The sequence below is a fragment of the Passer domesticus genome, chromosome 13, assembly GCF_036417665.1.
Source record: "Passer domesticus isolate bPasDom1 chromosome 13, bPasDom1.hap1, whole genome shotgun sequence".
NCBI lineage: Eukaryota > Metazoa > Chordata > Aves > Passeriformes > Passeridae > Passer > Passer domesticus.
This window is the reverse complement of record NC_087486.1, coordinates 1,564,632-1,697,962: the sequence shown is the minus strand read 5'-3', so window position 1 is coordinate 1,697,962 and position 133,331 is coordinate 1,564,632. Positions and strand designations below refer to the sequence as shown.

At 59.3% G+C, this 133,331-nt stretch overlaps 6 protein-coding genes and 2 long non-coding RNA genes across 21 annotated transcripts; 6 read left to right on the top strand and 2 right to left on the bottom strand.

Moving 5' to 3' along the window:
* Nucleotides 1–5,420: 5,420 nt before the first annotated feature.
* Nucleotides 5,421–25,439, bottom strand: SH3TC2 (SH3 domain and tetratricopeptide repeats 2). Of its 6 annotated transcripts, XM_064387707.1 has the most exons (20): nucleotides 25,377–25,439; nucleotides 24,549–25,276; nucleotides 22,463–22,851; nucleotides 20,773–20,958; nucleotides 19,193–19,297; nucleotides 18,851–18,978; nucleotides 18,346–18,451; nucleotides 17,911–18,054; nucleotides 17,610–17,811; nucleotides 17,085–17,158; nucleotides 16,171–16,366; nucleotides 15,594–15,730; nucleotides 15,145–15,186; nucleotides 13,170–14,879; nucleotides 12,895–13,075; nucleotides 11,238–11,388; nucleotides 10,655–10,777; nucleotides 10,056–10,206; nucleotides 8,717–8,913; nucleotides 5,421–8,500 (listed from the first exon to the last, which is right to left on the bottom strand). In XM_064387707.1, exons 3-20 carry the CDS (start codon nucleotides 22,587–22,589, stop codon nucleotides 8,309–8,311), a joined length of 4,152 nt encoding a protein of 1,383 aa, XP_064243777.1. In that variant the 5' UTR covers nucleotides 22,590–22,851; nucleotides 24,549–25,276; nucleotides 25,377–25,439; the 3' UTR covers nucleotides 5,421–8,308. The 6 variants fall into 6 exon arrangements, with proteins under 6 accessions (XP_064243777.1, XP_064243778.1, XP_064243776.1 ...); XM_064387708.1 differs by lacking the exons at nucleotides 22,463–22,851; nucleotides 24,549–25,276; nucleotides 25,377–25,439 and adding an exon at nucleotides 21,746–21,839; XM_064387706.1 differs by lacking the exons at nucleotides 22,463–22,851; nucleotides 24,549–25,276; nucleotides 25,377–25,439 and having other exon boundaries at nucleotides 20,827–21,355.
* On the top strand, nucleotides 14,064–20,305 carry LOC135280017 (uncharacterized). Its single transcript, XR_010347116.1, has 4 exons — nucleotides 14,064–14,325; nucleotides 14,453–14,963; nucleotides 15,937–19,131; nucleotides 19,534–20,305. It is a non-coding gene; the product is annotated as an uncharacterized LOC135280017 (long non-coding RNA).
* A 7,928-nt stretch (nucleotides 25,440–33,367) lies between the features above and the next one.
* ABLIM3 (actin binding LIM protein family member 3) lies at nucleotides 33,368–77,279 on the top strand. Of its 8 annotated transcripts, XM_064387741.1 has the most exons (23): nucleotides 33,369–33,790; nucleotides 59,981–60,121; nucleotides 62,070–62,253; nucleotides 62,376–62,488; nucleotides 64,217–64,343; nucleotides 64,450–64,543; nucleotides 65,574–65,661; nucleotides 66,136–66,194; nucleotides 66,440–66,511; nucleotides 66,856–67,011; nucleotides 67,806–67,835; nucleotides 68,373–68,502; nucleotides 69,100–69,198; nucleotides 70,849–70,899; nucleotides 72,273–72,407; nucleotides 72,648–72,712; nucleotides 73,253–73,400; nucleotides 74,157–74,186; nucleotides 74,527–74,585; nucleotides 75,913–75,973; nucleotides 76,268–76,275; nucleotides 76,752–76,832; nucleotides 77,109–77,279. In XM_064387741.1, the coding sequence occupies exons 1-23, from the start codon at nucleotides 33,778–33,780 to the stop codon at nucleotides 77,220–77,222; spliced, it is 2,058 nt and encodes a 685-aa protein (XP_064243811.1). In that variant the 5' UTR covers nucleotides 33,369–33,777; the 3' UTR covers nucleotides 77,223–77,279. The 8 variants fall into 8 exon arrangements, with proteins under 8 accessions (XP_064243809.1, XP_064243811.1, XP_064243805.1 ...); XM_064387733.1 differs by lacking the exons at nucleotides 76,752–76,832; nucleotides 77,109–77,279 and having other exon boundaries at nucleotides 33,371–33,790; nucleotides 72,288–72,407; nucleotides 76,268–76,659; XM_064387734.1 differs by lacking the exons at nucleotides 76,752–76,832; nucleotides 77,109–77,279 and having other exon boundaries at nucleotides 33,372–33,790; nucleotides 59,984–60,121; nucleotides 72,288–72,407; nucleotides 76,268–76,657.
* Nucleotides 77,280–79,890: 2,611 nt separating this feature from the next.
* On the top strand, nucleotides 79,891–101,846 carry AFAP1L1 (actin filament associated protein 1 like 1). Of its 2 annotated transcripts, none has more exons than XM_064387979.1 (19): nucleotides 79,891–79,974; nucleotides 91,618–91,746; nucleotides 95,015–95,098; nucleotides 95,608–95,705; nucleotides 95,839–95,950; nucleotides 96,300–96,398; nucleotides 96,769–96,980; nucleotides 97,311–97,490; nucleotides 98,144–98,230; nucleotides 98,459–98,552; nucleotides 98,666–98,818; nucleotides 99,179–99,390; nucleotides 99,654–99,799; nucleotides 100,098–100,176; nucleotides 100,305–100,419; nucleotides 100,544–100,708; nucleotides 100,897–101,075; nucleotides 101,327–101,455; nucleotides 101,669–101,846. In XM_064387979.1, exons 1-19 carry the CDS (start codon nucleotides 79,959–79,961, stop codon nucleotides 101,690–101,692), a joined length of 2,313 nt encoding a protein of 770 aa, XP_064244049.1. In that variant the 5' UTR covers nucleotides 79,891–79,958; the 3' UTR covers nucleotides 101,693–101,846. The 2 variants fall into 2 exon arrangements, with proteins under 2 accessions (XP_064244049.1, XP_064244048.1); XM_064387978.1 differs by having other exon boundaries at nucleotides 100,302–100,419.
* A 1,934-nt stretch (nucleotides 101,847–103,780) lies between these two features.
* Nucleotides 103,781–115,190, top strand: GRPEL2 (GrpE like 2, mitochondrial). Its single transcript, XM_064387617.1, has 4 exons — nucleotides 103,781–104,152; nucleotides 108,077–108,245; nucleotides 109,358–109,439; nucleotides 111,355–115,190. Exons 1-4 carry the CDS (start codon nucleotides 104,085–104,087, stop codon nucleotides 111,711–111,713), a joined length of 678 nt encoding a protein of 225 aa, XP_064243687.1. The 5' UTR covers nucleotides 103,781–104,084; the 3' UTR covers nucleotides 111,714–115,190.
* Nucleotides 104,528–106,331, top strand: LOC135279975 (uncharacterized). The gene is made up of 2 exons (XR_010347107.1): nucleotides 104,528–105,736; nucleotides 106,139–106,331. It is a non-coding gene; the product is annotated as an uncharacterized LOC135279975 (long non-coding RNA).
* A 2,114-nt stretch (nucleotides 115,191–117,304) lies between the features above and the next one.
* On the top strand, nucleotides 117,305–120,416 carry PCYOX1L (prenylcysteine oxidase 1 like). The gene is made up of 6 exons (XM_064387932.1): nucleotides 117,305–117,462; nucleotides 117,733–117,939; nucleotides 118,374–118,548; nucleotides 118,630–118,841; nucleotides 118,925–119,065; nucleotides 119,609–120,416. The coding sequence occupies exons 1-6, from the start codon at nucleotides 117,345–117,347 to the stop codon at nucleotides 120,265–120,267; spliced, it is 1,512 nt and encodes a 503-aa protein (XP_064244002.1). The 5' UTR covers nucleotides 117,305–117,344; the 3' UTR covers nucleotides 120,268–120,416.
* Nucleotides 120,417–120,863: 447 nt separating this feature from the next.
* IL17B (interleukin 17B) lies at nucleotides 120,864–123,153 on the bottom strand. Its single transcript, XM_064388044.1, has 3 exons — nucleotides 123,133–123,153; nucleotides 122,021–122,307; nucleotides 120,864–121,878 (listed from the first exon to the last, which is right to left on the bottom strand). The coding sequence occupies exons 1-3, from the start codon at nucleotides 123,151–123,153 to the stop codon at nucleotides 121,632–121,634; spliced, it is 555 nt and encodes a 184-aa protein (XP_064244114.1). The 3' UTR covers nucleotides 120,864–121,631.
* Between the last annotated feature and the right edge of the window lie 10,178 nt (nucleotides 123,154–133,331).

The window sequence follows — 133,331 nt, the reverse complement described above, 5'->3', positions numbered from 1 at the left end:
TGTGGGCAGGGTGGGAATGAGGAGCTCTCCAAGCTGCAGCCTTGGCATCCTGCAGGATAACACAGAGGAAAAAATGCTGGCAAAAAAATAAAAAACAACCAAAAAACAACAGGAATTCAAATTAACTCCTTTCAAATGAAACCCTCCTGATTAAACACTGAGGGCTCCTGACTGGTGAGAAATCAGATGTGAGAAGGGAAGGGAGAGAAAAGATGTGGAAAATTGGGATTCATGCAGTGGGGAGAAGCAGCAGGGAGTCTGGGACATCTCCAAAGGTAAGGCACCAACCCCACTCCCATTTTTGCCTTGTTTCCCCCAGTTTCCTGGTGGAGCCTCCCTCTCCCCCTCCCTGCTGTGGGAAATATCCCACAAGCAAGGCAGTGCCAGGCTGGGGGAGCCCAGCAGAGCCCAGAACTCCTTCCCTGGGCACAGCAGACAGCAAAAAATCAGAATATTGCACCCAGCAGGTCCTGCTGGATAAAACCAGGTTCATTTGCCCTGCAATCTTCACCTTATTTAGAGGCAACCCCGTCCCTGTTGCCCTCCCCTTGCTCCACTTGTGAAATAAATGTCTATTTTTGTGCTCAGCTCCTGCCTGTTCCCCACGTACTGCCAGGGAAATGAAGAGCTGTGTTTATTCCAAATGGCTTTATTGAAGCATCAGGAAGCACAAATCAATTTCCAAACAAAGTCCTGTGGTACCCCAGGAATCAGAGCTGACAAACACAGAGATTTGCTGGGTTAAATTAATAGCCAGGCAAGATAAAAGGCAAGGCAGGCCATAAAATGAGTCAGGTACAATATACTCCCTAAATGTAGAGCTCAGCAGTAAATAACCGGCAAAGGGGTTTTAAAAATCAACCTGGAAAAGCAAATTCTGGGAATTTGCCATGGAGGATTCACTGCTGCCTTTCTTCCCTGCCCGTGGTGGGGCTGCAGGAGGAGAGCGCTGCTGGAAATGAAAATCTTCCACTTTCCCAGCTGCTTTGGGCAGAGGAAATCCAGATTTCCTCCTGTTCTCCTCCCGTGCTGGTGGGGCCAAGAGCTGGGGCTTTGCTCTCTGGTGGTGGCTGCCTGCAGAGATGGGGAAATGCTGGGGTTTGGCAAATAAAGGAAAGGAGGAGATCAAGCCCTGGGCAAAACGGAAGCAGGGCAGGCAGCACCCAGCACAGGAATCACAGCAGCTCGGGCAGCACCCAGGGATGGGATAACCGGGAATCACCCGGGAATTCTGCACCTCGGGCAACATCCCCAGGGATGGGATAGCCGGGAATCACCCGGGAATGCTGCCCTGGGCACCCAGCACAGGAATCACAGCACCTCGGGCAGCACCCCAGGGATGGAATAATCGGGATCACCCGGGAATGTTCCCTGGGCTCCCAGCACAGGAATCACAGCTCCTCGGGCAGCACCCCAGGGATGGGATAGCCAGGATCACCCGGGAATATTCCCTGGGTACCCAGCACCCATCACAGCAATCACAGCAGCTCCGGCAGCACCCCAGGGATGGAATAATCGGGATCACCCGGGAACGCTGCCCTGGGTGGGCAGAGTGTGCCACAGGGGGCTCTGGGGATGTTCCCTTCCAAAAATGTGAATTTTCTCTTTTCTCTCCTTCCCCTGAGATACTCCCATTTTATTTTGGTTTCATTAACACCGCCTCGTTTCCCGTTGCACTGAGTGGCTTTTCCCAGCGGAGCTGTCCCGGAATGTCACCAGCAGCCACCTCTGGTCCCTGCTCATCCCGGTGACAGGGACAAGCTGTCCCAGGCGTGGCTGTCACCCAGGGCAGCACCTCTGGCGCTGCTGCCAGAGCTCGCTGAACATTTTCACACCTTCTCCGGGGCTCCTCCGGCTTCTTCCTCCGCGCTCTAATTAACTAATGAGACGTGATGAGGCTGTGACACCACAAGGAGTGACAGGGCCACCGCGTGTGGCATTTCCCTGACAGCATTTGGGAGGGGATGTGGTAACAAACACGAATGGGAGCACCTGGGAAATGAGAATCGCTCCGAAACACCCAAAATTCTTTAACCCCATGGGTTCTCCTGCATTCCCAAGTGGCTGGAAGGAGGGGTGGGAGAAAATCCTGCTTTTCTGGGAGTGTGTCCCCCCTCAAGGCAGTGAGACACAGCCTTTTAAAACCCTTTTTCTGGTGGGGGGATGTGGCTAAAACTCTCCTGGAATGTTCCAGGCTTGGAGCTAATAAAGCTCTTCCACATAAATTAAGTTACAGGCATCTCATGTTCATCCCTTTGGGTTTCAGCACTTTTTGTATGTGAAACTCAATCCAACGATGCAGAATAATAATAACAACAACAACAACAACAACAACAACAACAACAACAACAACAACAACAACAATAATAATAATAATAATAATAATAATAATAATAATAATAATAATAATAATAATGTTGTCTAATGAGCAGGAAATCGATCCCTGTCTCCTGGGCAGTCACTGAATATCAGTAATTTTTAAAAAAATCCGATTTTTTTTAATCAACACGTGATTGCTGTGTAACTGCAGCTGAAGGAGCAGGTTCAGGTTTGGAAAGACAAATCCTCTATTCCTCTCTCAGCCAAGCCTCTCGCCCTCGTTTGAGGGCACGGAAAAGGCAAGGGCTCGTTTCCCACATCCCACAGGAACGGCGGCTGCGGTTTGCAGGGATGGGCCGGGATGGTGCCCAGGAGGATGCTCGAGGCACCGACCTTTAGCCCCGAGAGCAGGAAATGTTAACGAGCTGTTAATTAGCCCCGAGCTTCTCTCACACCCACGCCCTGCCCTCCTGCACTCGCACGGGTTTGGGCCAGAGGGGGTTGGCAGCGTCTCGGCCACCAAAAAAAAAAAGTGACAGGGCAAAAATGGGTGGAATTTTTAGCTGCTGTGGCATCTCCTGATGGATTCCACAGGCAAGAGCCTTCCTGCCAAAAGAGAAATCACCAGAGGTCCGGTAGGATTTGCAGAGTGTCCAACAGAGACTTTCCTCAGCATCCCTTAGGCTGCTGTATCTTTCCAGGTGGAAATACAAGAAGATCAAGGGATTTCCAGCTGGAGGTGAATCCAGAGGGACAAGAGGGACGCAGCACAGAAGTGTTTGTGCCAGGTTTTAGGGCAGGTTTGGAAAGGATTTGAGAACGAAACAGCTCATGCATGGGAGTTTATCAAAACGGCAGCAAGATTTCAGAAGAAAATCTGAGGCCAGCAAAGGATCTGTAAGGAGGAGTTCAGGAGATGCAGGAAGAAAGGACTGAGAGAAGGCAGGACAGGGACATTTCCCCCAGATCTTCTGAGGTACCAAATAACTCCCAAAATAAGCGTTGTGCAGGCACAGAAGACAGAGATGGCTCTGAAGGTGCCAGGCTGGGCTTCCCTTGAGTGCCAATCCTTGCCCCTCAGTGCTCTGCCCCAGCACAGAGCACGCAGCTCATTCTTCTGTGGATAATGAGATAAAAATGGCAAAACCCAGCTGAGGGGTCAGGGAAGTCTGGGGGAGACTCCTGATGCTCTGGAGTCGCGTAGGAATTCATGAAATCCTTCCCAAAGCACTGGAGGAAGGAGGGGTTTTAACCTGATTCATATTGTAGGAATACTTTGGGATCAAGCCTGGCTTAAATCTCAGACAGGGGAAGAAAAAATCACGCTGCCATTAAACAATCAGCTGCAAGGAGCTGAGGGTGTCCCAGGGAGGATTAAACCCCACAACCAGCCCATAAATCCTGCAGATGCAGAATTTATAACCAGTGTGGCTTTATGCTCTTGTGTGGCCCCAGTGCCACGGTCAGAGCAGGTGCAGAAGAAAGAAAAAAAACCCAAACAAAACAGCAAAAGAAAACAAGCAGCCCATAACCAGAGCACAGAGGGAGTTTGGTTATGTAAGGATTTATTCTTCCTTCCTCAAAACCCATCTGCTGCTCAGGAGCTCATTTCTGTGTATTCATCCCGATTCCTGGACTGCATTCCAAGAGTCTCCACGGCCAAATGCGGAGTCTTTTTCATTTCCCTCCCTCTCCTGCAGTGTGACAGCAATTGTTGGCACTTGTGCTGCATCCCACACTTGTCCCCAGTGCTGTGGGGAGAAGAGACTCTTATGCCAGCTTTCCTCCCAGTTTTCCTGCCAGTTTCTTCCCAGTTTTCCCGCCTCTTTCCTCTCTCTTTCCTCCCAGCTTTCCTGTCTCTTTCCTGCCAATTTTCCTGCCTATTTCCTCCCAGTTTCCTCCCAGTTTTCCTACCTGTTTCCTGCCTATTTCCTGCCTGTTTCCCACCTGTTTCTTCCCAGTTTTCCTGATGGTTTTCCTGCCTATTTCCTCCAGTTTCCTCCCAGTTTTCCTGCCTTTTTCCTGCCTTTTTCCTGCCAGTTTTCCTGCCTATTTCCTCCCAGTTTTCCTCTCTGTTTCCTGTGTGTTTCCTGTGTGTTTCCCACCTGTTTTCGCCCAGTTTTCCTGACAGTTTTCCTGCCTATTTCCTCTCAGTTTCCTCCCTGTTTCCCTCTCTGTTTCCCGCCTGTTTCCCACCTGTTTTCTCCCAGTTTTCCTCCCAGTTTTCCTGCCTTTTTTCTTGACAGTTTTCCTGCCTATTTCCTCCCAGTTTCCCTCTCTGTTTCCTGCCTGTTTCCCACCTGTTTTCCACCTGTTTTCTCCCAGTTTTCTTCCTTTTTCCTCCAAGTTTCCTACCTGTTTCCTGCTCTTTTCCTGCCTCTTTCCCTCTGTGAGGAGCTGCCACTCCTGGCAGCCCACAGGAGCTCTGAGCAGCTTCCCTGGACCCCCCAGTTCACCCTGGCACCTCCTAACCCAGGACAAGGCAGGAGCAGGGAGCTGTCACCATCCCCTGGCACCCAGCAGAGCCACGTTCATGTCCCTGGCACTGGCACGTGGGGTTTCACCAGCTGGATGCTTGGAAAAGATGTTTTAGAAGGTTAAAGAAGGGGTTAAAGGGGTTAAAGAAGTGCCCCATCTTTAGCAGCTGGCTCTCCCTGCCCTCTCCATGCCCACAGGGATGCTCTCCCTGGAAATGCCCATCCCAGGTGGGGAGTGCCAGGGACACTCGGGTGACTGTGGGCAGTGCCAGCAGAGGTGGCAGCTCCAGGAGTGCCCCCTGCCTGATGCCACCTCAGCACGAGGAGGTTCAAATCCCTGCTGGGAACTATTTTTACATCTGGCCTCTCTATTCCCCATCCAGAGTCACTTCCCTGCTGCCCCTCTGCCCCTTCTCCCCTGTCCCAGGAGCAGGGTGAGCTCTCAGGGCAGGCCCAGAGCACTGCAGGAATCCCAGGCCTGTTCCAGGTGTTTTCCCCCAGGGCACAGATGGAGAGTTTATTCAAGCCCCTGCAGCCACACTTGGTGACTCCTGGCTCTCCCTCAGCCCCTGCTCCTCCTCCTCCATACATATTTATGAGCCCAATTATCACTGAACAAGCAGGTTGCAGTGCAAATAAATGATTTTTAATCTAAATTACCCAGTTTACACACTCCCCCCAGCTCTGCTCAGCAGAACAGCTGGTGTTTACCAACTCCTCATTACTGAGCCAGGCAACAGCAGGAGATGCTGCCCAGAGAGGAGCAGCCAGCTCTGAGATAAGCTGAGCTCTGGGTTTATCTCTGCCTCAGCCTCGCTGCTCCTCCACGCCAGGTCTCTCATCCAGCCCAGTTTGCACCACTGTGGGAATGATGAAAAAATGTCTGCTGATAACAGCAGTTATTGTTGGGTGCTGTATTTCTGCAGAAACAAGTCATTTCCACGAAAATCCAAACAAATCCAGCTCTCTGTCCATATCTGTATTTCCATTATCAGCATTTCCTTTCTCCCCATTCCACGGGAGGCTCACACCAGAGCTCAGATGATGCAAGGATTATTCCTGTCGTGGTATTTCCACTGTCCAAGAATGAACATATGGGAGAGAAATGCAGCTCCTCGTTACTCCAGGCCTTAAACGGCCCCCTGAGGCATCAAACAAACACAGGGACCCCAGTGCCAGGACTGGGGGTGCTGGTGCCTGGAAGGCCAAACTGGGGAAGGACTGGGGCACCAAATCCAAAGCAGGGGTGTCCCTGCAGCTTCTGGAAGTGCTGGGAGGAAGGAGCTGCTCTGAGCAGCACGTGCTGCTGCACGTGGCTCCCTCCAGGCCTATTTCCAGCCTCTCTGGCTGCAGGGAGGAAGGAAAACTCCTGGCCTGGGCATGGAACAGGCAGTCACATGTGGCTGGGGCAGGAGTCACACGCCAGGGCACCGCTGGTGTCAGAGGAGATTTGATCCACCCCTTCCCTTTCCCCTATTTCTGCCTGAGGGAGCAGGACGCTGGTGGTCGATGCTTTCTGCAGGATAATTCCTGTGTGCCCACATTCCTTCTCTTCCCAGAGCCTTCTCCTGGAGCAGCAGCACAGCCCTGGCCAGGCTCTGCAGCCCTCAGGGGCATCCCTCCTGCAGTGTCCCAGGAAGGAGGGACAGTGTCCCCATCCTGGGCAGGGGGAGGACAGGAGCTGCAGGAGCTGAGCCACCACCTGGTGACCTCCTCTGCCACAAAGTCCCCGGATTTCTCTGCCCACAAAACTGGTGCCTGGAGGGATGGAATATCCTCATCTTTCCTTGGTGCACATGAACAACAGCTTTAAATTTCACTGTATTGTGAATTTTAATTAGCCCTGGCCAGCCTGAGCTCTCCTGCATCACAGCATGTGGGAGCAGGCAGGGGAGGAACAGAGAAAATGATATTTTACAGGATGCTCCCAAGGAGGAAGACTTTTTCCCCATACAGGCACCACAAATTTGTTTTGCTGTGATTTAAGGACACATTTGGCTCCAAAGCAGCTCCAGAGTCCCTGGATCAGAACATCTCTGACTCCTGGGGCTGGGCTGGGTCAGGCCAGCTCAGACACTGAGCCTGTGTGCTTACACAAAGCCCTCAGGGCTTCCAGAGCCATCCCAGCTCCTCTCCACACCCTGATTTCCAGCTGTCCACCTTCCTCCTGCCACAAAGATGTGACTTTTCTCCACGTGTGAAAGGATCCAGAGCACGTTAAGGGGTCGGAATGGTCCTTTACAGACCATCTAGACCAAAAGAAAAAGGAGAACTGAGTGAAAAACTGCAGAAAGCATCCTGCCCTGGCATGGTGGGCACCGAGCAGCTGCAGAGATCAGGTGGGCAGGGAGGTTTTGGGGAGCCCTGAGCCGCCTGGGCTCCCCCCAGGATGGAGATCCCCCTGCCCCGGGCTGGCTGTGAGGCAGCAGCGCAGGAATGCTCGGGAAACAAGCAGTAAATAACCATTGCCCCTGTGACAAACCCCTGGAAGGGACTGCGAGGGGAAGCTGAATTCAGCTTTTGTAGAGAGCAGGGGGGAAATAAATATTGTGCATTTAACAACGCCAGGCAGGGCAGCAGGGGCAGGGAGCTGGAGGAGCTGGGAGAGGGGTCTGGCTGTGAAGCCCACATGGCCACTGGTTGCCAAAGCAATCAGCTGGGAACAGCTCTCCTTCTTCCCTGTGCCGGGCTCGGGTTTGCAGGGAAGCCGCTCCCGCTGTAAAAATGGGCATTTATTGCTCTCTGGTGGCTGAGAGCAGAGCTGAGCATCCTGCCCGTGCCCGGGAGAGCCGCTCGGGCTGGGAAATCCCTCCAAGGTCATCGAGCCCGACCATCGCCCCGGCAATAACCGTGTCCCCAAATGCCACTTCTGCATTTGGACACCTTCGGGATGGGGACTCCAGCAGCTCCCCGTTCTGTGCTCCTGCTCCAGGCTGGGCGGCAGGGCTGGGGTCAGGGTGGGCTCTGCCTCCCCCTGAGCAGTTTTTTCTGCCCCCCATAAGGCTGGACCACCCCCTTTATTGCTCCTCACTTCCCTAATTCTGTCCCTCACTGCCAAAAGCTTTTTTTTTACAGGAGAGGGGCTTGGCAGAGCTGCCCTCACAGACTCGTGGGGCAGACGAGGATAAAAACCAGGTGTAAATAAAGGAGCTGCCATTCCACACGTTTGGGCTGAGCTGCTGCAAGGTGTGGGGAGCTGGGGGGACGGGCACATGGCAGCACTCCCCATCCCCATCCCGGGCAGGGCACTCCTGAACCCCCCCGGAGCTCAGCCCTGCTGCACCCCCAGCTCCAGCACCACTGCTGGGCCTCGCCCTGCCCTGGCTGTGCCACCTCCGCTCTGGGCACAGCCCTGCTCCTGAAAAACATGGGCAGGGTCCCAAGTGCTTGGGAGGAGGAGCCCAAACCCTTCCAGCCCCTCAGGACGTGGTGCAGGAGTCTCCTGGAGGGCACACGGACCTTGCACGGCGCTGCTGGATGGCTCCACTGGTGTCCTCAGGGTGGCACAAGGGTCACACCACGTGGCCACCTTCGCTCAGCCACCGGGGCCGGGCGGTGGCACAGCCTGGAGTGCCCTCAGGTGCCCCTGGGGCTCTGGGGATGGCACCCAGCTTGGCACGGAGCAGGGCTTGCAGCTCCTGGTCTCCCAGCTCGGTGGCTGCGGCGAGGGCCAGCAGGAAGTAGGAGGCTGCATCCTGTTCATCCTGAGCAGAAAACACGGGACAAGAGTTAGGAAGGAGCTCACGGGGTAGGGGGGATCTGGAGCAGGGCCTGGGGGCCCAGGCAGGATCCAGGGACACCAATTTCACTGCAATGGAGCTGAGTGCCAGCACCATTCCCCCATTCAAAAGCAGAAGATGTGACCTCCACCCTCAGCTCTCCATCCAAGCCACAGCACCGTGGCAGGGCTCCTTTCTCACCTTCAGCTTGTGCAGGGCCAGGTTGCCCAGGTGCCAGTAGACCTTGCAGTAGTACAGGGCCTCTGCTGAGCTCTGCAGCACGGGGGGACGCATGGCCAGCGTCTTCAGGTAGCAATCCTCGGCCATCTCGTGCATGTGCAGCAGGTCATAGGCTGTGGCCAGGCGGTGGAAGGCAACCAGCTCCTGCAGCTGATCCCCTGGGAAAGAAAATATGGGATCAACCAGCTCCTGCAGCTGATCCCCTGGGAAAGAGAGAGGTGGGATCAACCAGCTCCTGCAGCTGATCCCCTGGGAAAGAGAGGGGTGGGATCAACCAGCTCCTGCAGCTGATCCCCTGGGAAAGAGAGGGGTGGGATCAACCAGCTCCTGCAGCTGATCCCCTGGGAAAGAGAGGGGTGGGATCAACCAGCTCCTGCAGCTGATCCCCTGGGAAAGAAAAATATGGGATCAACCAGCTCCTGCAGCTGATCCCCTGGGAAAGAGAGAGGTGGGATCAACCAGCTCCTGCAGCTGATCCCCTGGGAAAGAAAAATATGGGATCAACCAGCTCCTGCAGCTGATCCCCTGGCAAAGAGAGGGGTGGGATCAACCAGCTCCTGCAGCTGATCCCCTGGGAAAGAAAAATATGGGATCAACCAGCTCCTGCAGCTGATCCCCTGGGAAAGAGAGGGGTGGGATCAACCAGCTCCTGCAGCTGATCCCCTGGGAAAGAGAGGGGTGGGATCAACCAGCTCCTGCAGCTGATCGCCTGGCAAAGAGAGAGGTGGGATCAACCAGCTCCTGCCATGGATCCCCTGGGAAAGTTGCTGATCCAGCTCAATCCATCCCTGCGGAGCCACTCTGGGTGTATCTTCTCAGCAGCCTGGGGGCATGGGTACCTCTGAGAGAAAGCAGAGCCATGGGCAGGGTGGTTGATGGCACAGCTGGACAGGAGCATCATTCAGCCAGGGGATTTTTTTGGGTGCTGGAAGGGGCTGGTGTAAGATTGGTCACATCCCAGATATTTAAGTTGGCATTTTGCCCATCCAAACTATTTCTGGGAACGGGTGAAGTTTTTAGCAGAACCAGGGCAGAGAGGAAGTGCTGAGTCCTGTGCTTTCACCAGACTTCCTGTGCTCTGGGGTAACAAAAACCCTCGGCTGTCACACAGCTGAAAAAAAGGGGAAATGGCCTTAAAAAGCTGTCATGACTTTGGGTAAGAGCAGGTCCAGCAGTGTCAGGAAAGCAGGAGATCCCCTTTTCACACGGATCTTGTTCTCATCCACAAGATTCAGTGTCTCCCCCAAAAAATCACCCACTGCCCAGTAATTCCCAGTAACTTTTGGTGTAAATCACTCACCGACCCTGAGGCTGAGCCTGGCTGCCAGCGTGGCAAACTCCAGAGCCTTCTCGTAGCCCTGCAGGCTGATCTGCAGCTCTGCCAGCTTGTTGAACAGCCGCAGCTCTGTCTGGGTGGCCTTGAGTTTCCTGGCCAAGGGCACAGCTCCTCCCTGAGGAGAGAGAATGGCGAGTTCAGGGGGTTCCTGGAGGATCAGCACTGCCTGGGAGGGGTGGCAGAGCAGCAGGACAGGGACCGAGGCTGGGGATGGGCACTGCAGGTTTAGGTTTTAGTCCCTTCTTTCCCTTTGGAATGAGTTTTAAATCCCAGTGGCTCTCAAAGCCTGAGCCTCACATCCCTGCCCTTCCTTGGGTGCCTGGAATTCTGACTGGGTGTACCCGGGAGTGACCAGCTCACACTCAACACCACCAGGATTTGTAATGGAAGGAGCCCATTCCCAACCCCAAATGATCTCTGGGGTTTTTTCGCAAACCTGTGCTCCAAGCCTCCCACTCTGGCACCCTCACCCCATCCCTCTCCACCCTCCATCCTTGGGGCAAAGCCCCCCCAGCCCCACGCTGTGGGGACACAGGGACAGAAGTGCTCAGAGGGCTCCATACCCTGTAAAACTCCACTGCCCGGGCCCTGCTCCGGCTGCCGTTGAAGAAGGTGTCACCTGCTTTCTCATAGAGATCCATGGCCAAGGAGAAGTTGTCCCCTTTCAGAGCAGTCTGGATGGCTGCCTGCAAGGAAAAAGGGGCTGGAGTGGCACTTGGAAAGGCAGAGGCAGTGGTGTGATTAAATAAATCCCAGGTTTCAGGAGCTGCTCTTCTACTTAGCGGTTTAGCAGATAAAATAATGCTGGAGATGGAGAGGTGCCAGAAGTCTTCAACTCCAAGGACTTCCCTGGCACTTATCCCTTATTTATAGATATTTCAATGGGAACTGCCCACTTGGCACCTCCAGCTTCTTTTGGCACTCCCACATCACTTTCTGACTCAATGAATTCACTTCTTTTCACCCCAAAATCCTCTAACTCAGTGGATGGAAAGAAAGAGAGGAAATCCAGTGCCTGAGGGCAAGGCAAGAGCTCCTCCTTCCAGCAGCAGCTTCACAGTGCTCAGAAGTTTCCCTTCCAGGTTTCCCAGCCCCAAAAGGCTGTGAAGGGAATGCATGGCACAGCTCCAGCCACCTCCCCCATACCTGGAAGTACATTTCCACCAGCTCATCCTCCTGCAGAAGATAGTAGAGTTTTCCTGCCTGCAGCCAGGCCTCTGCTGCCTTCACAACCTCCTCGAGGTCGATGAAGATCCTCAGGCTCTGCTTGGTGCAGTCCAGGGATTGTCTCAAAGCCCTGTGATGGCAACAGGCAAAAAGCCACCTCAGAGGAGTCACAGAGCTGTGCCCAGGCCACCTCCCCATGGCACTGACCCCCTGCCCTCTCCTCCTGTAGTTACCAAAAGCTGGGGACAAAAGGAGGTGGTCAGCTCTGAGCAAGGTGTCCTGGTAGGATCATGGACATCTCCACGCTTTAATGCTCAGGTTTAATGGGCATTTGGCCACCTTAGGACGATTCAGGACACCAGTGGTCCCACTCAGGCTGCTCCTCACCGCTGTGGGATTAAGAGGGCTTCATCCAGGTCACCTCCAAACCCAATTTGCCTCCCTAAACTGATCCCAAAGTCACTCCCAGCTCCACATGGGAGCACAGGCAGGGAATGCTTGTACCTACATGTCCCAAACCCACACCTTTGCCTGGAGTTTGTCGCTTGTGAGATCTCTGGCTACATGTCCAGGCCCCTTTTGCAGCCCCTGGTCACTGGAGGACACAGAGCCAGGCAGTGGGATGAGCCAGAGGGCTGGACATGGACTCAGCTGTGGGGAAGGAAGAGCCAGCAGTGTCCAGGGCACTTTGTTTGCTTGGTGTCTGTCCTGGCAAGCAGGCCCCAGCTGTCCTGGGAGCCCGGGAATGGGGTGCTTTGTGATCCTAAATAGCACTGTTCACATGACAGGCATCTGCTCCCTAAATACCTTCCCCCTGCACTCACCGTGACCTGGCTGGGGAGGTGAACACCCAGCTGGGGACAGCCCTGCCCATCTGTCCTGCTGGGACTGGCAACTGGCTCTCCACTCTTTGATCTGATTGCCTTCAAGGTCTGTGGCCTGTCCCAGCCTCCTCCTCTCCTCTCCTCTCCTCTCCTCTCCTCTCCTCTCCTCTCCTCTCCTCTCCTCTCCTCTCCTCTCCTCTCCTCTCCTCTCCTCTCCTCTCCTCTCCTCTCCTCTCCTCTCCTCTCCTCTCCTCTCCTCTCCTCTCCTCTCCTCTCCTCTCCTCTCCTCTCCTCTCCTCTCCTCTCCTCTCCTCTCCTCTCCTCTCCTCTCCCAGGCAGTGTTAGGCAGGGATTAAAGGTGAGCTGATACTGAATTTTAAGCACCTCTTCTGTGTCTTTAGTCCCTCCCTGGGGACAATGTCACAGCAGATATAGGAAGGGCAGCCTCGGCAGCTGGAGCTGAAACCAGCCTTACTCAAAGAGCAGATAAGGAGCCTGTTCTTGCTGGGGAGTGGTGATTAATCATTGGGATAAGCTTCCAGAGGAAGCAATGAATTCCCTGTCACTCTGTTGAAGCCTGGATGTGTCCTGGAAAACTGTCTGGCCACACTCCAGCTCTGTCTGGGACAACACTTGCCCAGCTCTGGTTGACATTGAGCTGCTCCCTCTCAGAGCACAGTGACAGCTCATAAATCCCAGAACCTGAACCGTGGGGCAGATGGAGCCACCACCACAGCCCTTCCCACCCTGCTCCAGGGACACCCCAGGAAAGCCGCTGCACTCTGGCAGCATCCCACAGCCCAGGCACTCACTCAGGGGTGCCCAAAGCCTGGTAGAGCCGGCTGAGGGCCTGCCTGGCACTGGCCTCCAGCTCCCTGTCCTGCAGCTGCCGTGCCAGGGACGCCCAGTGCTCGTGGTAGGTGATGCAGGCTCGCAGGTCGGGGCACACGCTGCTGTAGAAATGGCACAGACGCTCCGTGACGTGCAGCTGACCTGTGTGGCACGGGGAAAGGGAGAAGGACAGCTCAGGGGACAGCGTTGGGGACATGGCATGGTCAAGCACTGCCCGGCTCCCTTCCATACTCACTCCTCAGGTTCTGCCACCTCAGGGCAAACCCCAGCGCCAGTTCATAGCACAGCTTGGCATCTCCCATCCTCTGCCTGTCCACCATGGCCTGTGCCAGCCACAGCAGCACCTGTGCCAGCTCCGTGTCCAGCTCCTGGTGGCCCTGGAGCTCGGCGTAGAGCCGCACCGACCACAGCAGGTACAGCTCGGCCAGCTGGGCGGCCCCGCACGACAGGCTCAGCTGGCCCAGGTTGGCCAGGGACACGGCCTGGTTCCTCCTGCTCCCCGCCTCCTTGGCCTTGTGCAGGGCCCTCAGGAAGTTCTCGGCGGCCTCCTGGACGCGGCCCTGGGCGCCGAGGGCCACGGCCAGCAGGTTGTGCAGGGCCCCGCGCGGCGTCTCGCAGGCCGCGCCGCGCAGCCAGCGCCGCAGCTGCCGCAGGACGGGCCCGGCCGGGCCCGGCCGCCGCTGCAGGAGGTACAGCCACGCCAGGGACAGCGAGGACTCAAAAGCCTCCTCCTCGCCCAGCAGCCTGCCCAGGGCTGCAGCCCTGGCTGCGTAAGGGACAGCCCCGTCCAGCAGCCCGTGCTGGAGGTACGTCCTGGACAGGATGGCGCAGAGCGTCCGCTGCATGGGCACGGCCCTGCTCTCGCAGCAGAACTGCAGCGCTTGCCTGAGGTACAGGCAAGCCAGGGCTGGGATGCTGCTCCTGCCCAGCTGCTGCTTCCCCCCCAGGAGTTTGGAAGCATTTTGGAGGATGAAGCCAGCTCGCCAGATGGGGGTCGGCGTCCCCTTGGCGCTGCTGGGAACGAAGGACCTGACGGAGGCCAGCGCGATGTTCGGCAGGCACTTCTTGTCATAGAGGTAGCCCAAGGTGGCAGCGGCATCCAGGGGCCCAGCACGGGTGCCCGGGCTGAGCCAGGTGGTGCTGAGACACTGGAGGTGCTCCAGAAAGGGCAGCACCTCCTCGGTCCTGCCCAGCTGCAGGAAGAGCTTGACGATGAGGAAGCAGATGCGGGCCTCCAGCGGAGCGTTGCCCACGGCGATGGATTCCCTCAGGATGTAGGTGAGGAGCTCCAGCTCGTTCTCCGAGCTGAAGGAGCGGCCAGGCAGGCACACCAGCAGGGTCACCGTCTTCCCCAGCAGGGAGGAGAACTTGTGCTTCATGTTCTGCTTCAGGTAGATGGAGGCGAGGCTCCCGTGCAGCGCTGCCAGCAGGGGCAGGTCCCCAAAGCCCCTGTCCAGGACACTCATGGCCTCCTCAAAGTACACCCGGGCCTGGGAGAACTTGACCTTTTTGATGCAGAGCTTCCCCAAGAGGAAACAGAGCCTGACGTGAGCCCAAACGGAACGAGTCCTCTTGGCCCAGTTCCGGGAAGTCTCGAGGTACAGGACCAGTTCATCCTCATCAGAGAAACCATAAAAAGTGGAGTGGAGAAAGGAAAAGCTGAGATCATAAAAGCTTTGGAAGCTGGGCACGAAACTGTCTTGGTTGAGGAAGGTCAATATGGGGTCAAAGACATCAGCATCCTCCATGTGGCCAGCGTTGAGGTCGATGAAGAATTTGGGATAATCCAAGTCATCCAGCTTCTCCAGGAGAACATCTTCCAGTGTGGCAGGGGCTGTTTCACTGCCTGGGCTGGACAGCTCGGAGGTGCTGCTGGTTGCCCAGTCATTGATCTCCTCCCAAGACTGGAGCACCTGCATTTCTGTACTGCCATGGAGAGCAACCTCTGGAAGGGAAAGGGAAATCACAGTGGGATCAGGAAGAAATCCTTCCCTGTGGCTGCCCCACCCCTGGAAGTGTCCAAGGCCAGGTTGGGCAGGGCTTGGAGAAACCTGGGACAGTGGAAGGTGTCCCTGACCATGGCAGAGGGTGGGCTGGATGACCTTTAATGTTCCTCCCTACCCAAACCATTCTCTGATGTTTCCTCCTGCACAAATTCACCCTCAGAAGCCATCACCAAAGCCTCCCCTCTGTCGCCTCCTCGTACTCACCTGGTGGCACTTGTGGGAACATGGCTGTGGGTTCAAACCCAGCTGTACAGAGAGACAAACAGAAAACAAAACCCCAAATCCTTGGTCAGTGTCAATGTGCAGAAACCAGCTGAAGTCCCAGAGCCACCCAACCAGAACAGAGATAGTGAGAGCCCCCAGAAACCCCAACCCTGGTGCTGCAGGCCAGGCTCAGTGGAGAGCAGGGTCTGCCAGGGTGAATCCCAGCTCAGGAGCTGCCCTGGCAGCAGAGAATGTCCCCACAGAGTCCAGCATGGCAGGGTCACCTCCTGGGGACACCTCGGCCTCCATCACCAGGCTGAGCACGGGTTTGTGCTGCCTCCACCCCAGAAGTTGCCTCCACTGCACCCCCATGACCTTGGGGCTCTCCAGGCCTGCCCAGCTCTCCCTGGGGGTGCAGGGGCTGGGATGTGAGGGGAGGGGACACTCACCCAGCCTGTACACAGAGGTGATGTCAGTGTGTGCCAGCTCCCCCAGGAGGGTGGCAAAGTGCTGCTCGTCACCATTGCAGGGGATGTGCAGCACCGGGGACTTCTCCTCTTCGCTCAGAAAAACAAAGCCCTTTCCCCTGGGGTGGGGCAGGAGAGAAGAGTCAGCGTGTCCCCAGCCCCTGACACTGCAGCTGGCCTCTGGGGTGGGATGGGATGGGATGGGATGGGATGGGATGGGATGGGATGGGATGGGATGGGATGGGATGGGATGGGATGGGATGGGATGGGATGGGATGGGATGGGATGAGAAGTTTCCCCATGCCTTCTCTTCCTCCCACCACAGAAGTTGTGTTGCAGATGAACACAGGATTCTGGACACCTTCCCCATCCACATTCTCCATGAAGGAACAGAAAGGTGCCAGAGGAAGGGACGCCAAAGCTTCTGCTCACACCTCAAACCCACCCTCTGTAAAGGTCCTGCAAAGGGAGTCACCTGCCCTGGGCTCTCACACAGCCTTGAGGTGGGATTTGGAGCCTCCCCTCCCTTTTCTCCATAATTTAATTTAAATAAACTCACAGAGGTTCGCAAGCCTCGGGATTTACGTGTTGGGTGGGAACGAAGCCAATGCTCCTGGTGCTGAGGGATTTGCCCACAAACCAGGGCAGCCCAGGGATGAAGAACCCAATGATTTCTATGGGATCTCCTTTGGAGAAGCTCAGCTCATCCCACGCTGCTCCTCTGTGGTCCTTGGTGGCGATGCACCTGCCTCTGACTGGGAAACCAAGGCAAAAAAGGGAATTTCAGTGGGATCCCTGCTAAAACCTCCTCCCTGGAAAAGACCTGGGCAGGGAGAGGGCTGGAGAGGGCTGCCCCTCTCTCCCGTAAGATTTATTGTGATCTTGGGCTCAGCTCTCTGCCTTTTCTCCTTGAGAAGTGGGTTATAATACAAAATAAAAGAGGGATGGATAAACTCCACCCCTCTGTGAGCTGCAGCCTGGGAGGTGACTGGAAATATGAATTTTTACAGACACTGCCCTATGTCAACTCTGCCAGGAGTGAAACCTTGGACAGTGCAAACGTCCATCCCTACATGACAAAGTCACACCTGCAGGGACCTCCTGTGCCCAGCTTGCTCTAAACTGGACTGGACTGGGTTAAGGGCTGGGTGGTGGACACAGGTTTCATGTGAGCACAAGGTGGGAACCTCATGATTTGAAACCTCACTCTCAAAGAATGAAAAGAAACATAAAATTGAAGTAGGACAGGGAAAAGCCAGTGGCAGGAGGGTGTCACCAGCAGCTCTCTCTGCTCCTCAGAACGTGCTTTGCAAGTTCTGATCTGCATTCCAGAGAGTCCAGAGGTGCAGCATTCCCTCAGAGCCCCTGTAGGGGGGTCAGGCCCAGAAGAACAGATGGATTTGTGGCCATTTGTGGGCAAACCCAGGTTTTGTGCCCAGCCCTGGGACAGTGCCTTGCACAGGTGTCACTCACCAATGGCCCGAGAGCTCGTCCCGCTGATCTCCTGGGAGAGGCCAAAGCTCACAGAATAATTCCTCAGGAACCACCTGCAAGGCAAAAGGGACCCTCAGTGAGCACTCCTGACCTCAGGGATGGTGTCACACCACAGGGGAAGAGCACGATAAATTTGCCATCTTTCTCCAAGTAAAAGGCTCAGCCAGGTGACAAACATTAAGTTCCACTTTGGCTGGCATTGCCTGATTTTTTTTTTCTGCCACTTCTTCATCTGTTAATCAGAGATAACCTCATGTATGACCTCAATCAATATCTTACAAAAACCACATCTGAAGTAGGAGCATGTCCTTGCTGTGTCCCAATGCACCTGCACTGATTCCAGCCTTTATGCCTAACGTGGATCCTCCTGGAAATATCCTCATGGAATTGTGAGGCTCTTGCCCTTTGCCAAAGACAAGAGGAGTTTCCCAGCCAGCCTTGGTACCAGTCATGCATCAGGATCAGGAAAGAATCCTGCTCTGAGCCCTTTCATTCACCACTTACTGGTAAAAGGGGTGAGGTATGGGCTCCAGAGCAGTCCCGGGCACCACGCCTCGCTGCCCTGTCAGCAGGGACATCCCTTCCCATTTGGAATCCTGTCCAACACTCTTCACGTGGATCAGCTCGTTCCTGCAGAGCTGCAGACCCTCCTCTCCCTCCTGCTCCAGCTTGCAGACGCCAGGCACTGCCCTGCAGAAAAAGTTCCCTGCAGAGAGAGTCAGAGGTGGGATCAGTGCACCAGGGGCTGCAGCCCAGCCCTGCCGCAGGATTTTCAGGAATTCCCCCGTGTGCATTCCCATCACACCTTCCTGGAGGAGCAGATCCATGTAGATGGTGGCCAGGTGCTCCTCATCCACGGTGACCCTGATCTCTGTGTCCTCCACCAGGGCACAGTCCAGCCAGAACTCCTGGGCAAAGAGCAGCTGCTCCAGGCAGGTCCCCACGTACCCTGAGGAGCCAAGAGGGGCAGCAGCATCAGCACCTCCTTCCCTGGGCAGCAGGAGGGGTCTTGGGGATTTCCAAATGCCAGGCAAAAGCTTCTAATTTTGTCTCCAAAATTTCCCAAAAAGAATCCTCCTGATTCTCACTGATGCAAACAGACATTTCATTAACAACAGAGTGCAAAGTTTTCTAATTCATTTCTCACTGTCCGGCCTGAACATTGCAGTTCTGTAGTGTCAGGCCATGCCTTCTCCAAAAACCCTTCTCACACTGCCTGCTCAGACCTTGGAAACATTACCTAAGGTCAGATAGGTGGAAAACTTCCAGACTTCCTCCAGGGTTTTGAAGGTGAGGAGGAAGCGATCCTCGTGTGCCTGCGTGCAGACCAGCCTGGCTGACAGCTCCTGCACAGGGGACAAAGCAGCATCAAGGGACACTCCTGGAGCCTTGAAATCCAGCAGGGAAGGAGAGTGCAGTCCAGGCATCCTCTCTGTAGCTGGGATTTGTTTGTATAAAACCCAGCCTGAGAGCTCTGTGTCTGTCCAGAGCTGTCCCCTCCAGCAGGGACGTGGATTTGGTGATCCCAGCCCTGGGAATTCCTGGCTGTTTAGGCTCAGATCCCCCAAAACAACACAAGGCCCAGCTTTGCCTCTCACCTACCATCAGTTCATCTTCCCCATCATTCCAGTCCCCTCCAGAGTCCCCTGCAGTGGCCTTGGAGGAACTCCTCAGCTGGGATTGGCACCCCAGCACACCTCCCAGCATTCCAGGAGCACGGCAGCATGCCAGCTCGGGGTTTGTACCTTGAACAGGGCACAGACACCTCTGTCATCGCTCTCCAGAGCCCACAGCTTCTTCCTGGCAGCCTCCTGGAGCCGGGCGTTGCGGCAGCGGCAGGAGCGGCTCTCCACGGAGAAGGAGAGCGAGAGCTCTTGGAAGGGAGAAGAGCAGGATGAAAGGGGAGGAGGAGCTCCGTGGCACCCAGAGCCACCCCTGCCACCCTGCCAGGGCCACCAGAGCCCCCAGCCTGGCTGTGGTGCTCACACAACACGAGCACAGCCCGTGCTCATCCTTCAGGCACCAGGTGAGACCCGAGGCACCGCGGGGAGCCAGGAAATCTGTGGGATGCTCCAGGAGCTCCTTACCTGGGGGAAAGCTGTCCCTGGGAGCCAGCAGCACCACCGAGGGCTCCGGGGGGCTGTGTCCTGCCTCGGGAGCGGGGCTGCTCTGCTCTGCCAGCCCAGCCTTACCTGGAGAGGAGAGAACAGCAGAGCTGCTGGGAGTGCTGTGGCAGAGCTCTTGGATGCCCTGCCTCAGCTGAGAGTCCTGGGAGCACAGCCCTGCACGTCTGGCTGGGACTGTGGGACTCTGGAACCACCCTGGAGTCATGCTCAAGGTTGGGCAGATCCATGGGAGTGATGGGGTCTAATTCCATCATTCTCCTGATGTTGGTTTTTTTTGTTTTTGTTTTTGTTTTTTTTTCCAGGGCTGGAGTGGCTCTGGAGTGAGGGGATTTCCCTCCTTTCTCCTGGCAAGACCCTCAGATGGGCAGATCTGCTAAATGAGTGAATCACCAACATAGATTTTTTTGGAGGAGGCCTCAACTCCCCAGCACAGGAGAGCCAAGACCTTGCAAACGTCTTTGTTCAAAAATTTGAAAATCAAAATGAGATTGTCTCCCCTGCCTGCTCTGCTGGGTATCCAAAATCCAAGCAGCATTCTCCCTGCTCCACACACCATCAGCTATTGCCATAAAGGATTCAGGGCCTGCAACCTGAGCTGCTAATTATGTTAATGAAAGCTGAGGCACACACAACTCCAGCCCTGCTCTTCCACAGCTGCACTGGCAGTGGAGGGATAACCAGATTAAACCCCAATTTTTGTCATTAATCAGACAGGATTTGTAACATCAACATGTACCTGGGGATGTGGAATGTGCAGCAGCTTTTTAAAGTCACTTCTTTGACCAGAACTCTGTTCTACAGCTCTTTTCACTGAGCTACCTTTCCAGTCACTCAAATAAATTGGTATTTGCATGCAGAAATAGAATTCTTATTTCGAGAAATAGAATTCTCATGTAGAGCTAGCAAGTAGAAAAGAACAGCCCAAGGCTGGACAGGCCATGAATAAGTTTTGCTTTGAAAGAAAAGAGTCTACATTGAACAAAGTCTTTACGTTTCATGTGCCAGCTCCATGCCCCCCACATGAGGAAACAGAGAAGGGGAAGTGAAGGGAGGCAGAACCAAATCTGAGCTGGCTCTGGCCATTGCTGCACTCACCGCTGCCCTCCTCGCCTCTCTGTGCCCAGCAGAGCCTGGCAGGGCCTGGGGGTGGGCATCAGTGCCATGACCTGGGGATGGGGGTGGGCACCAGTGCCATGCCCTGGGGTTGTGTCCCTGATACCATTCCCTGTGGATGGGTACCTGGTGCCATTCCCTGTGGTTGGGTAACTGATGCCATGCCCTGGGTATGTGTCCCTGATGCCATTCCCTCAGGATGGAGATGGGTCCCTGGTGCCATTCATGGGGATGTGTCCCTGATGCCATTCCCTGTTGTTGGGTACCTGGTGCCATGTCCTGGGGCCGTGTCCCCGCTGCCATTCCCTGTGGATGTTTTCCTGGTGCCATTCCCCGGGGACGTGTCCCTGGTGCCATTCCTTGTGGACATGTCCCTGGTGCCATTCCCTGTGGATGTGTCCCCACTGCCATTCCCTGTGGATGGGTACCTGGTGCCATGTCCTGGGGCCGTGTCCCCGCTGCCATTCCCTGTTGTTGGGTACCTGGTGCCATGTCCTGGGGCCGTGTCCCCGGTGCCGTGCTCGTGTCCCTCCACCATTGTCCCCGGCGGTGCAGGCGGTCCCCAGGGGGCAGGAGCTCGGGGCAGGGGGGCCAGCAGGACTCACACTCCTCACCTGGGGAACACGGAGCGGGGGCAGAGGGGTCTGGATCCCTGGCAAGACTCTCCCAGCCTGAGAGGTGTCCCTGGGACGTGGCAGGTGGGACACTGCTCGTGCCACCTGTGCCAGCAGCAGGGCAGAGCCTGTCCATGGCTCCCCGGAGCCAGGGCTCACTCTGCTTGCTCTCAGTGTTTATTTTCATTTGAGCCAGCCTCAGAAAGGGAACTGGGAGCTTTTTTTTTTTTTTTTTCAAGAGACCAATTGAAAGTGCAGCTGGGGAGCTGTTCCCAGCCGTGCCAGTGACTCACTGACCTCCTCAGTGCCAAAATATTTTGTGTCAGTGGGCAGGAAAGAGCTCCAGCCCCAGCCAGGGCAGGTCCCAGCACTCGGGGCTGCACTCCTGGCTCCAGGGCTGGGTGCTCAGGGCACCTCCTGGCCCTGGCCATGCTGGGCCACACGTGGCCACAGTGGCTGGCCCTGTGCCACGTCCCTCCTCCAGCTCACTGGGACACACTGGAACGGGAATGGTGCCTTGGGGGATGCCAGCAGCACAGGGGCTGTGCTTGGAGGGCTCCTGGGCAGGGAGGGGAAACGCCAACAGCATGGGAACAAACCAACCCCCGAGTCATCCTGTGCCCTCCCCGGCCAAAATGCCCTGCCTCACTCCCTACACACCCCAATCAAGAGGAGAGAGCACCAGGAGCCATCCCAGAGGAAAGAAAAGTGCTCAGTGCCCAGTGCCAGGGTGTCCCCAAGGGTCCCATCCCATGGCAGGAGTTCTGCAGCCCCACGGGCACCTTACCTGTGCATCCCAGCGCCAGGTCCGGGTGCCAGGGGGTCCCCAGGCAGCAGCCCATGTGTGCAGGGACACCAGCAGAGGGCTGGCAGAGGGCTGGCACAGGCAGGGCTGCTCGCTGCCCGCCCGGCACCGCGGCTGGGCACGGCCACAATGCACAATGTCCCCTTTGAGCGGGCACTGCCACGGCGGGGGCGGCGGGCACGGGCACGGGAAGGGCTGGGGATGGAGCCACTGCAGCACTCAGGTTTGGAAAGGCCTTTAAGGGCATCAGGTCTGGTCACATACCCAATGCTGCCAAGGCCAGCACTAAAACATGTCCCTAAGTGCCACACATGTGTTTTATAAATGGGGACTCCGCCGTGTCCTGGACGGGCAGTGCCAGTGCTTGCCAAGCCTTTCCATGGAGAGATTTCCCCTGATATCCAACCCAAACCCTCCCTGGGGCAATTTGGGATGGTTTTCTCTGCTCCTGTCCCTGTTCCCTGGAGCACAGCCCAACCCCCCTGGTGTCCCCTCCTGTCAGGAGCTGTGCAGAGCCACCAGGTCCCTCCTGAGCCTCCTTTTCTGCGCTCTGCCTCGGGGAGGGCAGTGCCCATCCCACACGGCACATTCCTGCCATTCCTCCTCGGCATCCCTCGCTGTGCCAAGCCTGCCCCAGCACTCCCAGCTGCTCCCTCCAAGCTGATCTCGCCCGGCTGCAGAGGCAGAGCTGCTCCTCACCTGCGGGGATGTCCAGCTGGGGCCCACCCAGCGTCCTCCATGCGGGGCTGGCCGGGATCCTGCACCTCCTTCCTGCCCGCTGCTGCTCCCGCATCACTGCGGGGGCAGCTGGCAGCACCACGGGCATCTCTGCCAGCTACAGCCAGGTGAGCTCTGCAGCTCTGCTCCGCGGGCAGCACTGCCCAAATGCCAGCTCCAACAGCAGCGGGGAGGGGCTGGCTGCCCTGCAGGATCCCTTGGGCATCCCAGGATGAAGGTGAGCCTCATTCCCTCCTCACTCAGGTCCTCAGAGCTTCCCCACCCTCAGGGTTGGGGTTTGGGGTGGCTGGGAGGGCTCACTGTGCTGTGGGGGGTCTGCAGAGCATCTCTGGGCAACAGCGGCACAGCCCCTGCAAAATAAAACCCACAAGGGTTTAGGGAGAGAGCTTGCAGGCTGGGAGGGGTTTCAGGGATGGGTTTTACTCCAGCAACCAGGCAGTGCCACCACTGCAGGATTTGTGTGCTGGGGCTGCTCCAGGAGCATTGCTGGCTGTCCCAGACTGCATCCCAAGCCATGGCAGTGCCTTGGACTCCTCCAGAGCAGGGAATAATTAATCCAGGGAGTGATTAAGGCCAGGCTGGAAGAGGCTTTGAGCACACTGGTGCAGTGGAAGGTGTTCCTGCCCATGAACAGAGGTAAATTTTAAAGTCCTGTTTAACCCAGAGCTGGTGATGTCTGTGATTCCATGACCCAGAGAGGGAATTTCTCACCAGACAGATTCCCATGCCTGGCACAGCTGCAGTGCCCCTAAAGCAAAGCCTGAGGAGTGCCCGGCTGTGGGAGTGGCAGGATGGAACCCACCTGGCATGGGGCTGGCTGGCAGCTTCCACACCAAAGGAAAGCCAGACCAAACCTCTGCAGGGAGGGCTGCACTGGGAGCAGCTCAGGGCACACTGTCAGAGCAGGAGTGGGGATTCCTGATCCAGATCCCCAAATGCCAGGAGTGCTTGGACAAGGGAGCATCCCCTCCATCCTCCTCCTGAGCCCCAGGGCTGTGCACCCAGGGCTGCAGGAAGGGGAGTAGCCAGGTCCTTGTTCACCAACCCTGGGAATTTCCACAGCTAAAACCTCCCCAGCCGACCCAGGGCTGCTCTGAAGGTGCAGAGTCAGGGGGGAATGCAGCCTGGCTGTGCTCAGGGCACACCGATGGAATTTTGTGATGGATTCAGGCACACCTTTACACAAGAGGTGTTGCTGCTCCAGGCCCGTGCTGTCCAGGTGCTCAGAGCTCGAGCAGGGCAGTGTTTTTAAACAAAGCTTTTTGCTCTCCTCAGAAGATTCTTGGTTTCAGCAGCTCCTGCTCATCAGCTAGCATCAATTTCTTCTACACGGGGGAATTATTTTTTTTTTTAATCAACAAAATGGGGCTTTTAAATTTTTTTAAACACAAATGTCTTCCTTTGTGGTTGTGAAATGTCTTTTTGTTTTTAAGTCTACCTTGACAACTTAGCAACCAAACCCATCCCTGTACAAGCAAAGGTGTCACCTCCTGTTTGGCCTGAGCTGGAATTTGCCTTTTGGCCAGCAAGCTGAAAACCTCTCACTCCACTTCCTACCCCTCTGCTTCCCAAGAAATCCTGGCTGTCCCCTGGAGAGCCCCCCCTGCTGCTGCTGCTGCAGCCTGGCCTCCCTGGAAAAGCCAGGGATAGGTTTGGAATATCTGCTGGGATCTCAGCCTGTTCTAGAGGGGGTTCTCTGCCTGTGCCCGCTCTCCAGGGGCTCTGCTCCCTCTGCAACCCCGGTGCCAGCCACGCTGCCCTGCCCTGGGCACGGAACGGGGTGAGAGAGAGGGGCAGTGCGGGCACCCTCGGCTGGGGGACAGAGCTCTGGGGGCTGCCACCCAGCCCCAAACCCCCTTTCCCAAGCCCATTTCTCCGGTCAGTTCCCAAACTCCATCCCCGAGCCCCTGACCCAGGGGCAAAGTCCCAAACTCCGCACCCAGCCTGGAATTCCAGAGGCGCTGGATCGCTCCAGGCACCTTCACCAGCACCCGGCTGGGACAAAGGGCAGGGGACAGCCCCGGGGACACAGAGCGGCTCTACTGACCTGCTGCCAGCTCCGCTTCCCTCCGGGAGAGCTCCGGCATGAAATCCCAGCCCCTCGGAGCCCCGCACGCGATTCCAGCCCTCGGAGCCGCCGGGATGGAGCTGCCGGGGCTGCGGACGTGTTTGCGAGCGTGCCCGGCGCTGCCACTCCCTCACACGAGGGAAGGAATTCCTTCCAAGGGCTCCTTATCATCCTGGGAACCTCCGCTTCCCAGCAGAGGTCAATGAGTTACCCAGGGCTGGGTTAGAAACGCGGCACCGCCGGCTCCCGGAATTGCCGGGCGCCTCCTTGGCCCAGCTCGGCACGAATCGGTGCCAGGGAGGCTCTCATGGGCACCGTGTGCCCGCTCCTGGCAGGAGCAGCCTCTCCCGGCCTCACCTGTGTCCTGCTGGCAGAATCCCGGCAGCAGAATCCCGGGAGAGGCATTCCCTGGGGAATCCCAGCTCCGACCCCCCTTCCTCCCCGGCAAAACGCAAATACAGGCGCACGGAACAGGGGATCTGTGGGCACAGCAGGATTTGTGCTAAAGTCCGCCGCAGAGGGAGTCACACGGAGGTTTTTTCCTCTTGGAAACGATGAAATGGTTAACGCCGAGCTTTCCCGGCGTTTCTGCTCCTTCTGAAGTCGGCCATCCCTTGGCAGGTTCAAAAACGGAGCCTCGTGGCTTTTCAGCTCGTTATTTCACACTGAACCTGAAAGCAGAGGAAGTCAGCCCAGACCCGGCTTCGCTGGAGGAAAAAGCAAACAAAAAAGATGAAAGGTTTTGTTTGAGGCCAAAGAAACTCTTGGTTGATGGTTTGATCCTCTGGTAGGGGTGGGGGCACCCACTTTGGTGCGAGATGGAGCAGAGCTTTCCTTCCCTGCCGCTGGAATCGCAGTGGGGGAGGGCTGGGAGCTGGCAGGAGCACAGGGGACAATTCCTCGGGGACATTTCCTCATTCCAGAGCTCTGCTTTTGCTGTCACCCTGTGCAAACGGGCACAGAGCAGCGATAAGCACCCGCCCTCTCCAGGTTTTCCAAGAATCCAGGATGCCTGGGGCTGCTCACCTGGAGAACCGGCCTCGTGTACCTCCATCCCCAGGGCTGGCTGGCCTTGGGACAGCATTTTCCCAGGTTTTTTGGCAGTGGGGCACTGGGGAAGGGGGGGTTCATGCGTGGCTGAGGGCACACGGAAATCTCAAGGCTTTCACTGCCAAACTGGTGTGGCCAGTCTCTGAGTGCAGCCAGGCTGGCCTGGCTCTCAGATCTTTCTCCTCACTGATGGAGAGAAAATTCCTCCTCGGGAATTTTCTTCCACCTCCAAGCCCTTTCCGACTTCTCTCAACACGAGGCAATGCAGAGCTGCTGCTGCTGCCCTGGGAATTCTGCTCCATCCCACAGCTAAAGGGTTAAGAGGGCTCTGGGGCTGAACTGAGCTGAACTCAGCGCTTCAATGTTCAGAAATGCTGAGTCCTGCTCCTCTTGCATTGTTTTCAGCCAGGGGAGGAAATGAACCCTCCTGGAAAACTGCAAAACTGGAAAATGGGAAAGCTGGCTCTGTGTGTGTGTGCTGGATGGATCCGTGTGGGTCTGGAGCCCTTGCCACAGCAGGAGCTGTGGTTTGAGGTCTCCTCCCTGGCATTGGGTGTGAATCCCAGGAACCCTCCCTGCTCCTGCCTGTCACCATCAGTGCCACCAGCCAGGGCAGCCTCCAGAGTGTCCCCACACAGAGCCAGGGCAGTGAGAGCATGGATGAGGCATGGCAAGGAGGAAGGGAGGACCAGAGGCAGAGTGCTGGCACTGCCCAGGGATGGGCACAGTCCTGAGGCTGCCAGAGCTCCAGGAGGGTTTGGACAGCAGGGATCCCGGGGTGGGATTTTGGGGCTGTGCAGGGTGAGGAGCTGCACTGCTGATCCTGTGGCTCCTTGCAGTTCGGGATATTCCCATATCCCTGCATTTCAGGGTGGGAGGGGCACTCACCCTGCCCAGGAAGGGCAGAGCTGCTGGCACCAGAAGCACCATCCCATCATCCCTAAGGAGCTTGTCCTGAACTTCGCAATAGGAATGTCTGTCCCTGCCTTCCCTCTGTGCCCAGTGTCCCCTCAGGGACATCGTGCCGTGTTTTGGGCTCGGTGTGGCCCCCTGCAGCCCCCGGGAGAGCTCAGGGACTCAGCAGCGCCGGCTGCAGCCCGGCCCTTCCTGCCGGGCGTTAATTGTCAGAGCCATTAGATGGCAGCAGGAACCGCTGCACCGCATCCCAGCCCGGAAAAACGCGATTGCAGCCCGGCTGTCCCCAGCCCTGCCCGGCTGTCCCCAGCCCCGCTGTCCCCAGCCCCAGCAGCTCCACAGGCTGGCAAAAACCCCCAAGCCCTGTGGGGCTGCGGAATTGGGATCGCCAGGAAAAACGAGGCACAGCTCCAAAATCGGGGAGCAGCACCCTGAGCAGCAGCAGGGACACAGAGCCAGGTCTGGAGGACATCTCCAAAGAAAAGAACCCTCTGGAGCCCTTCTCCAGGGATTTTGGGAGCTCCCAGTGACTCACTGGTCAGCGAGGCCGCTGCAGGGATTTTATGGTTCCTGAGTTAAAGACAGCCCAGGTCAGGTAATGCTGTGGCAAATCCCGATGGGAATGTCCAGCCAAGGTTCATCCAGGTGCTGCTTTGGATGGAGCTGACTGAAAACCAGCAGGGAAAACTGCTCCAAACATCAAAGCTGCTCTCCTCCGAGAGGCTTCCAAAGGAAACGTGTTTCACCTCTAGAAAATGAGACTTCCAAAATGTTTCATGTTCAGTTTCCCTTTCAGTCTCTCTTTTCTGCATTATCCTCTGCTTTTACCCTGGTGCTGTTTTGCCACTGGAACAGAAATAAACAGGACAAGGAGAAGGAAAGATGACAAAGTGAATTTAAATGAACCACCCCATGTAATTCCCACAGCTCAAGCTCCAGCTTAACCATCCAGTGAGGGAATCATATTTAAAGAAATCTTTGGATAAAATGGAAAAAAATCAATATTTTTAGACTTCCCTCTGGAAGAAAAAGAGAAAATCTAATTAAGAAATTAATTGCTTATGCTGAACTAGGGCTTTTTTTTTGAAGTGCTTAATGATCCAAGCTTCTTGTAAAGGTGTTGGTCTCGATGCCATTTGCTTTTAGAAAGCAACAAAGCAGCTCAGCGAGGCTCAGCATCTTGTTTTGATATTTCCAGGCTGGAACATTTTGATTTTTCTACTTCCAAAGCTTTGCTGCTTTAATTTTTTTGTCCATAAAGCCGAGGCTGAAATCAGAATGAAAGCTTTCAGTTTAAGCTAATTAATCCAAACACTTTGAATCAAAGCCTGGGATGTTTGCACAGTGGTGTTCTCTGGGAATTTATTTTCAGGGTCTGCATTCCATTTTTAGATTGAGGAACAAAAAAAAACAGAGTGAAATTTCCTAGAAAAGAGATAACCTGCTGCTTACCTGGGGCGAGCCATTCTGCAGCTTAGAAGTGGAAAAAGAAATTAGCTCTCCTTAATTACAGCATTTGGCCTCCTCCTGAGGATCTGGAGACCTGGCCTGAGCTCCAGTTCCTGCAGGTGCCCTAAATTCCCCCAGAATCACCCTGATTCCTGGTTTTCTCATGGAATAATCTGAGGAACAAAAGGAAAACTGAATTATTGTGACAATCCCACTGCAGCAATGAGAGAGCAGCAGCATTTCCCGAGGTGCTGCTGAGCAGGGGGTGCTCCCTGAGGAGCTCTGGGAAGGCAGGAGGAATTCCAGGAGTGCAGAGATCCCAGAGCTGGGCTTCCCACTGGTGGCTCATGCTGGGCAAGGCTGTCCATGGGCATCTCCTGATCCCAACCCAAGTCAGGAATTCCTTCTGCCAGCAGCTCTGGCTGCTGCAGGGCAGCTTCAAAGAGAAAACTGAAATGAGCCCCGACTTCCCCTGCCCTTCAGAGGGGGGAAAGCAGGGCAGGGACCCAGGCTGCAGCTGGAACTGAGCTCTGTGTGCCAGGCAGGAGCTGCCAGCTGGGCTCAGCAGCGTGGCTGTGCCCACAAAGGTCCCTCTGTGTCACACTCAGGGTGTGCCAGGGAAATGAAGCAGCCCCAGCTCGGGCACTGAGCCCTGACAGAGCCCGGCAGCCCCAGCCCTGCTGTGTGACACAACAACTGCTCCTCCTTTTCCAGAGCACTCCAGGGTGAAAGATTCACAGGTTTTAGGGAAAACACTGACTTTCAAAGCCCTTAAACCTTTGCCATCACTCCTGGATCAGTCCAGGCCATGCAGCTCCTCTCCTCTCCTGGTGCCCAGGTCTCTCAGGAGGGAATGTGGGCATTCCTGATGTGCAGAGCTTCTGCAGGACGTGCTTTGACTCACCCGCTCTTGGTTTGGGAATATTTGTTGCATTTGACCCAGAGGCAGCCTTGGTGAGGATAAGAAGGAAGGAGGATGCAGGAGCCAAAGGATGGAGCCATTCCTTCATGGCTTTGCAGGATGGCTCCAGGTCCAGATGGGCTGTGGTGCATCAGCTTTCCCTGGAGCACATCCAGATCCCACCCATCCTCCACTGCCTGGGTGCTCTTTTCACTGCCTCCCTCTGCACAGCACTAAAATTAATGCCTGAAAATGAGAGTTTGCTTGAAAATAATCTATCATTTGATTATCACTTTAATGCAGGCAGCCCGGGGAACATCTGCCTCTGCCAGGCTGTGTCTCCTCCTGCTGATGTGGGGAATTGCTGGGAAGGGAAGAAGAAGGGTTTCTGCTGGGGAAACTGGAAGAAAGCCAAACCACTGGCAAATGCCTTGGTGGTGGCTGTGAGGAAGAAGAGGAGGAGGAGGAAGAGAGGGGACCTTTGCTGGACGAGGCACCAGGGCCCCAGTTCACTTCCTCTGCTCTCAGTTGCTCTGTGGTCCAGGGACTCACAAATTAAATATTCATTTCCACCACATGGGAAATAATTCTGCCATCACCAGGAGTGCCTGGCTTTGCACTGGGGCAGTGGACAGCAGGATCTGCCCACGCCTGACCTTACCCCTGGCAGATCCCACCTCCCAGGGCAGCCAGGGACAAGAGAAAAGGGATGGGAACTGCCCAGCGAGGCAGAATTTCCTCCATGCCATGGCACAGCCCATGTGCCGTGCTAGAACGGGGTCTCCAGCCCCCTTAGGCTCCTCTGCTGCCTTTTGGGAACATCACAGCCCCGGACTTAGAGGCTTTTTTTGGAAAATGTCACCAGCTTGTGATGAGTCAGTCGTGCCTCTCTGCAGCCTGCCCGCTGCTCCGTGCGAGGCGTGGGGCTGTCCCCACGGGCATCCCCGGCTGTTCTTTGCACTCGCGTCTTCCTGGAGGCAGGAGAGGCTGTGCTGGGCAGGAGCTGGGCCGGGGGCTGGGCTGGCAGGGCCGCGTTTGGCCAGCTGGAGCCGCAGGGACAGACGGACACATGGGTGCTGCAGCTGCCATGCCCGGCAGGGGCATTTCCAGCCCGCCGGGGATTCTCGGAGCCCGGCAGCAAAAGCTGTGCACCCAAATGACTCCCAGTGGAAGGGAAGAGGCTGGGAAAGAGCGCTGGGAGCGGGTGCTGCCAGCACGGAGGTGTGGGCCGTGTCCCGGGGTGCTGAAGGGATGCTCCGGCTCCCAATGAACCAGAAACGCCGGAGCCCAGGCTGCTGATGGCCCATCCCGCTGTGCCTCCAGGACAGGCTGGTTCTGTGGTCCTTTACTCTCCTGACTGTCTCTCCCAGCTCCTGCTATCCGAAATTGCAGCCTCACCTCATCTGTCCCAAGTCCCACAGCAGTGGGGAGGGATCCCCTTCCCTGGGATGCTCCTCCAGCCCTGGGGACCAAAATCCCTTCCCAGGGACAGCAGCTGAGCACAGCCTCACATGGAAACACGGCAGAGACACGTGGAGAGGCACCGAGCCTGATTTCTCCCCATTCCTGGTGCAGGTGTGGCACAAGAGGTGTTTGAGCCCAGCTCGCGGTGGTTCCACGCTCAACCAGCAGCTCCCAGCTCCCCAGCTGGGATCAGGCACTGGGAAAGGAGGAACACGGCGACTGAGCAGGCAGGGGAAGTTTGGTTCAGGTGATTCTCAGCATCTTATGGAGGAGGGATAAAAATCCCAGTGTCCAGGGAAGGAAAATTAAATGAAATGAGCACCTTTTTCTCCTCTGTCCTCTTATGTCCATCACTCCTGTGTCCCTTCTCTGCAGGGTTCCCCTTGCTCTGCACAGCCCGAGCTCTGTGGGACCTGCAGGTGCTGAATGGAGCAGGAGCCGTGTGGGAAAAACACAGCCAATAATTGCTGTGAAAATTCATGTTGCAGTGCACAGACACAAAGGGATGAAAGGAGGCTGCCTTAACATCCTGACATTTCCTCCTTTCTGACTCCTGTCTCAGGCATCCCCAACATCCTCTCCCGGCAGCTTTCGCAGGCAGTTCGCTCAGACAAAGGAAAGGAAATGGGATTTCCAAAACGCCCTGGGACGGCGCTGATGGTGATGGTGAGGGGCTCGGAGCAGCGCCCAGGAGCTGCTGGCTGGGCTGGGGAGGTGACAAGGGTCACAGCTCCTTGCTGCCACCTCCCCAGCACCAAAACTCGCAGATCCCACTGCAGGGAGCACGGCAGCCTGCCCGCCTGGCAGTGCCCACTCCCCTTCCCCACAGAGCACCACCCCGCTGGGGAGGGGATGCCAGGGCAGAGGTTCTGCACCGGTGCCCCCCGAGCTCCACCAGAGCACCCCATCCTCCTGTGCAGCCCCCTGCCAGCCCAGCCTGTCTGTGCTGGAGATTTCAAGTTGTTCTGAAGGCAGCAAGTTAACGAGATTTGGAAACCAGGTCAGTGGAAGGAGCTCAATTAGCTGCTGAACCGTGGGGACCAGCTCACGTCCTGGCTGCTTTATTGACTCCTCAGATGGGTGTCATTGGCACCACTCACGACAGTCTGGCTGGGATGGGGACCTTCCCTGAGGAGGGCACTCCTGGACACTCATCAGGCACAGGAAACTTTACAGAAGGCCAAACTCTGAGCCATCCCACCGTGTTGTGCCATAGAATCACCACAGAATTATAGAATAGCCTGGGTTGGAAGGGATCAGGGACACCTTCCATTAGCCCAGGTGCCTCTGAGCTCCATCCAGCCTGGCCCTGGCCACTGCCAGGGATCCAGGAGCAGCCACAGCTTCTCGGGCACCCTGTGCCAGAGCCTCCCCACCCTCACAGGGAGGAATTTCTTCCCAATATCTAATCTAAACCTCCTCTAAAGCCACTCCCTCTTGTCCTGTCACTACATGCTCTCGTAAACAGCATCTCTCAATCTTTCCTGTATCAGCAGCTCTGCTCCCCCCAGCCCTGCAGGAACCTCCAGGCTCCCACTCCCACTGCTCGTCCTGCTCTCCCCTGACACCTCAGGGGAGGGGACAGCCCAAGGGGACAGGCAGCAGGGCGTGCAGAGAGCTGGCAGCACCGGCACAGCTCAGGCGACCTGCTACCTGTCTTGTCACGTCACCGGCAGCATCTGCTGCAGATAAAGCAGCAGGAAAGCCGAAGGGGCTCTGTGAGCAGCTCTGCAGCCCCAGCAGCGCGGGAGACGCGGCGCCTGTCACGCTGCATGACAAACCTCTGTCATTAGTGGCAGGGCTGCAGCTCAGATCCTGGAACCGCAGCTTGGAACCACAGCTTGGAATCACAGCTTGGAACCACAGCTTGGAACCACAGCTTGGAACCACAGCTTGGAACCACAGCTTGGAATCACAGCACGGCTTCCTGGGGGCTGCACGGGCAGGGGGCACAGCTCTGTGGGCACCCAGGGAGCAGCCTGGGCATGGCTTTGTTCTGACTGAGAGTGTTTCAGCCACAAAACAAGGGGCTCAGGGCTTTGAAGCCCTGGCAGGGATCCCGAGGTGCGGCCAGCAGGGAAGGCTGCTCTGATCCCGAGGGAAAAGCCCCTCTCTGTCCCACAGCTGTGCAGACACCCTCAGCTCCCTTCCCCATCCTGGCGTGGGACAGATGCCCAGGCTGCCAGGAGAGCCAGGGCTGCCAGCCTGGACAGCTGCGGGAGGGAATCTTGGCACGGGAGGAAATCCAGTTTACTGCAAAAACCGCATCCCTCTGTCCTGGGACAGCATTTCTGGGCTGCACAGCTGGACAGCAAACAGCACAGGGCAGGCAGCAGGGCACCCAGGGCTGGCAGGAGCCCTGTGGCAAGGAGGGACCAGCCAGGGGGCTCAGGGGCTGCAGGCAGGGCAGGGAGCAGGGCGGGGGGCTGAAAACCGGGCAGCTGGAAGGGCAGGGCAGGGTAAATCTGGGCTGGGTTGTGGGCAGAACTGCATCCAGGGCAGGGCAAGGCTGGGCTGGACAGGGCTGTGGGCAGGACTGCGGGCAGGGCAGGGCACTGGGCAGAAGAGGGCAGGGCAGGGCACTGGGCAGAAGAGGGCAGGGCAGGGCAGGGCAGGGCAGAGGACTGAAAACAGGGCAGCTGGAAGGGCAGGGCAGGGCTGGGCTGGACAGGGCTGTGGGCACAACTGCAGCCAGGGCAGGGCAGAGCAAAGCAGGGCAGGGCAGGGCAGTGGGCAGAAGAGGGCAGTGGGCAGAGCAAAGCAGGGCAGGGCACTGCCAAGGCTGAGCATCCTTCAGCCACCTCCGGGTCCGCGCAGGGATCCATGTCCGCCCCGCCCGTGTCTCCCGGGCCGGTCGCTGCCCGCGGGCGGTGCCGGTGCCGGGGGGTGCCGGGGCGGTGCCAGGGGTGCCGGTGCCGGGGGTGCCGGGGGGTGCCGGGGCGGTGCCGGGGCGGTGCCGGGGGGTGCCGGGGGGTGCCGGGGCGGTGCCGGTGCCGGGGCGGTGCCGGGGCGGTGCCGGTGCCGGGGGGTGCCGGGGCGGTGCCGGTGCCGGGGCGGTGCCGGGGCGGTGCCGGTGCCGGGGCGGTGCCGGTGCTGCGCGGCCCCGCCGCCGCTCCCAGCCGCTATAAGCGGGCGGCCGCGGCCGCGCTCCGCAGTGCATGGCCGAGCTCCGGCCGGCCCCCGCCGCTCCCCCGGGACCCTCCCCCGGGCCGGTGCCGGCCCCCTCCCCGCCAGCCGTGACCTTGGCATCCGCCGGCCGCGGGGACAGCCCCGGGGACAGCCGCCGTGGGATGCGTTAGGCGGCGGATCGCACGGGGATATTCTCCCGGGAGAAGGAGAGCGGCAGCCTCCTCCCGCGGCAGGAGAAGCGGGATTGAAGAGCATCTTCGCCCCTTTGTTGGGTGAGGAGGACGGGGAAGGAGCGGCAGGATGAGCACGAGCAGTGAGTACGGCGTCCTCTCGCCTTGGCTGGGGAATGGGGCTGATACCGCACCGAGCTGGCTGGGAGCAGTCGGAAAGAAAATGTCATCCCGGCGCTGACAAGCCTAGCGGGATGGATTTTGGGTTGTTTTCCTGCCTGCCTTTTGCTCGCCTGCTTTCTGACAGGCTCTGGCTCGGCTGTGTTTGATGTGGGCTGAGCCGTGGCGCTTATCTCCGCGGAGTACTTTTCTTGGCTTGGATTTCTGGGGTTTTGGAGGGCAGAGCATCGACTGAAATGTCGATACGCAACATGGTGAGAGGCAGCCAGGAGCGCTCTGACAGGCACAGCCTCACTTGCTGCTGCCTGTGCCTGGGCAGAAATGGACGGGAGGGCAGGAGGAGGAGGGCGAGGAGAGACCCAGAAACCTGAGCAAAGCACAGGTGCAATCCTGGAAAAATAAAAAAAACCCCAAACCTTCTGCAGCTGGGGATGTGGGTGTTGCTATTGTGCGTGTGAGACAGGGACGGAGGCACTCATGCGCTGTGGATGAATTTCTAAAGAAGCAGAGCTCGGAAATGTGCTGCATAAGACGAGAACTGGCACCAGGCTGCTCACTTTGGATTCTGTGCCCTTGCTGGAAAGTCTGGGAAGATTGATCAGGGTTGAGCAAGTCGCAATCAATTTCTTTTCCCTGCCTGACGTGCTGGGTGACAGCTGTGCCCACCTCGCTGGCACCACGGCTGAGATCCCTGCCTTTAAAAGCAGCAAGTCCCTGGTGAAGGAGTCGTGTTGATGGCCACCTGAGGGGCTTCCTCCTGGGCTAACCTGCCCAGGGAAGCCCCCCTGGCCCTCCCGTGGCTCCTGGAGCTGTGTGAGGAGCAGAGCCCTCCCCCAGGCACAAAACAGCAGAGCAGCAACTTCTCCATTGCACTGGCGTGCTGAGGTTTCTCAATCCGAGGGCTTGGGGTGGTTCCCGAGCAAAACACCGTGAAAAATGCCTTGGCACGCTGCGAGGCAACAGAACAGGTGATTCCAGCTCTGTTGGGCTGTGTCAGAGGCAAAGTTTCCAGGTGCCCTGTGCCCGAGCCACACCTGGGGCAGGAGCGAGCCCCCTCGGGGGGAGCGGGGCTGGAGCTGCCTAGGTGGGAAACAATAGGGACTGATCCTGATCCTGCAGGATGCCCGAAACAAAGGGTCCTCCCTCTGCTCCTCAGGGCTGCTGCAGAGCCCTGCTGGGGTCGGTGCCCACCGTGGCCAGGTGGGACTGCTGGGCTTCCTCGGAGCCGATTCTGACAAACGCCTGTTGGTTCCTTTTGGGATTCCTTGCCAGCTCGTAATAGCTGCTGCTGGAGATAAGGGCTGTTTGTGGCACTGCTGTGTTCCAGCTAGCTGATGGTGCTGCAAAACTCCTTCAGCTGCGGCCTCCCACGCCCAGAGAGGTGCCAAGCCCTGCTGCCTGCCCTGTGCTCTGCCCAGGGATGTGCCAGGGACTCAAACCCTGCTGCCTGCCCCCTGCTCTGCCCAAACCCTGCTGCCTGCTCCCTGCTCTGCCCAGGGAGGTGCCAAGCCCTGCTGCCTGCCCTCTGCTCTGCCCAGGGATGTGCCAGGGACTCAAACCCTGCTGCCTGTCCCCTGCTCTGCCCTGCCACACAGGGAGGTCACTGGGCACAGCCAGAAGTCCCTGGGAGCTGCTCCTCCTCCTGCCACCACCCGGCTCTGTGGCCCTGGGCACATCACTCAGCAGTGCCAGCAGCTGCCAGGGCTCTTGCCAAGCCCTTTGGGGGGCTTTGCAGTCTTTGCCTAAGTTGCCATTTCCCCAATTTAAGTAGCCACCTGTTTAGTCAAGGCTTGGTAACTCTGTGGCACCCCCTGGTCGCTCAGGGTGCTGGGGGTTGGTGCTTTATGGGTCACTGCAGGGGCCTTTGGGACCCCCCCAGGGCTGTGCAAGCCCTGCTGGGGCTGGCTCTGCCTTCCTGGGCTCCCAGCTGCTCTCCCAGCAGCTGGAGGGCTCCGAGCAGGGCTTGGATGCCCAAATGCTGCTTCACTTGTGTTCCAGCACGGCTCTGAGAGCCAGGCTGGGCTGAGGGGCCATCTCTGCCTTCAGCACATTCTGTGAATGGTGCCAAGAGCTGCCTCACCCAGCTCTGGGCATCCCTCCCCAGCCTGTAGCCCTCCAATCCATCCACGAGGCACAAAACCCAAATCCTGCAGCCTTGTGGCAGTGCCATCTCTGTGTCACCCCTGTGATGCCCCTGGCACTGACCAACCATGGCTTTTTCACCCCTCTGCTGGTGGCCAGTGGCTCACTGGAGTTTGGTGCCACTTGCCAGAGGCTTCCCAGCCCTCCCAGCATGGCCAGGCCTGCTGCTTTCATTTTTTGGCTGCTTTCCCCCCAGGACAAGGGCTGAAGAAGCCAGATTGAGCACAGATTTATGATGCCCAGGTGTGCCTGTGCCTGCAGGCCTAAAATTTTGGGGCTGGCAAAGGAAAGAGAGGCAGAGCTGAGGACAGAATGCCACCATCTGATCTGTGAATTCCCACCACTGCTTCCCGTTTCTCTGGGTGCATTTTGTTCACGCTTCTCCCCTGCCTGGAGCTGATGTGAGGCAGGGAACCTGTGGCTGTGGGCCACGGCTGGCCCCGAGCCACGCTGCTGAGCAAATCTGCCAGGCCTCCAGGAGCTCTGGGCAGGATTTGCTGGGATTATCCCCGGAGATGCTCCATGCACAGGAGCCTTGCTCAGGGGACAGGGGGTCGCTTTTCAGCCTGGGTGTGGGTGTCACCATGTCAGCCTCTGTCCCACGATGAAGGCAAAGCCAGGTGAAAATTGTGTATTTGGGGTGAAGAGATAAAACCACTTGTTGTCAGGTGTAAATTCCTGTCCTGAGGCTGCAGAGCAGCTCAGCTGGCCCTGAGGGTGCCAGGGTGGGAAGGTGGCCTCTGCTCCTGGGATTCCAGACGCGCAGTGAGGGTTTGGAGGGCACAGTGCTGCTGTTTACCTTTGTTAGGCTATCACTGCCTCTCACTAATTGCTTACAAATGGATCCCTACCCTAGCAAACAGGTCTGTGCTGCTGCTTGGCATTTCCATGGGAGCTGGAGCTTGTAGGATGAACCCTTGGCCAAGAGAACATCCCCTAAAATCACCCCTGGAGTCTGCTCTGCCTGCAGCCAGCATCTCCCTGGGAATCCGGGCAGGGAGTCTGATGCTGTGTTTGTGCTGAAAGGGTTAAAGCTGCCACTGCCCCGAGGATTTCAGCCTCTGAAATGAGTGGGAAGGATCCCTTCTGCTGCTCTGGAGGGAGCCAGCAGGTCTGGGTGCTGCAGGTCCGTGGGGTGCTGGCTGTGAGTCACCCCGTGGGATTTGCACATCATCCCCAGCTCCTCTGGGGTGGCACAGGGGCACTGCCAGCCTGGGCACTGCCAGCCTGGGCACTGCTTTTGGCAGCAGCGAGGTGCCCCTGCTTGCTCTGGGTCCCAGCAAGGACATCCCAGCTCCTGGGGGTGAAACCTTGGCCAGCTGTGCATGGGCAGGGTCTGGATCAGTGTGCCCGGGGTGATGGGGGCTGGCTCACACCCCCAGCCTCCCTCCTGCCTCCAACGTGCACCTGGCAAAAACGGGGCCAGAACCTGATGGCGAGCCAGCTCAGGGTGGGCTCAGCCATTTTTCCCCATCCTTGGAGCAGCTGTTGGAGCACGGAGAGCTCCCAAAGTAGGTTTGGTATGCCAAGTGGAAAGTTTCGTCCCTATCCCTGGCACCTCTCAAATTCCTGCCCCTGCTCTGAGAGAGGAAAGGCTGGACAGCGAAGCATTTGGGATGGGAGGCTTCCTGACAGATCCTGATGAATGCAGCATGTTTGCCTGGTTATTTTTGTCTTCCCTAAATCATGCTTGCTCTTAGATCGTGATCCTCTAAGCGTAATTACCCCGTAATCTGCAGGCACATGTGGTTACAAGGTGTTTACCAGCAAACTCCATTAAGGCCCTGTGTAATTAAAGAGGAATCCCGTGGTGCTGCACATCTCTGGGAGCTCCAGCCCTGCTCCTGGGGCAGGTGATTCACCAGGTGTCCCACCCTGGGGACAGCAGCAGGGAGGGTTCCTGTGGTCAGAGATGCAGGGAACCCGGAGGGATCAGCCTGTTGATGTCCTGAGCAGGGTGTTTTCCAGAATTTGGGCACCAAGGGGAACTCCCAGACTCCCTGCCTGCATTTTAGTCCTCTCAGTGCCCTGACTGTGACAAACAACCAGACACAAATCATCCCCTGTTCTCCTGGGCAGCCTGAGGGACAATCACCCATTGCATTTGCTTTGCTGCCAGAGAATTCCAATCCCAGGCAGCAGCTCTGTCCCTGGGCTGCTGGATGGGCTCTATCCTCTCAGCCAGGCTCTTTCAAACCCTCTCTCCTGGCAGCTGGCCCTTGGAAGGGCAGGAGCCATGGAGAGTGGCCCTGCAGACCCGTGGGGTGCGTGCTGTAAGGTCAGTGGAAGCGAGTGAATTCTTCCAAGGGCCCAGCGTGCTCTTCTGAAACAAACAGCACATTTTCTAATCATCAGCTGCTGCTGCTTGAGCAGGGGAACAGCGTTTGGGATGCCAGCAGGCTGGGCTGATGACAGGAGTCCATGTGCTGCTGCCTTTGCTGGGAAGGAGGGAGGAAAAACCCACCCAGTTCCTGCCAGACCCCGCAGTCCTGTCGTGCTGGGGCCATCACGAAGTGCTGGGAACACCTCACTCGCTATTTTGGTATTTTTAGATCTTAAATGCATCAGTGCCTGAGTTGTGAGCGCTGCAGAACCTCCAGAAAGCAGCTGGGGGTGGAGTGGTCATGGCAGGAGCTGGGCTGAGGAATGATGGAGAGTTCTGCAGGAGGGAAGGGAATGTGGAGGGAAGGACCAGGTGCCTCAGGCTCAGGGATTTGGGCTGTGGGCAAGGCTGGCAGGGGACTGGAGAAGGGATTTGGGCTGTGGGCAAGCCTGGCAGGGGACTGGAGAAGGGATTTGGCAGTGGGCAAAGCTGGCAGGGGACTGGAGCAGGGATTTTGGTTTTGGGCAAGGCTGGCAGGGGACTGGAAGCCTGGAGCAGGGGTTTGGGCTGTGGGCAAGGCTGGCAGGGGACTGGAGCAGGGATTTTGGTTTTGGGCAAGGCTGGCAGGAACCTGGAAGCCTGGAGCAGGGATTTGGGCTGTGCCAGGTCCTGCTGTGCCCAGCACCTCTGGGGCCAGGGGCTCAGTGCATCCCTGGGGAGCAGAGCAGCTGCAGAGCACTGCCCCCAGCCCCGTGGGCACTCCTGGCTCTCAGGAAAAGCTGCCTGAGCTTTATCAGGCCCAAAGTGATCTCTCCCAGGAGCAAACTGGGCTGCACGGGTTCCATTTATTTGCTGGTGGCTCAGGTATTTGATAGGCCTGAGTTTCTGGGTGCATTTTTCAGCTCAGGTGCAGTTTTCTGAATGCTTTATCAGTATCAGCCATAAGCCCTGGGAATTGATGAGCTTTCTCCACTGCCTGGGGCAGAGAGCAGAAAGAAAAAGGAGCTGCTGCTGAGCTTTCCTGAGCCAGCCTGTCTGACCTTCCTTTCTTCTTACCCTTGCTGGCCTGGCAGGGTCTGCAGAGCCCCGAGGATCATTTGTTTTTCTCTTCATGGAGAAAAATTTTACTCCACTTCCATTTTGAATCAGCTTCTTCCTGAGCCTCGGAAAAGGCTCAGACCTGGGGAAGTCCTCGTGGGAAGGTTTCTCTGAGGAGCACAGCAGTGCAAGAGGGGAGCAGTGCCTCAGGTTTGAAGCCATCCCCTTGGATTCTGGTTTTTCTTGGCAACAAGTGGCACGTGTGGAGAGCTGGGGGGCAGGAGGAGCTTTGCTTTGAGCAGCCCCCCTCAGCCCCACCTCGCTTGTGAAAGCACCTTGCACCTTGCCTGTCCTTCCCAACACCCAGATGTGCTGTGCTGCCAGCCCTGGGGTTTTTCCTGGGGTTTTTTTTTTCCTGTTTTTTTTTTCCTGTTTTTTTTTCCTGTTTTTTTTTCCTGTTTTTTTTTTCCTGTTTTTTTCCTGTTTGTTTTTCCTGTTTGTTTTTCCTGTTTGTTTGGGGTTTTTTTCCTGTTTGTTTGGGGTTTTTTTCCTGTTTGTTTTTTTTTCCTGTTTGTTTTTTTTTTCTGTTTGTTTTTTTTCTGTTTGTTTTTTTTCCTGTTTATTTTTTTCTGTTTGTTTTTTTTCCTGTTTGTTTGTTTGTTTTTTCCTGTTTGTTTGTTTTTTTCCTGTTTGTTTGTTTTTTCCTGTTTGTTTGTTTCCTGTTTGTTTGTTTCCTGTTTGTTTGTTTCCTGGTTTTTTTCCTGGTTTTTTTCCTGGTTTTTTTCCTGGTTTTTTTCCTGTTTTTTTCCTGTTTTTTTCCTGTTTTTTTCCTGTTTTTTTCCTGTTTTTTTCCTGTTTTTTTCCTGTTTTTTTCCTGTTTTTTTTCCTGTTTTTTTCCTGTTTTTTTCCTGGTTTTTTCCTGGTTTTTTCCTGGTTTTTTCCTGGTTTTTTCCTGTTTTGTTTTTTCCTGTTTTGTTTTTTCCTGTTTTGTTTTTTCCTGTTTTGTTTTTTCCTGTTTTGTTTTTTCCTGTTTTGTTTTTTCCTGTTTTGTTTTTTCCTGTTTTGTTTTTTCCTGTTTTGTTTTTTCCTGTTTTGTTTTTTCCTGTTTTGTTTTTTCCTGTTTTGTTTTTTCCTGTTTTGTTTTTTCCTGTTTTGTTTTTTCCTGTTTTGTTTTTTCCTGTTTTGTTTTTTCCTGTTTTGTTTTTTCCTGTTTTGTTTTTTCCTGTTTGTTTGTTTTCCCTGTTTTGTTTTTTCCTGTTTGTTTGTTTTCCCTGTTTGTTTTTTTTCCTGTTTGTTTTTTTTTCCTGTTTTGTTTTTTCCTGTTTTGTTTTTTCCTGTTTGTTTTTTTTTCCTGTTTGTTTTTTTTTTTCTGTTTGTTTGTGGTTTTTTTCCTGTTTGTTTTTTTTCCTGATTTTTTTCCTGGATTATTCCTGGATTATTCCTGGGTTATTCCTGGATTTTTAGGGCTGGAAGGGACCTCCAGGTTCTTGCAGCACCCGCTGCCATGGCAGGGGCACCTTGCACAGAGCAGGGTGCTCCAGGCCCTGCCCACCCCGGCCTTGGACACTTCCAGGGATTGCTCTTGCTGGAGAATGGGAGCTATTTTCGAATCCTCCTGGGGACTGGGTGGGTCTCTGCCTGCTCGGAGGCACTTGCTGGGACATGTGGGGATCCCAGTGCCAGCTGCTGCCAGCCTGGGCTCTCAGGGCAGCCACAGAGGGTCCCAGCAGGGTGGCCGGCCCAGGGTGGCCCTGAACAAACACCTCGAAGCTTTAGAGGAGCAGGGGGAGCAAATCCAAGTGTGAAACCCCTGCCTGAGGCACAGCCCGAGCTGCAGCCCCTGCAGGGCCCAGGGCTGCCAAAGGAACGGGGATCCTCACCAGGGCTGGCCTGGCATCACTCCATCCTCTGCACTCCATCCCCGAGGGCTTCTCCTAAAAGAGGGAATGAAACCCTGGAGGCCTTTTCCTAAAAAAGAGAATGGGATCCTCGAGGGCTCTTCCTAAAAGAAGGAATGAGATCCTTGAGGGCTTCTCCTAAAAGAAGGAATGGAACCCTCGAGGGCTTTTCCTAAAAGAGGGAATGGAACCCTCGAGGGCTTTTCCTAAAAGAAGGAATGAGATCCTTGAGGGCTTCTCCTAAAAGAAGGAATGGAACCCTCGAGGGCTTTTCCTAAAAGAAAGAATGAGATCCTTGAGGGCTTTTCCTAAAAGAAGGAATAGAACCCTTGAGGGCTTTTCCTAAAAGAGGGACTAGAACCCTCGAGGGCTTTTCCTAAAAGAAGGAATGAGATCCTCGAGGGGCTTTTCCTAAAAAAGAGAATGAAAACCTCGAGGGTTTTTCCTAAAAGAGGGAATGGAACCCTCGAGGGCTTCTCCTAAAAGAAGGAATGAGATCCCCTGGGGCCTTCGGAGGCTGTTGGGCTGGAATTTCCCCCACCTTTTGCTCACAAAGCAAGAGCAGCTTCCAGCAGTGTGGGCACACAGGGGGAGCTCAGCCCCCTCTCAGCAAGGAGGCCAAAATTCGGCTGGTGGCAGCTGCTGAGGCACAAAGCTGGGTGAGCCCAGCTTGGAGCTTTGCTCAGGGAGCAGAACATCCCTTCATCCACCCCCAGACACCACTGCAGAGAGCTGGCACTGCTGTCCCACCAGCAGAGGAGTGGGCTGGGTCTGATCCTTCCCCTCTGGAAAAGGATGGCCTGGATGAGCTGGCTGAGGGATTGAGTGTGGATGTTCTCCCCTCCCCTGCTTTTGAAAAAAAATAAAAGAAGGAAAGGCGCTGCCTGTGTGGTGAGTTATGTGGTGATGACTCCTTCTGATGGGCTACATATAAAATCCCTTCCCTCCCCGAGGATGCTCCCCGTTGAAAGCTTTTATGGCATCTTAAAAATAGCCGCAGAGGGGGAGAGAATGAGAAGATGGATAGGTAGGTGGATCCCTAATAAGGAGAGAAGAGGAAACAGCTCGAGGGGGAATGGAAAGACTCTGGTGCACGGCATGTGAGTGGCTGCCGAGGGAGGGGACGGTGTGGCCGTGCCGAGCTGCGTGCCCAGCAGGAGCAGGAAACCCTATAAAAAGCCTGGCTGGCAGATCTGTGCCTTGCACGTGCTGGGGACGGGGCTGGGGTGAGCAGCAGCTCGGGCTCTGCATTCTACAAGAAGTGTTAAAAATAATCCGTGCCTTGGCCAGCTGCTGCTGCTGCCGTGGGATCCCCAAGGTGCTGCTCCCGTGGGATCCCCAAGGTGCTCCCGTGGGACCCCCAAACTGCTGCCATGGGACCCCCAAATTGCTCCCGTGGGATCCCCAAGGTGCTCCCGTGGGACCCCCAAACTGCTGCCATGGGACCCCCAAACTGCTCCCATGGGACCCCCAAACTGCTGCTCCCCTCCTGCAGGCTGCAGCTGGGGATGGGGTCGCTCCTGGGTCTCCCCGAGTGCCCTTTCCCAGCTGGGAGCTGCCAGGCTCTGTGCCCCTGGCAGGTTGTAATGGCCAGGGTGACACCTGGGGGGTGGCACTGGCGGGGGGCTCAGCAAGGAGGGCACAGCCCCCCGGGGGGACAGTGCTGCTCTGCACTGCCAGCACAGCGTCGCCCTGGAGGGGAGGTGGCTCCAGGCCCTTTGCTGAGCTCGTGGCAGCTCTCCCCAGCACTCGGGGAGGATTTTCCAGAGTGTCTCCAAGAAATGCTAATTGCTTTGGCTTCTCTCGGTGCAGCACAGCCACTGGGCACAAAGGGCTCTTAGTCAGCTGAGAGATCTGCCTGATCCTTGCTCTGGAGAGCTGCTGCAGTCTGCTGTGGCCACTGCTGAGTCCCTCACCCCCTCTCATCCCCAGGCTGGCCCGGATCTGTGCTCCCAAAATCCGGTGGCACGAGGCACTGCGAGCTCTCTTTGGGGTGTGAAACCCCCCCAGACTCAGCCCTGGCAGGCACAGCGTGGTCAGATGCTCCCCCTGAGCTGCAGGAAGCGTGGCTGGAGGGATGACAAAGAGTTTCCCATGCTGGGGATGTGGCAGGAGCCATCAGCTGAACCCTGGGGTGCCACTGCCCACCCAGCTCTGCCCCTGTGCAGGAGCTGGGAAACTCTCCTTGGCTTTGCCCCTGCTCCAACTGCAGGGAAAAAATGCTGCTAACGAGGCTCCTGTGTCACCCCCCAGCCTGTCACATCCAGGCCATCTCCCTCTTGCTTTCTTGCCTTTTTTAATCTTTTTTTTTTCCCTCTCTCAGCTAGACAGGAACCCAGGGAAGCAGAGGCTGTGGAGGGTTAGCAGTGCCCAGCTCCAGGGGAGAGTAAAGCTGGGGAGATGCTGCCTGGTCCCTGGGGGTGGCTCTGAGCCAGCAGCACTGTCCTGGCTGGACAGTGTCCATCCACTCCCCACCTGCAGGGCTGCATCCTGCTCTGGGCTCCAGGAAAGCCTGGGACACCTGGGATTGTCCAGCCTGGAGGAGAGAAGCTCTGGGATCACCCAGTTGTGGCCTCCAGTGCCTGCAAGAGATGTGGAGAGAGAGAATTTACTGGGCATGGAGTGGTAGGATGCAGGGCATGGCTTCACACTGCCAGGGAGCGAGGTTAGGTGGGATATTGGGATGGAATTCCTTCCTGTGAGGGTGGGCAGGCCTGGCACAGGGTGCCCAGAGCAGCTGGGGCTGCCCCTGCATCCCTGGCAGTGCCCAAGGCCAGGCTGGATGGGGCTTGGAGCCCCCTGGGACAGTGCAAGGTGTCCCTGCCATGGCTGGGGTGGAATGAGATGAGTTTTAAAGTCCTTTCCATCCTAAACCATTCCAGGATTCTACCCCTGGTCCCTGCTGCCACCTTGCCTGCCCTGGGCTGGGAGCATCCCGTGGGTGTCCAGAGGGAGAGCTGGCCAGGAGGGGACACTGTGGTGGCCAGGAGGGGACACTGTGGTGGCCAGGAGGGGACCCTGCAGGTGGCCAGGAGGGGACACTGTGGTGGCCAGGAGGGGACATTGTGGTGGCCAGGAGGGGACACTGTGGTGGCCAGGAGGGGACCCTGCAGGTGGCCAGGAGGGGACACTGTGGTGGCCAGGAGGGGACATTGTGGTGGCCAGGAGGGGACACTGTGGTGGCCAGGAGGGGACATTGTGGTGGCCAGGAGGGGACATTGTGGTGGCCAGGAGGGGACCCTGCAGCAGCCCCAGCCCTCTCTGCCTGCTTGGCTGCTCAGGTGGCAGCGAGGCTCCACTTTGGGTCACAGTTCTGTTCCCTGGCAGGCAGATTTTGGCTCATTTAACCAAAAGCACAACAAAGCCCACCACGCTCATTTTCCCCCCGCTGAAAGGGGACTTGTTCCCGGAAAGTGCCAGCTCTGCCGGGCCCATTGATTGCCCGTTAATTGTCGCTAATGAGGAGCTGGGCGAAGTGGCATGCAGAGGCTCTTGGGGACAGACTGTCGCTTCGGCTTGGGAGGGACATCTCAGCGGGGAAGGGTGAGCGGAGCTGCATGGATGGGTTTGTTAACGAGGAATGCTCCAGTTCTGTGCCCGCAGCTCGGCTTCAGAGGGTCCCTGGCGCTTTCCTGCCCACAGATGGATTTATTTCCACGTGCAGAGGTGGGATGGAGAGGGCTAAGCCCACCCTCACAGGAGGGAGTGATGCTTTGGTATTTCCCAGCTCTGCACTGCCCTGGTGCAGAACTCTGCACTCCACACCCAGTGCCAGCAGCTCTCCTCACAGCTCAGGCACACAGAACAATCCTTTGCCAGCCCAGAACCAAGGACACCGCTGCAGCTGCAGCCCAAAAAGTGCCAACACCAGGGGATGGAGGAGAGCAGCCTGGGAGGGTGGGACTGCAGCACCTGGGGCTGGAATGGGACACTGAACCCAGTGTGGGAATGGAGCAGAACTGATCCAAGAGTGAGAACTCGTGGCCAGGAGTCCCTGTGGGGTGGAGCCACGGCCGGGCTCCTGCATTGCCCAAGGTGTAATCTTTCAAGGCTTTTGAATAAATCCCTGCTTTATTCCTTTTCCAGTCCAGCCTCCACTCTAGGGAGCCTCTGAAGGCATCAGCAGCACTCAGTCTGTGCCCACGAGCAGCAGGAGCCGTGCCAGGGCTTGGCCCTCTCCTGCAGCCCGCCAGTGCAAGGCTGTTGTCTGCCCAGCCCCCGTGAAAGGCACCAAGGGCTTCCAGCAGGAGCCAGCCCTGTCTGCCTGCCCAGAGCTCCCCCTGCCCTGGCAGTCAGGATTCTGAACCGGGGAGCCAAGGGGAGCACGAGTGTGGGAAGGAGGAGAGGAGGGAGCTGGGGGTGCTCAGCCTGGAGAAAAGGAGACTCGGGGTGCCCTCATCACTCTGCGCAGCTCCTGGAAGGTGCCTGTGCTCAGCTGGGGCTGGGCTCTGTCTGCAGCAACACTGACACAACCAGAGCACACAGCCTCAAGCTGCACCCAGGGAAATATAGGTTGGATATTAGGAAAAAGTTTTTCACAGAAAGGGTGATAAAGTTGTGGAATGGCTGCCCGGGGAGGTGGTGCAGTCACCATCCCTGGGGGTGTTTAACAAAGCCTGGATGTGGCACTGGGTGCCAGGGTTTAGTTGAGGCATTGGGGCTGGGTTGGACTCCATGATCTTGATGGTCTCTTCCAACCTGGTGATTCTGTAATTGTGTGTGATTCTGTGAATTCTGTGTGATTCTTTGAATTCTGTGAATCCCATCTGTGCCAGGCCCCTCGTGTGCCCCGGGGGGTTTCACTGTTTGGGCTGTGCCTGTCCTGCCATGTCCCTGCCATCCCTGGCCAGCTGTGGCCCTGCCCCGTGGGCAGCCCCACGTCCCCCAGCTGAGGCTCAGGGTGGGGCTGGGGGGTGTGCAGCCCCCTTGGGAGTGTCACACTGGTGCAGAGGGGTGGTTTTACTTGTGGAGACTCCTCTCCCACTGCAGCAGCTTCCTGGGTGCCCGTGCCCTGCTCCAGCAGCTCCTTGGCACCTCTGCCACTCACCTCAGTGGTTCCTTTTATCTCCAATGTGCTGAAATGGCTGAGCTGCTTCACCAGTCCCTTTTCTGGCTGTTTTCTCTGTTGTTCTCCCATTCCTGCCAGGTTTCCATGTACCTGTGACCTCCTCCAACTCTCTGGATGCCCGTTCTTGTTCTCACAGCAAGAGGCTGTGTCTGTGATTCCTGCTCAGCTGCAGGCAGGGCTGCTCTGCAGAGGGGATCTTCCCTCTGGATTTGTTATTTCATTAGGATAAACAGCCAAGTGGGATGTTATTTTCCATTCCTGCTGAGAGAGGTTGGAGCTGCTGCTTTCTGACCCAAACCCTGGCGTCTGGTTTTGGATTCTCTGCCTTTGAAGCGGGGAGGAGAAGCGAGAGTGGAGAGTGTGGATGTGTTTTGCTGTACAAGGGATTGGTGGCTGCATCTCTGCCCCCACCCTGGCCCTGCTCTGGGGTTCAGGGGAGCCCTGAGCCGTGCGTGGATTGTCCTGTACTTTGTTTTCCCCTGGTTCCAGGCTCCCTTCACAACCAGGCACTGCTGTGGAATTGGGACTGGTTATAGTTTGTGTTCTGAGCCATAAAATACCTTTAGGGGGCTCAGGCAGCTCTGCTCCATTTGGGGAGCAGCAGGACAAAGAGCTGGCACATCTGGGCTGAGAAATGTGCCTGGACCCAGAGCTGGGGCAGAGGGGGAGAGCCCTGAGCTGCTGTGGTGTGTGTGCTGGGCTGTGCCCCAAAACCAGAGCCAGCCCATCTGTGCTGGGACAGGGGAAGGTGCTGAATCACCTGGCCCATGGATCCATCCATCCATCCATGGATCCATCTCTTCATCCCCCAGGGTCTCTGAGCTGCCTCAGGGCTCCTCTGGGGTCTGGCAGCTGTCACCTCCTGCACCACAGTGGGACACTGGCAGGGGACAGGCCATGTCCTGGAGGGATCCTCTGCTGGGACAGTGGAAGGGGACAGGAATGTCTCAGAGGTGTGAAGGTCATCCCGAGGGGAGCAGCCTCCATCCTCCACCACTGCTCTTTTCCCTCCCCACGGCTCCCTCTGCCCCAGCCTTTGCTCCATGGCTTTTTGCCTTTCCTGCTTTTTCCCTTCCACCCCTTTCCCACCTTCCTTTTCTCTTCCCTTCTCCTGTTTCTCTCGTGGCAGCTTTGTTCTCCTGGCTGTGTACTGGGGTTGCCATGGTGACTGCCAGAGCATCTCTGCATCCCACAGCATGGTCCTGTGCCCGCCCTGGCCATGGCAGAGGCAGGGCACCCTCCTGCCCCTCCCAGGGATGGGATTCCCTGGGGACATCCCTGTGGCACATCCTGGCATCTGGGGAGAGGAGGGGACAGCGTGGGGTGGCCCTGAGCAGCTCAGGGCAGGGCTGGGGTGCAGGGCTGGCTGTGTGGCACAGCTTCACTGCTGCAGAAACATATCAATAAAACCTTCAGTAAATATTTTTTTAATGAGCAAACACTAGTTGAGGAAAACAGAGGAGCTGCAGCAGCACAGGGAGTCCCTGGGGTGTGGAGGCAGAGCTGCTTGTGGCTTTCTGGTGGCCATTTGCAGATGACAATATCTCCTTGCAGTGTGTGTCAGAATTGCTGGGCCCCTTTCAGGAGATAATTAGGTTGACATGTTATTAGCTGATTACTGGGGAAACATACATTTACTGAGGATTTATCCTGCAACCAGCATTAATCTCCTGTATAGCTGCTAAACCTCCATAAATAATCTGATTTTGATAATCAATTGCTATTGCAAGTTCCCCTATAAATCTCAATTAAATGCACATTTAACAAGCATCAAGTTGCCAAATTTGCTTGTGCCTGTGTGTCCCGCTGCTTGCCTGGGGCAGAAGTCTGGGGCTGTGCAAGCTCAGCTCTGGTTTTCTCAGCCTGAAAGCAGAGTGGGCTTTGCCAAGGCAGAGCATCCCAGAACAGCTTTGCTATTCCCCGGGTCCCATGTGGGGAGCCCAGCCCAGCCCAGCTCCATGCCGCTGGGCCTGGCTCTGCTAGGCCTGGCTCTGCTGGGCCCAGCTCTGCCGCTGGGCCCGGCTCTGCTAAGTCTGGCTCTGCTGGGCCTGGCTCTGCTGGGCCTGGCTCTGCTGGGCCCGGCTCTGCCGCTGGGCCCGGCTCTGCTGGGCCTGGCTCTGCTGGGCCTGGCTCTGCTGGGCCTGGCCCTGCCCTGCCTGGTGCTGCTGCTAGGCCTGGCTCTGCCGCTGAACCTAGCTCTGCTAGGCCCAGCTTTGCTGGGCCTGGCTCTGCCGCTGGGCCTGGCTCTACCGCTGGGCCTGGCTCTGCTCTGCCTGGTGCTGCTGCTAGGCCTGGCTCTGCCGCTGAACCTAGCTCTGCTAGGCCCAGCTTTGCTGGGCCTGGCTCTGCCGCTGGGCCTGGCTCTACCGCTGGGCCTGGCTCTGCTCTGCCTGGTGCTGCTGCTGGGCCCGGCTCTGCTGGGGAACCGAGCCCAGCCCAGCTCCCTGCTGCTAGGCCCAGCTCTGTTAGGCCCGGCTCTGCTGGGCCCGGCTCTGTTAGGCCCGGCTCTGCTGGGCGTGGCTCTGCTGCACCCAGCTCTGTTAGGCCCGGCTCTTTTAGGCCTGGCTCTGCTGGGCCTGGCTCTGCCGCTGGGCCCGGCTCTGCTGGACCCGGCTCTGCTCCCAGTGGAAGGCTCGGGCGGACGTGGCAGTGCCCTCCCTGCTCAGCCGCGGATCTGACAGAGCTCCCAGCGCCTCCAGCCAGCCCCTTCCAGGCCCTGGGAGCACCTGGAGGAATCTGGAGCCAGCCAGGGAAGTTCCTGCTGGAGTTCTGCCCCCAGCCCCGAGCTGTAACTCATCCCCTGGAATGGAGCTGCATTGAGAGGGCTCTGTAACAAATATCCCTGCCCCAAGCCTATTTCTGGGGACATTGTCCCCTCGGTGACGCCAGGGCTTGCTCTGCCAGCTGTCACCCCCAGCCCAAATTCCCATTTCGTTGCATTAATATCCATACAGCCTCTGGGTGGGGATTTGATTTCAGCTGGCTCCCCGGAGTAGAAAGAGTTAAAAATAGCAAATCCACCACCCCTCATTCCCTGGCTCTGACGCAGTCTCCCAGGTTGGAGTTACAATGCCGACAGGAATAGGGTTTAAAATAAAACAAGGGAGTGCTCTGCACTCTGCAGAACGGGAGAAAGGAGCTGGAGGAGCCTCTGGCTTTAGGAAACAGGCAGGAGTTTGTCTGCCTGGCAGGTCAGCGATGCTGGGCACACACAGAGAGATGAGAGGGGGAATTCAGGAGCTTCTCCATCCCCAGGAGAACCAGGGAAGGAGCCCAGTGGTGCAGCTCCCCGTGCAGAGCAGCTCAGCAGGGCTGGGCTCAGCCTCCTCGGAGGTGCAGGCAGGGACAGAGCAGGCGGATCCTCTCCCAAAAGTGCTCCCAGACTCTGGAAGCAACAGTCTGCTGCAGGGTGGCGAGGTGCCAGCCTGGCTCTGCCTCATCCCACGGGGCTGCTGTTCTGATCTGGCAGGGAAAATCCTCAATCCCCACATTTCTCCCTCTCTCAGACGCTGGCCTAGTTTAAAAATGTCAGCTCCTGGCTTTTCTTTTGTAATATTTTAAATATAGCAGCCTTTATGTCTCTGATGGATGCGCCATATGTTTGGGAAACGGCCCCGAAATCCACGGGGCTGGTGGGTGGAGGTTCAAGGGAAAGAGCATTTCCACACGGGAAGCTGCAAACACAAAACACAGCAGCAGCAAACAGCAAATCCCTCCCGCAGCAGCCAGCAATAATCTCCTTTCTGTCCTGCCTGTCTCCGGGTGTTCGTGTGAGCAGCAATGAATGTTTCCATTGTGTCACCTCCTGTCCTGGCCACCCTGGCACTGCCGTCACGGTGCCCAGCAGGAGATGCCACCATCTGACAGCTCCTTTGCGCTTTCCCCTCCTCAGAAAGCCCCTTTGCTGCTTTCTCTTTGGGGTTTTTTGGGGGTTTTTCATCTGGGATGGGTCCCTGGTGCTCCAGCTGGCCCAGACTGCTGCAGGCGTGCCCGGGGGTGCTGTGGGTGGCTTTGGCAGCAGGGGACAGTCCCCCGGGCTCCCTGCACTCCCACACAGCCAGGACTGTGTCCCAGCCCCGAACACAGCCCCTGCTCAGCAGGAAATCTGGCCTCAGCAAAGTGATGAGCTCAGGCTTTTCAGCTTTTGGCCAGGACCTCAAGTTTAGATTCTTCTCCTCCGCACATCCCTCAGCTTTAGGGCCCAAGTGCAGCCCCTTGCGTGGACCCCCCAAAACCTGTCCAGCCCAGCTGGAGCTGCAAACAGCATCCTGTGGGCTGGGGCTGGGTCCAAGCCTCAGGCAAGGCCACCCCCTGCTCTGGCTGGCTCCGCTGGCTGGGGCTGCCCCCTTGTCACGCCTCAGGAACCAAATCGAGGGGACGAGATGGACCCTGGCCAGTGCCTGGCTGCCAAGGGGCTGCGTCCCTCGAGACCACCCTGCCAGGGCAGCAGGAGGGGGCTGGGGTGGCCCAGAGCTCCTGCAGGCAGTGACAGCTCAGGTTTGGCCCCACACTTGGAGGGAAGGGGGCAGTGGGGATGTCACAGCAGCCCTGAGCGGTTTGGGTTGGAAGGGACATTAAAAATGATCTCATTCCACCCCCTGCCAGGGACAAGGACCCCTTCCCTGGCCATGGCGTGGGCACAGGGGAGGGGGGAGCTGGGGAAGCCCTTTGGGTGCTCCTGCTCTGCAGCACGGGAGATTTGGGGCTGGGTCCCTGCGGGGCAGCTCCAGCCAAACACGGGGAAGCTGTGCCCAAGGCCTGGGCACACAGGCAGCAGCCTCTTGTGGGCTCCCAGTCACTCCCAGTTTGGGGGTGTCAGTCATTCCCAGTTTGGGAATCTCAGTCAGTCCCAGTCTGGGAATCTCAGTCCCAGTTTGGGGGTCTCAGTCAGTCCCAGTTTGGAAGTGTCAGTCATTCCTAGTTTAGGGTTCCCAGTCACTCCCTGTTTCAGTTTGGGGGTCCCAGTCACTCCTAGTTTGGGATCCCAGTCAGTCCCAGTCTGGGCTCCCAGTTGGTCCCAGTTTGGGCAGTGGAGCGCAGAGCTGTGCAGACACAAAGGTGTGAGCCCCGAGCCCGGGCTGCAGCTGCAGTGCAGGGACGGCTGTTGCCATGGAGCTGTGCCAGTGTCACCTGGGAAAGGGGATGTGCCAGTGTCACCAGGGAAAAGGATGTACCAGTGTCACCAGGGATGTGCCAGTGTCACCAGGGAAAAGGGGATGTGCCAGTGTCACCAGGGAAAAGGATGTACCAGTGTCACCAGGGATGTGCCAGTGTCACCAGGGAAAAGGGGATGTGCCAGTGTCACCCAGGGCTGTGACAGTGTCACCAGAGAAAGGGGATGTGCCAGTGTCACCAGGGAAAAGGATGTACCAGTGTCACCAGGGATGTGCCAGTGTCACCTGGGAAAGGGGTGTGCCAGTGTCACCAGGGATGTGCCAGTGTCACCTGGGAAAGGGGATGTGCTAGTGTCACCTGGGAAAGGGGTGTGCCAGTGTCACCAGGGAAAGGGGATGTGCCAGTGTCACCTGGGAAAGGGGATGTGCCAGTGTCACCAGGGATGTGCCAGTGTCACCCAGGGAAAGGATCCAGCTGGCATGGCAGGAGGGAGGGGGGGAGGCTGCCAGGAGGGCACCTGGATCCCCGGGAATGCCCTGCTGGGGCTGCCAGCAGGGGTGGATGTTCAGCTGAACCCCTGATCCCCCAGGGTTACCCCCCTGCCCTGCTCCAGCCCTTCCCCAGCTCTGTGCCCCCCAAACTCCCACCCTGGGGGTGCAGAGCCACCCTCCTGTGCCTCATCCTCCTGCTGTCCCCAAGCCGTGCTGGCAGGGAAGGGAAGGTGTCACTTCTGCCAAACAGGGACAGGAGCAGAGGGAACGGCCTCGGGCTGGGCCAGGGCAGGCTCAGGGTGGGCACAGCAGGAATTTCCCCATGGAAAGGGGGCTCAGGCACTGGCACTGCCCAGGGGGTGCTGGGAATGCTGAAGGGGGGACCCTCACCCTCCTCTTCTCCCTGGGGGTGTCACTGCAGCCCTGGGTGGGAGCATGGCACGGCCAGGAGGTGCCCGTGGGGCTCCCTGGCTGCTGCCAGGGCGGGAATTCCTGGGATGCAGGGGAATTCCTGGGATACAGGGGAACTCTTGGGATACAGGGGAACTCTTGGGATACAGGGGAATTCTGGGGTACAGGAGAACTCTTGGGATACAGGGGAATTCTGGGGTATAGGAGAACTCTTGGGATACAGGGGAATTCCTGGGATTTAGAGGAATTCCTGGGATGCAGTGGAACTCCTGGGATGCAGTGGAACTCTCAGGATACAGTGGAATTCCTGGGATACAGGGGAACTGTTGGGATACATTGGACTTCTTAGGATACAGGAGAATTCCTGGGATACAGGGGAATTCCTGGGGTTTAGAGGAATTCCTGGGATACAGTGGAAATCTTAGGATACAGGGGAATTCCTGGGGTTTAGAGGAATTCCTGGGATACAGTGGAAATCTTAGGATACAGGGGAATTCCTGGGGTTTAGAGGAATTCCTGGGATACAGTGGAATTCTCAGGATACAGTGGAACCCCTGGGATCCAGCTGGAGTCCTGGGATGCAGTGGAACTGCTGGGATCCAGCAGAATTCCCGGGATCCAGCGTGTTCCCGGCCCTGCCCAGGGTGCAGCTCACAGCCCTGCTGTGCCTTCCTGTTGTCTGCACTCAGGTCATCAAATCTCTGAGAACTAGAAAAACAACTTTTCCCTCTTTTTCTCGGGAATCTGGGCAGATCACAGCAGCACTCAGTGCTTCCAGGCTGCTCCCAGATCCCTCAGGACACCCGAGGTGCTGCAGGAATGGGGCTGGGGGCTCCTGCAGGCAGGAGGTGACAGCTCTGAGCCCAGGGGGGGTTTGGGTGTCCCTGGCACATCCAGCCCTGCCTGTGTGGGAAGTAAACATCCTGCAGGCAGGCACGGGCAGCTGCCTGCAGCCAGGTCAGCCTGGGGGGACAAGCACAGCTTCCTCCACACGCCTTTGGACAATAATTTCCACAAACGCAGCCAGAAGCAAATTCTGCTCTGCAGGCAGGGCCCTGGCTTCATTTATTTCATTGTTTTTTTTCTTGTTTTCCTTCTATCCCCTTGATTTTTCTCCTTGTCTCCTTCCCTGCTTTGTCTCCTCGGGGTGTTGCTGACTCCCTCCTGTCTGTGTGTGCAGCGTGTCCCCTGGCACAGTGTGCTGCCGTGCCCTCACCATGCTCTGGCACCTGTTTGGGCACCTGTGGCACCCAGCCACCCTCACTGCAGTCCTGCTGGGAGATGCTGGGATCATCCCTCCCTCCCTCCCTGGTGTGGTGCCCGTGCCCTCTGCCATGGTGGCAGTGCCACTCCAGCTCCTTGTGCCATCCCCACAGCTCATCTGTGTCCTGTGTCCCACCCAAGGGGCCGGGGTGAGCCAGGTGGGGGCAATAATTGGTGCTGATCTAATTAGGGAAGCCTAGGGCTGGATTAGGAGCCGTGGCAGGGGAGGGTGTTGAGCTGTAAGCCACAGATGGCTTTGCCTGCGAGCCAGGAGAGGCTGGCATGGTCTGGAGGGGGTTCTGGTCCTGCCTGGAATACACCCTGAGCTGCCTGACGGGTTTGGGAACAGCCCAGGGGCTGCTCTGGGTGAGCTGGGTGCTCCCCAGTGTCCCCAGGCCACTGTCCCAGCCCTCAGGGGTGCAGGACAAGCACTGGAGGAGCAGCTGGGGCTGCTGCAGGCTCACACTGCCCCACAGCAGACCCCTGTCCTCAGCCCACCAGCAGCACTCCGCCCTCCCCAGGTAAAAAATGTAAATATTAAATAAAGAACCGCGTAATGCTTCTGGGTTTTACTGGGAGGAAGGATCAGGAGAGAAAATCTTTTGTCCAGAGGTAAATCTGGCAATGTCTCCTTGATGGAAATGCATTTTCTCGGTGGGAGCCCCATGGAGGCAGTGGCCTGAGCACCGAGGTGGCCGTGCAGGCTCAGGTTCACTGCAGAGCTGAGCATCCCAGCTGCTGGGCCCTCCCTTTACCTCGGGGGGATTTGGCTGAGATTTACCTGGGTGCTGGCACCCCCAGCAGCATCTCCTCCTCAGCAGGCTGCTCTCCCAGCTCTTTTCCAGCCTGGTTGGCTGGGATTGTGTCTGGAGCGGGCACGTTCCCGTGTGCCAGGCTCCACAGGGCACAGCCCGGGGCTCTCCTGCTGGCAGCCCAGCCTGCCCTTCCTGCCCGAGGCGTTCTGAGGCTGCACCGAGCCCTGGCCCTGCTGCTGCTGCTGATGAGAAACCCACACCCTGCAGCTCCCACCCTTCCTCCCCGGCCCCCCGGGACAGGCTCTGCTCCTGCCGGAGGGGAAATCCTCCCTGGAGCCCCGCTGCAGGGTCCCCTCCTTGTCCCCTCCTTGTCCCCAGGGCCAGCCCAGGGGCTTGTGTGACCTCGCTGGGTGCCATCCGTGCCGCTTCACCCCGGCCTCTCCCGAGCTTCCAGCGAAATTCCTTCCTGCCCGCTCAGCCCTGCCAGGGCTGGGCTTCCTCTTCCTCAGCCTGTGCCAGCCCCGGAGCGCTGGGATCGGCCCTTCCCGGGGAGTGCCAGCCGGGAATGCACACCGGGAATGCCCGCTGGGAATGCCCACCGGGAGTGCCCACTGGGAGTGCCCGCTGGGAATGTACACCAGGAATGCCCATCGGGAGTGCCCACCGGGAGTGCCCGCCGGGAATGCACACCGGGAATGCCCGCTGGGAGTGCCCACTGGGAATGTACACCGGGAATGCCCGCTGGGAATGCCCACCGGGAGTGCCCACCGGGAATGTACACCGGGAATGATAGACCGGGAGTGCCCACCAGGAATACCCACCGGGAATGCACACCGGGAATTCCCACCGGGAATACCCACCGGCAGTGCCCACCTTTCCTCACCCGCCCCGCATCCCACCCCAGCCCGTGCCGCGCTGCTGCCACCACCCCAGGGGGGTCTGAGAAGAGGATTTCCATCCTCAGGGAGCCCGCAGGGGATGGGGTGGGACACTGCTCGCTGCCAGGCAGCACTGGGAGCACTGGGAGCACTGGGGAGCTGCTGGAAGGGAGTTCAGCCCCACGGAGCTGGGGAGATTTGGAGATTCCTGCCAACATCATCTGTCAGCATCCAGCGTTGCAGGGGCTGGATCCATCCCTCAATGACACCCACACCTCCCTCCACACCCCAGGGATCCATCCCATGGTGACACCCACACCTCCCTCCACACCCCAGGCTGGATCCATCCCCTGCTGGCACCCCCACATCTCCCTCCATGCTCCAGGCTGGATCCATCCCCTGCTGGCACCCCTTTGCTGTAGGTGCCAGCTCTCAGTCCCTGCATCCCCCTGGCACCCACCAAACTCAGTTTCCCACGGTGGCACTGCCTCTCCTTACTCATTTCAGGGTGAATGCTTTGCTTTGCCACAGTCCCCTTCACCTGTGGCTCTCCCAGCACTGTGTAAGTGTTAATTACTGTTAATTTAGCCAGGCATGCCCATCTTCCCGTGGAGATGCTGGCAGCAGGGCTGGGTGGGAATTTCCAGTTCCCTGTGGACAATGATCCAAACCCCACCTGGAGCAGCTTCTCCCTGACAGACCTTCCTGGGGGGCAGTGGGCTGGAAGGGGGAAATGGTGGGAAAGGAGCACCAGCTGCTCTGGGCCCTGCAAGGAAGGAGGGATGGATCTTTAAAAATGCCTCTGGATGCTCATGGGGAGCTGCTCCTGGTTTGCTGTTGCTGGGGTATGTGGGGCTGTGGGGTTTGGGGGAACTCAGGCTGCTGGAGGAGCTTGTTCTGAGCTTAGAATGGAATTCTCCTGTTATCCTTCCACTCCTGAAGTGCTCAGAGTGTTCCAGAGGTTCAGCATTTCCCCATCCTGCTGGAGGGCTGGACACGGGGCAGGAAGAGCACAGGAAACCAAACAAGGTCCTTGACCCTCCCGAAGCCGAGGAGGGCATTGCAGGGGGGGAACCGCGGATTGTGAGCTTGGAGCAGCCCCTGGGCAGGGTCCCTGTGCCCCCCGGGGGGGCAGAGCTGCTCTGCACGGCCCTGGGGGTCTTTGGGGACTGTCCCTGCCAGGTCACACACTGGCTGTGCCCTGGGGGTGTTTGGGGTCTGTCCCTGCCCAGGTCACACACTGGCTGTGCCCTGGGGGTGTTTGGGGTCTGTCCCTGCCCAGGTCACACACTGGCTGTGCCCTGGGGGTGTTTGGGGTCTGTCCCTGCCAGGTCACACACTGGCTGTGCCCTGGGGCTGTTTGGGGGCTGTGTCTGCCCAGGTCACACATTGGCTGTGTCCTGGGGGTGTTTGGGGGGTGTTTGGGGTCTGTCCCTGCCCAGGTCACACACTGGCTGTGCCCTGGGGGTCTTTGGGGACTGTCCCTGCCAGGTCACACACTGGCTGTGCCCTGGGGGTGTTTGGGGTCTGTCCCTGCCCAGGTCACACACTGGCTGGGCACGGGCACCGCTGCCTGACCCCGGGGCTGCCTGGGGCAGCAATCCCTGACCGGAGGTGCCACCTTAATCCGGATCACTGGCAAATCTGCTGAGTGCCCACGCAGCCCCGTGGCAGCTCCCTGCCTGCCTGGCTGTGCCCAGAGCCCCCCAGGAACCAGCCAGGAACGGGCACAGCCCCACAGCAGCCTGGCCCTGGGCAGGTTTTGCACTGAGAGCAGAGCACAAACCCAGGAATTGTTGGCCTGAGCAAAGTGGGGGCAGATTATGGCATTCCTTGGGCAGCTCCCACCCCCTGTGCACGGCTGCTGCGTCCCAGCCTGCCAGGCCACTAATGCTACTTACATTATTAGGGGATTATTTGGTGTAATGAGCTTTGCCCTGCTCAGCTGGCCCTGTGCTCGGGCTCTGGGCTGTGTAATACTTCCTGCACGGGGCCACGAGGCGGGCAGCTGCTGCCTGAGCACAGGCACACAATGCACCAATGTTCCCGACCACAATTCCAGCCTGGCCTGGGGGTTAAGCACGAATCAGGGAGCTTTGGGGAGTTTTTGAACAGAGCAGGAGGGTGAGGGTGCCCTGAGCCGGCTCCTGACCCGTCCCCACGGGCACAGCCAGCACTGATGGCTCAGATCCAGCTCTGGAGCACAGCTAAAAGCATCTTGCCCATCCTCAGCTCCTTTTCCTCTGCCTCCCTGCCATCAGAGCAGCGAGGGCTCGGCGATGTGTTGCTATGGACACCAGGAAGTTTTCCCTGGAGACCAGAAGCCAGCACTGAGTGATGCCTGCGTGTTCCGACACAGATTATTATTATTATTTTTGTCTCCCCCCTTTCTTTGTTGGGAGTGTTTGAGAGTGGATGAATTCCTGGCTTTCCCCCGTGCCTCTGTCCTGCTTTCCTCTCCCAGCTTTGTGGATTTCCAGGGCTTGGCGTCGTTCTGGGCCAGGGTGTGAGCTCGGGGTGCGTGGGAGGAAGGCTCAGCTCTGTAACTCTTGCTCTGCTGGAGACCCCTGCAGAGAAGATCCCTGATTTATTCCAGCCTTGGGAGATCCTCTCGGTCCCCTGAGGCAGCTGCAGAGCTCCTGGGCACCCATTACACCAGCGACCATCACTGGTGCTGCATTCCTGCTCCCAGGGCTGCTGCCTCTTGGGTGGGGGTTCCCTGCTCCCTTCCTGTTGTTCGGGACCTCAGGGTGATTTAGATCTAGACTAATTAGTCTCTGCTGGGCTAGCTCCAGGCCTGACTCCCATTTTGTCACCCCCCTGCTGGCACTTGGTGTCCTTTAGTGCCTCGGGTACCTCTGAGAGCCCTTGGCTCGCGGGGAAGGGAAATCCCAGCAGCTCCTGGAAGTCAGGGCTGGGGTCTGAGCTTTGCAGGAGGGCACTGGGAGCTCCCCTCGCAGCCCATTCCAGGATGGAGCCGTGCTCCAGGAGCTTCAGCCCCTGTGCCTCTGCGCCCTTGGCACAGGGAACGGGATTTTGCTGTGCCACGGTCTCAATGTCATTTTGACTTCTCTTGCTCGGCTTTTGAAGCTGATAATGGGCTGTTTCTGTTCCCTGTCACTTGATCTGCCCCTCGGTGAGCGAGGAGCCTCTGGTGAGTGATCTGCTCTGTCCTGTGCCCTTCTCCCCTGCTCCGGAGGCGCTTCACAGGCTGCCTTTCAATCAGCTGCTTCTCTTCTTCCTGGGAATGCAGTTCAGCCCTGGGTCAGAAAAGCTCTGGCCCGTTGAAATCCTCCTTTTTGCTGCTTGACTTGCCCAGATTGTGACTCCCTGTCGGAAACCTTACAGCAAATAAATCCTGCAGTGCTTGGCGTGCTGTCAGCCTGGCTGGAGCTCCTGCCCAGCCCCAGCACTCCTGGGTGGGGCAGGGACAGCAGGAGCTGCTCTGTTTTCTCTGCGTGTTTGGGAATTGCCTTGAGACAGCAGAAGGATCCCTGCAGAGCAGGGGGGTTTCACCCTGGAGCGTGGGGGAGGCTGGGCATCACCTGTGTGGTGTTCCAGAGGCTGAGGAGTGTCTGCAGAAGGAGGAATTCAGCTGGGCATCACCTGTGTGGTGTTCCAGAGGGTGAGGAGTGTCTGCAGAAGGAGAATTTCAGCTGGGCATCGCCTGTGTGGTGTTCCAGAGGGTGAGGAGCGTCTGCAGAAGGAGAATTTCAGCTCCTGCTCTGTCCTGAGGCTGCTGGGCATCACCTGTGTGGTGTCCCAGGGGGTGAGGAGTGGAGGTGAAGCCCAGCACTGTCTGCAGCAGGAGAATTTCAGCTCTTGCCCTGCCCTGATGCAGCCCCAGCACCTCCCTGCTCTGGAAGGAGCCCCGGGGCTGGGCTGCTGCTCGTGGCTGAGGAGGTGACAGCCCCACCAGGGCCAGGCACTCCATTGCTGTGATGTTTGAAAGCTCCTTGACAAATGGCTCCTTCCTCCAGTTCCTAAGCAAACAAGTGGAAGTTCCAAAAGCCCAGCAGTTCCTTCCTGAGCTGCTGCCAGCTCGGAGCTCTCTGAGGGCCAGCAGCAGTGAGGACTGTCCCTGCAGTGTCCCTGCAGTGTCCTGTGCACCTGCTGTGGGGACAGGAGAGCACTGGGGAGCTCTGGGGTGATGCTGTCACCTGGCTGTCCATGCAGGGACAGAGTTTGGCACTGCAGGCCCGTGAGCATCTTCTGTGGGGCAGGGAAATCCCAGATCCAGAGAGGGCTGGGCTCCCTCTCAGAGTCACTGTTTTGTATTTGTGGGGTTCCCAGACGAAGGAAGGAAATGGTGAATCTGACTCCGTGTTCTTAGAAGGCTAATTTGTTATTTTATGATCTATCTTTTATTAAAGAATACTGAAAGGATACTTACAGAAGGCTAAAGGATACCACTGAAAAACTCGTGACTCCTTCCAGAGTCCCAACACAGCCTGACAGTGGTTGGTCATTGAGTCAAAACAATTCCCATAAACCAATGAAACAATCTCCAAACACATTCCACAGCAGCAAAACACAGGAGAAGCAAATCAGATAATTACTGTTTTCATTTTTCTCCGAGGCTTCTCAGCTTCCCAGGAGAAAATCCTGGCGAAGGGATTTTCCAGGAAGTGTGACAGTGACATCAGTGGGTGCTGTCCCCTGCCCTCAGTGCTGGCCTGGCCGTGTCACAGCCACCAGGCTGAGCTCAGCGCGGTGCCACCCGGCCGTGTCCCATTCCTAACAGACCCTTCCCCTCTCTCCTTGCTGCCAGCAGTTCCGTACCAGCAGAACCCCTACAGCCCTGGGAGCAGCTCCTCTGCCATCCAGTGCTACCGCTGCGGGGACACCTGCAAGGGCGAGGTCGTGCGCGTGCAGAGCAACCACTTCCACATCCGCTGCTTCACCTGCCAAGGTAGGACCCGGCTCCCCAAAACCTCCTGGCCAGGGTGTCCCAGAGCCCCGGGGACAGACCTGCCTGGCCCACTGAGGTGGCAGCTGCAGGGGGGTGTGGTGTGGCACGGGTGGCACAGGGCAGGCAGAGCCCCTGAGTGATGGCAGAGCCGGTGACACCTCTGGGTGTCTGGTGTCCCCACCCCAGAGCAGCCTGCAGGTCCCAAATGTGTCCCCATCTGTGTCTGGGAGGGTCACTGTGTCCTTCAGCTGCTCCCAAAGCAGGAGGAGGAGCAGGGGGAGGAGGCACTGCCAGCCTGGCTGAGAGGCAGCGAGGTGGGGAGATGCCCAGAGTGGCTCTGACAGAGCTGGGGCTGGCTGACACACCCCTGTGACATCCCTGCCACCCGCCCATGGCATTCAGCTGGCACCTGGTGCCCGCCAGGGCTGGCAGGAGTGGGGCAGAGAGGTTCTTTGGATCCTCCTGGAGCAGCAGGGCTGTAAAGCTCATGGTGCAGAGCTGCTGCTGCTCCTCAGCTCCTTTATTGGAGCAGCTGCTCCCAACCAGCCTCTGCAGGCTGTAAAATTCCCCATTCCAGGGCTTTTTAATGGCCTCTGCTCTTCCAAGCTCCCCGTGCTAAGCATCCATCCCCCTGGCCACCCTCTGCTCCTTGCCAGAGCAGAGGTGACACTCCCCAGGCTGTCCCCACCCTGCTGCAGCCCTGTCCCCCCTGGGGTGGGGCAGCCCCAGAGTTTTGGGATCTGTCCCGGGATGCCGTCAGGGCTGACTGGCACCTGCAGGGCCCCGTGCTGGCCGTGCTGCCCTCTCCCAGCTCGGCCTGGAGGATCCAGCAGGAGCTGAGCATCCAGACAAAGAGCTCAGCCAGCTTCAAAGGGAGCAGCAGCCAGCAGGGAGAGCCTGGCAGAGCTCTCTGCCCGATTTCCAAGTGAAAGGGAATAAATAATGAGAGGAAATCCTCCTGTCTCACCTTCCCTCGCAGCTCTCACCTCCTGCCACCTCTGGCTGGCTCCAGCCCCGCTGCCTGTCCCCGGGAGCTGGCACAGGACTGAGCCACGGGATGTGCTGCTCCCACAGCAAACAGGGCACACAGCAGCCTCGTTTTATCTTGCATTTGCTTCCTGATGTGTCCCCGAGCTGCTGGCCTGTCCCGAGCTGCTGACAGGATGTTTGGGAGACCCAAATTGCCCTGCTGGGTTCCAGGGAGCAGCTGCAGGGGAGCAGCCCAGGGCAGGAGCTGCATCCCTGTCCCACAGCTGCAGGGACAGGACACAGGGGCTGCAGGACAAACACAGACCGAGGTGGGCTGTGCCAGCGGGTGGCCAGTCACTCTGTGGTGCCCTCCCCACCGTGTCACCGTGCAGGATGAGCTGGGCATGGTGCCACTGTGCCACCCTGTGCCACTGCACTGCCAGCTCTGCTGGTCCCTCTGGCTGCAGAGGCCGTAGGAGGGGGATGATGCTGAGGCCAGGGCTGGCCACGTCTGCTTGGATTCCTGTGATGGGCTGTGCACCACCCACGCTTCCCAGGCTGGGCTGGACACCCGTGGAACAACGAGCAGGGAGAGCTCCAACGTTCCCAGGAGCTGCTCCCATCAGGGCAGGGCTCCGTGCCGGGACTGCAGGCGGCTCAGGGACAACACCCCAGCCCAGCCGTCCCTGGGGCGCTCGCAGCCCTGTCCCCATGTTCCCCACCCCACGGGAGTGCCAGCCGGAGGGGCAGCTCCGGGCGGGATGCCCGGGCGGTGCCCAGCCGCAGCAGCGCTGCAGTGCAGGGGCTCCCTGCCGGCTGCGGGATCCCGGCCCCATCCCGCAGCCCGACACTGACACCTTGTGGGAGGCCCCAGAGCCAGGGAAACCCTCGGAGACACCTGCAGGAGGCTGGCGAGGCGGCGGAGCTCGGGGATTGCCAACCCCGGCCCCGCCGTGAGCGCTGCGCGTCCTCCCCGCAGTGTGCGGCTGCGACCTGGCCCAGTCGGGCTTCTTCTTCAAGAACCAGGAGTACATCTGCACCCACGACTACCAGCAGCTCTACGGGACCCGCTGTGACAGCTGCGGGGACTTCATCACCGGCGAGGTCATCTCTGCCCTGGGCAGGACCTACCACCCCAAGTGCTTCGTCTGCAGCACCTGCAGGTGAGTGGCACTGAAGGATGCTGGCTCCTTGGAGAAGCCCTTGCCGGAGCTCCCTGCTGGCCCCGGGGCAGGAGCAGCCCCTGGGGACGCTGCTGACCCCTCCCCACTGTCCCTGGCTGCAGGAAGCCATTCCCCATCGGAGACAAGGTCACCTTCAGCGGCAAGGACTGCGTCTGCCAAAACTGCTCCCACGCCCTGCTCAGCACCAAGCCCATCAAGATCCACGGGCCCAGCCGTAAGTTGTGCCGTGTGGCCCTGGAGGGGGGTCAGGACGGGATTTGGGGCCACCCTGCAGAGCCAGGGTGTCACCGAGGGTTGGGAGGAGGGACAGGGCACTCCTGCAGCTCCACCCAGGTTTTGGAATCTCCCCTGGCCTCTTGGTGGCCCTGGCAGAGCTCATGGGGGGTTCTGGAGCTGGGTTTGCTCCGAGGCAGTTGCTGGTGTCCAAGGGCTGTGCTGGGAATGCTCCTGGGGCTGTCACAGCTCTGGTGCTCCTTGCTGGCTCTGCAAGCACTGAAAGGGTTTTTCTGCTCGCCCCCTTGCCCTGGTGAACCCCAGAGGTCCCCTAAGAGTCAGCTGGAGCGATGGACAAGCTCTTTAGGGTGGCTTTGGCCTTGCTTTTGACCCCAGGCTGGGAGGACCTTCCCTTCCTGCCTGACACAGTCCTGCAGCCAGGCCAGAGCAGGACAGGGTGTCACCCATGGTCCTTGTCGCCCAGTCACCATGGTGGCACTGCTGGTGGTGGGACTGGTGCTGAGGGACCCCCTGTGAGCCCCCAAGCTGCCTCTCCCCTCCATGGAGGGGACGTGGCAGGGTTGGACTGAGCCAAAGGACAGGAATTCCCTCATCTTCCTCCGTGGGCTCCCGGAGCCAGGCTCTGCCTCCCTCCCGCCTTCCTCTCCCTCCCCATCCCCTTCCCGGCGCTGCTGGGCCCTGCACAGGGGTCACCCGAGGACACCATGCCTCACTCCCGGCAGCTGCAGCACACGGAGCCTGTCCCCGCCCGCCCCGCTGGCAGTGCCACCAGCAGGGTGGCAGGGAGCTGTGCATGCTGCTGGAGCCAAGGCAGCCCTGGCAGCAGCATGCCCAGCCTCCCCCTGCAGCCCCAGCCCTGCAAACAGCCCCAAACCAGCAGGACCCCAGCGAAGGAGCAGATCCTGCTCTCGTCCAGGGCTCAGAGATCCTCCAGGCGGGGATTTGGGCTGGAGCAGCCTGGGCTGGGCTGGCTGCTCCTGCTTCCCCCATGGCAGGGATGGGGTTAAAGAAACCCCAGGTTAAAGAAACTCCAGGCAGCCCTGCTGGCCAGGGGAGAGAGGACAAGGAGGAGCCAAGGTCAGGGTGCGAGGCCCTTCCTGCTGGGAGCAGGGCAGGAAGGGAGGCCGGGGATGGCGCAGCGGGGCCGGACAGCACAGCCCTTCCTCTGCCGGCCCTGCCCAGCCCTGGGCACCTGCCAGCCCCGCGGGGCCCTCCCACAGCCCGGCACACACCGAACCAGGCTGGAAAAGAGCCTTGAGGTCATCGAGTCCAAGCTGTGACCCAGCAGCTCCTCCCTCATCAGCTAAACCCGGGTGCCACGTCCAGGCTCTTTTAAAACTCTTTTAAACGGTGACTGCAGCTCCTCCCTGGCACAGCATTGCCGTGCCCAGTCGCTGTTTCAGATAAGGTTTTTGTCCTGATGTCCAGCTGGCCTGGCTCAGGCTGCTCACCCCGAGGCAAGCCCAGCTCAGGGCAGTGCCCGGGTGCCAGGGGTGCCTCCGAGGTCCCAGCTTTCCCGTGCTGGGGACAAGCAGAGGGGACAGATTGCCACAGTGAAATGATCCCCACGAGGCTGCCTCAGCAGCAGGGTGTTGGTAACAGGGTCGTGCTCCGGGGCAGGGCTTTCCTCTGGGGGTGAGGGCACTGCCAGGGCTGTCACAGAGCTGGGGGTGTCCCCGCTGTGCCCACACCCCTGCTGTCCCCCCAGACTGCGCCGGCTGCAAGGAGGAGATCAAGCAGGGCCAGTCTCTGCTGGCGCTGGAGAAGCAGTGGCACGTCAGCTGCTTCAAGTGCCAGACGTGCGGGGTCATCCTCACCGGCGAGTACATCAGCAAGTGAGTGCCACCGCCCTGCCCTGCCCTGCCCTGCCCTGCCCAGCCGGGCCGGGGGCTCGCCTGCCTCCCACCCAGCTGGCACTGACCCCTCTGTGCCCCTCCCCAGGGATGGCATCCCGTACTGCGAGTCCGACTACCACGCCCAGTTCGGCATCAAGTGCGAGACCTGTGACCGCTACATCAGCGGCCGCGTCCTGGAGGCGAGTGCGGGGCTGGGGTGGGGACATGGAGGGTGGCACCGGGCACAGGTCCCCAGGCCCTCCCTGGGGCCGTGCAGCAGCTCTGTCACAGCCTGAGCGCCTCCTGCGAGGGTGGCAGAGGGGGGAGCAAGGCCAGCCCTTGGGTGCTGGAGCTGGGGACACAGCGGGAGTGACCTGGGAGCTGGGACACGTCTGGGACTGTGGGACATCGGCCCCAGCAGCTGCTGCCGTGTCCCCAAACCATCCCTGTGCCGGCAGCCTGCTTGTTGCCTTGGAAACCCATCCCACACTGCTGCCCGCTGCCGAGCCTGCTCCGGGGCTGCAGCACCCTCCGGGGGCACTGATCCCCTGAAACCTCCCCTGGAACACCCCTGGAACCCCCCTGGAACTCCCCCTGGCATGGCAGGAACCAGAGCAGGGGCTGCAGCACCCTCCCGGGGGCACTGATCCCCCGAAACCCCCCTGGAACACCCCTGGAACCCCCCTGGAACCCCCTGGAACCTCCCCTGGCATGGCAGGAATTGGAGCAGGGGCTGCCCTTCACCAGGGGAGGCTTGGCTGGGCAGCAGGAACTGCTCTGGCAGAGCCAGGGAGGGATGCAGGGATTGCCCAGGGATGCCAGCATGGATACAGGGATTGCCCAGGGTGTTGGCCATTCCCAGAGTGCCAGCTTTGCAGGGACACTGTCCCTGGCTCCCAGAGTGCCAGCTTTGCAGGGACACTGTCCCTGCTGGTCTGGGACCCCTGGCTCTATTGGTGTTGAAGGTTTGGAGGAGAGCAGAAGCTCCTGGTGTTCCTGGAAGTTCCTGTTCCTGGTGGACTCGTAGCCCAGCAGGTTCCCAATGGCATTGAAGCCCTCTTGGTTTTCTCCATGGGCCGTGGAGACCTCCAGGGCCAGCCCAGTTTGTCACCTGGTCACTGTGGCAGCAGCGAGGGCTGGCAGGGTCACTCGGGACAGGGGACAGGGGACAGGGGACAGGGGCAGTCCCCTGTCTGCCTGGCTCAGGGCTCCTCTCTGCTCACACCACAGGCAGGAGGGAAGCACTACCACCCCATGTGTGCCAGGTGTGTGCGCTGCCACCAGATGTTCACAGAGGGAGAGGAGATGTACCTGACAGGTAACCTGTGACAGCAAGGCTGGGGGCACGGGGGGTTTGGCTCCTCGTGGCCCCTGGAAGGGTCTCTGTGTGCAGATCCCCCTCCCACTGCCCTCAGCTGCTGGGGGCAAAAATCTCTGCTCTCCACGAGCCCTGCCCCTGAGCTGGGAGCTTTTCATCTCCTGCACACCCAGGCACAGCCCGATCTCTGCTCAGTCCAGCCCGAAGGAGGGAGGTGTTGTGCTGTCCCCAGCTCGGTGTCACCCCAGTTTAACCAGCAGCAACTGGTTGGGCCACCCCAAACCCACCTGAGTTTGCTGTCCCAGCTGAGGTTTGGCCCTGCCCTGTTCCATTCCTCATCACAGACACTCAGAGCCACTGCCCTGCACCTTGCTGTGGCACTGCTGGAGGTGGCAGGGGGACCTGGCTGGCCCTGGCAGGGAGGGGGTGACAGTGTGGGGGACTGAGCACTGTCCCTCTGCTGTCCCTTTGCAGGCTCTGAGGTGTGGCACCCCATCTGCAAGCAGGCAGCCAGAGCAGAGAAGAAGCTGAAGGTAGGCACCAGGGCGAGGGGATCGGAGAGGTGGCACGTCCCAGGTGCCACTGTCCTGATCCCTGCTGGAACTGAACTGTTCTGGCAGTGCCCACACCTGGAGTGGCTTCCTGAGGCTGCCCAGGGGAGGATGTGTGGCCGTGGCTGGGGCTGTGGCAGTGAAATCCAGCCCCAAACCACCAATCTGCCTGCTGGGGGGCCCTCCCTGCCCTGCTCTCACCTGCCCTCCCCTTTGTGCCTCCACAGCACAGGAGGACCTCAGAAACATCCATCTCGCCCCCCGGCTCCAGCATCGGCTCCCCAAACCGTGTCATCTGCGTAAGTCCAGCCCTGCCCCTCCCCGGGGGTGGGGACAGCAGTGCCCCAGCCGCTCCTGAGCGGGACAAGCCCAGAATCTGGGGACAGCAGGCACGAGTGCCCCTGTCCCTGCAGCACGCTGTGCCACCAGTGCCGTGCCACAGCTCGGGAGCACCCAGGGGCACAACCCTGCCCTCCCAGCTCCTCTGCCCTGCCCCTGCTGCCTCTCCTCTTAGCTGTCCCTGCTGCTGGGGTGACAATGGGCTCTGTCTGCCCTGTGCTGGCTCCACACTGCGCTGCAGCTTCCCTTCCCTTCTCTCCTCCTCTTCCTTTCCACCTCTCTGTCTGTCTCTCCCTCTCCCTAGGCTAAAGTGGATAATGAGATCCTTAATTACAAAGACCTGGCAGCTCTTCCCAAGATTAAAGCCATCTATGAAGTGCAGCGTCCCGACCTCATTTCCTACGAGCCCTACCACAGATACACGTCGGACGAGACGCTGGAGAGATATAGCTATGGGGAGGTACTGGGGCTGCAGGAGCCCGGCGGGGCTGCAGGGACGGGCCCCACCCCGGGCACAGCTCCGGGGGGCTTCTCATGCCAGGGGGAGCCGGGCAGGGTCTGTGATGGAGGTGAGGTGATGCTGCTGTAGAGCCAGAGAGATCCCAGAGAGCTCAGGGCGTGTGCAGGGACACACAGGGCTGTGTGAGAGGAGTGATGGGCAGGGAATGCATCCCTCCCAGCCCTGAGCAGGCAATCCTGCAGGCAGGCAATCCTGCAGGCAGCCAGCACAGCTCCTCTGGAGCAGGGCTGCCTCTGGAGTGCTGCCCTGCAGCCAGGGAAGGGGCTGGGGCACTGCATTTCTGCAGGGCATGAGCAGGGGATGCTCAGGCACAGGACTGTCCTGCCTGCCCAGCTGGGGCTGCTGGGGGAGCCCAGGGAGCTCAGGAAGGAGAGGGCCTGAGCAGCTCACCCAGAGGGGCACTGAAGTGGTGCTGTCAGAGGATCTGGCAGCAGCCCCTCTCCCATCCCCACCCCACGGTTCTGCCACAAGCCTGGCGTCCTGCAGCCCACCAGGGTGGAGCAGGCAGCGTGGCCGTGGCCCCTGTGCCTCCCCCTCTCCACAGAGCTCTCTGAGAGGTGACAGCTGCTGAGTGCTCCTGCCAGTTCCTCTCCTGGCCGGGGCTCCCTGCCCCAGTTCAGCTCCAGAGTAACCCAGGGAATAACTGCTGTGGGACCCCAGTCTGTCCCTGCTCCCCTTAACCACGTGCTGTCTCTCTCTCTTTTCCTCCTCACTCTGCCTCCTGCTGCCTGCAGTCCCTGGGGACCCTCTCCCCATACTCTCAGGTAATGCCCCTGTGGGCACTGGGGGTCTGTCCCTCTGTCCAGGCTCTGCTGCTCGTCCCCCTGGGCTGGTGGCTGTCCCAGGGTGTGGGGAGGTGGGTTAGGGGGACTGTTGTGTCCCTGAGGCCCCAAAACCAGCAGGGTCAAAGCCCTTTCTGGCAGAATGGCCCCAGGGTGCAGCTTCTGCCCCGTGGAGGGAGCCCCAGTAACTGGGAACGAGTTCAAGGGAAGGGGACAATATAACACCTAAAAAAAATCTAAAACCACACACAATGTAAGCTCACGAGCTCCTAAATACAAAAAGTAAGCACACAAGCAACAGAATTCATTATTGATGCCAACACCTATTTAAAGCAAGCCTCTGTCACCTGCTCCCAGCCCAGGGCTCTGCTGCCTGGGGACACAGGCACTGTGTCCCTCCAGCCTCAGGGGACACAGCCACTGCCCGGTGCCACACCCAGAGCAGCCCAGGCAGGGACCCCGGCCGTGGGACCCCCCCTGGCAGCTCTAACCCCGCTCTGCACCCCTTCCCCTCGCCAGGACATCTACGAGAGCTTTGACCCGCGGCAGAGGCGAGCCTCCAGCCCCGGCTACATCGACTCCCCCACCTACGGCCGCCAGGGCATGTCCCCCACCATGCCCAGGTCCCCCCACCATTTCTACCGCTCAGGTGAGGCTCTGGGCTGCAGCCCCAGCCGGCAGCTGGAGAGAGGATCCCAAAAATAGCTCTGGGGTTTCTCAGCAGGAGTGGCCCCGGGGTGGGAGCAGCGCCCGGCTCTGCACATCCCCCGGTTCTCCAAACTCCTGCCAGCAGCAAGGAGAGGCCAAGGGGAATTTTTGGGGCTCAGGCAGGATGGGGTGGGAGGCGAAGACCCCTCAGCTGCCCCGGTGGCTCTGGGAGGGGTGTGCAGGAGAGTGCTTGTGCCCGGGGAGCTCCTTGCACAGCCCGAGCATGGCGGGGAGCAGAGCGTGCCTGGCCGTGCCTCCTGTCCTCTGCAGCTGCCGAGGAAGGACCGGAACCCTCCGAGCTCACCGAGAGCCCCGCCGGGGGCTCATCCCTGCCTCTGCAGCACGCTGGGCTTTCCTGCCAGCATCCCGGAGCTGCGGGAGCTCTGCCCCGCTCCATCACCGCCCCTCCTGGAGCGCAGCCCCCCATCCCACGGGTCACCGCCGCTCTTCTAACACCGCTGCATTTAACACCCATTTTCTTCTGCCTCTTGTTCTCTCTCTCGGTCGCTCACGGCTGCTTCTGCTCGGCCCCGCGCAGGCACCGAGAGCGGGCGCAGCTCCCCCTACTATAGCCAGTTAGATGTGAGGTCCTCCACTCCAACCTCATACCAAGCGCCCAAGCATTTCCACATCCCAGGTAGGCTCCGGAGCGCCCCGCTGCCCGGGGAGCGCCGTGTCCGTGGCATGCCCGCGTGTCTCGTCCCCGCTGTGTCGCATGCCTAGCTCCGCCGCCTGCCTAGAGCCAGCTGGCAGCAGGATCCAGCCCGGTAGAGGCCATCCATAAACAGGACCTGCGGCTTGAACCCTGCTCCTTTTCTCCCCCATGTCACCACCCCGAGGTGCCAGAGCCGCCCGCAGCCTGCTTGACCCTCGCAGCATCCCTCCTCCTCCTCCTCCTCCTCCTCCTCCTCCTCCTCCCTGCCCTCCCTCCACTCTTCCCCACGCCAAACGAGTGCCCTGGTGAGAGCCCGTGCCCTGCCCTGCCTCGCCCCCAGGTCAGCAGCCGGAGCGTGTGTGCCAGAGGCGTTTCCACACCCATCCGCTACAGATGACTATTTTATACTCCCCCTAGGGCCCGCCGCTCCCTCCCCCCAGTGTCTTCTGGGCTTGCCAGATGCCTGCTCCCCTTCTGCAGGGATTGCAGGGGGCCACCAGGTAAGGGCCACCCCCCGCCCCCGGCACCGCAGAGCCCACGGGGCCGGGGCCGGAGCGGGCAGGAAAGGGAGAGGGGGTCGGGAGGCAGGGAGAGCTGCCCAGCACCCCTCGGCGGGGTCAGAACCCCGCACCGTCCACCCGGCTCTTGGCATCTCCCCGTGCCCCGACAGCGTGGCACCCTCGCCAAGGCATCGCTGATGCCCTGAGGACACGCGGAGGCTCCCCCAGCTCCATCCCTGCCCATCCCTGCCCATCCTGCCCATCCCTGCCCATCCCTGCCCATCCCTGCCCATCCCTGCCCTGCCGCCTGGTGTTTATGGATGGCCCCATCCCTGCTCCAGCTCGCTTTCCCTCCCGACTCGCTCTTTTCTCTCTCTGTGCTGCGGAAAGAGGCTTTGGCTGCTGCTGGCTCGCCCCGGGTGCTCGCAGGCGGCTCTGGCGGCTGCTGGCACCCCGAGAACGCCGCGGGTGCCCGGCTGCAGGCTGTGCCCCGGCACGGTGCATGCTGTCGCTGGGCGCTCGCTGCATGTCCTGCCGCTCCTGGGCAGCCGGGACCGCGCTGCCGTGCCCGGCCCGTGGACCGGAGCAATCCCGGGGCACTCCCGGAGCAATCCCGGAGCCCTTCCGGGGCAATCCCGGAGCCCTCCCGGGGCAATCCCGGGGCAATCCCGGGGCAATCCCAGGGCACTCCCGGAGCAATCCCGGGGCAATCCCGGGGCAATCCCGGGGCAATCCCAGGGCACTCCTGGGGCAATCCCAGGGCACTCCCGGAGCAATCCCGGGGTATTCCCGGAGCAATCCCGGAGCAATCCCAGGGTACTCCCGGGGTATTCCCGGAGCAATCCCGGGACAATCCCGGGGCACTCCCGGAGCAATCCCGGAGCCCTGCCGGGACACTCCCGGAGCACTCCCGGGGCACTCCCGGGGCACTCCCGGAGCAATCCCGGAGCAATCCCGGGGCAATCCCGGAGCAATCCCGGGACAATCCCGGGTCACTGGAGGCGCTGTGTGACGGAAAGGTGGCGCGGGGATGGCGGCTCCCGCAGGACCCGTGTCCTGCGCGCTCCCAGCACGCCCCCACTCACCTCCCTCTCCCCTTTTTCTTCCCTTTCTCCCTCTCTTCTCCCACCAGCTGCCGGCGAGAGTAACATCTACAGGAAGCCGCCCATCTACAAGCGCCACGGTACGCTCTGGTGGCCCTGTCCCCGTGTCACCCGGGGAGGGGACCCGGTGCTCTGGGCTGGGGGGAGATGGGGCAGGCGCCGGGGTTTGGGTGCTGGGCTCCGGGGGGATGCTCCTGCTGCTGCTCTGGGCAGCAGAGGGGGCTCAGGGGGGACACGTGTGACTTTGGAGCACGGCCCTGCTGTGACAAAGGCTGGCAGTGCCACCAGGGATGGCTGTGGGAGGGGGAGCAGGGCCTTGGTGGGACAAGGCAGTCAGAGCAGCCTCGGAGAAGGGCTGAGAAAAGCAATTTGCAGTTTCACACGCAGCCCTGGAGAAAATGCAGCCCACCGTGGGTGGCTGCTCCAGCCTGAAACAGGCCTGGGGGTGCTGCAGGCTGGGGAGGGTGTTGGGTGGTCCTTGGTGCTGGGTGGCTCTCAGTGTTGGGTGGCTCTCAGAGGGGCTGGCTCTCTCTGTCCCCTCCTGCTCGGGAGGGACAGCAGCTCCCCCTGAGCAGTAACCGTGTCTCCTCTCTCTCCCCTCCCTCCTGCCCACCTCCCACCACCCTCTGCTGCTGCTGCTGCTGCTGTAAGTACCTGCTGGGTCCCCTGTGCCTGCCGGGGGTGTGGGATGGCCCTGCCACCTCCTGTCCCTGCTGCTCCTTCCCCTGTCACTCTCCTGGCCTCTGGTGCAGCAGAACTCCCCCCGGGTACCCCTGTGTGCTGTGGAGGCTCTGTCCCCAGCCTGAGCACCCTGTGTGTCCCTGCCATGAGGACCCAGCCCTGCCAGAGCCCCTCTGCTGCCACCTTTCCCTGGCAGAACCCAGAGAGCCCCGTCCCTGGGTCTGGACCTTCCTCTGTCCCCTCTGTCACCTCCTGGGGACAGGACAGCGCAGGAGCAGTGGGACTGGGATGAGCAGGAGGCAGCACGTGTGGTGCCGTGGGCTCTCAGCCATGTGGGTCCCTTCCCAGCCACATCAGTGACATCCCCTGCTTGTCACTGTCCCCACTGTCCTGCCTCAGCACCCTTGAGGAGGTGTCAGCAGTTGGAAAAATGATTATTCCCAGCTCTGCTCCAGGCCCAGCCACAAATCCCTGGCAGTCCTGGGGAGGGAAGAGGCTCTGCCTTGCTTTGTGGGGATCTCTGCAGATGCTCACCTTGGCTCTGCCTTGGTCTGGGGGGATCTCTGCAGATCCTCACCTCGGCTCTGCCTTGGTTTGGGGGGATCTCTGCAGATCCTCACCTTGGCTCTGCCTTGGTGTGGGGGGATCTCTGCAGATCCTCACCTCGGCTCTGCCTTGGTCTGGGGGGATCTCTGCAGATGCTCACCTCGGCTCTGCCTTGGTGTGGGGGGATCTCTGCAGATGCTCACCTTGGCTCTGCCTGTTCCTGCAGACACCCCCTGTGCAGCCACCAAGAGCAAAACCAGCGAGGACATTGCCCAGTCATCCAAGTACAGCCCTGCCTACTCCCCTGACCCCTACTACCACTCCGAGTCCGAGTACTGGTCCTTCCAAGGCTCACCCAAAGGTAACAAATTCCCCTTGGGCTGCGAGAAAGGGAAACCCATTCCTGCTCCACGTTTCCTGGGAGGAATCCTCGTTTTCATTTGGGTCTGGACACAAAAGTGGGGCTGGGCTGAGATCCCTGCCAAGGTGACCCCAAAACCCAAGCAGTGTGTGGGAGCTGACTGTCCCCGGGCAGTGGGGACTGCCCCTCCCCTCCTGTCCCCCTTTTGTCCCCCTGTGACCCCTGACTGTCCCCTTGCAGCTCCCCGGGCCCGGAGGTTCTCGTCAGGTGGCGAGGAGGATGGGTACGACCGGGGCATGCACAAGGTGAGTGCCAGCCCTGCTGGGCACAGCCAGCACCCAGCTGCCAGGATAGGGACAGGGGTTGGGGACATGGGGCTCCAGAACTGGGGCAGAGTTTGGGGGGTCTCAGTGACTCCTGAGGTGACACCAGAGGTGTCCCCAAGTGCCAGGACAGGGACAGGGGACAGGGCTGGGGACACCAGAGGCCACCAGGGGGTGGGAACATGGAGGGACACCAGGGCTCCAAAACTGAGGCAAAATTTGGGGGGGTCCTGAAAGGTCCTGGGTGGTTCTGGGGGGTCCTGGGGTGACAGCGGGGGTGTCCCCAAGCTGGCTCCGGGGAGAGGGCTCAGCCCAGCTCTGCCACCCGAGAGGGTGCCACCACCACCCCTGCTGCCCTCGGGCATCTGTCCCCTCCTGGCCACCCCCAGCTCTGAAGGAGGGCACAGCTGAGGCACCCCCACCCCAGCATCACCCTCAGGACATGCTGTGCCCTTCCGTGGTGTGCCAGAGAGGGCTGGGCAGGGACAGGAAGGGTGCCAGCTGGCTTTTCCCCCCTGCCAGATCCAGAGTGGCATCGGGAGGCTGATCCTGAGGGAGGAGATGAAGGCTCGCTCCAACTCCTACGCAGACCCCTGGACACCCCCTCGCAGCTCGGCCAGCAGCAGGGAGGCCCTGCACACAGTGGGCTACGAGGGCTCCCTCAATGGCTGTAAGGCTGTCCCTCTGTCCCTCTGTCCCCCCCGGCACAGCCCCAGCCCCTCGGGGCGTCTGCGGGGTGGACAGGGAGGAATGGGGTGAGCAAAGGGCTGATCAGAGGTGCTGGGCATGGAGCTGGGCTCGGGAGGGGCTTTTCCTCTCTGGAGGGCTCCAGCCGTGCCCTGTGGCCCAGCTGGGATGGGGCATTGCCCACTGGGCAGCCTGGCATGGCTGAAGGATCCCTGGGGGATCTGGCAGCACAGCCATGCCCGGGGGCTGGCACCTCTTCTGGGCTGGCACCTCTGGGGCCTCTGGGCACCCCAGGGCTGCCCTGCTTACCCTGCTCTTCTCACAGAGCCCCCAGCCCTGCCCTGGGGGCCACGGGGGGCACTTCAGAGCCTGGCAGCACAGATGCCCTGTCCATTCCATGCTCTCCTTCCTCATGGCACCTGTGCCCTCACGGGGCTGGGGACGCCCAGGGAGCCCCAGGAAGGATCTGTGGGGCTGGGGACACCCAGGGAGCCCCAGGGAGGATCCGTGGGGCTGGGGACACCCAGGGAGCCCCAGGGATGATCCGTGGGGCTGGGGACACCCAGGGAGCCCCAGGGAGGATCCGTGGGGCTGGGGACACCCAGGGAGCCCCAGGGAGGATCCGTGGGGCTGGGGACACCCAGGGAGCCCCGGGGAGGATCCGTGGGGCTGGGCATGGGCAGTTGTGCAGGGATGGGGTGCCTGGCCCTCCCTGACAGCGGCTCTGCTCTCCTTGCAGCTCCCAGAACCCATTACCTGGCCGACAGCGGTGAGTGCCCGCCCCAGCCCGGGGCAGAGCCCGGCTGGAGCAGGGAGGGGAGAAGGGAAGCCAAGAAGGAGCCCTGGAAAGCCTGGATTAGGACAGAGCTGGAGCAGGGCAGGGAAGATGGAGAGGGGAACTGGCACAGGAGAGTGTTGCTGTGTAGGGTGAGGTGGGAGGGGGCCACGGGAAAGGGATTTTGGGGAGAGGAATGTCAGCACAGGCTGGGAATGAGCTGGAGCTGGAAGGAGGCAGAGCTGGGGGCACAGAGGTGGCCCAGTGGGGGCTGTCCTGGGCTCTGAGGCTCATTGCTGCTTTCTCCCTGATGCCCTTGGGGGCTCCTTTGCAGATCCCCTCATTTCCAAGTCGGCCTCCCTTCCTGCCTACAGGAGGAACGGGCTGCACAGGGTGAGTGCCTCCTGCTGCTGCCAGGCTTTCCCCCTTGTGCCAGGCTTTCCCCATTGTGCCAGGCATTCCCCCTTGTGCCAGGCTTTCCCCCTTCTCCCAGGTATTCCCCATTGTGCCAGGCTTTCCCCCTTGTGCCAGGCTTTCCCCCTTCTCCCAGGTATTCCCCATTGTGCCAGGCTTTCCCCCTTGTGCCAGGCATTCCCCTTCTCCCAGGTATTCCCCACTGTGCCAGGCATTCCCCTTCTCCCAGGTATTCCCCCTTGTCCCAGGCATTCCCAATCTCTTCTCCCAGGCATTCCCAATCTCTTCTCCCAGGCATTCCCAATCTCCCAGGCTTTCCCCCTTCTCCCCCAGCTCCTCCAAGCCCCCAGTGCTCCCTTTCCATCCCTGGGATGTCCTGTTCCCCCCTCCTCCGCATCCCTGCTGCCCTGTGCCAATCCAAAACGATGATTATCATTAATAATCATGATTTATTTGGGTCCAAAGAGCCCTGTCCAGGCAGTGTCTGCCCTGAAACTCCCACGGGGCAATTTCCAGAGGGATGCTGGTGTTGCTGTCCAGCAGAAGAGCTTTGCTTTGTATCCTGGGGATTGTTTGGGATCAGGAGCTCTGCTCCTGCCCCCGTGTGACCCGGGCTTGTCACTTCACCTCCTCGTGTCTCGCTTTCCCTGCTGCTGGGTGGGAACCCAGGACAACTGTGTGCCCTGGGTGACATGTGCCCTGGCAGGAGGCCAAAGACACTTGGGATTTCGATTTTAACTCGTGGAGCAAATCCCCAACCTTGTATGAAGAATCACAAGTCACAGAAGTTTGAGTAACAATGAATTAATCACCGGGTGGAAAATGGAGTTCTGGGGGTTTTGTTATAGGGGATCTAGGAGGCAAGATGGGCATTGTCCTGTTCTTCTTGCTTCTTCTTCCTAGCCTCCATCTTCTGGGTGATGGTGGCACATTTAGACTGGCCTAGAGTAGAAGCAGACAGTCTAACATAGATGATAGGTATTGGAAAATAATGATAAATAAAGTATAAGTAACTCACAGTATAAAATGCAGACACCAGCCCAGTGTGCCCGTGACAGAGCTGCAGATCAGACCTCTGCAGGTCTGAGAGAAAATATTTTAGATAATAGATAATAAACAACCTTGTGAACACGAGCTGAAGAATGCCAGCTCTTTCTTCAGCTGTCGGGCAAGAAAAGGGACTCGGGTCATCCTGACAGTAGGGAACCGAGAGGTGGGGACCTCGGTGTCCCCCTGGGGACACGGGAGGTGCCACGTGGGGTCTGGGGGAGCCTCCCTCTCACTGCCCTCTCTCCATCCTCCGCAGCCTCCCAGCGCCGAGCTGTTCCACTACGACAGCACCAACGCCGTCAACTGGGGCATGCGAGGTGAGGGGACAGGGCTGGCACCCGGGGATGGGGCTGCCAGCCCCCCTGGGACAGGGATGGCACTGCAGGGACAGGGGATGGGGCTGCCAACCCCCCTGGGACAGGGATGGCACTGCAGGGACAGGGGATGGGGCTGCCAGCTCCCCTGGGACAGGGCTGGCATTGCAGGGACTGCCAACGCCCCTGGCAGCTCTGCAGGGGGACGGGGACACGCAGCTCGGGGCAGGGTGGTGGCAGCAGAGGTGGCAGCAGAGGGGTGGCTCATGTCTGTCTGTCTTTCTGCTCTCCCCACAGAGTACAAGGTAAGACCCTTCTGCTGCAAGGAGAGGCCGCCAGGCAGAGCCCCGGGGTGTGTCCGTGTGTCCCAGGCTCTTCAGGGGGCAGCTCTGCCTTTGTTCTGTTCCATCCTGGAGGTGACAGGCCATGCCAGGAGTGGGGGTCACCCCGAGCCCCTCCCCTGCTGCAGCCCCCGGGTGCTGCTGGGCACGGCTGTGCCCGGGTGAGGAGGGGGCTGTGCTGGTGCTCTCCTGCTCACGGCCGTGCCCGGGTCACTCCTGCTCGTGCAGGGTGAGCAGGTTGTCCCAGAGCCACCACGGAGCCTCAGGGTGGATCAGAGTCACCCCGAGAGCAGCTCCCACCTGTCCTCGTCCCACCCCAGCCCTGCAGGCAGCTGTGCCCCCCAGACCCTGTGAATCCAGCAGGAGGCTTTGCCCTGGCCCCCGAGGGTGCCCAAGTGCCTGTGGCTGCCCCACGGTGTCCCTGTCCCTGTCCTGTGCAGATTTACCCCTACGAGCTGCTGCTGGTGAAGACGAGGGGGAGGAACCAGCTGCCCAAAGACGTGGACAGGACTCGGCTGGAGGTGAGCAGAGCCTTCTGCCCCGGGCACAGAGGGCACAGAGGGCACAGAGGGCCCTGGCACGCGGTGCGTGGGGCTCGTGGCCCTGTGAGGAGCGTGCCCACAGCTGCTCAAGGGCACACGAGTGGCAGGGCACTGTCACAGGGCTCCTGTGCCTCGGCAGGGGCAGGAGGGAGGCAGGTCCCCCCTTCCCGTGCTGGGGTGTCACCCCACTGTCCCAGCGGGCACGGCGTGCCCTCAGAGCCCCTGCCAGGCGCCCAGCCTCCTGTTTCTCCCCAGAGGCACCTGTCCCAGGAGGAATTCTACCAGATCTTCGGCATGACCATGGCCGAGTTCGACCGCCTGGCGCTGTGGAAGAGGAACGAGCTGAAGAAGCAGGCCCGGCTGTTTTAAACACAGTGCACTATAAATATATACATACCTATAAATATATACATAGAGAGATCTCTATATGGCAGCTCTGTATGATTCCCGGGGCTGTGAGGGCCACAGGGGCCCTGCCTGCACCCCTGAGAGTGAATTGGAGTCTTGCAGATCGTTTGGTGCTCTGTGTGTGCTTTCCTTTTCCAGCCTGATTTTTTATGGATCCCCGGGCTCTCCCCAGGCTTGGTGTCTGTCACTGCTGCCCCCAGGGACACGAGGGCAGGGGGGGACTCACATCTGATAATTCAGTTTCCACAGGGACACAAGGGGATGGGGAGGATTTTCCTTCAGCAGCCACAGAGCCTGGGGCTGGCAGGGAGCAGGGCTTTGGGATGGGGGCTGCATTTTTGGGGTGTCCCATCCCCTCCTGCTCAGCTGGGCTGTGGAGTTGGGTGGAAAAGGCCCTGGACACAATGGCAGGAAAATAGGATCTCACTCCAGGCTCCTTAAATCCATCCGTGCCTTCACATGGCCAGGACTGGGGGCACTTCAGGATCTGAAATGCAGAGCTTGGGGCAGGGGCAGCAGTGGAGGGGACCCTGAGTCCCAGTCCCTCCTGGGCTGGTGGCTTTCCCTGCAAAGCCTGGGCTCCTCCAGAGCCACTTTATCCTCCCAAGGTGCCAGAATAGCCTCTTTCCATCCCCAAACCCAGCCCTTCTCAAGTGCAACAGCCAAAGCCACCTCCTGCCTTGTGCAGTTCCTTGCTGCTCCTCAAGTTTGTCCAGGGCTGAGTATTCCAGGATATTCCAGGGTATTCCAGGATATTCCAGCTGGGAGCAGAGGAGAGGAGTGGGAAATGCAGCTCCCACTACCTGCTGCACCTCTCCTGGGTTTTCCTGAACCCCCCATCACCACTGCCATCATTCCCTGATGAATCCTCTGGGAATGCAGGCAATTCCCTCCGCTGCAAACTCTTCATGTTTGTATCCCGAACTCTGTGGGATAACTTTGGTTTTTTGCCTTATTTTTTTTCATAAAAGGAATGAGGTTGTTTCCACACAAACACCTTCCCTGCTGTCTGTGGTGCTCTGCTTTCCTGTTTCCTCCTTCTGCAGGATTTTCAGGCGTGCAGCAGGGTTGGACAGTCCCAAAACCAGGCAGGGACCTGTGGGGTGCCAGCAGGAGCTGGGTCAGCTGTGAGGGGACAGCGCAGGTTTTATCTCCACTGTGCCACGTCCTGGTCCCCTGCTGTCCTGGTGTCCCCATGGAGAGCACTCAGTGCCCTCCCTGCCATCCAAACCTGCCCAATTCATCACCCAAAACTCCATCAGCAGGTTCCCCTTGCAGGGCTTTGCCACAGGCTCACTCAGGGCAGGGATTTTGCCAGCTCCAGCTCTGGAGCTTCGTGCCAGCCAGGAGAGGGCTGGGATTGAGGTGAAGATGGCAGCACTGCCCTGGGAGCTGCTCATCTGCTCCAGTGCAGCAGCAAATGAGCCCAGTTGGTTTGTAATTATTTCACTCATACAAAACAGGGCTCTCTAAATCAAACTGAGCCGTTTGTGGCTGTAGGAATCTTCCCTCTCCAGCAGCATTCCGGCGAGGAAGCCTGGGGGATGTTATTAATAACAGTAATAACTCAGCAGCAGGATATTTTCATTTCCAGAGCATTTTATGGACAATAACTCTCCTCCACAAGGACCTGCATGGCAAAGGTGGGGAAACTGAGGCAGGGCTTGTTTATTTTTCTTTCAGAGTCAGGGCAGCACCTCCAGCTCCATTCTGGGGCAGCAGACACTCCAGGGGTCCCTGCTGGTGTCCCACTGCCCTGGTGGGGAGCAGGGACACCCCATGTGCCACCACCTGCCCTGGCAGCTGTCCCTGCAATTCCCAGAGCAGCCTGGCAGCGTTGGCAGCCCTGGGCTGAGATTCCTGCCCCAAAGGAGATCCCAAGCTGTGGAAGAACACTGGGGCTCCATCCAGAACGGAGAGACACCAAAGACCATCCATGCAGGGGCTGGTTCCCAGCCGGGCAGGGGGGGTGAGAGGGGCTGAGTTCCCTGGGCTGAAATTGCCCCAAAAAGGGGAATTTTCTCCAGGCCAGTTGCTAATTCACAGCTGGTATTTCAATTCCTGCTTTCCCGGGTGATAATAATTGTGTACGTGTGAAAGCTCATCACATTTCTGTCCCATCACTATTCTGTCCCAGTCCTGCAGCCCGGGTTGTCCCGGCAGTGCCAGCAGCCCCTGTCCTTGCTGCCACGCCGGGGACACTGTCACCTGTCCCACAGGTCTCCCTGGAGGCTGTGTTGGGGAGGGACAATGGCAGTGGCATGGCCAGGGACACGCCGGGCACAGCAGGGAGCAGACGTGGAGGGGATTTTGGGGAGGGGGACACGAGGAGGGCTCAGAGGGGAGCTCTCCTCACTACGAGCTGCGGGAATTCGGGATTTTTCCCCTAAACCGAAGTCGCCCAAGCCGGGCAGGTGGAGGTGGCTCACTCACGACCCCCGCCCTTCCCGGGGGGTCTCTGGGTGATGCTGGGGATGCAGGCAGGCGGCGGACCCCAGCCCGGGGCTGTCCCCGCTGCCGTGCCGAGCCGGGCCGGTGCTGGGCGCTGCCGTGCTCGCACCGAGGGAGGGAAGGAGGGAGGGAAGGAGGGGCGGGTGAAGGGATTGGCCGCCCCGAGCGAGAGCCGGCCCCGCCGGGCGGCCGCTGCCCGCCGCACTCGCCCGCCCGCAGCTCCCGGGGCGGCCGCGGCTCCGCGCCATGGACCGGCTCAGCGGTAAGGGGCACCGGGACGGGCACGGCAGGGCACGGCAGGGCACGGCAGGGCACGGCAGCCCCTCCCCGGGCACAGCGCAGGGCAGCGCGGATGCCCATCGCGCATCCCCGGCTCCGTGCGCGATCCTGCTCCCCAGCGCTCCTCCAGCACGGGCGGCAGCGGCTGGAACCAGTTTGTCCGTGCTGCTGGGATGGGTGGAACAGCACGAGCCTGCAAGGGAGGCTGTGGGGTGTACGCGCTTGTGGAGGGAGATTGTGGCGGTGGAAAGGGAGGTGGCGTTATCCCATGGGGCTGATGGGTTCAGAGGCTTCCCTGCCCGGGAGTCTCCCAGGGTTTCCCTGTCCTGGAGTCTGCCAGGGTTTCCCTGCCCGGGAGTCTCCCAGGGTTTCCCTGTCCTGGAGTCTCCCAGGGTTTCCCTGCCCGAGTCTCCCAAGGTTTTCCTGTGCTGGAGTCTCCCAGGGTTTCCCTGTCCCGGAGTCTCCCAGACCCTCGGAGGGTTCGCTCCCCGCCCTGCTGGGAGCAGCTCCTTCCCGCACGTGTGGGATCCCAGCCCGTGGCACCGGGCTCTCGGAGCTCCTGGGCTTTGATCTGGGATCTGTACGAACCTGCCAGGGCTTGGGGCCAGCTCTGCACAGACGGTCCCGGCTTTCTGCTGGGGCTGCCGGGTGCTGGAGGGGCACGGGCAGCTTTGCAGGGGCATTGCTCCCTTTGCTGCTGCTGATTGCAGCCTGGGCTGCACGGGAGGAGCTGGCAGCATGGAGCACGGGGTGCTGGCCCTTGACCTGTCCTGGGAGGTGCTGCAGAAAGCCAGAAGCGATACGAGAGTGGCCAGGGGTGGCTGGGGGGCTGGAGCTAGCTGCGGTGCCGGGGCGGCTCGGGAGCGCTGTGTCTGCAGCCCCGGGTCAGCACCACACACAGCCGGCGGTCAAGAGTTGCCCCAGCCCATGTGAAAGGATGGGGTGGCGTTTCCGCAGTGGAAACAGCTCGGAGGGGTTTGGGACTGCTGCAAACGCAGGCACGGTGTCGGTGCCTGCAGCCCGCGAGGGGACAGGGACAGCCGTCCCTGTGGCCCTGTCCAGCCAGGGTGGCTTTGCCCGCTCTGGAGGAGGGAGCTGAGGCAGGACGGGAGTGCTGTCAGTGACACCTGATGCCGGAGGACATCACTGCTGGGGACAGGGGGGACAGAGCGTCTCGGCTTCCCCGTTCTCCTGCTGTGTGAGCTGATGGGAAGTTCTCTGTTTGCACCCCAAAAATCAAACCGAGGACCTCATGGCAGGGAAGGAGGGGATGCCCGGCTGAGGGAGCCGTGTCTGGGCATGGTCTGGGCTCTCCACATTGACCCTGCCAGGGACGAGCCGTTTTATCCCCTCGCTGGTGCTTGCCACGGCAGCGACAGCAGCGCCTGCCTGCTTTGTTTTGAGCGCTCGTGATGAATTGCTGCTGGCACCTGCATGGCTCCGTGCTAATGGAAACCTCCCCCAGCCCTTCAGAGCTGCTGGACCCCTCTGGAGGCCGTGACTCCTGCAGGGAAGGTTCCCTTCCCCAGTGAAAGGGGTGTCTGGCGTTAGGCAGGAGCTCTGTGCCCATTCCCACCCTCTGGCAACCCCTTCCTTCCCCTGGAGCTCTGCTCAGGCCCTGCTGTATCCTGATTTTAACATCTGCCGGTTTTTTCTCGTTGCCCAGCAGGCTGGGCAGCACCCAGCTCTGCACCAGTGCCTGCCTGGGGCATTGGTGCTGTTGGCAGAGTTGTTTCAGGTTGTGCTGATGGAGAACCCAGCTCCCCAAGTGGGATTTGGGAGGCTCCTTTGCTCAAACACGCCTGTGCTCACACGTGGCTTCTGCTCCCTCATTAGTGTCTCTTCCCTGACCTTTTGCGCCACCAGAATTTAGGTCCTGCCCCAAACTTATCTGGGCTCTAAATCCAGCAAAGCCACGGAGATGTGTCAGGGATAAACTTGGCTCCAGCTCGCCCACAGGAATGGGGAGGCTGCAGGGCGGGTGGGAGGGAGCCGGGATCATTCCTGCCAGCAGGAATCCTGCCGGTGGAAGGAAGGGCTCGGGGGGCTGAGGGGCACAGCCCAGGGCAGCTGTTAGCGCCGGGCTCTGCTCTGCATTGCAGCCATTCCTTCCATGGAACCGCCTGCTCCCAGCCCGGGGCAGGTGGGGACGGGGCTGAGCCCCCCGGGGTGGGTAGAATGGGGTGGGAGGTGGGGTGAAGGTGTTGGTGAGGCACTGGAGTTGTTTGCCCCTCTGGATTTTCCAATCTTTGCTGTGTGCAGAGCTGGCTGTAGCAGGGAAAGGCTGGATCCGTGTGGAGCCTCCTGGCAGCTCTGGAGAGGGGAAGGACACTGTGGGATGGTGTCCCCCAGGCAGGAGCCCCGGGGACTGTCCTATCTGCCTGGAAAACCTGCCTCTTTCCCACTCTTGACCTGGAAATGCTCTTTTCCTGTGCAAACGTGCTGAGCTGCGAGGCTGCCGTGCCCTGAGCTCCCAGGGCCTGCAGGAGGTTCCTATCCCTGCCCAGGAAAACTTTGTTTAAGGTTTGGAAGGAGCTGGCTCATCCCCGGCAGTGGGGAGCCTTCCCAGAGCAGAGCACTGCGCCCTGCCTGTTGTTCAGTGGCCAAATCACTTGCTGGGGACAGGAGATAAGAGTGGAGCAGAGTGGAGGCTTGAAGTGATTTCTGGCTTCCCAGACTTGTGTCCTAACCCCTTAACCCTTCCTTTTATCTAGTCTGGCACAGCTCACACCCCTCCTGAGGAGCAATCTCCTCCTGCATGTAAGGAACCTTCAAATTAACGACACAACTCTCTGTCCTGCAAAATATCGATTCAGTGTCACTGTCCCAGGCCAGCGACAAGACAATGGGGCTGGAAACCTTCCACTGGCAGCCCTGCACAAACAGGGGGCTGGCACCCCAGCCAGGGCACCCAGGAGGTGACAGAGCAGGGAGGGCACCCTGGCAGGCAGCAGCCGCCTGTCATCACCCCGAGGCGCTGGCATTTGGGGAGCTCAGGGCCCTGGGTGCCTTCTGGGCTGGCAATCTGCAGTGGGGAAGGATAAAATAACCTCGCCGAGCCTCCCCCCGCGGCAGCTCCTTCCTTTCCTGCTCCTGATAAAGCCTCCCGTGGCATCAAAGCCGGCTCTTTGGCAGGCGAGGGAAAACACTGACATTTCGTAACAGTTTGGAACAAAAACAGCTTTGCTGCAAGGGGTTTCCATGCTCAAAATAATTTTTTTTCTTTTTTTGAAGTGGTTTTCGTGTGCTTTTGATCCTGGAAGTGATAAGAGGGAGCTGGGGGAGACGCTGGTATGCTCTGATTGCTGCCAATTAGCAGGAGATGTGTAAGGAGCACTTTGAAGAATGGCTTTGGCTTTCTCCAGGGTTTTTTTTTTTTTTGAGCATTAAACCCACCCAAATTTGTGATGGAGGAACAGCTGCTCGTTTTACGTGGCCCAGAATTTTGGGAGACTGGTTGTGAAGGGCAGAAGAAGGAATAGAACTTAAGTAGCAGCAGGTTTTGGAGTTAAAAGCAGGTGAGCCAGCCCCAGCGCTGGTGGAGCCACCCGAGCAGTCGCTCTCACACCTTGTCACCTTCCCCGCTGGGACATCCCGGTTTCCCTGGCCCTGCAGGGGTTAAACGGGTCGGAAATGCTGTGGGATGGTGGCCTTGCCGCTGCACCTGATGCTCCCGGCGGAGCTTGGCGAGGGAAGGAAAGGGAAGGGCTGAGAAAATAATGCTCATCCTGCTGGCCGAGGGTCCTCCGGGGACCCAGCCCCACAAACAGACCCTCTGCTGTGCCCTGGCCTGGGGACAGGGCTGAGGTGGCCACTGAGAGGGTGCCAACCCCCCCAGCGGGCAGGGGGACTGGTGTCCAGCACAGCTCTGAGCTCCTGGCACCGCTGGGGTCAGGGCAGGGATGCCAGGCTGGGGCTGGGCACATCTCCCTGCCCCAGGGCCAGGATGTTCCCCCACTGGCATCTGTGGGTTCTCCTCCCACCAGCGCTGTAAAGGATCCACATCTGCTGCTGAAGGCGTTTGGGAAAGTGCAGAGGGATTTGGGAAAGCTGATCCTGCAAATCCCTGGCACCCCTGCTGGGTGAGGGTTTGGATCCTGCTCAGGATCTGTCACAAGCTCCTTGGGTGACTTCTCCTCCCAAGATGTGCCAGCTCTGGTGGCCTCCCCACATCTCACTGAGGAGGTTGGGAATTGCATCCGAGGAGATTTGGACCCTGGCTTTGGGAAATGGGGATGTACAGGACGTGGAGAAGTGATTCTTGGGGTGCAGAGAGCTTCCCACCCCGACCAGAGGAGATTTTGGGGATGTAGGGGCTGAATCCAGCCCTGGGTGGTGGCGTGGACTGGTGGGAATTGGGGTTTCCTACTAGAATCCCTGCAATTAGCTGGAATTCTTGCAATTAGCTGGAATTCTTGCAATTAGCTGGAATTCCTGCAATTAGCTGGCATTCCTGCAGTTATCTGGATTTCCAGCTCTCCTGGAGGCTGAGGTTTGGAGGAGACCAAGGGCTACAGGGAGGTGACAGCTCCAGGTCCCCCAGGCAGGAAGGTGTGACCCAGGCAGGCTTGTGCCACCACAGAGGGTGGGCACAGGGGTGGGCAGAGGCTTGGGGCACCAGCCCAGGGCCTCTCCCAGCTCTGGAGAGGAGCCCAGGCCAACCTGGTGCTGGAGTTTGTTTGGAAAGGCCGACACCAAAATTTTGGTTGGAGGAAGCACAGTTTACTCTGGGTCCTGAGTAATCCTAACATCTCTCCTCTGGCTGAAGCTTGTTTTTTATACATTACTCAGCAGGTCTCGCCCCTGCCTGACTATTCCTTTAAAGGGCATCTCAGACCTCTCCTTTTCATTCATTATTTAAATCTGTTTTCCAGCCAGCAGCCTCTGAGCCCAGCTCCCAGGCTGGAGCATCCTGCCACGAGCCTGCTGAGCCTGGCACCGGCTCCTGAAATGTAGTCTGGGCCTGGCACTGGGTTCTGAAATGTAGTGTGGGCCTGGTACCAGGTCCTGAAATGTAGTCTGGGCCTGGCACTGGGTTCTGAAATGTAGTCTGGGCCTGGTACCAGGTCCTGAAATGTAGTCTGGGCCTGGCACCGGATCTTGAAATGTAGTCTGGGCCTGGCACTGGGTTCTGAAATCTAGTCTGGGACTACAAAAAGTGCTCCATGTGATTTTCCAGAGCCGATTGTGTCGAGCTGGGGCTGGAACCCCTCGTGGCTGGGGTTAGGGGCAGTGTGGAGGCTGCTCTGGGCACACAGCAGGGTCACTCAGATCTCTCCCCTGGCTGATTTTATCTGCTCAGCCTCTGGCTGTGCTGGGTTGTGTGAGGGGTGAGCCAGGAACCAGCCCCTGCTCCTCTGTGGGGGTGGCTGCAGCCTCCAGGCCAGGGGGATGAGGTTTGCTTTGGGTGAGCTGAAGCAAACAGCCAGAACCTTCTCTGGGAGGCAGAGGAAGGGGGGACAGCCCCTGGAGAAGGGGGGACAGCCCCCAGAGAAGGGGGGACAGCCCCTGGAGAAGAGGGGACAGCCCCTGGGGAAGGGGGGACAGCCCCATGAGAAGGGGGGACAGCCCCTGGAGAAGAGGGGACAGCCCCTGGGGAAGGGGGGACAGCCCCATGAGAAGGGGGGACAGCCCCTGGAGAAGGGGGGACAGCCCCATGAGAAGGGGGACAGCCCCTGGGGAAGGGGGGACAGCCCCATGAGAAGGGGGGACAGCCCCTGGGGAAGGGGGGACAGCCCTGGAGAAGGGGGGACAGCCCCTGGGGAAGGGGGACAGCCCCTGGAGAAGGGGGACAGCCCCTGGAGAAGGGGGACAGCCCCTGGAGAAGAGGGGACAGTCCCTGGAGAAGAGGGGACAGCCCCCAGAGAAGGGGGGACAGCCCCTGGAGAAGGGGGACAGCCCCTGGAGAAGAGGGGACAGTCCCTGGAGAAGGGGGACAGCCCCTGGAGAAGGGGGACAGCCCCTGGAGAAGGGGGGACAGTCCCTGGAGAAGAGGGGACAGCCCCCAGAGAAGGGGGGACAGCCCCTGGAGAAGGGGGACAGCCCCTGGAGAAGAGGGGACAGTCCCTGGAGAAGGGGGACAGCCCCTGGAGAAGAGGGGACAGTCCCTGGAGAAGGGGGACAGCCCCTGGAGAAGGGGGGACAGCCCTGGAGAAGGGGGACAGCCCCTGGAGAAGGGGGACAGCCCCTGGAGAAGAGGGGACAGCCCCTGGGGAAGGGCTCCTGCCACAGCACAGGGGGGTCGTGGGCAGCCTGGGTCACACGGAGGTGCTGGTGGGTGATTTAATCAGCCTGTTAATAATTACCTGCAGCACTCTGAAGCTGCTGGGAGCAAGGAGGAGCCCTGCAGCGATGTCACTGCAGGGAGCCTCTGTCCCTCTGTGCCCCATGGCTGTGCTGGGGAGGCACTGGGGTGCCCAGGGGAGGGGCTGGGACTGATGGGGAGATCTCCCACCCACAGTGCTCGGGGTGTGGGACCACCAGGAGAGCCCAGACCCAGCCTGGGGGTCTCAGCACCACTCCCTTGGGCTGTCCTGGCTGGGATCCCGTTTAGTCCTTGTTCCCATTTAATCTAATTACTGAGGGAAGAGGCTTCTCTGCCCCCCGGGTGAGCGATGGCTCCTGCAGGGTGTGAGCTGCCAGGGACACCAGTGCCGGTGATAATCTTTGCCCTCTGCACGCTCCACCAGCCTGGAATTACACTTCCCTCGTTCAGGACTGCTGTTTCCTCCTGCGGGAGCAGGAGGATGTGTGAGGCTCTCTCCTCCAGGAGTGAGTGTGCTCACGGGGTGTTTGCAGTCCTGCTTGTGTGCAATTCCCCGTGCAGGGCACCGCTGTGGCTCCAGGGGTGTCCCACAGCCCCCCTGGCTCTTCTCCCGTTTTTGGGGCAGGGGATTGGGAAGAGCTGGGCTGGGGGAGCAGCTCTGGGCTGGGCTTGGCTGGGCTGGGCTGGGCTGGGCTGTGAGATCAGGCTCTGTGCAGGGCTGTTAGCCTGGGGAGAGGAGCTGGCCAGGGCTTGGGACAGGCCAGGAGCCTCTGTGCCACTGCTGGGGTGAACTGGTGCCACTGGAGTGAGCTGGTGCCACTGCTGGAGTGAGCTGGTGCCACTGGAGCCAGGCTGGGAAGGGATCCCCAGAGCTGCTGGGGTGTGTGGAGCACAGGGGGCACTGCTGGAGGAGGCTCAGCAGGGACAGCCAGGCACCCTTTGTGGGTTTTTAACCCTTCTGGTGGCACAGCCAGGCACCCTTTGTGGGTTTTTAACCCTTCTGGTGGCACAGCCAGGCACCCTTTGTGCTTTGAACCCTTCTGGTGGCTCATCTGCCCCTCTCCCAGGATGGAGGAGCCCTCCAAGCCCTTGTGTAGGGGCAGAGGCTGCTGCTCTGGGGCAGAACCAGGGGTCTTTGTGCTCCCTCAAGCAGTCAGGTTCCACATTCACCTCCCAGGACTGATTTTCCAAGGCTATCAGTTCAGGATATTAATTACTGCAAGGCCACGATGATGAGGGCCCCAGGGGCTGTGTCTGGCTGCTGGATATGCTCAGGTTGGAGATTTGAGCTTGCCCTGTGCTCCCCAGCACCCAGGGAGGGGCAGGGAGGGTGGCAGGGTCCCAGGCAGGCAGGAGCCAGCCCCGGCTGCTCAGTGCTGCTGGAATTGTTGGATGCAGAGCCAGAGGCTCCCCCCATCCTCCCCACTCAAGGGGCCCTTGTTTGCAGGGAGGAGATGATTCATGTGCACCAAGTGGCCCCTCAGCAAATCTTCCACTGGCAGGGGGTGTTGCCAGGGCTCAAGAGTGATCATTGATGGCTGGCTTTTCCCTGGAAGCCCTCCGGCCTGGAGCAGGACACCCTGGCAGGAGGAAGAGGAAGAGGAGGAGGAGGTGTTTTCCAGGCTGCTGTTTCTGGCTCTCCCAGTCCATCCCAGTTTGCAGGTGCTGGGTGATGGGAGCAGAGCCTGCCTGGCTCCTGCCACCCCCAGGACCCAGTGCTGCCCATCTCGTGCCCCCTTGGCAGGGGCAGGGAGCAGGCAGCTCTGTCCTGCTGTCCCCTGCACAAAGGAACAATTCTGGAGCCGCCCCCACCGAGGCATTTCCTCCTCCCCAGTGGGAAGAAACCTCCCTGGGAGAGGGGATGGGAACAGGAGCTGCCCTGGGAGCCCAGCACAGTGCCCAGGAGGCCGTGGGCATCCTCAGAGAGCAGTGCTGGGCTGGAGGGGCTGCCAGCATCTCACCCCTCTGGGGATGCCGTGCTGGGGCCACGTCCCAGCCCTGCAGGGCCCTTGCAGGTGGCTGCACATCCCCCTGTGCGCAGTGAGCAGGGTTTGTGTGCTCAGAGAGCAGCTCTGGGTCTGTCTCAGGGCTCCCCCGGGGGCTGGCGTGTCCCTGGTGCTGTCCCCACCTGTTCAGGACACCCCGGGAGCTCTCAGGGCTGCTCTGCTGCGAGGAGCCCTGTGCAGGCAGGCAGAGCAGCCAGGGGCCCTGCCCTGCCCACAGGAAGGATTTATTTGTGCCTGGGTTTTATTTTAGCTACAAACAATGGCTGTTAACTCCCAGCATCCGATTTCCCCCCGGCCCCAGGCATCACCTGGTGTGGAGGAAGCGTGGCCGGAGGCAGCAGAGCTGCGGACACAGGATGGGGTCCCTGTGCCTCCCACTGCATTTCAGAGCTCTGCTTCAGCCTCTCCCCTCCCCGGGCTCTCTCAAGCTGCAGCCTGGGCTTTTCTTGGAGTGACACCTCCATGGGATTGTTTTATCTCTCCCCTTGCAAAAGCTGGGTCTCTACACCAGGAAACTCCTGCTTTGGCGTGGCTGGACTCTTCCTCCTCCTCCTCCTCCTCCTCCCCTCTGCAGTTACTGGAGCAGGACCTGGTTTTGCTGCTGTGCTGGGGCAGGGAGGCTCTGCAGCTGCAGCTGAGTCCAGCCCTTATCTGTGTGCTGGGAAAAGGCTCCTGAGCACTTGTGGGCTCTAAAAATAGAGCTGGCCTGCTCTGGGGGCACAGGGGGGCTGCAGGGCATGGTGCAGCTCCCTTGCAGCACCGTGCTCGGTGGGATCTGGCAGCACTGCCCCAGTGTCCTGCATGGCAGCAGTGTCCTGCTGCTGTCCCCTGGGTCACCGTGTCCCAGCAGGGCCACCCCGGGTCCCCCAGCCTGTCCAGGGCTTTAGTTAATGCTAAAGCCATCTGCTGGATGGGTCCTTGGCTTCCCAGGCCCACAGAGCTCATGGACGTGTGTCCCATCCTGCTGCAGACGGGGAGAGGAGGGCGTTCCTGGTGTCCCTGTGTGTCCCTGGCTGTTCCAAGCCTGGATGCAGGGCACTGGGGTTGTCCCACGGATTTTGGACGCAGGAGAAGCCCCAGCAGGTGGGAGCCATTTGCCAGCTCCATCTGGAGGTGTCCCAGAGCAGGGGACACAGGGTCTGAGTGTCACCTGTGGTCACTCTGACACCCCTCCCCTCCTCCCAGGAGCCCTTTGCTGTCCCTGGCCCGGGGCTCAGAGCCCCCAAGGGCACTGGCACCAGTGCCCACCAGCACGGGAGATGTGTCCCTGTCCCCGGGCCAGCTCTGTGGCTCTGTGCTTGCTCCCACCAGCTGGTCCTTGCCTGCCAGGTGACCTTGGGTGTCCCACCATCCCCTGCTGCCCCCCTGGAACAATCTCCCCTCACTTCCTGCAGCCCCCCCATTAATTTCCTTCAGCCTGGAAGCCTAACGAGCATAGGAAATGAATTCCTCGCCTCCCTGTGCTCCCCCAGGCTCTGCTCGGCGTGCCCTCCTGGGATCACAGGCCTCTTTGACTGCCCCCTCCCTCCCCCGTTTTATTTTGGAGGATGTTTAACAAGGGAGATGGAGGGGACAGCTCAGCTGGGGGAAACAAAGGCGCCTTCAGAGCTCTCTGTCCGTGCTGAGTGTGCCCAGCTCGGGGCATTGCTGCTGAGCTCAGCCCTGCCAGCAGCCCTGCCTTGTCAGGCACCCCAGCTCTGCTGCCCAGCGGGGTCCCCGTGCCCCCTCCCTGCCTGCTGGGGCACTGCTCATAGAAACCAGGCTGCCCTTTGGCCCCTGGCTGGCCCAGAGCCCTGACACGGAGCTGGTACCTGTGATGGGACGTGTCCTACACGTGGCAGGGGATGGGGATGCTGGTGACACCACGGGATTGGGATTTGGGGTCTCCTGGGAGTGGGGGGGATGCTGCTGACCCCACAAGCTGGGGTTAGGGATGAGCTGATAGTGGGGGGGATGCTGGTGACACCTCAGCCTGGGGTTTGGGGTGATCTGAGAGTCAAAGGGATCACCATGGCCTGGGGTTTGGGGTGTCCTGGGAGTGGGGGGATGCTGCTGACCCCACGGGCTGGGGTTTGGTGAGCTGTGGAAGGCCAGTGCAGGGAGCAGCCTGCACAGCCCCCATCCCCCTTGTGGGAGCTGTGGCTGAGCTGGGGCAGCAGGAGGGTGGGTGACTCCCGAGATGTTTGCAGGGCAGATCTGGCTCTTGGTCCCAGCTGCTCCTTGCCAAGCCCTGCAGGGAGGGTGTCTCACCTTCCTGGAGATCACCAGCAGGGCCTGATCCCATCCCTGCTCTGCAGCACTCTGCAACATCCCAGGGAGGATTCTCCTGTTCCCTCTCTGCCTGCCTGTGCAGAGGGGCCCTGGAGCTGGGTGCTCAGCCCACCCCGAGGCTCAGCAGGTCCCACCATGGCAGGCGTGTGCTGCCAGGGGCTGAGCTGAGCGTGGGCAGGACTGTCCCGTGGCTGTGTGTTGGCTGTGGGGCGTCATTCCAGCTCCAGGAGCAGGAATCCCATTCCCTGTGGCTGCCTTCTCCTTCCCCAAGGTCTGAGGGCTCTGTCTGTTCCTCCTGGAGCCGTGCTGAGGCTTCTCCTGCTGCCTGGGCTGTGCTGGCTTGTTCTGCCCGTGGGACATGGGCACTGCCCGGGGCTGTGGCCAGAAGGGCTGAGGCTGCAGCTCAGCTTGGCACTGGGGAGGGAGGAGGAAGCAGGACGTGTGCGGGGAGGCAGGAAGAGCCTCGTGAGCCACATCCTGCCCTGTGTCCTGGGACGGTGGCACTTTGGGCTGGCACGTTGTCTCTGTGCCCAGGGGCTCGTCTTGGCCGGCACTGCTCCTCATCGTGCCCCTCCTGCTGGGCTCCCCTTCACCCTTTGGAACCTTTATTGTGCTGCTCTTGGCTCCACGTTCCTTACATGAGGAGGGAGGGTCCCATCAGAGGCTCAGAATCCTTCCCTTCCTCTGGGAGATACCCTGTGCCAGCCTTGCTGCTTCCCTGCCCTGCCCAGGAGCAGTGTGGGGACAGGCACAGCCCAGCCAGGGTGTCCCCACGCTCTGGGGCACACGCTGTCCCTCCTTGGAGCCATCCCCATCGGTCAGCACGTCCGAGCTGCCTCTGTGGTGGCCCTTGGCCTCTGTTTCTGCCCCTGGAGACCCAAAGCCAGCTGTGTGCCACCCCAGCTGTGCTGGGAGGGTGTTTGGTGGCTGCCAAGAGGAGGGACCCTGCACTGGGATCATCTGTAGCTTTATTTCTGCACCGACCAGAGCTCCAAGTTTGCTGCAGTTCCAGCCCATTTTGCCTTGTCTTAACCCCAGCATCCCAACACCCCCTGGCTGATTGGATTTTTGCTGCTCCCCTCAGTGCTGGACCAGCTCCTGCCAGAGCTCAGCGTTCTGCTCAAGCTGCTGGACCACGAGTACCTGAGTGCCACCACGCAGGAGAAGAAGCTGGCTGTCTCCACCATCCTGCAGAAGCTGCAGCCGCCTGCAGGTCTGTGTCCCTGTCCTGCGGTGGCCTGTGGCTGTTCCCAAGGCGTCCCCAGCAGTGCAGGGAGAAGCTGCTGCAGGGCAGGGATGAGCCCAGCACCTGCTCAGCCCCTTTGGGGCATTTTGCTCCCTGCTTTCCCTTCCCAGCTCCTCCCTGCCCCGGGAGCAGGGCTGGTGTCAGCCGTGGCCCGGCTGCAGGAGGGAGGGCTGCTCCTGCTCCCTGCTCCCTGCTCCCTGCTCCCTGCTCCTGCTCCCTGCTCCTGCTCCCTGCTCCTGCTCCCTGTTCCTTGCTCCTGCTCCTGCTCCTGCTCCCTGCTCCTGCTCCCTGCTCCCTGCTCCTGCTCCCTGCTCCTGCTCCCTGCTCCTGCTCCCTGTTCCTTGCTCCTGCTCCTGCTCCTGCTCCCTGCTCCTGCTCCCTGCTCCTGCTCCTGCTCCTGCTCCCTGCTCCTGCTCCCTGCTCCCTGCTCCTGCTCCCTGCTCCTGCTCCCTGCTCCCTGCTCCTGCTCCTGCTCCCTGCTCCTGCTCCTGCTCCCTGCTCCTGCTCCCTGCTCCCTGCTCCTGCTCCCTGCTCCTGCTCCTGCTCCTGCTCCCTGCTCCTGCTCCCTGCTCCTGCTCCCTGCTCCTGCTCCTGCTCCTGCTCCCTGCTCCTGCTCCCTGCTCCCTGCTCCTGCTCCCTGCTCCTGCTCCTGCTCCTGCTCCCTGCTCCTGCTCCCTGCTCCTGCTCCCTGCTCCCTGCTCCTGCTCCCTGCTCCCTGCTCCTGCTCCCTGCTCCTGCTCCTGCTCCTGCTCCCTGCTCCTGCTCCCTGCTCCCTGCTCCTGCTCCCTGTTCCCTGCTCCCTGCTCCTGCTCCCTGCTCCTGCTCCTGCTCCTGCTCCCTGCTCCTGCTCCCTGCTCCCTGCTCCTGCTCCTGCTCCTGCTCCCTGCTCCTGCTCCCTGCTCCTGCTCCCTGCTCCCTGCTCCTGCTCCCTGCTCCTGCTCCCTGCTCCTGCTCCCTGCTCCCTGCTCCCTGCTCCTGCTCCCTGCTCCTGCTCCCTGCTCCCTGCTCCCTGCTCCTGCTCCCTGCTCCTGCTCCCTGCTCCTGCTCCCTGCTCCTGCTCCCTGCTCCCTGCTCCTGCTCCCTGCTCCCTGCTCCTGCTCCCTGCTCCCTGCTCCCTGCTCCTGCTCCCTGCTCCTGCTCCCTGCTCCTGCTCCCTGCTCCTGCTCCCTGCTCCTGCTCCCTGCTCCCTGTTCCCTGCTCCTGCTCCCGCTCCTGCTCCCTGCTCCCTGCTCCCTGCTCCCTGCTCCTGCTCCCTGCTCCCTGCTCCTGCTCCCTGCTCCCTGCTCCTGCTCCCTGCTCCCTGCTCCCTGCTCCCTGCTCCTGCTCCCTGCTCCTGCTCCCTGCTCCCTGCTCCCTGCTCCTGCTCCCTGCTCCTGCTCCCTGCTCCTGCTCCTGCTCCTGCTCCTGCTCCTGCTCCTGCTCCCTGCTCCTGCTCCTGCTCCCTGCTCCTGCTCCTGCTCCCTGCTCCTGCTCCCGGCTCCCTGCTCCCTGCTCCTGCTCCTGCTCCTGCTCCCTGCTCCCTGCTCCTGCTCCCTGCTCCCTGCTCCCTGCTCCTGCTCCTGCTCCTGCTCCCTGCTCCTGCTCCCTGCTCCTGCTCCTGCTCCCTGCTCCCTGCTCCTGCTCCTGCTCCCTGCTCCCTGCTCCTGCTCCCTGCTCCCTGCTCCCTGCTCCTGCTCCTGCTCCCTGCTCCCTGCTCCCTGCTCCTGCTCCTGCTCCTGCTCCCTGCTCCTGCTCCCTGCTCCCTGCTCCTGCTCCCTGCTCCCTGCTCCTGCTCCCTGCTCCTGCTCCCTGCTCCCTGCTCCCTGCTCCCTGCTCCCTGCTCCTGCTCCTGCTCCTGCTCCCTGCTCCTGCTCCCTGCTCCCTGCTCCTGCTCCCTGCTCCTGCTCCCTGCTCCTGCTCCTGCTCCTGCTCCTGCTCCCTGCTCCCTGCTCCCTGCTCCCTGCTCCTGCTCCTGCTCCTGCTCCTGCTCCCTGCTCCTGCTCCCTGCTCCCTGCTCCTGCTCCCTGCTCCTGCTCCCTGCTCCCTGCTCCTGCTCCTGCTCCCTGCTCCTGCTCCCTGCTCCTGCTCCTGCTCCCTGCTCCCTGCTCCCTGCTCCCTGCTCCCTGCTCCTGCTCCTGCTCCCTGCTCCTGCTCCCTGCTCCTGCTCCTGCTCCCTGCTCCCTGCTCCCTGCTCCCTGCTCCCTGCTCCTGCTCCTGCTCCCTGCTCCTGCTCCCTGCTCCCTGCTCCTGCTCCTGCTCCTGCTCCCTGCTCCTGCTCCCTGCTCCCTGCTCCTGCTCCCTGCTCCTGCTCCCTGCTCCTGCTCCTGCTCCTGCTCCTGCTCCCTGCTCCTGCTCCCTGCTCCTGCTCCCTGCTCCTGCTCCCTGCTCCTGCTCCTGCTCCCTGCTCCCTGCTCCCTGCTCCCTGCTCCCTGCTCCTGCTCCCTGCTCCTGCTCCTGCTCCTGCTCCCTGCTCCTGCTCCCTGCTCCCTGCTCCTGCTCCCTGCTCCTGCTCCCTGCTCCTGCTCCTGCTCCTGCTCCTGCTCCCTGCTCCTGCTCCCTGCTCCTGCTCCCTGCTCCTGCTCCCTGCTCCTGCTCCTGCTCCCTGCTCCTGCTCCTGCTCCCTGCTCCCTGCTCCCTGCTCCCTGCTCCCTGCTCCCTGCTCCTGCTCCTGCTCCCTGCTCCTGCTCCCTGCTCCTGCTCCTGCTCCCTGCTCCCTGCTCCCTGCTCCCTGCTCCCTGCTCCTGCTCCTGCTCCTGCTCCCTGCTCCTGCTCCCTGCTCCCTGCTCCTGCTCCCTGCTCCCTGCTCCTGCTCCTGCTCCTGCTCCCTGCTCCTGCTCCCTGCTCCCTGCTCCTGCTCCCTGCTCCTGCTCCCTGCTCCCTGCTCCTGCTCCCTGCTCCCTGCTCCTGCTCCCTGCTCCTGCTCCTGCTCCCTGCTCCTGCTCCCTGCTCCCTGCTCCTGCTCCCTGCTCCTGCTCCCTGCTCCTGCTCCTGCTCCCTGCTCCCTGCTCCTGCTCCCTGCTCCTGCTCCCTGCTCCCTGCGGAAACGCTGCTTCCAGAGCTCTTCCTGCCGGGGTTTGTGCTGAGCACAGGGGTTTCCGTGGGAAGGCTGGCTCTGTGCACCTGGGCCTTCACAGAGCCTCCATTCCTGCTCTCCTGGGGGAGCCACAGCATCCCTGGGGGTTCCTCCTGCTCTTTTCCCCGGGGTTGTGGAGTGCCAGTGCCTGCCTCAGGCTCAGGGCGTCCCCCTCAATTCCAGGGAAGGATGTGGACTACATGTACGTCAACACAGCGTCCCTGGGCAACGGCACCAGCTTCGTGGAGTCCCTCTTTGAGGAGTTTGGTACGTGTGGCTCAGCTGGAGGGGTGACCTGGGGGTCGTGCTGCTCCTGGGGTCCTTTGGAAGAAGGGTGACAGCTACATCCTTGTGTCCAGAGTGGGCATCATCTCTCGGGGTGCTTGTTCCTGCTCCCCTGGAGCTGTTTGGGGCTGGCCATGAGGGAATCCACACTCAGCTGTGTTTAGCAGTGATTCCCATCTCCCAGCACCTTGCCAGGGAAGGGCCACGGAGGGGGATCCCTGCAGGGCACAGCAGCCATGAGGGAATCCATGCCCCAGCTGTGTTGAGCAGTGATTCCCATCTCCCAGCACCTTCCCAGGGAAGGGCCATGCAGGGAGGTCCCTGCAGAGCACAGCAGCCATGAGGAAACCAATGCTCCAGCTGTGTTTAGCAGTGATTCCCATCTCGCAGCACCTTCCCATGGAAGGGCCATGAGGGGGATCCCTGCAGGGCGCAACTGCCATGTCCAGCTCTGCTTTCCTGCTCCCCTCACCCTCTTTTATCCCATGCAGACTGTGACCTGCGGGACCTGCAGGACATGCAGGAGGAGGAGGGTGACACCAGCGACGCCGTTGGCGTGGAGCTGCCAGGGAGCCAGACAGCCAAACCTGTAAGTGCCTGCCTGTCCCCAGGCCAGGTCCCAGTGGGGAGGTGACAGCGGCCAGGGTGGGACCCTCCCTGTGCCCTGCTGGGGCTCTCAGCCCTGCTGCTGCCTGCTCATGCTGGAGGTGTTTCTGCTCCAGGTTCCTGTGGATCCTGCTCCTCCTCTGCCCACCACTCCCCCTCCTGAGGATTACTACGAGGAGGCGCTGCCCCTGGGCCCGGGCAAGGCCCCCGAGTACATCACCTCCCGCAGTGAGTGCTGCTCCAGCCGGGCCAGCACGAGGGTGGGGGAGCCCCACGAGCTGCCCGCTGCATCCCTCACCTGCCTGACAAACTCAGTGGGGTGGACAGCTCACCCTGGGGAAGGAATTGTCGCTGCTCCCACCAGCAGCGCTCCTGTCCCGCTCCCTTCCATCCCACTTGGTATGGCAAGGAGTTCTTGGCTCCAGCCAGGCTGGGAATGAGGTGATGGGGAGAGATCAGAGCCATGGGAGGAGCAGTGCTGGGATGCCCTGGGAGGGTGTGCTTGGCTGTGCCCCACTGAGCATCCATGAGGGAAAACCAGGTGTGCCAGCCCCAGCCCCCTCTGCTTCCCCTGCAGACAGCTCCAGCCCCCCCAACTCCATCGAGGACGGCTACTACGAGGATGCAGACAGCAGCTACCCTGTCACCAGGATAAACGGGGAGCAGAAAAGCTCCTGTAGGTATCTGGGTGTCCTCAACAGGGAGGGGAGAGCTTTGCAAGGCCCAACCCGAGGTGGGGTTTGAGCAGTGGGCTGGGGGCTGCTGGGGTTGAGGCTGGAGACGCAGGATTTCAAAGTGTGAGCCTTGTAAAGAAATAAAACAGCCCAGGGCTCTGGGTAGAGGCACCTGGGGCTGGCGCTCGGCCCACGAGCATCCTGCTGGGATTCCAAGGGAAGTGGAGGTGGCTGCTGCCAAACGCTGCTGTTTCCAGAGGATGACACGGAATCCACCTTTCCTGGCAGCCAGCTCTGTCTGCAGCCTGCTGGGCAGGGGAGCCCTGGCAGGGTGTGTGGCACCTTTAGGGTGACTCCCCCACTTCCTTGCAGACAATGACTCGGATGCCATGAGCAGCTCTTACGAGTCCTACGATGAGGAGGAGGAGGAGGGCAAGGGCCAGCAGCTGACACACCAGTGGCCCTCGGAGGAGGCCTCCATGAACCTGGTGAAGGATTGCCGGATCTGCGCCTTCCTCTTGCGCAAGAAGCGCTTTGGGCAGTGGGCCAAGCAGCTCACCATCATCCGGGATGGCAAACTGCTGGTGAGCCTGCCCTGGGGGGCACAGACACCTCCTGGGGGTTGGGAGGGTGGCTGAACCCAAGCTGAAGGAAAAAAAAGCAGCATTCAAACAAAGCCCCAAGGCTGCCACATAAGCAGCAGCTTCCCTCGCTTACCTTGCAAGGGAATAGAGGGCTCCCCTATTTTTGGGACGCCACAGAGTGAGAGGTTGTTGCACAGCCTGAGCCACCTCCATCTGTGCCACCAGCAAGGCACCCTGAGACCCTGTGCTGCCACCTGTGGGACCCCCCAGCACAGCAGCCAGCCAGCCAGGTGTGTCTGGGCCCTGAGCAGTTCTCTCTGCTTCCCTCAGTGCTACAAAAGCTCCAAGGACCGGCAGCCACACGTGGAGGTGCCCCTGACCACCTGCAACGTCATCTATGTCCCCAAGGACGGGCGGCGCAAGAAGCACGAGCTGCGCTTCTCGCTGCCGGGGGCCGAGGCGCTGGTGCTGGCAGTGCAGAGCAAGGAGCAGGCTGAGGAGTGGCTCAAGGTACCCCTGCTGCTGCCAGGGGCATCCACAGACCCCGCTTGGCATCCTCCCTGCCCCAGCTGGGGAGGGGGCTGCCTTGGGAACGGCCTTGCCCCGCTGGAAGGGGAAGGGGCTCTGCTCCTGTCTCTTATCGGGCGCTTCCCAGGGCCTGGGCGGCTCCGGGCTGATAGCCCCGGCTGGGGGGATGTTTGCTCTCCCCTTCCTCTTCCCCAGGGCCTTTTCCTGCCTTTGTTCGGGGCCGGGAAGTGGGGGCTGCGGGGAAGGGGTGGCGGGTGGGAAAGGAGCTCTGAGCACACCAGCGATGCAGTTGTCACCCCAAATGTGGGAGAACGGGGGGTTTTACACACCCCGGGCACGCCACACCTTAAAATGGGGGTCATGAGGTGTCCTGTGCTGGCAGGGTGATGCTGGCTTGGCACCTAAGTCTGTCCCTTCTGAGATTTCCAAAATCCCTGACAAAATCCACAGAACTGGTTGAAGTTTTGAAGGGGCCAAGGTGTGAGCAGTCCCGGTCTGGGTGTGCTGCCCTGAGCTGTGGGACCAGGATCTGTCCCCCGGGTTCAGCCTGGCTCTGGTACTGAAGGAGCAGAGCCAGGGAGGGCAGCCCTGGCCCTGGGGTCATTTTGAAGTGACAGCTGGGGCTGTGTGTGCAGGTGATAAAGGAAGCCAGCAGTCCAGCAGCAGGAGGGATGGAAGCCCCCACCTCCCCAGTGATGCCGTGCAAGATGGAGCTGGACAAGGTGATGGTTTCTGGGGGCCCTGTCCTGGGGCTGTGTGGGGCTGCTGTGGACAAACCTGGGGAACACAGGGCTGGAGGACCCCAAATTCCTGATGCTGCATGGGGAGCCTTTCGCATTCTCACAGCAGCTCTGCAGGGCTGGGAAGGGGAACAGGAGCTGCAAGTCCCAGCCCTGAGCAGGGGGATGGAGGGCTGGGGGTGGTGCTGATGGGATTCTGCTCTCCCACAGCGGCTGTCCCAGGAGAAGCACACCTCGGACTCGGACAGTGTGGCCATGGGTGACACCGGGTCCCCAGCCACCCGCAGGGAGCACGGAGAGCACGGTACAGTCCTGTCCCCACTGCCCACCCAGCCAGGGCCCCCAGCGGGGCAGCATCCTCTGCAGCCAGGTGGGATGCCAGGACACCTGGGTCACACAGCTACCCTGTCCTTCCAGGGAAAGGCAAAAAGAGCGGCCTGGCCGACCTGAAGGGCTCGATGAGCCGGGCAGCGGGGAAGAAAATCACCAGGATCATCAGCTTCTCCAAGAAGAAGCCATGCCCTGAGGACACCCAGACCTCCTCCACCGAGGAGGACATCCCCTGCTGTGGTTCGTGCGGGCTGGGGGCAGAAATGGGGCTGACAGTGGAGTGGGATCAGTCAAGGGTCAGGAGTGGGGACAAGCTCACTGAGGGGGTGTGACACTGCCACAATGCTGCCCAGGCCTGGCTCTGCAAATTCCAGTGATGAATGGGCAAGGAGTCACCCATGTCCCCAAAAAAAGGCTTGGGGGGAACTTTGTGGTACCGAGCTGGCATCTCCCCTGGGCCCAGCTGGTTGTCTGGGGGGAAACTGAGGCACAGAAGGGCTGGATGAGCAGGAAGCCGTGCTGTAAGCTGTGTCCTGTCAAAGCCTGCCTGAGGCACAGGCAGGCAGGCGCTGATGCCCTTCCCTCCCCTGGCACCCCCAGGCTACCTCAGCGTGCTGGTGAACCAGTGCTGGAAGGAGCGCTGGTGTCGCCTCAAGGGCAACACGCTGTACTTCCACAAGGACCGCACGGACCTGCGCACGCACGTGAACGCCATCGTGCTGCGCGGCTGCGAGGTGCTCCCGGGGCTGGGCCCCAAGCACCCCTTCGCCTTCCGCATCCTGCGCCACGGGCACGAGGTGACGGCGCTGGAGGTGAGCAGGCTGGGACGGGGGGCTGAGTTTGGGGTTGCCAGGATGGAGGAGCATCCCTTGGGGTGATCAACACCTCATGCGAGTAGTGCCGTGTTTTGCTGTCCCCTGGGAAGCTCAGGGCACCTTTTGGGTGAGATGGGGCAGCTGCACGGGAAGTTGGTGCACAGAGGGGGATTGTGCACAGCAGGGCTTTGTGTCAGGAGGCAGCAAGGATGAGGGGCTGGGAGCTGGGTGTGCACCCCAATTCTTTCTCTGTCCTCCAGGCAAGCTGCTCTGAAGACCTGGGCCGCTGGTTGGGTCTCCTGTTGGTGGAAACAGGCTCTCAGACAGCCCCAGAGGCCTTGCACTACGACTACGTGGATGTGGAGACCATTGCCAACATCGTGACGGCCGTGAGACACTCCTACCTGTAAGGCTGTGCTCCTGCTGTGCCAGGGGCTGGGTGGGCATGGTGGTCCTTGGCCCTGTGGAGTCCCTGGAACGGGCTCAGGCTGGGCTGTGGTTTGTGGCTGGGATCTCAGGGACAGTCAGTGCCCCAGGGGTTGTTCCCTAGGGCAGGATGGGAAGCTGAAAGGGTTCCATCAGTGCTGATGGAGGGTGTGCTAGGGTGGGGTCATGAGAGGCAGGAATCCCTCTGAGCTGGAGGGGCTCCCTGAGGGGCTGGCAAGGATGTTCTGGAAAGGAAGACCCCACTCCTCCTTCTGCAGGTGGGCCAGCTCCTCCCAGGACCAGCGAGCCGACTCCTCTCGGGTGGTGTATGATGATGTCCCCTACGAGAAGGTCCAGGTGAGCACGACTTGGTGGCTCATCCTTTCCCACCAGGGAGCCGTGGCCGGGCTGGGGTGGCCCTGCAGGTGTCTCAGCTGGGAGATGGCCCTGCAGGTGTCTCAGCTCGCTCTCTCTCCTCCCAGCAGGCAGAGGAGGAGCCGGGGCGGCCGGGGGCTGCTCAGGTGAAGCGCCACGCCTCGTCCTGCAGCGAGAAGTCGCGGCGGGTGGACCCGCAAGTCAAAGTGAAGAGACATGCGTCCAGTGAGTCCCCGGGCCACAAAGTCACCGGGGCTCCTGGCCAGCTCCCCACGGGGATGTGGGTGGGCTCAGCTGGGCCTCGGCTGCCATCAGTGCAGCCCTTCGTGGGCTCTCCCCGTGCCTGCAGGTGCCAACCAGTACAGGTACGGCAAGAACCGGGCCGAGGAGGACGCCAGGCGATTCCTGACGGAGAAGGAGAAGCTGGAGAAGGAGAAGGCGTCGATCCGCAGCGAGCTGATGTTGCTGCGGAAGGAGAAGCGGGAGCTGCGGGAAGCCATGAAGGGCAGCACGGGTAGGTCGGGACCATCCGAGCGCTGCCAGGCACTCGGGCACGGAGCACGGGGACACCGGGCTGGCCACGGGGACAGTGCGGCCGGGAGCTGGGCTGGCTGCAGCGCTCTGCCGGGCTGGCAGCCCCATCTAGTGTCCCCGTGCAGGAGGATGGGTGCATTCTGCTGAGCTGGGTGGTTGTGCAAGCAGGGCCGCGGCTGCAGGAGCTGGAGCAGCGGGTGGCGGTGCTGGAGGAGCGCTGCCGGCAGAAGGAGCAGTCTCGGGTCGATCTGGAGCTCAAGCTGACCGAAGTGAAGGAGCAGCTGAAGCAGTCGCTGGCAGGAGGGCCGGCCCTGGGGCTGGCCGTGACCAGCAAGGCTGAGAATGGGGTATGCATCCCTTCTTCCTCACTCAGAGCTCCAACTTGTGCAAGAAAAAGTGGTTGGGGTATTGCGGGGAGCAGCACAGGGGAGAGGGGACATCCCTGTGGCTTTGTCCTTTTGAGGACAGAGGTGTGTGAGTTGAATTTGGTCACCTCAACTTTTATCTCACTACAGTCCATGCTTTTTTTTTTTCTTTTAATCTGTTTGTCAATGCTTCCTGGGTTTCCTGAGCTTTTCTTGCTCCCCCTTTTCCACAGGAAACTACAAACAAGCCAAACGGGAGCCCCCCTGAGCACTTGGTCCCTGTGAACTGTGCGGCAGAGCTGAGGAAGAGAAGCCCCTCCATCATCCCTGCCAACACAGGGAGCGTGCTGCGGAAAGCCAAGGTCCTGCTCAGCTCCCCCTCTCCTCCCTGGCCCCGCAGGAAATCTCAGTCTTTGCCCCTTGTTTAACCACGAAATCATGGAAGTGCAGGGCTGGGTGGGTGAGGGAAATGCTTGGAAGATGCTGGGTCCTAAGCCCCTAGCTAGAGGGATGCCTTGAATTTAATTTTTCAGTGATGTCTTCTCATCCCATTTTTTTATTTCCTCTCTCTGCAGGAATGGGAAAAGAAGCAGACTTAAGTCAGCCTGCCAAGCCCTGCACACACACTGGGGATCACGGAGGAGCTGCCAGCCCCCTTTCTCTGAGACACTGGGAGGGTGCTGGGAAGGCGTGGTGGAAGAGCCGTTCTGCCAGCCCCACCACTGCTGCACCAGCACCACTAAAACCTGGGGAAGGGGCCGGGAGGGGACTGGGGAGGCGGGTGGGGAAGGGGAGTTCCTTGTGGATCAGGGTCACAAAACTACTGGGAAACCCAGCTCTGGGGGAGCCTGCCCCAGAGCCAGGAGTCCAACACACACTCTGGGTGCAGAAGGAAGGAGGGAGAGCCTGGGGTGGCAGTTGGCACTGCCCAGCAGGTGCTCCAGTTTTGGGGATCAGCGTGTGTCCAAGCTAACATCTACCAAAGCAACCACGGACTCGTTGGGGTTTTTGGCCCCCTCAGTTTTGGGATTCAGGAGCTGCTCAGGACCAGCCACTTCGGAGATGCCAGTTGTTCACCCTGCTCATGCTCCCAGCTCTGCAGGGTCTCATCTCAGGGTTCCTCATGGCTCGAGCCTGCTGTGCCTCAACCAAGTGCCTTTGTCCAGTATTTCCTTCTTGTCCTCCAGGCAGTAAGGGTGAGGGCATGCTGCCTTCCCTTGGAATGAAGGAAGCTCAAGTGTCAGCACTGGAAAGCAAATTAACACTGGGCACCTTCTACCTTTGCTAAACAGCTTAGAAGTGCTGCAGAGGGCTGGGGATGGAGGCAGGCCAGCTTCCTGCCCTGGTCCCATGCTGGTTTTGGGGGGAGCAGGGAAGGGGACAGGGCTGTCTCCTGGCCAACAGCACATTCACACTCGGGCTGCTGCACTCAGACACTGGTTGGTAAGGCATGTGATCAAAATGGAGTGAAGGGAAGTCTAAAAATCAAAAAAAAAGCCAAAACATCAGGGCTATTGGAGCAGAAAAGTGAAATAGAGTAAGGTCATTCAGCACGGGCACAAACAAGGGACAGGAATGGAAAGGAAAGGCCCCAGCTTTTGTGCTGGGAACAAGGGAGTCACCATCAGCCTCTCATGCTATGGACTGCCACAATTAACCTCTGGAGCTCGCTCTTGCACAGCCCTGTGTTAGTACCTAGGTAAGCAGCTTTTAATAAAAACTCTGGCACTGGCCTGCCCGGTCCTCTGGCTGAGGGAACAGGGTGGGAATGCCACTCCTGCTGCCCGGGAAAGGGGCTGGGCTGGGCAGCACCCCTGTGGCAGCAGCTGCTGGGACAAGCAGCTCCCTGAGAGCACATCAGAGAATCCCAGGCTGGTTTGGGTTGGAAGGGAACTTAAAGCTCATCTCGTTCCAAGGGCCAGGGACACCTTCCACTATCCCAGGTTCCTCTAGGTTCCATCCACCCTGGCCTTGGACACTTCAGGATGGGACAGCCACAGCTCCTGTGGGCACCCTGTGCCATGGCCTCAGCATCCTCACAGGGAAGAACTTCCCAATATCCCACCTAACTCTCTGCTTGGCAGTTCGAAACCATTCCCCCTGATCCTTCACGCAGTTGTTGGCAACTTCGGCCAAGGCTTTGGGCTTTGGTTAATGTTTATTCACCACGGGTAAGGAACACTGGCAGTCTCTTCCATTCCTTTCATGAACTGGAGGTGAAACCTGTCATCACCTTTAACCTGCCCAGCCAGCGGTGTGAGCTGTGTGTCTCGGGGTGAGCAGAGCTGTGTCGGGGTCTGAGCCCTGTGGGGACAGAGCCGTGTGCCCATGTCCGAGCCCAGGGACCCGAGCTGTGTACCCGGTGTCCAGGGCCGAACTGCACCGGGGGCAGGAGCTGGGGCCGGCTCAGAATCAGAGTCCCGGGGATGGAGCGGTGACCGGGGCTGAGCTCCGGGAAACCGGTGCTGTGTGCCCAGGTCCGATCCCTGAAACACTGGAGCTGTATCCAGACCGAGCCCAAGGGAACCGCTCCTGTGTGCCCAGGTCTGATCCCTGAAACACTGGAGCTGTATCCAGACCGAGCCCCAGGGAACCGCTCCTGTGTGCCCAGGTCTGATCCCTGAAACACCGGAGCTCTGTCCAAGTCCCAGTCCCGGAGCCCGGTGCCAGATCCGAGTGTGGAGGGACAGCAGCCGTGTCAGGAGCCAAACCCGGGGTCCCGGCCCCTTGTGCCCGGAGCCGAGTCCTGGGTTCCCAGAGCCAAACCCCGGGTCCCGGCCCCTCGTGCCCGGAGCCGAGTCCCGGAGTACCGGAGCCCCGTGCGCAGCAGCAGGCGGAGCACCATCCGGCCGCCCTCCACGGCCCCGTCCCCGCCTCGCCCTCACGCCCCCGGCCCCTCACGCCGGCCGCTCGCAGGGCCGTGTGGGAGCTGTAGTTCCGCGGTGACGCGGGCGCACCGCCGCCGCCCGCTCCGCCGCTCCGTGCGGGGCCATGGCCGCCCGCTCCCTGCGCCGCCTCGGGGCCCTGCTGCCCGCGGCCGGCAAGGCCGGCACCGGCAGGTACGTGGGGCGGGCTGGGACCGGCCGGGCCGGGGGGACAGGGGCGGCCCGGACCGCGGGGTGTCGGGGACAGACGTGGCAGCGCCGCGGGGCCGGGCCCGGGCGGGCGGGAACGGGAGCGGATCCACACCGGGACCCGGACCCCAACCACGACCCTGGCCCGGGTCTGGACCCCGAGCCGAACCCACAGCCAGACCCCGCCGCTCTCCATCATCCCCCGACACCCCGCATTGCCGTTCTGGGCTCCTCAAAACGCCCTGGAGCAGAAATAGCCCCCCATAACCGAGCTGCTTTCCCAGAAAACTGTTTGTTTTTTTTAATTTATTTGAAATTATTGTTCGTTTTTAAGGCAAAGCGTTTACGCGCTCGGTAAGTCACGTTGGGAGGTGGTTTCCTGCCACTGTGAGTGGGTTCTGTGTCTCGCCCGGCTGAACCATGTATTCGTTAATTTATTCATTAATTATTCAGGTTTAATGTGCTCCTCGGGTTTTGTTTCTGGTGGTGAGGCGGCACATGTGCTATCAGTGTGTTTTGGGTGGTCGCGGGAAGAGAATCCATTTAATTGTGTCAATATTTAGACAATGTGCACTCATGCTTTTTTTTTTTTTTAACATCATGGCATGTGGCTTAGAAAAGAGAAATCCATAAAGGTGCTTTGGTTATTTGAGTCAAGTGTGGACAGATGAAAAGAAAAAAAGCCATGCCTGTTAATTATTTTTTTTTCCTAGAAGCACCACTAAAAGACTATTAAAATATAATAAATCTGCAGCGCATAGTAAAGGCAGCTATGTACATACAGATGAAGTTTTACAGATGAACTTCTGACATAGAGATGAAGTTTTAAGCACCCACTTAATAAAAACTGTTTGGGACTAAGTGTAGATGCATGTCAGGAAATTCTCCCTCTTATATGGGTGAAAACTGCTTTGCCCCACTGAAAAATGTGCTTTTCACCATCTGCGTGTCCCTGCTCTGGACACTCTCTGAGAGCTTTGGGTGCCCCGGCTCTGGAGGTGAGGCCAGCCCAGAGCGGGACAGTCCCCTGCTCGCTGTGCATTATCTCTGGTCACTCCCTGTGAAACAGCGCGGAGGAATGGGCCCTAATTAGATTTCCTTCCAAAGCAGGCTCATCGGAGCTGAAACCAGTGCAGATGTTCTCCAGCACTGGAGAGCTTTGTCATGCTGATGTGGGAGGAGGAGGGAGTGTTCCAGCAGGGTGGGGAAGGACCCTTGGTTAGAGAGCTGATTGTCACTGCGGAATGGCCAGAAAGAGGTGATGATACCATAGCTCTGACCAGAAACCCTCTCTCACCCCTGAAATATTAATCCTGAAGGACAATTGGCCTAAGCCATATGGCTGCAGTCAACTTCTCTGCTCTTTCTTATCCTTTTGGCTTTCTGTGACATCACTTTGTAAATCTTTCTGTGACACCAACTTGTGTAACCCCTTGCACACGGCCAGGGCTTCCACGTGTCTGTCGCTTCGGGATGTGTCAGCTTCCTCCCGTGGGACCCGTGCCTATTTTTAGGGTGGCTGTGATCAAACCAGCCTCTAGAAGATGGAGCCCAGTCAGTGGACAGCCTGTAAATAGCTCCTGCCACTTGTTGGGGAGAATTCCTTTCATCCTGCAGCAAGGAGTAAATTGAGCGGCATTTCCAACCCCGCGTAACAGGCCTGAAGAATTCCCTTTGGAGTCAGGCTGGGATTTCTTGGCCATAACTTTTCCAGGCAGCATGTGGCTGCCAGGGCACGTCCCTGCACGGGGGAGCGCTCTGGGATTTGGGATTTGGGTTCGGAGGCTGCAGAGAGGAGTCCATGCAGGCAGCTCCCTGCTCCACGTAGGCAGCTGGGACCGGCTCCTCCATGCCCCTCTCCCACGCAGAACACACCCATCCCTGCCAGGAACCACCGACAGGGAGAAAAACCTCTCCAGCTTTGGCATCTCGGGGGCAGAGGAGTTAACACAGCCTATTTTTAAAACACAGGAGTTTCACCTCTGAGGGGCCCGGCGCGATTTCTCAGCTGCGTTTCAGGTTCTTTGGTTCGTCTGTAGCATGGCTGATTTCCATCCCTGCAGCTCTTTGAAATGAAATGTGAGATGATAAAGGATAAAGCTTGTAGCTGGTGCTTCCCATGGACGTTTTTATGTGCAAAGAAAGCCTCAGATTGATTTTTAAAGGCCTGGTGAAGAGGTTGTGCTCTGTCCTCCCCTCTAGTTTAATCTACTTTCTCTAGCTTTGATAAAGTGCTGTTAATCAGTCAATAAAGTGAACGTGACAGGAATCTTAAAAATCATTCAGGATGGGGTCTTGTGCCCCAAACAGCAGCCAAGGATGAAATGTGGGGGTTTTTTTTTCCTGTATTGGCATTCCTGGAAACCAGGCAGTTCTTTAAAGATTAGTCTGAGGAAAATCCTCCTCTAGAGCAAGTGGAAGTAGAGAAAGCACTTTGAGGTTTGTATTTGGCACATAATTTGTTGAAAAGGAGTGGTTTGACGTACAGATGATGTTTTAAACACCCACTTAATAAAAACTGAACATGCAAATGTCCTCAGGTGGGGAGAGGAAGTTTGTCATTAGTGCTGTGGGACATTTAGCACCCTGCCATTAAGGATTTAAATGAGGAAACATCTGGGCTGTTGGACGCGGGTGGGAGGAGATGCCTGGTGGTCTTTGGGCAGATGCGGATCTCTTGAGCTGGGCTTTGAGGGTTGAGCCAGTCTAAACCCTCAGGACACCTCCTCCCTGCCCCACATCTCACATATTTGGCTTCTCTTTGGTACTGGCACTTGCACTGATGTGATCTGTCAGCACACCTACTCAGGGACACTGAGAGAAAAGTCCTCTTGTTTTGTAGGGTTATTTTTCAGCTGGTTTAACTCCTTGAGATTGAATTCTGCTCAGCTCCAGTACTGGAATAAAGGGGGCAAAAACAGCTGAACAGCAGTGAGGCTTCATGATAGACCCCAGAACAAACTCTGTGCACTTGTGTGACATTGAACCTGAGCAGTGCAGCCTTGCTAAAGAGGAAGAATGCTTCATGGTGCAGGCCTGGTGATGTGAGCTCAGCTGAATCGATTCTGGGGTCTAAATGAGCCTCTCTGTGCAGAGTGGAATTGTTCTGTAAAAGCACAGGGAGGGGAGTTGGTCCCAGCACGGGGATTTCTGGGCTGTGCTGCCTTTCACGGGGTAGATGTGCACTTAATGTTTGGAAAATATTACATAGGGGGGATATAAAACATTGCATGATGGGGGTGTTGAAAGCTTTGCTCAGAGGAAGAGCCCAGATGCTCCCAAAAAAGGAGAATACACCCTTCCTTATTAGGTGTGTACTGAAACGTTTCCTGGATGGAGCTGGTTTGGAAGTAAATTCTCTTTTGTTCTGCAGATTCTTCCTGGTGTGAGGTGTGAGAGGGAGGTGGAGCTGAGGCTCACATGGCAGGAATGAGCCCTGTCCAGGTTATTTTGTAAAAGCCGGTGCAGTAGGAGGGGGAATGAAACACAGTCAGGAAATCACAGAATTGTTTATGTTGGAGAAGACCAGGGAGGTGGTGGAAGTGTCCAAGGAATGACTGGATGTGGCACTCAGGGCTCTGGGCTGGTGACAAGGTGGAATTGGGTACAGGTTGGACTTGATGGTCTAGAAGGTGTTTTCCAACTCATTTATTCTGTGTTTCTGTGAAAATTTGACTCTTTCCAAGGTATGCCAAAGAAGTGGAGTAAAGCTTCTGAGTGCCATGCTAGTCTAAAATAAAAGAATTTAAAAACACCTCTTTGTGTTTGCTGTTTGTGTTTTGTGAAAAGAACTAAAATTGTGTGTAGAATCCTGTGTACCTCTTTTAAGAGAGCCTGCTTTTAATACTGACACTAATCTTGAATTCTCCTTGACCCTGAAGTTACTCAACTTTGTTTCTTTGTCCCTAGTTTGTATTTCAGAGGGTGCCCCTGTGCTTTCAGCACTGCAGCTCAGCAGAGAAGTACAGGAGACGAGTGTGGCCCAGAGGACCCCAGTGAGGAGCCCAAGCACCCCCTCTCTGACTGTGCCTTGGAGCACAAAGCCATCAAATTGGAAGAGCAAGTCCGGGATTTGACTGTGAGTCTGCTGGATGCCTTTGCTTAAGTCCCCTTGGCTTGGTCTGGTTTTCAGCCCTGGATTTTTCCCTAAATGCTGTAACACACACACACAGCTCCAGAGCAGCTGTGCCCTGAGTGTGAGAGGGTGAAATTCCACCCTGGCTTCCCCAAAACACCATCTGTCAGCAGTGCCAGCAGCAGGGCACTGATGGTGTGCTTCTGGCAGGAAAAGCTGTGTGTTGGAGCTGGTCACTTCTTTCACAGCCTTGTGGCAGTAGCTTCGTGCTCATTAGTGTCACATGTTGGCATAGAATCATGGGATATTCTGAGTTCCCACAGGATCATCCAGCCCAGCTCCTGGCCCTGCACAGTCCCAAAATCCCACCCTGGGATCCCTGGAGCGCTGTCCAAGCCCTCCTGGAGCTCTGGCAGCCTCGGGCTGTTCCCATTCCTGGGGAGCCTGGGCAGTGCCCAACACTCTCTGGGGGAAGAACCTTTCCCAAAATCCAACCTGGCCCAGCCCCAGCATTTCCCTGTCCCAGAGATCGGAGCTGCCCCTCGGGAGGAGCTGCAGAGCCCAAGGAGTCTCCCCTCAGCCTCCTCCAGCTGCACAACCCCAGTGCCCTCAGCTGCTCCTCCATGGCCCCTCCAGACCCTTCCCCATCCTCATGCCCTTCCTTTGGACACTCCTTAACAGCTTTATGTCACACTGGATCCAGATTATCCAAGGAGGGAAGCCCTTTTAAGTGCCCGTGTGTGATGGAAATCAGGTTCTATATTGAAGAACGCACATGACTGAGGGAGGATTAAATACCACAGCACGGGGCTGTTCTGGAGATAATCACCCTGAGAATCCTGCACTGAGTGAGAAATCAGCTGTCACAGAGAGGAGGATCTCAGCAGCAGCAGCAGCCTGGCAGTGGCTGTTCAGCTAATTCAGCCTTTCAGTGCCCAGAATATTTTTGGCCTTGTGAAAGAGTTGCAGTTTTTGGTTAATCAGTAGAAAGACTTGTCTTTGTATGAAAACGCAGGAGCCCAGCACAAGCTTCTCTTTTTAAAGCATTTCTGGGGGGTTTGCAGTGTCGGGAGGGGTTTTACCTGCTGGTTTGATGTGTCCCCTCTTGGTTACAGGAGCGGTACCGGAGAGCTTTGGCAGATTCCGAGAACGTCCGCAGGAGAACGCAGAAGTTTGTGGAAGATGCCAAACTCTTTGGTAAGCACAAGGGCTGTGTTTACTGCACTGGCCTGCCTGCCCGAGCAGAAAATGCTGACCAGCAGCTTTTCTGTCCCCCTGTCCTGCCCTCCCTCGTTTATTTCAAAGCCTGCTGTGATGCTTGGCCTGGACTCTTGATATTTGGGCTTAATCACTGGTTTTTTCTCTTGTGTCCAGCTGTGTCCTGTCCTATCAGGTTTACCCACAGAATCACAGAGTTGTGACTATTTTTTTTAATAGTCCCAGTGCAGCTGAGTTTAGTTCTGCTGAGTTGGTTAAAAATGCAGGCTCTGCTGTGTGCTGAGGGTTGGCTCTGGCAGGGTGTGTTTTATACTCAGCTGTGTCATCAGGCTGTGATCTCCTTTACTATATTAACAGCCTCCTCTGCTTCACTTCATTGGAGGTGGATGCAGCCTGGGGCAGTAGTTGTCAATCTCTAGATTAGATGTTTAAAACCTCCAAAATAAATACTTTAGCATCAGTGAAATGAGCTGGATTTGTAGCTTTGGCAGCAGAAGCAGGTGAGGGGGGAAGAAAGTGCTGTTCAGGCATTGCACTGTGCCAGAACCATCTCTGAGAATGAAAAACTGTTTTTCTCCATAATGCATGGATCTCAAGAGGTTATTGTTAGCTAATTCTAGCAGCCTTGAAATTAGAGCTGCTATATTTTCTTACCTTCCACCCATGGTGCTATAAAATGGCTGCTGAGTTTGGTGATAATCAACAACAGGATGATTGATTTTGAAAGGGTTTTTGAGTTTTTGGGATTTGATATGTAGCATGAAGAAAAAATAAGTTCTTTATTAGAAATTGCTCACAGAGTGAGACTTGGAGATCTGTAGATAAGAGGAAAATCTGAAAGGAGATCATAGCAAGGTAGGGTTAGTCTCTTTTCCCAATTGATGAGAGGCAAGACAAAAGGAAACAGCCTCAGGTTGTGCCAGGGGAGGTTTAGATTAGATTTTAGGAGAAATTTCTTCACTGAGAGTGTTGCCAAGGGGAAGAGGTGGGGACACCATCCCTGGAGGTGTTGGAAAGACTGTGACATGGTTTAGTGGTGGCCTTGGCAGTGCTGACTTGATGATCTTCAAGGTCTGGAGCAGCCTGAATGACTCTGATTCCATGAAATGAGTGGTAATTGCTGGGCTTCTGTCTGCTGCTTTGCTGCTTCTCCTTCCTCTCCCTTTGTTCACATGTACAGCTGCAGACAGCACCTGACTATTGCCTCATTTTCTCTGTTTCCCTAATGTGTCATTCCAGTCAGAGAGTTATGACATTTATGTAACTGAGGGAGGCAGCTTTTCCTGGAATTTCTGTGCTGTACAAGAAACCACTGCTGGAAATGCAGCCAGTCTAACCCTTTGTCATTATTTTTGATTGACAAAACCTGCCTGGCTTTTTATGACCAGCTGAGGAACCATTTTGGTCCAGTCCTTCTACAGTGGTTTTAAACTGTGAATAAATTGGGGATTTTGTACTTCTGAATAGCCACGCATTGTTTTTGCTTCCCCCCATTGCATTTGTTCCCTGTGGAATGGGCATTTGTGTGACAAAATTATGTCAGTGGGACTGGAGTAGAGGGTGTGGAGCAGAGTCCTAAATGACAAATCTGACTTGAAAAAAGTGTTTGGAGTGAGACATTAATGCTCTGATTTGTCAGGAATACCAAATATATATATATATAGTCATGGTATGGACATGCATTTCCTGCATACACCTTGGTTTGGGGAGACTTTAGCTTACTTTTAATGCTGAAGCTTTGTTTCCAGCAGTCAGAAGACACCTCCTGGTCTTGTTAAATTAACTCCAAATCAATGAGCAGCTTTAAAGGTGCCTTCAAACCACTGTGACTTTGTCTGTCCTTGGTCCTGGAGCTCTGGATGTTCTGTAAGCTGCCCTTCATGTCCTTCTGCAGGCATCCAGAGTTTCTGCAGGGACCTGGTGGAGGTGGCAGACATCCTGGAGAAGACAGCCGAGAGCGCCGCGGGCCACGCGCAGGAGCCCAGCGATCCCAGCCCCACCCTGAAGAAGATCTACGAGGGCCTCTCCCTCATCGAGGCCAAGCTGCAGAGCGTCTTTGCCAAGCACGGCCTGCAGAAGATGAACCCCGTGGGTGGCAGGTACGACCCCTACGAGCACGAGATCATCTGCCACGTGCCAGCCGAGGGCGTGCAGCCGGGCACGGTGGCGCTGGTCACGCAGGACGGCTACAAACTGCACGGCCGCACCATCAGGCACGCTCTGGTCGGCGTGGCCGTGGAGGCACAGGAGTGACGTGGCTTCAGCTGCTCCGCCTGGGACCTGGCTGGGCTGGGGACAGTCACAGCTGCCTGTGTTTACTTATTTATTGAGCTGGGGTTGTGTGGTGGGGTGGCTTCGGGGGCGTCGCCGTTCGTTCTGAGGTACGCGTGTGTTTAATGATGCTCCTTGGAGCCCTGCAGTCCTGCTGTTTGTCAGAAATTTGGGGCACTGTAGCCTCCTTCTCTGCTTGTTTCTCCATGGTTTGTATGGGGAAGAGGGGAGATGTGGAGAGAAAGGGAAATTCTCTTCTTGTCTCCCTGTTCCATCGCTGAGGGAGACTCCTGCAGTGGCCTCCAGGAGAGGAACTTCTCTGCCTCACTTTCCACAGCTGTATTAAGGGACTGTAATAATACTGACCTACCTCACAGGGATGTGGTGAGGCTTTTCAAGTGCAAAGCACTGGGAAAAGTCCCGAGGGATGAGTATTATTATCACCTGGATTTGATGTCTTCCCTTGTCCCCACACCCCTCGGATGGGGTGAAGATGATCCCTTGAAATAACATTTAGGGGCAGCTTTTTCTTACTTGCTTCAGGAAAACAATCTGGAATTCATGGAATCTCTGTTGTACTAGAGTTGAATAGAGATGAGGGTTTAAAAAGAATTCAGTTGTTAGGTCAGACTAATGTTAATATTCCTTCTCCAGGTAAAATTCCAGCTTGACTCTTTCTTCCCAAAGGTAAAACAGGGAGCAGTGATTTGTGGAGGAGCCAGAAAACTGTCCTCACATCTCTTAATCTCCAACCCAAATGTATGTTTTAGAGGAGAGTAATTTCTCTTCCCTGGTGGGTATTTGTGCAGCTTTCAAGCATGATAAACTATGTGCTCTTTGTTGCAGCTGCTGGCAAAATGGAGCTGTGCCCTTAAGCAGGAAATCTGGACTGTTCTGTTTTCTCAGCTCTCTGGTAAAGATCCTCAGATTACACCAACTTCCAATCCACATTCTGATTCTACTTTCAATGATCCTAGTAAATATGAAACCTTTTGGGTTTTGATGCAAGGAGAAAAATCTTCTCTGCTCCAAAGTCTCAAGTGCCCTTGAACCAATTTTAGCAGCAGTGACAAGAAAGCAAGAGAAGCAGAAGGCTGAGGAAGTGAAAGCTGACCTCGAGCTGTCCTCCTGGTTGGAGGCATGTTGTTGTCACAGCACATATGTATTTCCCACTGGCCCTATTGCCTGGGAGTTCATTTATCTCAGCTGAAAGGATGCAGTCACTGAGGAGGATCAGAATTTAACCCTTTGCAGAGCAGCGAGCAGTCAAATGACAAGAACAGTTAAGCCACAAAATAAGGAATGATTGGTTTTCAGCTTGTTTCTTACTGATTTATTTATTCATTCTTTTTACTTTCTGGAATTGGTTCCATAACCTGACAAACCCACTTCCAAAAGTGCTTTAGTTAGAGTGGATGCCATCCCTAGTTTGGAAGAAAATTTGTTCTTCTCCCATTCATTTGGAGGCTTCAGCTGAAAAACCCTTTTGTAGTGGACTTCAAGATTGTCACAGCCTTTAATGCTGCCAGTCTTTCACCTGGGGAGAGTGTGTGCAGTTAGTGGGTTGCCATCCCAGAAATTTAAGGAATTTAAATTTCTAACCTGCTCCATGCAACCTTTTTTAGTGGCAGCTGTGGTGTGAGTCTGTAGTGGATCCTTTTTGGAGTGTGGATTTCTTCCTCTGTGAGGTAGGTTCTGAGGGAGGTACTGGAGATTTCAGCCCTGAAACAGCACTTCTGGCAGCTGTAGCTCATGGGCAAACCTCTTGTTCAGTGTCTTGTATTATTACCATGTTTTTGGAAGTTTCAGAGATAAACAGGACTTCCTGTCCATTGTTGTGCTGAGCAGGTCACCAGGGTGTGCTGTTTCTCCAGAGAAGAATAGGTAAAATGAAATGTGACCCTACAAATCTGGCTGTTCTTCTCAAAAGTGAGGAACCCATGTCCTCAGCTAGAGGGGTCTCTGCTGCCCCTTCAGCCCCTGCTGTATCAGCTGAGTCTTGCAGTGTGAGGGGAGAGCTGGAAACCAACTTTGAAAGTGAAACTTTAGTTATAAGGAACCAAACAGAAGCACAGGCATTTTACACTACAGACAGTTTTCTGTCACAGAGAGGCTGCAGCTGGGTGTGCCCAGCAGTGATGGGATCCAAATCCTCTTTAAACTCACCCATGGAGCCACTGGACTGCAGAAAAAGTGTTACAGCCACTCAGTCCAGCTTGGGTTTGCCAGCTCTGCCTGTCTCCTCAGCCAGTGATCACCCACTTCTGCCTTAAGGAAATTCCCTAAAATGCACTCCAGACCTTCTGTCTGTACTGAGAGAGGATTTATCAGTTTGTCTGTCTGGGCTCTGCTCTCACTGAGGCACTGCAGGGTGGCTGCAGCAGGACTCGGAGGGATCCAGCTCCTCTGCAGGCTTTCCCACCCTCACAGAGGCCCTCTTTAATTTGGGGTGAGTTCTTCTCCCAGTGAAACCTGCAAAACTTCTCCAGGATCCTGTCAGGTTTTATGATTCCTGTGAAATGGAGGCAATGCTGAGAGACTTTCACAGATGTTACCAAAGAGATAAGTCCTGTAGCTATTGTTTGTCCCAGTTTCTGCTTCCTTTGAAAGGTGAAGTGAAAATGAAATAACCAAACCTGGATTCCATCACAGAATCCAGATTTCCCAGGTAAATTTGATTCTCTTGCCTTTCAAGCACACTTAATGATGGTTTTTTTTTGTCCTGGATGAGATTGTGAAAGGGTGGGTTGAATTTCTCCTTGGTTTTTGCTGCCTTTTCTGCCCTGTTTCTGTAACTCCTGCAGGGAGGGCACTGACCCACGAGCTGCTCCTCTGCAGTCACTTTATCCAGTGACTGTTCAATAAAACACAGGAATACATGAACAGGGCAGGAATAGCAGAGGAGAGGAAGTGTCCTGTACCTTTTAGTCATTTCCACACCTGGACAAGTCTCCAGTGGCACTGTCATGAGCATGGCGAGGTCTGAACTCTGACCAGGAGCAGTGCAGAATGAAATGGATGTTGCTTTGTGAACCTGAACTTCCCAATGCTTCAGCAGCAGAGCTTCTGTTGGAGGAGCTGTGATCACTCAATAGCTCCTAGCAGTACCTTAATTAAAAAAAAAAAGTATTTAAGTTTTATATTGTGAATATTGTAGTATTTTTTTATTTTAAAACTCGAGGTGTTTTGGTATTATTTGTAAAGTCGAACGAACAAAGCGTTGCTAATGTCCAAAAATCCAAGGCCATTGAGGTGGGGGCAAAACGTGTATATATTGTAATTTTTGTGTGTTTCTGTGCTCTTTGTTTACCCAAAGGTTCTGGCTGTATGAAAGACAGAGATGTGTGAGAGCAGTGCAAGAAATTGACAACAACATTTGTGTTGATGTTGGAAAGGTCTGATTTCCTTTAGCTGTCCTGATACTGTCCATTTGCTAATAAAACAGAAGAATTGCAGTGACTCCTCTTGCCTTTTCCCTGCCCAAACTGCTGCTCGTTCCAACTCCAGCCAGCTGGGACTGCACATGGGAAGGTTTGTGGCTGTTCCTGCTCCCATTGTCTGTGAAAGGGCCACAGCAGCATTTGGCTGAACATTTTATTAACGATGCTTTAGGAGGACTCCCAGAAATGGAGTCAGTGATTCCTGCACTGATTACCTGCCCAGGCATTTCCACACCTTCTGCTGTGTCTGCTCCTGCTGACTGTGGAGAGAAATGTTTTCTGCCAGCCTCTGGTGGTGGCTGGATCAGCAGAGCTCTGCCAGCAGCTGAAATCTGGATCTGTGGGTTTATCTTTGCTGGCTCTGCTGCCTGTTTGCCCTGTGTGTGCTGTGCTGCAGCAATCCAGGGGATTGTTAATTTACAGGGTGCCTTCACACCGTGGTACCCACAGGCAGGCACATTGCAGACATTTGAGGGAGAAAAGATGAGGCTTTCTGTGTGAGGGTGTATTTGTAACAGATTTCATTCTCTGCAAAAATAGCCGAGCCTCCAGCCCTGCTTTAGCCGTGCCACTTGGGGCTGTGTGGGTGGGCCTTGTTCTCCCAGAGCTCTGGATACCCCCGGGCACTTCTCCCTGCAATAAAAAGCATTTGCAAAAGACCCTTTACAAATAGCCTTTATGGGGGTGAGATCAATATTTCCGTGCTAAGGATCTGTCAGCAAAGCCAGCCCGCTGCAGGGGTGATGGCCCATTACAGGGGCTTTTCCTCATCCTGCTAAAATGCACCCCAGCCCACGAAATCCTGCTGCTGCCATTAGGCAATTTCTGGCCCTGCTGGTTTTTCTCTGCAGCAACAGGGAGAGTTGGGAGTTCTCAAACCACCATGTGCAGAAAGGCCTCAGAGCTTGGGGCAGAGCATTTTGCTTACGGCATGATAAACTATCCAGAACTCCTGCGAGCAGGGCGGGGACTGGGAGCAGTGCTGACCTGCCTGGGAGCCCTGCGGTGTGCACAGCAGATTTCTTGTCGCCCACAGCCCTGGGGAAATCAGGCTGGTTAAGTAAGAGCTTGTTAAAACCTGAGACATGCTGCAAAGATATTTGTGTGCTGTGTTTTGAGCTGTTTGGGATCATCATCTCCCCGTCCCAGTGGGATCCTGCCCATTGTGAGGGAGACCTGAGCACGGGTAATTTTTGTCTGTGCCCACCCCAAATATTCACCCTTGAGGTTCAGGGTTGTACGTGCTCCCCATGCAGAAAGCCTGAAGTGGCTCCTGGCTGGGGAAAGGAAGGGGCCTGTGCCTGTGCTGTGTTTCCTGGAGACAAAGTGATGTATTCTCAAACAAAATTCTGTCCCTTGGTAAGGAGCCAGCCCTGGGCTGCAGCAGGCTCTGGGTCTGTAATTACACGTCCAACCTGTTGGAGAGTTTTTGCTCAGCCTTTGCCATCCTTTGTAATCCGAGCAGCAGCGGGCTCCCGTGGGATGCCCTTGGCACAAACCGCTCGCTGTCAGGCACCTTGTTTTGCCCAGGGCAGCAACTCCGAGCAAAAGCTGGAAAAACGCCTTTGCTACTGCATGAGGCAGGCAGGACCCAGCCTGCTCCGCTCCGTGAGCATCACCCGGGCACATGGACTCACGGAAAACAGCTGGGCTGCCGTGGGACGCGTGTGAGGAGCGGAGGGCAGGGAGCTGCAGGCAGGGAACGTCGGCAGGATAGCAGGGCATGTCGGCAGGACGGCAGGAAATGTCGGCAGGATGGCAGGGAATATCGGCAGGACGGCAGGGAATATCGGCAGGACGGCAGGGAGCGTCGGCAGGATGGCAGGGAATATCGGCAGGATGGCAGGGAATATCGGCAGGATGGCAGGGAATGTCGGCAGGACGGCAGGGAATATCGGCAGGACGGCAGGGAGCGTCGGCAGGATGGCAGGGAATATCGGCAGGATGGCAGGGCAGGATGGCAGGGCAGGATGGCAGGGAATGTCGGCAGGATAGCAGGGAATATCGGCAGGATGGTAGGGCGGGATGGCAGGGAACATCGGCAGCATGCCAGCGTCCCCCGTGCCCCCCCCGCGCCCCTCCCCGGCTCCGGTGCCGCCTCCCCGGGGCGCGGGGGCCGAGCCTGCGGGAGGGGCGGGCCGGGGCGGGCGCTGCCGGCGCCGCTCTCCGCGCCATGGCCCCGCCGCTCCGGGCCGCGCTGCCGCTGCCGCTGCCGCTGCTGCCGGCCCTGGCCGCGCTGCTGGCCGCGCTGCCGGCCGCGCCCGCCGCCCGCGCCGCGCCGCGCTCCATCGGTACGCGGTAGGGTGGGGTGGGCCTCCGGGAGCCCGCGGCGGGGCCGGCAGCACCGGGCCGCCTCCCCGCCCCGCCGGGCCGGCACGGAGCGATCCGCGCCCCTCGCTCCGCTGCGCGATCCGCGCCCCTCGCTCCGCTGCGCGCCCCGCATCCCCATCCCCGAGCATGGCCGCGCTCGCAGGCGGCGCTGGCGCTCCCCCGCCGCGGCCACGGGAGCGGCGGGGCCCCGGGGCGATGCTGACCCGGCCTCTCGCCGCTCTCGCCCGCAGCCGTGGTGGGCGCCGGGCTGGGGGGCTCGGCCTCCGCGTACTTCCTGCAGCAGCACTTCGGGCCGCAGGTGCAGCTGGACGTGTACGAGGCGGCGGGCGTGGGCGGGCGCCTGGCCACCGTCACCGTCAACAAGCAGCAGTATGAGAGCCGGGGAGCCTCCATCCACGCCCTCAGCCTCCACATGCAGGACTTCGTCAAGATCCTGGGTGAGAGCAGCGCTTGCATGGCCTCCCTGGCTGAGCTGGGGGCTGGGACACCCACAGGCTCTGTGCTTGGGGTGGGTTTCTGCCGGTGGGTTTCTGCCAGTCCCCCTTGGCACCCAAGGGAATGTAGTGAGCCCCTTGCTGTCTCTCCTGGAGAGAGAAGGGACAGGGTGGTCACCATCAGGGGGTCCTGCTGCAATTAGTGTTGGGCGGTTGTTCACAAACTCCTGCCAGTCTGTCCCAGCTGGCAGCAGCAGCTCCATGAGGTGCCCCAACATGATGTGGCTGGGAGCCCGTGCCTTGGGGTGTCTCAGTCCTGATGCTCCTCCAAGAGCATCTTTGCCCGTATCCCTGCCGGGACATGTCCAGTGCTGGCCTTTCCCAGGAGCCAGCCGGCCCCGGGGAGGGGCAGCCACGAGGTCCCTGTGCTCCTGCAGGCCTCAAGCAGCGGCGCGAGGTGGCCGGGAAAAGCGCCATCTTCAGCGGGGAGCACTTCGTCCTGGAGGAGACCGACTGGTACCTGCTCAACCTCTTCCGCCTCTGGTGGCACTATGGCATCAGCTTCCTGCGCCTGCAGATGTGGGTGGAGGAGGTGATGGAGAAGTTCATGAGGTAGGAGAGCCCGTGGGGCTGGGCGGGTTGTTTCCCTGGCACCAGAGCATCACCAGGTGCCCCTGCTGCTGTCCCCTCCAGGATCTACAAGTACCAGGCACACGGCTACGCCTTCTCCAGCCTGGAGGAGCTGCTGCGCTCGCTGGGGGGCGAGGCCTTTGTGAACATGACCCAGCGCTCGGTGGCCGAGTCCCTGCTGGAGGTCGGTGTCACCCAGCGCTTCGTGGACGATGTCATCGCCGCCGTGCTGCGCTCCAGCTACGGCCAGTCCGTGCTGGTGCCCGCCTTCGCAGGTGAAGCCACCTCCTCCTGCTGGGTGACGCTCCTCAGTGTCCCCTCTGCGGCTCTGGGGCCACCCTTGTCTTCCTCTCTGCAGGGGCCATGTCGCTGGCGGGAGCGCAGGGCAGCACCTGGGCGGTGGAAGGCGGGAATAAGCTGGTGTGTTCAGGTCTGCTGAAGCTGACCAAAGCCAATGTCATCTCTGCCAGGGTGACGGGCATCTCCCTGCACAGCTCGGGTGAGACTGGGTGTGGGTTTGGCTCTGGGTGCACCAGGGTGGGAGGCTGGTGGTGGCAGCGTGGGAATGCTGTGCCTGGAGGGCATCCTGGTCCTGGGGAAGCATTTGGGAGAGGCCCTGAGGTTCTGTCCTTCTCCCTTTGTCTGATCCAGTGGGGACCCTGCAGCACCAACCTCAGCCCTGAGGTTGTCCTCCCTCTCTCCTGAGGTCCATCAGGTTCTCCTGTGGCACCATCCTTGTCACAGGCTTGCTCCCCCTTCCACCACAGCAGAAAAATATCTGGGGCCTGGGATGTGGGCTGTGTTCCCCCAGTCCTCTTTGCCCGCACTGAGCTGGGCCTCTCTGGAAACATTTTATATCTTAATGAAGCCTTTCTGCCACCCTAAGGCATCAGAAACTCATCCATAACCATCGGGTGCTGTGGTCCAGCACTGGTGTGTGCTGCAAAACCAGGGGATGGGAGATCAGGTTGGAAAAAAGAGGGTCAGGGCAGCACCAGCTGGGGCTCAGGGCTGCTCCTGACTGTCCCCTGTCTCTCCTCAGAGGGGAGAGCCCTGTACCAGGTCCACTACGAGAGCACCGAAGGCCAGGGCTCGGCTTTCTACGACCTGGTGGTGCTGACGACTCCGCTGCATCCCGGCAGGACCAACTTCACCTTCGACAACTTCCACCCCGCCATCGCCGACTTCCCCGGAGCCTTCCAGCCCTCCGTCACCTCGGTGGTGCACGGCTACCTCAACTCCTCCTACTTCGGCTTCCCGGACCCCAAGCTGTTCCCTTTCACCAGCATCCTCACCACCGACACCCCCGACCTCTTCTTCCACGCCATGGACAACATCTGCCCCGTCAACATCTCGGCGGCGTTCCGGCGCAAGCAGCCGCAGGAGGCGGCGGTGTGGCGCGTGCTGTCCCCGCAGCCGCTGGACAAGCCCCAGCTGAAGACCCTCTTCAGGTCCTACTACTCGGTGCAGGTGGCGGAGTGGCAGACGTACCCGCGCTACGACGCCGCCAAGGCGCTGCCGCCCATCGTGCTCCACGAGAGCCTCTTCTACCTCAGCGGCGTGGAGTGGGTGGCCAGCTCCATGGAGATGATGGCGGTGGCCGCCAAGAACGTGGCCCTGCTGGCTTACAACCGCTGGCATCAGGAGCTGGACAAGATCGACCAGAAGGACTTGATGCACAAGGTGAAGACGGAGCTGTGACGCCCGCGAGGGGTGGTGGGCCAGGAGCTTTGGTGTGTGGTAGTTTGGGGAGTATTTATTGCCTTGGGGGGGCTGGGGGACAAGGGACAGGCTGTGTCCCGGTGACTTGAAAGCCTTCAGGAATATAGTTCCTGCCCAGTGTTGCTGTGTCTGCGCCGTGTGCCTCAGTTTCCCTATTCCCTCACCCCAGGTTCTGCTGGAAAGGAGCCTGTGCCTTCTCCTGAAAAAGGCCACAGTGTTTGGGAGGGATCTTGGGGGGCTTTCAGGGGCGAGGCTGGCTGGCATTGGCAGCAGATAGGTCCCCCCGAGCTTCCCAGCTCCCAGCTCTCTCTTGCCTTTGGGAGCCTCACAGGAAGGGCTGCAGATCCCACGGCCTCTCCCATGCCTGGAGCTCAGCCCTGCTCCTGTGCTCCAGGGATGCAGGGGGGGCTCTCACAGCTCCTGCCAGGCGCTCTCTGCTTCTGGGGCTGTCCAGGGTTGTGTTTTGGGGGCAGAAGAGCCTCGGTGGGAGAAGCTGGGCAGGACAGAGGGGCAGCGTGAGGGGCCAAGGCAGAGCAGCTCAGACCAGGGCCAGCAATGCGCTTTATTGAGACCTCAGAAGCTGCCCAAACCACCAGCAGCTCACCCCGCTCCTTGGGCTGCCCAGCCTGGCACAGAGGAACCTGTGGGATGGCTGGGAAGGACTGGGACAGACTTGGGAGGACTGGGAGGGACTGGGAAGGACTGGGAAGCACAGGAGGGCTGGGTGCTGCCGGGAGCTGTTGCAGCGATGGAGCAAACAAAGGGAAATGGGGACTTCGGGAAGGGAGGAGGCCTGATCCTGATCCTGATCCTGATCCTGACCCTGACCCTGATCCTGATCCTGATCCTGATCTTGATCCTGATCCTGATCCTGATCCTGACCCTGACCCTGATCCTGACCCTGACCCTGATCCTGACCCTGATCCTGATCCTGACCCTGTTCCTGATCCTGACCCTGACCCTGACCCTGATCCTGACCCTGACCCTGACCCTGATCCTGATCCTGACCCTGACCCTGACCCTGCCCAGCCACAGGACCATGGGCAGCTGGCTCCCTCTCTCCCCCAGCCCACAGCTGAGCTCCTCCCTGGAGGCTGGGGGCAGTCGGTGTCTGGGGCTGGGTGACTCCCAGGGGCTGCCTCTGCACTGGGTGTCCCCAAAGCAGCTGCTGGGGCTGAGGCTGTTGGAATCTGCATGGGAATTTGGAGGAGCTCTTGCACAGGGACCTCCCCTCACCCTGATGCCCAGCCGGGTGGCCTCTCCCGAAGGGCAAGCTGGAGAAGCAAGAGCAAGCTGGTTAGGTGCCCAGCACTGGGGGAGCTGCAGGGCGTAGCTTTGCGGCCTCAGAAGATGCAGGTGCAGCCCACAGCGATGGTCTCCATCACCATCTGGTACTTCTTGTGGCACTGCTTGCCCGAGGGCGTGCGGCCCGGGCGCGGGCAGAGCAGGCGGCGCACGGGCAGGCGGCTGTAGATGGGGATGCTGGCCATGCTGCGGTCCTCCTGCATGGTGAAGGGGTTGATGCAGCCGGTGCAGAGGCACCGCGCTTCAGGGATGTCTGCTGGGATCCGTGTGGCATCGTGGTTTATCCTGGAGGAAACAGGACAGGGAGATGGTGATGGGGGCAGTGGGTGAAGCTGGGTTCTGCCTCACAGCCTCCAGCAGCCAGCACAGCCCCTGTGCTGGCACAGAGCCACCTTGGCTGTCCCCGAGGTCCCTGCCCCAGGCTCACCTGTAGGCCCAGGGGGACAGGCTCCTGCGGTTGGACCTCCAGAGCCTCAGGTTCACCTGGCACTTGGTGTCCCCCGGCTCGGAGCCGTTCCTCAGCTGGCGCACCATGTCCTGGATGCTGTGCTCGTACTCTGCCATGCTGCTGTAAGGGTCGGCGGGCGCCCAGGCCAGGGCAGGGGGGGCTGTTGGTGCCCGTGCCAGCCCCCTTCTCCTGCCCTTGGCTGCCTTGCTCTGGTCCTTGGCTTCGGGAACCGGGACCATGGCGAAGGTGAAGATGCAGAGGAGCAGCTGAGGAAGAAGGAGGATGGTGAGTGGCTGCTTGGGCTGCAGGACTGGCGTGGAAGGGGAGCTCCCCCTCCTCCCCGGGGTCACCAGGTGATGGCAGGACCACACTGACTTTGAGGTGGCACATTCAATGCCCAAAGGCAGTGCTGGCCTGCAGGTGAGAAACACCTCAGGGCAGTTTGCAGGGCACAATGAGCTGATGCCCCTCACCCTGCTCGGAGCTGGCAGTTTGTGTTGCCCAAAGTGCCCCTGCCTGTCCTGCCTGAGCTGTGCCCTGTCCCCTCCCTGCCCACCCCGAGGCAGCTGCTGGCTGGGAGTGACCCAGCTCAGGCTGTACCTGGGCAGCCTCTGGTTTAACAGGAGCCTTTCAGAGATGAGACAGTCAAGAATGAGATCTTTATCCAAGCCCTCCTCTCCCTCCCTCTGTGCTCTGAGGACGGTGAGAGAGAAAAGATGCTTTTTTCCTTCCCTTCTCCCTCCGGCCTCGCCGGGCCGTGCAGCCGTGTGCTGCCACCCGGCAGGCTGCCCAGCAGGGAACAAAGTTGCTTTCTGTAGTGCTGCTCGCTGCTGTTGGTGTCCCCGCAGTGGCCCAGGCTGCCCCACGCCCTGCCCGTGGGTGTGCAGTGCCCGGGGCAGGCAGCTCGGTGCCGGGCTGTCCGGCCGGGCTGGCTCTGCTGCATCCTCACCCTGCTGGGCATGGGGGCGATGGCCCTGGCAGGCCACAGCGGGCACCTCCAAGCAAACAACCCCAGGTAAACAAGCATGCAAATAATTCTGTTAGAGAAGGAAAACCAGGAGCAAGCCCTGGGCTGCCGGGGAGGCACCTACCAGGTTTGGAGCCCTCTCCATGGCCGCCGAGGGGTGCCGGCCGCTGTCCTGCACTGTGGCCGGTCCCTGCAAGCCGGGCAGCTAAAAAGGGAAAGCCCCAGCCCCCGGCTGTGCCCTGCCAGAGGTGTGTCCGGTCCCCAGGGTGCCAGGGAGCCTCGGAGCAGCCAGGGCAGGGGGCCAGCGTGGTCTGGGACTCGGCCACCCGTCACCGCCCCGGGCGCTGGCTCTGCTGGCGGTGGCGACTGTGGTCAGTGGCGGGTCCCCTCTGGACCAGGCAGCCCTGAGGGGCTCTCCTGGCAATAACATGCTCTGGGGAGGGCGTTTGGGCTCTCTTGGTGTCACCAGCACGGTCACAGCCCTGACAGGGCCGGAGGGACACGGCTGCTGGGCTGGCAGAGCAGGGGCAGGCTGGCTGTGCCCCGTGCTGGCAGCAAGGTGAGCAGGTAACCTGGGGCTGAGGGTCTGCTGTCATCTGTGAGCCACCCCCAGCAGCAGCTCTGCCGTCCCCAGGAGCCCGCAGACCCTTCTGCCCAGCAGTGAGATGGTGGCAGCCATCACTCCCTGCGCCCCTGGTCTGTCTGTCCCCAAACCCTTCCCCTTGTGCTGTGCTCCAGCTCCTGCCATGGGGACACAGCCGCTGTGCCCACAGCTGCCCGTGGCTCTGCGGGGCTGGGTGTGGAGGGTGTTGCCTTCCGGGGCCAGGCACCGCGGTGCAGGGTGCTGCGGTGGGGGAAACTGAGGCACGGGGGCGCTGACTGTAATTCCCCGTCCAGGGGACAAGGGCTGGCATTGCACCCCTGCTCCGTCGCTGTCCGTGCGGTCAGGAGCCACGCGATGGTGCTGTCCGCCAGCCGAGCGCTCCCAGTCCTTCCCGTCTGCATCCCTCCTCCTCTGCATCCCTCCGTGCATCCCTCCGCCCCTCCATCCCTCCCTGCATCCCTCCCTCCATCCCTCCGCCCCTCCATCCCTCCCTCCATTCCTCCTCCTCTTCATCCCGCCCTCTATCCCTCCCTGCATCCCTCCGCCCCTCCATCCCTCCCTCATCCCTCCACCCTCCATCCATCCTCCCCTCCATCCCTCCCTGCATCCCTCCTCCTCTTCATCCCTCCCTCATCTCTCCCTCCCTCCATCCCTCCCCACATCCCTCCCTCCATCCCTCCTCCATCCCTCCGCCCTCCCCGCATCCCTGTCTCCTCCCCTGCAGCCCCGGCTGCCGCCGCTGTTCCCCACGCTCCCGGGCAGCAGGCTCTGCCCTGCTCCTTTGGATGTTTTCCTGCTGCTCCCGCCTCACTGCGCATCCCCGGGGATCTCAAGGCCCTTGAGCTTTGTAGGGCAGAGGGAAATTTCCACCTCCTTTTCCCAGCCCGTGAACTGTGCCTCTAGAAAACCCCATAAATGGGGTGAAGGTCTCTGCACCCCCAAGTCGCGCTGTCCCCCTCCTCCTGGCAGCCCTGGGTTGCAGAGGGAACAGCCCGCGTTAACCTCCCCAAGGACAGCCCCAGCACAGCTCCAGAGGCTCTGCTGTCCCCTCGGCTGAGACCTGAGCACTGAGTGTCCCGTTTGTCACCTCAGGACCTGCCGGAGCAGCCCCGCAGCCACCTGCCTGTGCTTGGGGTGTCCGGCAGCACCCGGCCTTTGGCCACCAGCATTTTTTGGGGTGCAGAGCCAAGCCCTGCCTGCACCCAGCGACTCCAGCCTGCTCTGGCAGCCCCGGCAGGGCCGGTGGCAGCGCCTGCGTGTGCCGCGGCCGCTGCGTTGTGTCAGCGCTCGGCAATGCTGTTTACACATGAGAGAGGCGCAGAGGCATCTGTGCCGGCAGCCAATTACCCAGTTTTGATCTTTTTTGGTGAAAAGGAAACCAGGCCTTTTCAGACATGGCCAAATTTGATAAGCTGGGGGAGGCGGGGGCGGGCGAGGGAGGCTTTTCCCCACCGGCCTCGCCCCAGGGAAGGGGCTGGGATGGGGAGGCTGGGTCAGGGCCAGCTCTGCCTCCAGGCTGGGATGGGAGGGCTGGGGGCTCCGTGTGCCATCCAGTGCCATCCCTGAGGGAGCAGGGTGTGCTGGGGCTGGAGTGCTGGAGCCCCCCAGGGCTCTCCTGGGCAGGGATTGCCCCGAGGGGAGAGGAGAGCTGCTCTCAGGTGTGGTACGTGCTCATCTCTGCTGCTGTCAGCACTTTGCCACACTGCCATGGGGAGTTTGGGTGGAGAGCGAGGCCTGCAGATGGGAACGGGGATCCAGATGGGGCTGTGAAGAAAAGCTCCACCTGCCCTGAGTAAAGCCAGGTGTTTATTTGCCAGACAAGCCTCATGGAACCCTCCCCAGGCCAAGAGATGCAGGGCATCCGTGTCGTGCCACGCTCCCTGGCAGCAGGGATGTGCTGGGCAGGGATCGTGTGGCACAGCAGAGCACACCACGGGGACTGCAGGTACGGGAGTGGGAGCAAGTCAGGCCACAGCTCCACGCTGGCAGAAAACAGCTTTGTGCAGTTTCCCACAAGCAGAAATGTCCCTGCAGGGGTGGGAGCTGCAGTCCCCTCCATCTGCACTGGGCAATGGGCAGCAATGCTGCTGGTGCCACTCTGCAGGGCACGGCCTCTTCCCCGGGCACCAGGCTGCTCCAGAACGCAGCTCCTGGTGGGGTTTGTGCACACCTGAGCTCACACCCACCCCAGGCAGACAGGCGGCTCTGGCAGAGGCTCCAGCACAGCCTCATCCCTATCTCTGTGTGAGCAACATTTTCCACTCATCAAAGGAAAGCTCCAGCGAGCTGTCCCGTCCAGAGCCAGCCCTGTGCTGTGGTGGGAGGAGGGTCAGGCCCGGGGGCCTCCCATGTCCCCCCAAAACCCCCCTGGCAGGTAGTGCTGGCCCCGCCAGAGCACGGAGCTCACATCCTTATTTGCACAACGGCTCCAGAGACACCCGAGCCAAAAAAGCTTATTTTAAGCCTGCTGGAAAAAGAACATTGTTTGGTGGGAATTAAAACTCCCCGTTCTCAAAAAAGGGAAAAACAAAAAGTGCTTCATTCTGCCGGCTCCTGCCATTGCATAAACACAGAGGCAGGCACGGCTGGACAGGGCGCCCAGGAATTTGTTGCTGGCATCGAGCAGGATGGGTGCTCTGTTGTGGGACAAGGACCCCTCCTCTTCTGTGCCCTCGCTGTCCCAAAAGCCCTCATCCTGGCAGGAGGGGTGTTCCCGAGGGAGGGAAGGGGCATTGCCCCACCGTGGTGCCAGGGTGCCGCGGGCAGGAGGGGTGCCCACGCTGGCAGCCCGAGGTCTCGCTGCCCCGGGCCCTGCTCAATATTTATTTATACAGCTCCAATCCAGCTCCCCCGGCGGCCCTTCTGCCTGCCGGGGCGGGCGATGCTCGGGGCTGGCTGTAAATCACGCCCTTGGCATCCCAGAGCAGCCAGATTTGGGCGTCGGGAGGCAGAGCCGAGCCGGGCTGTCCCCCGGGGCTGGGGGGACAGCAGCGCCCCGGACGGGGGGCTCCGGGGGGAGCGGGGGCGGGGGGCCAGCGGTGGGGAGGGGGAGATGCGGGGAGGGGGAGATGCGGGGAGGGGAAGGTGCGGGGAGGGGAAGATGCGGGCAGGGGAAGGTGCGGGCAGGGGAAGGTGCGGTCAGGGGAAGATGCGCGTCGGGCGCATCCTGCGCGGCCCCTCCGGCACATCCATCACCCGCCCGCGTTTACTGCACGTCGCCGCTTACACGATCCAGACGCGCAGGTTCCTCCTGTCCCGCTCTTCTCCTGCCTTTTGTTTTCTTTTGCCTCCTGCTGCTGGAGACAGAGCACCTGATGGAAAAAGGCTGTTCTGGCGCTCCCCGGGCTGGAAACAGCCGCTTCCTTCCGTCCCTGCCCGGCCCCGCGCCCGGCCCGGTGCCTCCCTGCCGTGTCTGGTTCCCGGTGGTGGCCCCGTGGAGGGCTGGAGGGGCCGGTGGGTGCCCGGCACGGACAGACCCTGGTCCCGGTGAGCCCCTCCGGGAGCTCCGTGCGGGGCAGCCTCAGGTCCCCATCGGACAGAGGGGGACAGAGCCACGGTCTCCTCCAGGCTGGGACCACTGAGGCAGGACCTGCCCCCCTCACCCAGCCTGGACCCATGCCCTGCTCTCTCCTGGCTCCCTGTGCTTGCCCTCTGGCCTTTTCCAGCCCTTTGGGCTCCTGGCCTCAGCCTGGCCTGGCTGTGCCCCCTGTCCACCAGCACAGAGCATGGGTGGGCAATGCTGGCTTTCCAAATAATTCCGTTTTCCTTCCCCCTGCAGCCTCAGGAAGTCACACACCAACCCATGAGTGCTTTGGAGGGGTGGCTTCATTTTGTGCTGGACTGCAAAGGTGAGACAGTCCTGCCAGGACAGGCAATGCCCTCTGCATCCCAGCTCCTGGCTGAGGGAAGGGCTGGTCCTTCAGCCCCATGTGGGACACAGGGAGCAGCCTGGAGCCATCCCCACCACCTTCCCTGCAAGGCCAGGGGGCTGGAGGGTGCTCCCAGGGACAGGCTGCCAGGGCAGCAGTGCCCTCTGGGTCTAAGAGGAGAAAGCCTCTTCCCTGAAGGGCTTTGGTGGCTTTTCCTGGTGGGCAGGAGTCCAAGCTCCCAGTTCCCAGGGCAAGGCAAAGGGCAGAGGTAAGTGCAAAGCTTGCAGAGGCACTGATGTCTGTACTGGAGGGCTGTGATTGAGCCAAACTTCTCTGTGCCCCTGGGCAAGGGATCCCATGCAGGGCCCCCCAAACTTCCCCGGGTGGGAACTCTGATTGAAGTCAGAGCAATGTCCTGCCCTGCTCCCCATTCCCTGTGTGCTGCAGGCAGGGGGAAGGATTTACAGGGCAGCACTGGCCAGTCCTGAAGGTCACCTTCAGAGCTGCTCCAGCCCGTTCATCACTGTCCTGCCCTGCAAGGGGCTGAGGGAGCAGGGGCTGTAACAATACCCGGGCTGAGAAATGCCCTCCTGCCCTCCAGCAGCCCCCTCCCATGTCAGGCAGCAGATGAAAAGGTTCTAAATTTGGTGTGTTTGGATGTTAGCAGGGCTTGCAGGAGAAGGGTTTCTCTTTGCACGTCCCAGGCTCTTGGGAAGGTGGGAGCAGCCCAGGGCTCCCTTGCCACCACTGCCCTGTGGCATCACCCCCTGTGCAGGCAGCAGTCCCCTCCCCACCTGCCTGGGACAGAGCTGGCACTGCCACTTGACCCCTGCCCTCACATCCAGCCAGAGAGGCTGGAGGTCAGCGGGAGGTGGGAAAAAATGTCACTTTTGTGGAGATACTGAAACTGAATCCGTGCTGAGGAAGGATGGCTGGGCAGCATCTTAGTGAAGGAGTAACAAAAACAAACCCGCGCCAAGGAATCCTGCTTTGCCCCAAATGTTTTTCTTATGGAGTTGTAATAAGACAAGAGCTGTAAAGATAGTAACCTCCTAAACATTACCTTATTAAGGCTTCTCAGCAACCGCAGGGCACGACCCCTCTGGGTCATGGAACAAGAGCGCAGCATCCAGCGAACAAACAGAGGCTAACGTTACATTTTTCACTTCATTTAGGGAACCTGGTTTCTAATTATAGTGTTTGTTTAATGGTTGTGCCTCACTCAAAGCCAGCCCTCCGAGAGCAGAGCAGGGGAGTGGGAGTTCTGGGAGATCTCCCTGCTGGCTCCCAGGGCATGGGGATTGAACTGGGCACAGAGAAGGGTTTGGGGACAGAGAGGGGATTGGGGTTGGGAGCAGTGAGGAGCGTCTGTGCCCAGGGAGAGCCCCAGCGTGCCCTGGGGATGTCCCACAGGTGCTGTCCCAGCTCAGTGCCGTGCACCAAGGCTGGCTGCAGCAGGGGGAGGGCTGTGCTGCTGTGCTCTGTGCAATTCCCACTGCAGGTCAGCCAGCCTGGGCTCATCCCTGCCCTGCTGACCTGCTGGGAGCTGCTCCTGGACCCTGGCACAACCAAGGCTCGTGCTGCCAGGGCCGCTGCATCTCTGTGTGTGCAGCAATGCAAAAAATAATTGTTGGTTTTTTATTATTTTTTTTTCCCAAGCAGCCCCTGGAAGTGCTCCATATTCCAGGTACCTGGCAGGTGGCTCTGGCTCCTCAGAAGCCACCAGGTGCCTCTCCCAGCCAGGTCTGGGCACACTGCTGGCAGATCCAGGCACTGCTGCTCCCATCCCTGCTCTCCTGGCAGCTTCCTGGTGCCTGGTCCAGCACAGGCTGGTTCCCTGCAGCTGCCAGGGCAGCTCCTCCAGGACGAGGGATGTTCCCGAAGTGCTGAGGGGATGTTCAGCTCCTGCAGCACTGGCTCTGGTGCTGAGGTGCTGCTTAAGTCCAGGGAGAGCCTCAGGGATGCCAAGCACTCCACACCATCCCTGTGCCAAGCCTGGCACGATGGCACAGAGGCCTTGGGGCTGTCCCAACCAGCTCAGGGGTCTGAGGATGGTAGGAGCCCTCTCTGGGATGTGTTTCTGGTGGAAGTGCTGCCCTGCCAGACTCCTACTCCACATTTGTCCCCATCCAGGTTGTAGCGACCACTGTGCCTGTGCATGGCTCAGCATCAGCCTCCTTCCCACAGCCAGGACGTTCTGATGGACACGAGAGCCCAGAACCCAGAACCCAGCTCTGTGCTCCCCTCGGGGATCATCACCACCTTGGGAAACCAGAGCTGAAGCTGGCGGTGCCTCCCTGGCTCTCCCTCAGTAATTTCATGCAGCAGAGGCTGCTCCTGCTGCTCCAGAGCTGAGCTCTGTGCTGGACTCACTGCCTGTGTCACCCAGCAGAGCAGCAGTGCCCGGAGCAGGGACAAACCCTATCCTGTCCTGCCGGGGGCTGATGGAGCAGGGGATGAAGGTGCTCAACGCCCCAGCTGCCAGCTGCTGCTCATTGTGGGGCCCCGGTGTGGGCTGGAGGCCATACATGGGCTCACTCAGTCCACACGGGGCCAGGAGGGGCCGGGCTGGGTGATGGAGATCCCACACCGCTGGAACCAGGAAAGGCCCCGTGCAGCAGCCCCAGCCTCGCCACCAGCACCCCACGGGTGTCCCACCCTGGGGACACGCAGGGACCTCACCCTGCACTCCCAGCAGAGCCCCAGGGCCGCCACAAGGCCTTTTTTCCCAGGCCAGGTGGAGCTTTTCAAAGCCATGGCAGTCACGGGACCGCTCCAGCCGGGCCGGGGAGCATCTCCGCTTCCTCCGCTGGCTCCATGCTGCTCCAGCTCCCCACGGCCACCCAGCCCCCTGCTCCCCCTCCCCACGGCCGTGGGATGCGTGTCCCCTGCACGCCACGCCGGGAGGAAGCGAGTTTTGAGTTATTCCAAACAACTTTCTCCGGCCGGGATGGCCCCGGTTCCCAGGCACAGCCCCGGCCGCCCTCCTCCCCCTCGCTTCCCCCAGCCCTCCTTCCCTCCGCTCCCCCTCTCCGCCTTAATGACTTCCACATGGGCCTCTGGCAGCCCGAGCCAAGCCTCCCAGCATTGTCTGAAATCTCCAAATTTAGAAGAAATATGAAAATTGTCAAGCGGCCCTTCCTTAGGGGGTAAAAGCAACACGGGGCCTGGCGGCGGCGCGGGGCCCACGTGAGGCCCCCCAGCCAATGGATCCCCACGGCGGCCCTGACAGCGCTGCCCGCCGCGGCCTGGCCTCGCCCGCCAGCTCATATAAGGTAAAAAGAAAAAGGTTTTTCCAGCTTCTGAGGAGCCTGCGAGGAGTTCTGCACCCAGGGCTCCCGTGCCGGCCGCTTCAAAAAGGCCCGGCCGGCGAGGCCGGGGTGCCAGTGGCGGGGTGTAATGTGCCACGAGGAGGTGGCAGCACGTGGCCGTGTCCCCGCGGTGCCCAGGGCAGCTGTGGGCTCGCAGGTAGGTGGCCGTGGATGGAGGGAGCGGGAGGGGGCACGGGTGGGTGTGTGGGCAGAGGGGATGGGGAGGTTGGTGTGGGGCTGCCGGGCGGTGTGGGAGCTGTCTGAAAACACAGCTCCTCAGCATCCCCTCCTGCAGCCCAGCCCGGCAAGCTCAGCAGCAGCTCTGGGGAGCTGGGCTGCACCCCGTGAGGTGAGTGGAGCGCAGCCACGAACTGGCAAATCTGCCGGGCATTGAGCTGGCAAGGAGTGGCCGAAGCCTCCTCAGGGCCAGGGGATCCTGGGCAAAGGGGTGCCCCAAAACCTGTCCCTCTAGCTCCGTCCTGGTGCTGGGCTTGGTGGGACTTGCCCAGCTTTTCAAATGTGGGGATGGACCTTCTGGGGCTGGGGGAGGAATTGCTGCCTGTTCTGTGGATGTCTGGGATGGAAAATCCGGGAAGCCAGAGGTGAGCCTGGGCAGGTGGGCTCCTCCCAGAGCGGGGACATGGAACCCTGCCTGGCTCCTGTGCTGCTGCTGCCCCTTTTGGGAAAACGAGCTGGGGAGGGAATGGAGCTGGGGCTCAGAGCCCGAGGCTTGCAGGGTGTTGGAGCCGCCGTTCCCAGCGCACTCACACCGACTGGGAGCACCCTGCTGCTGCCCGTGGCTTTGGGAGCACCCTGCTGCCCATGCCTTTGGGAGCATCCTGCTGCCCATGGCTTTGGGAGCATCCTGCTGCCCATGGCTTTGGGAGCACCCTGCTGCCCGTGGCTTTGGGAGCACCCTGCTGCCCATGGCTTTGGGAGCATCCTGCTGCTCGTGGCTTTGGGACCACCCTGCTGCCCATGGCTTTGGGAGCACCCTGCTGCTGCCCATGGCTTTGGGAGCATCCTGCTGCCCATGGCTTTGGGAGCACCCTGCTGCCCATGGCTTTGGGAGCATCCTGCTGCCCAAGGCTTTTGGGACCTGGGACTGCCCAGCCTGTGCCCTGCCTCTTTCTATTCCCCTCTGGGAATTGCCCCAACTGCATTTTCCCAGCCGGGGACGCTTCCCTGGCTCCACTGCTCTCCTGGGGAATGGTGGCTGCATCCTCAATCCCCCGGAGCTGCAGTGGTGGCTGCACAGTGGGGTCAGCAGCTGAGCCCCGTCCTGCTGCAGGGAGGGCACAGGGAGGGCAGCGGGTGGTGGCCAGCAGGGCTGATGGCCCTGCAAAGGCTCCCCGGGTGGTGCCTCGTCCCTCAGGGCTGCCTCTGTGGGCTTTAGGGCTGGCTCTGTGCTCTTGCTCTGCTCCCAAAGCACTGGCAGTGGCTGTCCCCTCCTAGAGTCACCTGGGGACACTGTGCCCGGTGGCTGCAAGGTGTCCTCCTGCTCCTTCCCCTGCAGGGACAGCTGCCAGGTGTTATTTGGGTCCAGCACAAGGACAGCAGGTCCAGTCAGGGCACGGTGCCATCCCTGGGGGTACAGGTCCTGTAAGGCTCTGTGTCCCTCTGCAATGGGACAGTGACAGTGACCAGGGCACTGCAGCCGTGGCCACCACGGTCCCAGTCTGTCCCCACTCTGCTGTTCCTCAAGGCTTTCTCTGTGTTGCTTGCTGCCCCTGGGGAGGATGCAGCATCCTGGCACTGGCATGCTGCACATGGGGCTGGGGAGCCGCTGGTGGCACATCAGCTGTGTCCCCATCACCCAGGCAATGTCCCTGGCACGGGGTATCCTGCCTGTGCCCAGCCTGGCTCCCCAGACCCCGGGCACCATCCAGGGAGCCCTCCAAGGACACTGGAATGGCCTCTTCACTGCCAGCTGGTGGGAGAGAAGTCAGCTCCCAACAAACACAGGCAGACGGCTCCGCCAGAGATTTCCCAAGCAGTTATCAGCAGGAATTTGGGAAAGGCTGTGTCTAGACAGGCTGCAGCTCTGGGTGGCTGCTGGATAGAGTGGCATTTCCCTCCACGCTTGTCAAGAGAGAGCCTGCAGATGATTAAGAGCCTTTTTTTCCCTCTTGCTCTCCTTTTCTGTCCAAGAACTACCCCTGTCCCTGATCAGGCTTTTCCCAGGCTTGTTCCTCCACAGTGCCCGGGTATTTTCTACAAACCCATTTCCCACAACCTGCCTTTGCTCTTCCCTGGCATCCTGCTCCTCTCCTGAGGGGAACAGCCAGGGCTTGGTGCCTGGTGGATCATCCTGCAGAGGCCCCTGGAGAGCAGGGCTGGGACGGGCTTCTCCCTCAGCCCGTGCCACTGCTGTCCCCTGCTCAGTGACAGCTCTGGTGGCCATGGCACTGCTGTCCCCTGGTCAGTGACAGCTCTGGTGGCCATGACACTGCTGTCCCCTGGTCAGTGACAGCTCTGGCTGTGGCACTGCTGTCCCCTGCTCAGTGACAGCTCTGGCTGTGGCACTGCTGTCTCTGGT

What these genes read in the sequence shown, in the direction of transcription:
- ABLIM3 (XM_064387741.1), top strand. An exon ending in ACGACCGGGGCATGCACAAG is followed by an intron (nt 72,713 to 73,252) that starts GTGAGTGCCAGC and finishes CCCCCCTGCCAG; the next exon opens with ATCCAGAGTGGCATCGGGAG. An exon ending in GGAGGAACGGGCTGCACAGG is followed by an intron (nt 74,586 to 75,912) that starts GTGAGTGCCTCC and finishes CATCCTCCGCAG; the next exon opens with CCTCCCAGCGCCGAGCTGTT.
- AFAP1L1 (XM_064387978.1), top strand. An exon ending in CGGGGAGCAGAAAAGCTCCT is followed by an intron (nt 96,399 to 96,768) that starts GTAGGTATCTGG and finishes ACTTCCTTGCAG; the next exon opens with ACAATGACTCGGATGCCATG. An exon ending in TCCCCTACGAGAAGGTCCAG is followed by an intron (nt 100,177 to 100,301) that starts GTGAGCACGACT and finishes CTCTCCTCCCAG; the next exon opens with CAGGCAGAGGAGGAGCCGGG.
- IL17B (XM_064388044.1), bottom strand. Translation starts at nt 123,153, where the DNA reads ATGGAGAGGGCTCCAAACCTG. An exon ending in TGGAGAGGGCTCCAAACCTG is followed by an intron (nt 122,308 to 123,132) that starts GTAGGTGCCTCC and finishes CTTCTTCCTCAG; the next exon opens with CTGCTCCTCTGCATCTTCAC. An exon ending in CTGTCCCCCTGGGCCTACAG is followed by an intron (nt 121,879 to 122,020) that starts GTGAGCCTGGGG and finishes TGTTTCCTCCAG; the next exon opens with GATAAACCACGATGCCACAC.
- SH3TC2 (XM_064387704.1), bottom strand. Translation starts at nt 21,145, where the DNA reads ATGAAAATAAACACTGAGAGCAAGCAGAGTGAGCCCTGGCTCCGGGGA. An exon ending in CAGGGACAGCTTTCCCCCAG is followed by an intron (nt 18,979 to 19,192) that starts GTAAGGAGCTCC and finishes CTCCCTTCCAAG; the next exon opens with AGCTCTCGCTCTCCTTCTCC. An exon ending in TGGCCCTGCACAAGCTGAAG is followed by an intron (nt 8,501 to 8,716) that starts GTGAGAAAGGAG and finishes TTTTCTGCTCAG; the next exon opens with GATGAACAGGATGCAGCCTC.
- GRPEL2 (XM_064387617.1), top strand. Translation starts at nt 104,085, where the DNA reads ATGGCCGCCCGCTCCCTGCGCCGCCTCGGGGCCCTGCTGCCCGCGGCC. An exon ending in GGCAAGGCCGGCACCGGCAG is followed by an intron (nt 104,153 to 108,076) that starts GTACGTGGGGCG and finishes CTTTGTCCCTAG; the next exon opens with TTTGTATTTCAGAGGGTGCC. An exon ending in GGAAGATGCCAAACTCTTTG is followed by an intron (nt 109,440 to 111,354) that starts GTAAGCACAAGG and finishes GTCCTTCTGCAG; the next exon opens with GCATCCAGAGTTTCTGCAGG.
- PCYOX1L (XM_064387932.1), top strand. Translation starts at nt 117,345, where the DNA reads ATGGCCCCGCCGCTCCGGGCCGCGCTGCCGCTGCCGCTGCCGCTGCTG. An exon ending in GGACTTCGTCAAGATCCTGG is followed by an intron (nt 117,940 to 118,373) that starts GTGAGAGCAGCG and finishes GTGCTCCTGCAG; the next exon opens with GCCTCAAGCAGCGGCGCGAG. An exon ending in GTGATGGAGAAGTTCATGAG is followed by an intron (nt 118,549 to 118,629) that starts GTAGGAGAGCCC and finishes TGTCCCCTCCAG; the next exon opens with GATCTACAAGTACCAGGCAC.